This window comes from Lissotriton helveticus, chromosome 5_1 (genome assembly GCF_964261635.1).
Source record: "Lissotriton helveticus chromosome 5_1, aLisHel1.1, whole genome shotgun sequence".
NCBI classification, from domain to species: Eukaryota; Metazoa; Chordata; class Amphibia; order Caudata; family Salamandridae; genus Lissotriton; species Lissotriton helveticus.
In genome coordinates, this window is record NC_136065.1 from 2046879599 (window position 1) to 2047023777 (window position 144179).

The following is a 144179-nucleotide window of genomic DNA, read 5'->3' on the forward strand; positions in this document are numbered from 1 at the left end:
GCACATCGACGAAACAGTAAGGCCAGTTGCACAACACCACAGAAGAGTGCCCATACACCTGCAGCCACAAGTAGAAGAAGAAATTGAAAAGGGATATTCCCAACCGGAAAAAGAGAGTCTGGCAGTGGTGTGGGCCTGCGAACATTACCACATGTTCATATATGGAAATCCCTTTACAATTATAACAGACCACCAAGCACTGATAACAATTTATGGCAACCCGAACGCAAATATACCACCAAGGATAGAAAGGTGGGGAATCAGGCTCATGGACTACAATTTCAAGATGATACACAAGCCAGGGAAAGAGCACAACCCAGCAGACTACGTGTCGCGACATCCTCTGCCACAAAAGTCACAAGCGACAACTATGGCAGAAGAGTATCTCAATTTCACATTGAAGCTCAGCACACCTGCAACAATAACACTAGAAGAACTGGAACATGAGACAAAGAAGTACAATACCATGGACGAGATAATAAAGATCAACAAAGAGCAGAGATGGAGACACGTAAACGGCAACGGCAGCGTGGAACGAGGAGTAGACAAAGAGGAACTTCTGGCGTTCAAAAGAATAAACGAAGAGCTATCAGAGTGTGGGAACGGAATAATAATGAGAGGCACCAGGATAGTAATGCCCCGGACACTTAGACGAAAAACGGTGGAACTGGCACACGAATTACACAGGGGAATGGTGGCCACCAAGAAAATGTTGCGAGAAAAAGTGTGGTTCCCAGGACTAGATAGCATGGTGGAAGAAACAGTGATGAATTGCCATGTCTGTCAAATAACAGGACATTCCTCAAAACCGGAACCACTACAAATGTCCCCACTGCCGAAAACGGTGTGGACGGAGTTGGCAGCAGATTTCTACGGCCCCCTGGAAACAGGAAGTTACCTGTTAGTCATAATAGATGAATACTCAAGATTCCCCATAGTGAGCCCGGTATCATCAACATCAGCAAATGCGACACTGCCAGTGCTAGATGAGATTTTTGCAGCCTGGGGTTCACCACAAACTCTCAAGACAGACAATGGCCCACCATTCTCAGGTGAGGAGTTCAAGAGATTCATGGCCTACCTGGGAATAAACCACAGACGAATAACACCATTGTGGCCACAAGCAAACGGAATGGCCGAGCGGTTCATGGGAACAATCAAGAAGGCGATACAGAGGGCAAAGCTGACACAAATATCAATCGGGCAAGCTCTATGTCAAGTATTACGAGACTATCGAAATACCCCTGACAGCTCCACGGGAAGATGCCCGGCAGAGTTAGTAGTAGGGCGCTTAAGCAGAACAAGACTGCCACAAATAAAAAGAAGTGGAGAAAAAGGAAAATAAGGATGTCGCTGCAAGAGATAAGGAACAGAAGGCGAAGCTGAAGGCTTACGCAGACCAAAGAAAGCATGCAACAATGACCAAAATAAAAGCAGGAGACACAGTGCTTGTAAAACAGCGACAAGCGAGGAAGTCGGACAGCGCTTTCTCAAAAGATCCTTTGAAAGTGACGGGAATAAAGGGGCCAATGGTCACAGCATCAGCCGGCCAGTACAACATCACACGAAACAGCTCCCACTTCAGGGAACTGAAAACCAAAGAAGAAGAAATACCAAAGCAAGAGCTGAAGGAACAAACATCACAAGCGGAGTCACCAACGGACGTCAGAGAACGGCGACCACGGAGAGAATGCAAAAAGACAAAAAGACTGATCGGGGAGATGTGAAGAGACTGAGATGTGAACATCGGCATGTCAAAAGAGTGGAGTTTCTCTCTCTCTCTCTCTCTCTCTCTCTCTCTCTCTCTCTCTCTCTCTCTTTCTTTTCTTTCTTCCTCAATGCAATGGGGACAAATGGCAAGAAATGTTTTGTTCACAACAAGGGGGGAGATGTCGTGCCCCGGCGAGGGCACTAGGACCCTGGGGACACAGGGTGGGGGACAGGGGACACCGGACACCACATCCGGTCAGGGGTGGGGACGAGAGGGCAGACTGGACCTGGACCTTGGGGTGGGAGGTCGCGCAGACATCGCGCTGCGCCCAGCATGTAGCCAACGAATAAAGTTACCTCGAAATAACCAGCATCGTGTCCTGTGTGAGTTCCTGGGCAAGGGGAACACGACAAGGGGCAAGAAGAAGGGGCAGTGAATGAGCAGGGTAGGGAGCAGAGAAGGCAGTGTGTGAACAGAATTGTTAGGGAGCAGAGGGGACAGTGACAGTAGCGGCTGCTACCGGGGAGTAGCGGTTTAGTGTTAAAAAAGAGAAAAGGGGGAAAAAATAAAGATAATCCCACATACCTTTCCAGCGGCTGGCTCTCCTCCGTCCTCTTCTTCCAGGTCCAAAACACACACAGGCAGAGGAAGCACCCAGGCTTCCTCCTGTAAGCCAATCAAAATGCTGCAAAGCAGCGTTGTGATTGGTCTCAGTGCCGTGGTTTGGTGCTCTATCGGGAAAAGGGAGCTTGGGCATATTCCTCACCAGGCTGTGTAATGAAGCCTAGTGGGGAACATGCAGAGTGCACATGGCTGTTTGGCCAACCCAAGACGGCCGGCCAAGCAGTCATGCACACTTTAGAGGGTGCTATCCACTCCTCACTCTGCTCTGCAACTGGCACTGCCCCGCCCGCAACTTTACAGCGCACGACAATAGTAAAAAATAAAGTCATAATAACACTGTTATTATCATTTTATTTTTCTTGTGGGGCGTCGCTCCTCCACCTTAGAGGAGGACCCGCCATGGATAGTTACTGTAAAGAGGGGACAGTGAGCAGAAGGGGAAGGGAACAGTGAGGACAGTAGAGAGGGGCAGTGTGTGACAGAGGTGGAAGGGAGCAGAGAGGGCAGTGACTGTAAAGAGGGGGCAGTAAGGACATGGAAGGGGCAGTAAGGGCAGCAAGTTCGCGCTTTCACTGCACAATTTTTCTCAGAGCACCTTCATCCAATCCAAGATGGCCGCCATGGCTTGTTACGTAGCATTGTGTGCAGCCCCGCCCCTTTGAAGGTGCCACTCTACTATTAAAAATAATGGTGAGAAAGATGATGCTACATTAACAGCCATTTTGCTTTCTCCAGTAGGTCTTCTATCCGTGTGAAATGTTTTCCTGTAAGAAGATCCTGCTTCTCTTCCTCATCTGCTTCGGTCCTGTGTTTTTCTTCATTAGTCACCTGCTTCGCCCAATGTAAGTATTTTATCTCAGAGGTGGATCAACCTGCAGAGCATGTGGGGGATTTGCCTTACAGTACTGTGTCTCTGAAAGGAACAAGGACCAGGACAGAGTGAGTTTCATACCTAGTGCTCCACCCTTTCCAATCCCAACATGCATTTCATGTGCCGTGGCATCGGCCTGTCTTGCAAACATTAGTAATGTGAGAATACATCCCTTCCATTAACATGATATTGAGTGCCATCTGGACACTCCCAGCAGCTTACCAACATCTCAATTCCCTGGATGATCCCATAACCAAAATATATGTGTTAAAGACCAGACCCTCTCCACACATAAGAGAGTGGAAGGGGAGACGTTCCAGCTCCACATGCTGCCCATACTCTTCCTTTCTTAAATCCAGTGTTCCCCTTTACTAGTATTATAACTCTAGCTTGAGTGCAGATATCCTCTCAAGATAGATGTGTGGGTATGTCTGTATACATGCAAATACATATTTTATTTTAGTCATAGCAAAAAAGGAAAGGAATATTGAAAATAATTGAATCTATTTACAACAATAAATGTATGCATGTGGCATCACACACACACACACACACAAAAATATATATATATATATATATATATATATATATATATATATATATATATATATATATATATATATACTACTATTATAAAGAGAGAACACACACCTTTGAGCCAGGTAAACTCGGGAACCACAGCGCCAATCCACACACCTGATACATTGTAGAAATTGTCAGGGTGTGCAGATGAACATAGGCTATAAAAAATAAAAAAAACGTACATTTAAAAATATAACTTTAAAAAAAAAGTAGTGCCCTGAAAGTAGCACCGGCCGCGACGTAGCGCTGGCCGCGACGTAGCGCTGGCCGCGACGTGCGTGATGACGAAGAGGTGGGGCTGGCTGCTAGTATATATATATATATATTCACTGAAAAAACCATAGGTTATAGACCATATATAGTTAGGAATTAGCATTTACAAAACCTTGAAAATTCACTGAAAAAACCATAGGTTATAGACCATATATAGTTAGGAATTAGCATTTAAAAAACCTTATTTTACTCACACAAAACCATTGAAATTCCATATATAGTTAGTTGTACTAACTATATATCGCGCACCCGCAATCCACTGCTGATCATGTCACATATTACATCATTCATGACATGGTCAGTGACATCACTGATGACATCACTGATGACATCTCAAATGACATCACTGATGACATCTCAAATGACATCACTGATGACATCACTGATGACTACATCCAGTGACTGTATAATTCTGTAAAGTTAAAATATGTCTTACATATTGAAGAATGAGTGGATGTATAAGTGTCTTGATGAAGGATTTAGTAGGGGCATGACTGACTGTATGAGTGACTGATTAAATGTGTCTCACTGAGTGCATGGGTTAGTGACTAAACTGTCTTAATTTGTGCATCATTATGTCTGTTGTTCTGTAAACTGCTGCATGTGTTGATCAGTAGCTATATGATTAACTATATGGGTTATTGATTGGTTGCCCAAGCATTTGTATGGGAGACTGAGTGTGTGTGTGGGTGGCTGGGAGGTGTATGACTCTCTGCATAGATGTGTGAGCAGTTGATTGACTAGATGTATGGCTTCACAAGTGCATGTGGAAACCGCTGTATGGGCAGTTGACTGTGTGCATGAGTGTATTGGTGAGTGAATGGATATCTCAGTGCTACATGTCAAAGTAAGTACATATGTAAAATACAGTACATGTGAGAGTTGACATATATAAATAACTGTGCATAAGAGCCAGTGAATGTGTGAGTGGCTGTATGGATCATTGTGAACTTGTATCCAGGATTGTATAAGTGAGTAAATATATTTTAGTATATGTTTGAATAAGTAAGGTGTGTATAACTGTATAGTTGAGGAAATGGAGGTGTGATTGATTCTTTGCATGACTGACTAAGTGTCTGAGTAACTCCATGGATGAGTGACAGTCTATGAGTGTCTGTTTACACTGAGTGTATCTAAGGTTATATTAGAGTCTGAAGAGGTTCATCGTATTATCACATGAATGATGTCATCAGTGATGTGATCAGTAATGTCAAATGAGATGTCATCAGTGATGTCACCAGTGATGTCATCAGTGATGTCATTTGAGATGTCATCAGTGATGTCATCAGTGATGTCATTTGAGATGTCATCAGTGATGTCATCAGTGATGTCATTTGAGATGTCATCAGTGATGTCATCAGTGATATCACTGGCCATGTCATGAATGATGTAATATGTGACATGATCAGCAGTGGATTGCGGGTGCGCGATATATAGTTAGTACAACTAACTATATATGGAATTTCAATGGTTTTGTGTGAGTAAAATAAGGTTTTTTAAATGCTAATTCCTAACTATATATGGTCTATAACCTATGGTTTTTTCAGTGAATTTTCAAGGTTTTGTAAATGCTAATTCCTAACTATATATGGTCTATAACCTATGGTTTTTTCAGTGAATTTCAATGGTTTTTTAATAGCAAATATCATAAGCTGTCGAATGTCAAGTACGTGGTAAGAAAAAACATTTTCGTGTTTATGCACACTGATCTGCTTTGAATGCTGCCCCCCCCTCATTTCTATTAGGAGTACTCTCTCTTTGCAGATAGTGAAGGGTAGTTAACGCAGGCCTTTGCCCCCATTGTAATCCGTCGTGCCTGCTTCTCTCTCCATTTGATTGATTGTTATCCAAGCATTTACTGTTTTTGAATTGGTTCTCTTTGGTGCATTCTCTATTTACAAACAAGCACAGAGTCGCAATACTCTGTTTAGTCTTTGCAGATAGCGAAAAATCGTGTAAAAAAACAAAAGGAATCGAGCAAAATCAGTAGGCCACTAATGGGATCTCTTTTTGACCTCGCTAAAATAGAAACATTAGGAACAACCTGTTGAAAATAGCAATGTGTATGTACATAAGCGGCGTTCATTTGTGTTCACAGTACCCCTTGTTGATTGTTTGAATCGAGCATTGAATTGTTCGAAGTTGGTTCTCTTAAGGATCTTCTCTGCCTGCAAACGGGGAAGAATAGGAATATTCTCTCTCCCTTTGCAGATAGTGAAGGGTAAGTAACGCAAACCTTTAACACGTCGTGCCTATTTCGTTCCTCATTGATTGATTGGTTGCCCGAACATTGACTGTTTGGGAATTGGTTCTTTTTGGAGGTATTCCCTGTTTGCAAATAAACGTAGGAAAATCTTTGCAAGTAGTGAAAGGGTAGGTAATGCGGACCTTTGTCCCCCGTTGTAATCTGTCATGCCTATCTACTCCCCACTGATTGATGCACCTGTTTCACCCGGACCATTTACTAGAGATAGGTCATCTGGCCCGACCAGAGAGCACCCCTAGTGAAAAGGACATATGCAATAATAACGAAGTGATCACTGTATCCTGTTAACAGAAACTTTAGCATGAAACAACCTGGAAAGAAAGGAATAGGAAAACGAAAATCAGTAGGCCACTGATGAACTTTTTATTAAATAACAAACAAAGAAACGATAACAATACGTAATGATAAAACCTATTATTGTCCTAGAAACAAGAAACGTTAGAAGTAAGCCCGTAATAAGAAACCTGAAAACAGTAAGAGAAACCAAGTGTGACATTGCAACGGCCACAAGGCAACGAGGCTTCATCGCCCCTCACTGCCCCAAAATGTGTCTGTCCCACCGCCTGCCACGGCCAAATAACGGCAAACTGGGAAAGATACAAGTCAGCAGACATCCGCCCCATTCTGGAAACTTCCAAAGTGCAACAGGTTTGCGGCTACGCCCAGCCGGAAGCAACACATATAAGGCGGGTCCTGCTGCCAACCGTCGGCAGAAGATCATCACGTAGGGTGTAGCCGGAGGAAAGGCCGAGGCCAATGGGACCCGGCCAGGGGGATTGCTACGACAACCCTGGAGAGTTGCAAGGGGGGGAATGTCTGTGTCCTCGACCCTCCCCTCTCTCTCCCAGTCCGGCCACCATCAACCAGAGGCCGAGGCCGACGGGATCCGGCCGCGGTGGCGGTAACCCTGGAGAATTGCAGGTTCGACCCTCTCTCTCCCAGTCTGGGCCAGCATCCATGGAGGGCCTGGGAGTGGAGAGGCCACTGCACGAAAGGCCCAGGAGAGGCACCACACGCCAAGGCCTGCCCCACCGGATGAGCCAAGGAACCCGTTCATGGGGCCAGAGCAAAGGGTGTCCGGCCGCCATCCACCGGAGGTCCGGCCCAAAGACGGACGGGACATTTCTTCTTTCTTTTATAATGGCTGCGACAACACTGGGGGGGGATGTCTTGCACATGCCTCCGACCCCCCCCCCCTCGTCCTCATCGCCTGGTCCGGCCATAACAAATGTCAAGCGAGATGCCGTGGGGTGCACTGGGAGGGAGAGACGGTGCGAACAGGCCTCTCCCGCCTCCCCAGGTGGAGGCTTCCCAGCTGCACCCTCAGCGCTCCAGGCGCCCGGAAAAGGGTTCTTCCACTGTGGCGATGCTGCAACGTCTCGCCCGGCAGGGTGGAGCCCGTCCGCTCATTTGACCCCGCGATCGCCGGTAGCTACCGAACTCTCAAAATGGCGGTCGACCTGGCAAGAGCGGGCCCAGCATAAAGAAATGGCCCAGTCACTGGTTGACTCCACCACCGTAGTCCTCCACGACCTTGAAGATTCTAGAGGAGCCGCGGGAGTCCCCGACCCCCGCAGACACCCCCGATGGGGAATGACTGCCATGATCGCCCGTGGAGTGACGAAACTGTAGCCGCAGGACGTCGGCGCTCCCATGCTGGCGCTCCCATGCTGGCGCCAGCCTCAGTTTGAATGACTAGAATCCTGCAGACCACAGTTCGGATCAGTTCCGGTGAAAGCACAGTGTGACCCGGTAGGAAAAATTGTTGCACCCCCTCCCCTTTTTGACTGATGGTTCAAACCACCGATCCTTTCCTTTGCCCTTTTAACGGAACTTTGGACTGCCCCCCCCCCCCCCCCCCCCCCGGGCGCCCCACGCCGTTATTCGGAGGGCGGCAACTTACTGGACATCACCTTGGTGCCATCCACATTTCAGCGCGTTCTGCTGCCTTGGAACTATTTGCACAACAGACCGCTACTGATGACCCACCCCCCCCGGGACGCCCCACGCCGGATACCCAAATCAGTGCGGCACCCAGGCAACATCACCTGGGTGCCGTCCAGAAATCTGGACGTTGTGCTGCCTTGGGACTATTCGCACAACCGACCGCTACTGATCATTGTTCCTTCTTTTTCCCTAAAAATGTTTAAATGTTTTTACTGTTTTTGTTTTGTTGTATATATTTATAAGTTATTAAAGTTTTATAATCCTACTACTTTGTTGGAGTGCTATATATTTTTAATGTGACACATAATTGTAAAAACTTTGATGTACAAAGAGTCATCCCTGGAATCTTCCGCTTCAGGCTCGGTCCCCTCCCCAATCACAATACAGGATGGTTTTCAGATAGTAGGAACGCGTGTGGTGTGACGGATCTCATCGGGTGTGGGCCTTGATCTACTATAACTCCTTTGAAGAGGGGTGATTCTTTACAGCTGGGGCCATAAACTACATCTGCAGGGCTAGATGATAGCCTGGGACCGGCCTGGACAATCGGACACAGAGGAAGAGGAGTGTCAGAGGGTGCGGTAGGGAATAGGGCGAAAGGGAGGTGTCGGGCGGGCACAGAGTGTGATTCTCAGGGAAGAGCAGCGCAGATGGGGGGAGGTTTATTGCCCATGCATAAGACAGAGAGCGGGGGTGACCAGTGCCTGGGGGAGATGCTTGCGAGGGTGGGGAGCCATGCTACGGATCGACAGCGTGCAGAGAGTGGGTCTGGTCAAGGCATCTAAAATGGCTGCCGTGCACGACAAAAGTGTGGCATTTGAAAAAAGGCAAGATGGCGCAGACAATGTTTTTCAACACTTGCTGATTTCCTTCTAATCGAACGTTAACAGACGTTGGGGCATATTACCAAAGTTAAGCGATATTTATCGCTAACGATGCTTAGCAACGAATTTTTTACCGCTAAGCATCGTCAGAAATTATCGCAGATAAACCTTGCTATTATCAAGGTTTATCGCAAATGCGATAAAAAACGGCCGCAATGCATGAATATCGCTGAAAAGTCAGCGATATTCATGCATTACCGAGCTAATGCTCTTAGCCATGTTATCCACCTCCCATTGGATAACATGGCTAAGAACTGCTCAGGGCAGGTGTTACTTTTTGGAGATATTCGCGCTTAGCGCGATTATCTCCAAAAGTTGGTAATAGGAGATAGCGATGTTAGCGACTGTTTCCAGTCGCTAACATCTTGGCATGCCCACTTTGCATGTCATTAGTGATAAATATCACTGACATGCAAAGTGGGGCCCAAGATGGTCGCTATCTCCTACTAGCGGTCGCTAACTGGTGTTAGCGACAGCTAGGTAATACGGAGATAATTTTATCTCCGCTTTCTTGGCTTTTAAAGCCAAAAAAGCGGAGATAAACCCCCTTGATAATATGCCCCGTTATCTCTCCCACACTACCGGTCCCCCTGGGCTTAAACGCCGAGATGGTAGGGACTGCATCCCGTGGAGATAGGCTGAGACGTCACTCAGCAGAAAAAAAAGTTTAAAAAAAGTCTATAAACATACAATAAGTTAAAAGTCAATCATTCTTCTTTCCTTGTAGTACGCTCCCCAGTCCGCTTCCCGTTACGCTAACCGGGCGCACCCCACCAAAAAAACGATTTTTTTTTTTTTTTTTTTTTGCCCCGCGGAGCCCTTTTAAAGCCTCCACATCAAACCTATGGGGTCAGGGAGGATCTACTATGCCCCCTTATGGTCATTTGCCCCTTCGCTTTGGCCTCCTCTTGTCTCTCGATCCTACCGAGAGACAAGATGGCGGCCGCTACGGATTGTTTGGAATGTTTACAGACGCCGGAGAACCAATCAGCTTCGCTTCACAAAGCTCCGTAACGCGAAAAGTACGCGAAGTGGAGCGCTGCCCGGTGCGCTGTTACAGATATATATCTTTTTTTGAACGTTAATTTCTCAAAATCCACTGGAGCACATATATTGAGACCTAGCAAAGGCACATCGGGCTACCGGTCCCTACAATTTTGCCAAGTTTCGTGCAAATCCATTCAGCCGTTCGATTATTTATGTATTTATTTTTTTTGCCCCGCGGGGCCCTTTTAAAACCTCCACATCAAACCTAGGGGGTCAGGGAGGATCTACTATGCCCCCTTATGGTCATTTGCCCCTTCGCTTTGCCCTCCTCTTGTCTCTCGATCCTACCGAGAGACAAGATGGCGGCCGCTACGGACTGTTTGGAATGTTTACAGACGCCGGAGAACCAATCAGCTTCGCTTCACAAAGCTCCGTAACGCGAAAAGTACGCGTAGCGGAGCGCTGCCCGGTGCGCTGTTACAGATATATATCTTTTTTTGAACGTTAATTTCTCAAAATCCACTGGAGCACATATATTGAGACCTAGCAAAGGCACATCGGGCTACCAGTCCCTACAATTTTGCCAGGTTTCGTGGAAATCCATTCAGCCGTTCGGGCTAAAAGTGAGGCCAACCGCCCTATGGAAATTAACATTGGAAAAACACGTTTTGGGACCCCCCTTTTTTCTCGGCCCCCCCTTGACGAACCCCCCCCAAATTTTCAGGGGCTGCTCAGAAACAAAATGTGCCATTTTCCTGAAAATTTCTTCAGCCAATTCCGTCCACAAACGCCAAAGTTATTAGACATAGAATTTTCAAAAAACCCATAGAGAAAAAATCCTAACTATATATACCTACTGGCGACCGCCAGTAGGTAATATATATATATATATATATATATATATATATATATATATATATATATATATATATGGATCAACAAAATGCCTTTAGCATATGAAAGGCACACAACAGTCCTCTGCCCTCCGGGATTCCCACCTGCCACGCCTTTCCACTTCACACTGTTTAGAAATGCCCGACGCATTTCAGGGTTAACACACCCCTTCCTCATGGGCTTGCAAACATGACACTCGAGCACAGCATTACTTTCATTTCCGGCTTTTTTATTATTAACAATGTGCTCAGTGCATCTCTCACCATCATGATCTGGGACTTGTAGTCCATAATGCATTGTCATTGTCCTCCTTATAGTAAGGTCGAGTGTTCAGTTTTGATTATGCTCAGTCCTTTAAATACCTTCAGTAGGCTGTGATGTGGTCGGGCGCGCCGTTAATTAACACAAGAGTCCTGTGCTAAAATACTTCCAAATGGTTTGGATGTACAAGCCTCGTTCTGCTGACAGTAATCCATCCTACAGCAGGCGATGGTGCACTTTCCACGGCCAGGCCGCCGTGTAGCAATGTGGATCAACAAAATGCCTTTAGCATATGAAAGGGACACAACAGTCCTCTGCCCTCCGGTCTGATGTTCACAGTCACGCCGTTGCCATTGAGAAAGGGTCAGAGGACTTGAAACGCGTCTGGCAACAATACGGCATTTTATTTTGATGGGATTCTTTTCTGCTGGTGTGCAGCCTTCGTGTAACAAATAAAGGAGAAATCAACCTACCTGAAAGTGGCTCTTCCATGAGGGGTAACTCTGTTTGTTTTGGATTTAGCGGCTGTTCCCGGTCGCGAAAGTAGCCCCGCTGAGAACACAGAGTTCCTGAGATGAGGCCATGATGACGTCATCGCAAAGGGAGGTGGGCTTCATAGCGAAGGAACATTGCTGCAGTCTGATGGTTTTAAGAAATCACATCATCCCACGGAGGTGTTATCAATGTGTAATGTGTGCTACATAAGACCAACTCACTGGAGGACACGCAGTGCAGCAAGTCTGTTTATTGTGACTACGAAGACCATGAGGCTAGAGTAATAGCCACGCCCACTGGGGTGTTGAAATTGAATATAATTAGCTGCACCTTTACTGGTCTGATGTTCACAGGCACGCCGTTGCCATTGAGAAAGGGTCAGAGGACTTGAAACTCGTCTGGCAACAATACGGCATTTTATTTTGATGGGATTCTTTTTTGCTGCTGTGCAGCCTTCGTGTAACAAATAAAGGAGAAATCAACCTACCTGAAAGTGGCTCTTCCATGAGGGGTAACTCTGTTTGGTTTGTATATATATACTAGCAGCCCGTCCCGACCTTGTCCGGGAGCAATCAGGCTTCAGGGCCCCCGCCCGCCCCGTGAGCGCACCCGTGGCTGCTTCACTTACCTCCGCCTGTGCCCACCGCCTGTACTCCGCTGCTCCTCACCGCTCCTCCCCGCCTGTCCGCCGCTCCTCACCGCCTGTCCGCTGCTCCTCACCGCCTGTCCGCTGCTCCTCACCGCCTGTCCTCCGCTGCTCCTCACCCCTCCTGTCCGCCGCTCCTCACCGCCTGTCCGCTGCTCCTCACCACCTGTCCGCCGCTCCTCACCGCCTGTCCACCGCTCCTCACCGCCTGTCCGCTGTTCTTCACCGCCTGTCCGCTGCTCTTCACCGCCTGTCCGCTGCTCCTCACCGCCTATCCTCCGCTGCTCCTCCCCGCCTGTACGCCGCTCCTCCTGTCGCTCCTCCTCCTGGTTGTATGCAGAGTGTACCTCTGGTTGTGTGTGCCTGCCTGGTTCTCTGCAGTGAGTACCTCTGGCTGTGTGTGCCTGCCTGCCTGGTTGTCTGCAGTGTGTACCTCTGGCTGTGTGTGCCTGCCTGCCTGGTTGTCTGCAGTGTGTACCTCTGGCTGTGTGTGCCTGCCTGCCTGGTTGTCTGCAGTGTGTACCTCTGGCTGTGTGTGCCTGCCTGGTTGTCTGCAGTGTGTACCTCTGGCTGTGTGTGCCTGCCTGCCTGGTTGTCTGCAGTGTGTACCTCTGGCTGTGTGTGCCTGCCTGTCTAGTTGTCTGCAGTGTGTACCTCTGGCTGTGTGTGCCTGCCTGGTTGTCTGCAGTGTGTACCTCTGGCTGTGTGTGTCTGCCTGGTTGTCTGCAGTGTGTACCTCTGGTTGTGTGTGCCTGTCTGGTTGTCTGCAGTGTGTACCTCTGGCTGTGTGTGCCTGCCTGCCTGGTTGTCTGCAGTGTGTACCTCTGGCTGTGTGTGTCTGCCTGGTTGTCTGCAGTGTGTACCTCTGGTTGTGTGTGCCTGTCTGGTTGTCTGCAGTGTGTACCTCTGGCTGTGTGTGCCTGCCTGCCTGGTTGTCTGCAGTGTGTACCTCTGGCTGTGTGTGTCTGCCTGGTTGTCTGCAGTGTGTACCTCTGGCTGTGTGTGCCTGCCTGCAGTGTGTACCTCTGGCTGTGTGTGCCTGCCTGCCTGCCTGGTTGTCTGCAGTGTGTACCTCTGGCTGTGTGTGCCTGCCTGTCTAGTTGTCTGCAGTGTGTACCTCTGGCTGTGTGTGCCTGCCTGGTTGTCTGCAGTGTGTACCTCTGGCTGTGTGTGTCTGCCTGGTTGTCTGCAGTGTGTACCTCTGGTTGTGTGTGCCTGTCTGGTTGTCTGCAGTGTGTACCTCTGGCTGTGTGTGCCTGCCTGTCTGGTTGTCTGCAGTGTGTACCTCTGGCTGTGTGTGCCTGTCTGGTTGTCTGCAGTGTGTACCTCTGGCTGTGTGTGCCTGCCTGGTTCTCTGCAGTGAGTACCTCTGGCTGTGTGTGCCTGCCTGTCTGGTTGTCTGCAGTGTGTACCTCTGGCTGTGTGTGCCTGCCTGTCTGGTTGTCTGCAGTGTGTACCTCTGGCTGTGTGTGCCTGCCTGTCTGGTTGTCTGCAGTGTGTACCTCTGGCTGTGTGTGCCTGCCTGTCTGGTTGTCTGCAGTGTGTACCTCTGGCTGTGTGTGCCTGCCTGTCTGGTTGTCTGCAGTGTGTACCTCTGGCTGTGTGTGCCTGTCTGGTTGTCTGCAGTGTGTACCTCTGGTTGTGTGTGCCTGCCTGGTTGTCTGCAATGTGTACCTCTGGCTGTGTGTGCCTGCCTGTCTGGTTGTCTGCAGTGTGCACCTCTGGCTGTGTGTGCCTGCCTGCCTGGTTGTCTGCAGTGTGTACCTCTGGCTGTGTGTGCCTGCCTGCCTGGTTGTCTGCAGTGTGTACCTCTGGCTGTGTGTGCCTGCCTGGTTGTCTGCAGTGTGTACCTCTGGCTGTGTGTGCCTGCCTGCCTGGTTGTCTGCAGTGTGTACCTCTGGCTGTGTGTGCCTGCCTGTCTAGTTGTCTGCAGTGTGTACCTCTGGCTGTGTGTGCCTGCCTGGTTGTCTGCAGTGTGTACCTCTGGCTGTGTGTGTCTGCCTGGTTGTCTGCAGTGTGTACCTCTGGTTGTGTGTGCCTGTCTGGTTGTCTGCAGTGTGTACCTCTGGCTGTGTGTGCCTGCCTGCCTGGTTGTCTGCAGTGTGTACCTCTGGCTGTGTGTGTGTGCCTGGTTGTCTGCAGTGTGTACCTCTGGTTGTGTGTGCCTGTCTGGTTGTCTGCAGTGTGTACCTCTGGCTGTGTGTGCCTGCCTGCCTGGTTGTCTGCAGTGTGTACCTCTGGCTGTGTGTGTCTGCCTGGTTGTCTGCAGTGTGTACCTCTGGCTGTGTGTGCCTGCCTGCAGTGTGTACCTCTGGCTGTGTGTGCCTGCCTGCCTGCCTGGTTGTCTGCAGTGTGTACCTCTGGCTGTGTGTGCCTGCCTGTCTAGTTGTCTGCAGTGTGTACCTCTGGCTGTGTGTGTCTGCCTGGTTGTCTGCAGTGTGTACCTCTGGTTGTGTGTGCCTGTCTGGTTGTCTGCAGTGTGTACCTCTGGCTGTGTGTGCCTGCCTGTCTGGTTGTCTGCAGTGTGTACCTCTGGCTGTGTGTGCCTGTCTGGTTGTCTGCAGTGTGTACCTCTGGCTGTGTGTGCCTGCCTGGTTCTCTGCAGTGAGTACCTCTGGTTGTGTGTGCCTGCCTGTCTGGTTGTCTGCAGTGTGTACCTCTGGCTGTGTGTGCCTGCCTGTCTGGTTGTCTGCAGTGTGTACCTCTGGCTGTGTGTGCCTGCCTGTCTGGTTGTCTGCAGTGTGTACCTCTGGCTGTGTGTGCCTGCCTGTCTGGTTGTCTGCAGTGTGTACCTCTGGCTGTGTGTGCCTGCCTGTCTGGTTGTCTGCAGTGTGTACCTCTGGCTGTGTGTGCCTGTCTGGTTGTCTGCAGTGTGTACCTCTGGTTGTGTGTGCCTGCCTGGTTGTCTGCAGTGTGTACCTCTGGCTGTGTGTGCCTGCCTGTCTGGTTGTCTGCAGTGTGCACCTCTGGCTGTGTGTGCCTGCCTGTCTGGTTGTCTGCAGTGTGTACCTCTGGCTGTGTGTGCCTGCCTGTCTGGTTGTCTGCAGTGTGTACCTCTTCTCTGGCTGTGTGCGTCTGCCTGGCTGGCCTGTAGCATGTACCTCTGGTTGTGTGCACTTTCTTAGGGCCGCCCTGGCACTCGCCCCACGGGGAGCTCTCCGGGTATTGGTCATGAGTTTCCCTCCCTCGGTTGTCACCCGAGCCAGTCTGACTGACTGGGCATTCATCCTGCCAGCAGGCTGTGTATCCGAGCACCGAACCACCGAGCTCCAGCAGGTGCATGAGAGGAGGGGGTGCCGGGCGCGGGGAGGGAAGGGGGGCCACGGGGGGAGCCCCTCGCCTCCATTTATTTATTTACGAGGTGCCCGCCTGATGCCATCCGAGCCACATGCCCCCTGGCCTTGCTACTGGCGAGGGGGGCATGTATCAGGTTTAAATCAGGTACATTATATGTTTGTTACAGCTTTACATAGCGCTAACTCCACCCGAAGGGATTGCAGCGCTTTACGTGAGCACCAGTCACATTACAGAAGGTCACCCCACGTCCTCCACTTCCGTCCTCCTCAGCGAGCTTTCATCCTCAAGGTCATGACCTCGGAGACGGGCCACCCCTCGGCTTCCGGTGGGTGTGCATCTCTTGCACTATGGTTGTGCAATGAAACCCCTTAAGAATGCTGGAACCCCTCGCTAGCGTGGTGCACACACTGGTTCATTTACATGTTCATGTGTGTCCATTAACACATTCATTCACGCAGGCAATTATTTCAATCATTAGCGCACAGATTGATACATGCAGACACTCGCATGTTGCTTCATTCATTCATATGTATTCATTCAGATGTTCATTAAAACATTCCTTCACACACTCGTTGCTCCATCCGTTCACTTCTCCATGTGTTCCTTCATCCACCCACCCTGGGTGTTTCTAGTAATAGTTATGTTCTGAAATAGCGCTACAATTGGTGCCGATAGCTGCACTGACTCGTCATCCACACATCGAGAGAAATGATAAGTGCAGCTATCGCCCGGCCCGTTCCCCGCCTGCCCCGTTCCCCGCCTGCCCCGGCCCCCGCCTGCCCCAACCCCTGCCTGCCCCGACCCCTGCCCCCGCTCCCGCTCCGACCCCTGCCCCCGCTCCTAAGTCCAACGCTCCTAGCCGCTCCTCCCCTGCTCCTGACGTGACCACGCACGTCGTGGTCGGCGCTACTATGGGGGACTACTTTTAAAAAAAATATATCTTTTTAAATAACGTTTATTTTGAAAATGTTTATAGCCTATAACCATCTACACACCCTGACGTTTTCTACGATGTATCGGGTGTGTACATTGGCGCAGTGGTTCCTGAGTTTACCCGCCTCAAAGCCTGAAAGTTTCTCCTTTATAATAGTAGTATATATATATATATATATATATATATATATATATATATATATATATATGTATATATATATATATATATATGTACATTACCTACTGGCGGTCGCCAGTAGGTATATATAGTTAGGATTTTTTCTCTATGGGTTTTTTGAAAATTCTATGTCTAATAACTTTGGCGTTTGTGGACGGAATTGGCTGAAATTTTCAGGAAAATGGCACATTTTGTTTCTGAGCAGCCCTTGAAAATTTGGGGGGGGGTTCGTCCAGTGGGGGCCGAGAAAAAAGGGGGGTCCCAAAACATCCTACAATGCTGAGACTCGGCGTGGGTCGCCCCATTAGCCTGTGAGATGGCGTCAGTAGCGGACCGATGTGCGAATAGGCCGAAGGCAGCACAACGCGCCAAGATCCGGATGTCACCGTGGTGGTTTCATAGTTGAGAGGCACTTCATCTGCAGTGGGGCGCCGAGATCCGGATGGCACCGAGGTGATGTCTAGCAAGTTGCTGTACTTGTGTGGTCATCCTACAATGCTGAAACTCGGCGTGGGTCGCCCCATTAGCCTGTGAGATGGCTGTTCTTTGGATTTGGGCCTGGTCCACCAAAATGGCCCTGGGACACCTTAGAACTCGGACGCTCGATTTTTTTTTCCTTTCCTGTACATGCAAAAAAAGGTAAATGCCCGGTACGTTACACGCTTCATCTGCCACGATGAACTCTCCAGAGGAACCGAAAAAAAATATAGTTGTGGTAACTGTACCATGCATCGTCATATGGAGAGGTGGCACCAATTAATTATAGTGCTGCATAAAAGAGAGATTTGGAGGAGAACCCCTGACCTGCTAGTACATTCATCAAAGAAGTGGCACTGAGAGCTTCAGAGGCAAGGGAAACGGTCCCAAATATTTAGAAGAACTTTGGAAAGATTAAAATGACATGTTTAGATTGTGGCAAATTAATTTCATGTGGACAGATGAGTGTTACTCTAATAAATACAGCATATGAACATCATCATAGTCGATGGTTGGTAGAGACATTTTGACTATATCCTGGACCTGCCCGTCCTCGCCCAAAATGGCGCCGGAATAAATGGGACTCGTAACTCCTTGTTGTGTACTGGTTGCAGAACCTTGAAATCACGAGATACGTATGCAGTTTTGAAGCACATGGCGGGCGGGGACGAGAATTGATTGAATATTTCGACATCCCTATTGATATTAAGTTCTGATGTGTTATTGATTACTGTACTGTTGAAAGTTCGAATTAACGTCACCCATGGTACTTGCCCGCAAATGTATATCTAGATAATTTTATTGTAACTGGCCCTGTCGTATTTTAATTATAAAATGTACGTCCACCGATTCCGTAACTGTTAGACACCTTAGTTCTTGCAACCTAATGGCCCGCCCGTTACGTTCCTCTACAGTGTAAATGTCTATTCATCATATACGATTACAGTTTGCTCTGTGGCAGGCCCACGTGGTTATAGGCTCGTATTTGTATAATGAAATTTTCACAATAAAGGTTTTTAAAAGAAAACATGGTAGTAGTATATACATTGGTAAAGTTTTTAATAATAGTGACTGTTTTAGAATCATTAAAAGGCAAGTGAAATAAAGCAGACCAATTACATGAAGGGTAAAAGGTATAATACGAAGGAACGCAGTAAAGATAAATGGTCAAGGGCTGTTGTGTTTTCTATTCCTGCAACATAAAGTGATCGATAAGAATCTCATATTCAGGCGTATCGGCGACTAAGACAGCAGGTCGACCCTCTTTTGCTCAACGGCTCCGTCATGGGACGAAGAAACGCTCTTTTTCTCGAAAAAAGAATATATTTTACTTGCAGGACAGTTGTAAAATTTCCGGGAAAGTACATTAGCCTGAAACATTATAACATATATTTAAGAAAAAATAATGTTCGGAAGTAATGAAAAGCGTAATTTTTAGGTCATATGACCAAGCCTTTCATCATTACAATAAGAAAAGTAAAATGAACCAATGAAAAGTTTTATTAACAAGTCACATGACTTGTTATGCTTACGTTACGCGCTGCGCGCCCCGGATGACTTCCGGATGCGCTAACGCGGCGCGTCATATGACGCATTACGCGACAACGCAGGTACAGAATATAGTCAAAATGTCTCCACCAACCAGCGGTCGGAACACAACCCCTTTCAGCAGGCTAAATAGTTCTGTTAAATGACAACAGAAGGGACAGGCAACAAGAACCATCAGTCAAAGAGGGGAGAGCTAGTTCTTCTCTACCAGGTTACATTGGGGCGCTACCGGAACTGATCGAATTGGTAGTCTACAGTGTTTCTGGATGTTTCAGACTGAAGCTGGGGTTAGCATGAGAGCAGCACCATTTCGTAGCTCCGTCGTGGTCATTCCGCAACCAATCATGGCAGCCGTTCTTTATCGTTATTTTGGGCGGGGTGGGTGGCGGAGCCGAGCTGTTTTGCAGCCATCATTGTGTGGAGTTCAGTTCATCTCACTAGTTTTGTATTTGTCATGAGGGGTTGTTCCTAATGTTTCTATTTTAGCGAGGTCAAAAAGAGATCCCATTAGTGGCCTACTGATTTTGCTCGATTCCTTTTCTTTTTTTTTTACACGATTTTTCGTTATCTGCAAAGACTAAACAGAGTATTGCGACTCTGTGTTTGTTTGTAAATAGAGAATGAACCAAAGAGAACTAATTCTAAAACAGTAAATACTTGGATAACAATCAATCAAATGGAGAGAGAAGCAGGCACGACGGATTACAATGGGGGCAAAGACCTGCGTTAACTACCTTTCACTATCTGCAAAGAGAGAGTACTCCTAATAGAAATGAGGGGGGGGGGGGGCACCATTCAAAGCAGATCAGTGTGCATAAACACGAAAATGTTTTCACTTACCACGTACTTGACATTCGACAGCTTATGATATTTGCTATTAAAAAACCATTGAAATTCACTGAAAAAACCATAGGTTATAGACCATATATAGTTAGGAATTAGCATTTACAAAACCTTGAAAATTCACTGAAAAAACCATAGGTTATAGACCATATATAGTTAGGAATTAGCATTTAAAAAACCTTATTTTACTCACACAAAACCATTGAAATTCCATATATAGTTAGTTGCACTAACTATATATCGCGCACCTGCAATCCACTGCTGATCATGTCACATATTACATCATTCATGACATGGTCAGTGACATCACTGATGACATCACTGATGACATCTCAAATGACATCACTGATGACATCTCATTTGACATCATTCTTGTGCTAATACGATAAACCTCTTCAGACTCTAATATAACCTTAGATACACTCAGTGTATACAGACACTCACACACTGCCACTCATCCATGGAGTTACTCACACACCCAGTCAGTCATGCAAAGAAACAATCTCATCTCCATTTCTTCAACTATACAGTTAAACACACCTTACTTATTGAAACATATACTAACACATATTTACTCTCTTATACAATCCCTGATACAAGTTCACAATGATCGATACAACCACTCACTCATTCGGTGGCTCTCATGCACAGTTATTTATATATGCCAACTCTCACATGTACTGTGTTTTACATATGTACTTACTATGACATGTAGCATTGAGATATCCATTCACTCATCAATACACTCATGCACACAGTCAACTGCCCATGTAGCTGTTTCCACATGCACTCTTGAACTCATACACCTAGTGAATAAACTGTTCACACATCTATGCATAGAGTCACACACCTTCCAGCCACCCCCACACAAACTCAATCTCCCATAGAAATACTTGGGCAACCAATTAATAACACATATAGCCTCTCGTATAGCTAATGATCAACACATGCAGCAGTTTACAGAACAACAGACATAATGATGCACAAATTAAGACAGTTTAGTCACTAACCCATGCATTCAGTGAGACACATTTAATCACTCACTCATACAGTCAGTCACGCACCTACTAAATCCTTCATCCAGACACTTATACATCCACTCATTCTTCAATATGTAAGACATATTTTAACTTTACAGAAACATACAGTCACTGGATGTTGTCATCAGTGATGTCATCAGTGATGTCATTTGAGATGTCATCAGTGATGTCATCAGTGATGTCACTGACCATGTCATGAATGATGTAATATGTGACATGATCAGCAGTGGATTGCAGGTGCGCGATATATAGTTAGTGCAACTAACTATATATGGAATTTCAATGGTTTTGTGTGAGTAAAATAAGGTTTTTTAAATGCTAATTCCTAACTATATATGGTCTATAACCTATGGTTTTTTCAGTGAATTTTCAAGGTTTTGTAAATGCTAATTCCTAACTATATATGGTCTATAACCTATGGTTTTTTCAGTGAATATATATATATATATATATCCACCGCTTGGCTCCCTTTCTCCTCGTTAGGCGCTCTTTCCCTTGGTCGCGTTACTCCTGCGGTTGAGCCAACCGCTAACAATTCACAACGAGTTTCCCCAGTCACGGAGATGGGTGGAGTCGCAGACAAAAACGGCACTCAGTCGCTTGTTTCAGTAAATCTTCGTGTTTATTTTACAAATCCATTGGGGGGTCAAACAAAACAAAAAACAACAGACGCGTTTCGACAGCGTCCGCTGCCTTGGTCACGGTGACCAAGGCAGCGGACGCTGTCGAAACGCGTCGTTTTTTTTTTTTTTTTGTTTGACCCCCCAATGGATTTGTAAAATAAACACGAAGATTTACTGAAACAAGCGACTGAGTGCCGTTTTTGTCTGCGACTCCACCCATCTCCGTGACTGGGGAAACTCGTTGTGAATATATATATATATATATATATATATATATATATATATATATATATATATACCAAACAGAGTTACCCCTCATGGAAGAGCCACTTTCAGGTAGGTATACGTATATATGTAGGACTACGAAAACCAGCATGCAATTTTGAACATTGAGCAGCCCACTGAGGGCGTGGCATGACAATAATCAATTAAAAGAAACCAGAAAACTGCCTGCACGAGTCTTTTCATTAAGCGACCTCTGATGATTGGCAGCAGCCATGAAACGCGTCAGGTCTAACAAGAAAATCCAAGTAACTTCAGCGCCAGCTTCAGCCTTGATAAAAATTACCGGAAGGTTCAGCTTGCCAAGTGTGCGCTTTCAAAAGCTTTCGGGCACTTTGGATGACAATTACTTACGCGGCAGCCCTGTCGCGGAAAGCAGCACCGTCGACATACCTGAAAGGGGCCGAGTTCGGAACAGGATCCGGACTACACGGTTTGGTGAACTGCGGCGTAAATTGCTCGCTCTGAATTTGGGCCCACTATGGGTGAAGATAATGCTTATAAATCACGACACGAAAGCAGGACCTACTATAGGTGTGACTACGTTTCTGGATAGGACTACGAAAACCAGCATGCAATTTTGAACATTGAGCAGCCCACTGAGGGCGTGGCATGACAATAATCAATTAAAAGAAACCAGAAAACTGCCTGCACGAGTCTTTTCATTAAGCGACCTCTGATGATTGGCAGCAGCCATGAAACGCGTCAGGTCTAACAAGAAAATCCAAGTAACTTCAGCGCCAGCTTCAGCCTTGATAAAAATTACCGGAAGATTCAGCTTGCCAAGTGTGCGCTTTCAAAAGCTTTCGGGCACTTTGGATGACAATTACTTACGCGGCAGCCCTGTCGCGGAAAGCAGCACCGTCGACATACCTGAAAGGGGCCGAGTTCGGAACAGGATCCGGACTACACGGTTTGGTGAACTGCGGCGTAAATTGCTCGCTCTGAATTTGGGCCCACTATGGGTGAAGATAATGCTTATAAATCACGACACGAAAGCAGGACCTACTATAGGTGTGACTACGTTTCTGGACAGGACTACGAAAACCAGCATGCAATTTTGAACATTGAGCAGCCCACTGAGGGCGTGGCATGACAATAATCAATTAAAAGAAACCAGAAAACTGCCTGCACGAGTCTTTTCATTAAGCGACCTCTGATGATTGGCAGCAGCCATGAAACGCGTCAGGTCTAACAAGAAAATCCAAGTAACTTCAGCGCCAGCTTCAGCCTTGATAAAAATTACCGGAAGGTTCAGCTTGCCAAGTGTGCGCTTTCAAAAGCTTTCGGGCACTTTGGATGACAATATATATATATATATATATATGTATCCCAAAGTGCTCTGCAGCAAGGACGCACTCATCAGCAGGTAGGTAAAACCATAATTTTATTTGCATTTTGGAAGCAGCATTTCCCCGTAATTGATTCCTTTCGCCAACGCGTTTCAAAGCAGTAAGCTTTTTCTTCAGGGCGTGAATGCTTCTGCGGAGATACTGTCCCACGTGTGCTCAATTACTTTTATGTGCTTCGTAGCACTCTCTGTGCATCTTGGAACTCGTAGTTTGCTTGGTAGCTTGTTCGGTAATTGAGGGGACAGTTAACATTGTACTTTCCCACAGTGGGTCCCGCAGTTTGTCATTTCTTGTAAAAAGGTCACAGTGATTCTTTCACTAGTTCACTATGAATTTCAAGCCCTCCAGTGGGCCCCGGTATGAAGCACTACTTCCACTCTCAAGCATCCTGCTGTGCCACGGACCCAGACAACTTCTGCTCCGACGGCCCCTTCTCCAACGGCTCCCTCCTCCTTCACCAGGTGGTGCGCCCTCTACGACCGAAGCCGTCGTATTTTTATGTATCCCAAAGTGCTCTGCAGCAAGGACGCACTCATCAGCAGGTAGGTAAAACCATTATTTTATTTGCATTTTGGAAGCAGCATTTCCCCGTAATTGATTCCTTTCGCCAACGCGTTTCAAAGCAGTAAGCTTTTTCTTCAGGGCGTGAATGCTTCTGCGGAGATACTGTCCCACGTGTGCTCAATTACTTTTATGTGCTTCGTAGCACTCTCTGTGCATCTTGGAACTCGTAGTTTGCTTGGTAGCTTGTTCGGTAATTGAGGGGACAGTTAACATTGTACTTTCCCACAGTGGGTCCCGCAGTTTGTCATTTCTTGTAAAAAGGTCACAGTGATTCTTTCACTAGTTCACTATGAATTTCAAGCCCTCCAGTGGGCCCCGGTATGAAGCACTACTTCCACTCTCAAGCATCCTGCTGTGCCACGGACCCAGACAACTTCTGCTCCGACGGCCCTTTCGCCAACGGCTCCCTCCTTCTTCACCAGGTGGTGCGCCCTCTACGACCGAAGCCGTCGTATTTTTATGTATCCCAAAGTGCTCTGCAGCAAGGATGCACTCATCAGCAGGTAGGTAAAACCATTATTTTATTTGCATTTTGGAAGCAGCATTTCCCCGTAATTGATTCCTTTCGCCAACGCGTTTCAAAGCAGTAAGCTTTTTCTTCAGGACTAAAATGCGACGTGCCCAAATCTAAATGGAAATTTGACAGACTGTCACAGGGATATAAAGCGCTCACGACCCGCCTAACAAAGGAGAGAAACATCATTGTCGGAGGAAGCGACAAAGGTAGAAACATAGTGTTAATGACAAAAGCAAACTATGACAGAGAAGCATATTCACAAATAAATAACAGGGAATGCTATGAGCGCATTAAAGTACAAACGGTGGCATCGATTAAAATGGAATATCACCAGAAATTGGCTCGCTGGAAAGCCTCTAAACTAATCAGTGAAGTAAAATACAAATATCTTAAAGTGGACAATCCCATTCTGCCCATCATGTACTTTATCCCCAAGATACACAAAGACCCTCAAAATCCCCCTGGAAGACCGATAATATCGGCCAGAGGGAGTCTACTTGAACGTACCTCGATTTACATTGACTATTTTTTACAGGGCTATGTTCAGAGACTGGACTCTTATATTCGCGATACCAGTGACTTTTTGGTCAAAATAAGGGAGACCGATTGGATACAGGGGGACTGGTTGATAGCGCTGGATGTGACCTCGCTATACACCAGTATAACACATGAGCAGGGTATGACAGCGGTGAAACATTACCTATCCAAACGTGCAAGCACATTCAACACACATAACATTATGCTACTGGACATGTTGGAATTTTGCTTGAGAAGCAATATCTTTATGTATAACAACCAGGTATACCGTCAACTCCAGGGAGTGGCAATGGGGGCCAGCTTCTCCCCAAGTTTCGAATGTTTGCACATGGGGGCTCGGGAGGAGCTGGTTCTCAGAACCTCATACAAACAGGAATTTGAAAATAACATTATTGCCTGGTATCGTTTTATTGTCGATTTATTCGTCATTTGGAGAGGCAGCAGAGAGACGGCACTAACATTCATTGACAACATCAACCACAATGAATTGAACCTCAAATTTACTGCCACACTTAGTCAGGACACAGTAAGTTTCTTGGATACAGAGATCTATATTGAGAATGACCGGTTGGAAACCAGAATTTTCCGCAAAACGACTGCTGGAAACAGCAGTCTTTCGGCTAGTGCACACCCTAAGCACCTCATATCAAGCATCCCCTATGGGGAGATGCTTAGGATGAAACGTGGATGTAGCAATCCTGTTGAGTTGAAAAAGGCCCAACTAGAAAGTAAAAAGCGATTCCTTGAAAGAGGCTACTCAATAGCAACTATTGAGAAGGCCATTACTAAATCTAATGCCATCACCAGGGAGGAACTCTTGGAGGGAATCTACAGAAATACTGGTAGGGGGAATGAGGAGGCTGGGGAAAAAGGCAAATTCAGAATTATCACTGGGTTTAGCAGACAATCTCGTGATATTTATAAGATTGTCAATAAACATTGGCCCTTATTCACTAGTGACCCCAGCATAGGTGAGGGATTACCCAAGAAAGTATCTTTAACATACAGTAGGGCACCCTCCCTAAAAGATCAAATAGTGGACACTAATCCAGAACCAGTTAAGAAAAGTACCTGGTGGCAAACTAACAGGGGTTTCTATAAATACAAGACATATAAAGCTTGTGGCCATGGAGTCAACGTTAAAACTTACAGGGATGGTTTTAGTGAGACAGAACATCAAATCTCGCAGGTATTGACCTGCAAAACTGAATTAGCTATTTACGTGCTACAGTGCCCGTGTTTATTGAAGTATGTTGGAAGCACGAAACTTCCTGTGCACCAACGGATACTTCAACACCTAAGGGCAATCACCAATGGGGATAATACCTACCCTGTTGCGAGGCACTTCCGTGATCACCACCAGAGCAACAATAGTTCACTTAAGTATTTCGTTATAGATACGGTTAATCCAAACAGAGGTGGTGGTGACAGAGAGGCCAAGCTAAGAAAACTTGAAACGAGGTATATCCTGTTACTTAACATGAAGGCACCAGCAGGACTGAACGTCACAGAGGACATGTACACATGCCTACCATGAGTTAATTAGATAACATGCACCAGGTCAACCTCATGTATACCAGACTGTTTTTGATATGATATTAGTCCCGGCGGGGGTATATCAGGTTAATTATTTGAAATGTATGTAATTTATGTACAGCTATTTATATATATAACCATGGTTATTTTTATGTATATAGCCGAGTTATATTTGCAACGATAAAGTTTCTCTGGTTTGAAACAATGAAATGTATGAAAGACAGATTTCAACCTAAAATAACAACGGGTATTCAACCGTGATTCTTTTGATCAGCTACTTTTTAAATACGGTATTAATGATTTATTACACCTTATGGGAACTTCAGTGACAGTATTTTTTCTATGTCCATACATAGCCCTAACATGTGACCGAATTATCATCAGATTCTGACACTTTAAAAGAACCACTCAACAATGAGAACACTGTCATGTGAACAAGGCTCCACGGAGCCGAAACGTCATGCGGCTATCTTGCACTCAATAAAGAATTTGCACCTTAAATTGGTCCGTGTCTGCGTGATCTGTGGTGTGGAGGATTCCTGAGTCGCAGAAAAGAGAACGCTGTTTGTGGGATATATATATATATATTACCTACTGGCGGTCGCCAGTAGGTATATATAGTTAGGATTTTTTCTCTATGGGATTTTTGAAAATTCTATGTCTAATAACTTTGGCGTTTGTGGACGGAATTGGCTGAAATTTTCAGGAAAATGGAACATTTTGTTTCTGAGCAGCCCCTGAAAATTTGGGGGGGGGGGGTTCGTCAAGGGGGGCCGAGAAAAAAGGGGGGTCCCAAAACGTGTTTTTAACATTGAGTTTCCCATAGGGCGGTTGGCCTCACTTTTAGCTCGAACGGCTGAATGGATTTGCACGAAACTTGGCAAAATTGTAGGGACTGGTAGCCCGATGTGCCTTTTGTAGGTCTCAATATATGTGCTTCAGTGGATTTTGAGAAATTAACGTTCAAAAAAAGATATATATCTGTAACAGCGGACCGGGCAGCGCTCCGCTACGCGTACTTTTCGCGCAACGGAGCTTTGTGAAGCGAAGCTGATTGGTTCTCCGGCGTCTGTCAACATTCCAAACAGTCCGTAGCGGCCGCCATCTTGTCTCTCGGTAGGATCGAGAGACAAGAGGAGGCCAAAGCGAAGGGGCAAATTACCATAAGGGGGCATAGTAGATCCTCGCTGACCCTCTAGGTTTGATGTGGAGGTTTTAAAAGGGTCCCGCGGGGCAAAAAAAAATAATAATAATAATAATCGAACGGCTGAATGGATTTGCACGAAACTTGGCAAAATTGTAGGGACTGGTAGCCCGATGTGCCTTTTGTAGGTCTCAATATATGTGCTTCAGTGGATTTTGAGAAATTAACGTTCAAAAAAAGATATATATCTGTAACAGCGGACCGGGCAGCGCTCCGCTACGCGTACTTTTCGCGCAACGGAGCTTTGTGAAGCGAAGCTGATTGGTTCTCCGGCGTCTGTCAACATTCCAAACAGTCCGTAGCGGCCGCCATCTTGTCTCTCGGTAGGATCGAGAGACAAGAGGAGGCCAAAGCGAAGGGGCAAATGACCATAAGGGGGCATAGTAGATCCTCCTTGACCTCTTAGGTTTGATGTGGAGGTTTTAAAAGGGCCCCACGGGGCAAAAAAAAAAATAATAATAATAATCGAACGGCTGAATGGATTTGCACGAAACTTGGCAAAATTGTAGGGACTGGTAGCTCGATGTGCCTTTGCTAGGTCTCAATATATGTGCTTCAGTGGATTTTGAGAAATTAACGTTCAAAAACAAGATATATATCTGTAACAGCGCTCCGCTTCGCGGAGATAAAATTATATCTGTATTACCTAGCTGTTGCTAACACCAGTTAGCGACGGCTAGTAGGAGATAGCGACCATCTTGGGCCCTACTTTGCATGTGAGTGATATTTATCACTAATGACATGCAAAGTGGGCGTGCCAAGATGTTAGCGACTGGAAACAGTCGCTAACATCGCTATCTCCTATTATCAACTTTTGGAAATATTCGAGATAAGCGCGAATATCTCCAAAAAGTAGCACCTGCCCTGAGCAGTTCTTAGCCATGTTATCCAATGGGAGGTGGATAACATGGCTAAGAGCATTAGCTCGGTAATGCATGAATATCGCTGAGTTTTCAGCGATATTAATGCATTGCGGTCGTTTATTATCGTATTTGCGATAAACCTTGATAATAGCAAGGTTTATCTGCGATAATTTCTGACGATGCTTAGCGGTAAAAAAATCGTTGCTAAGCATCGTTAGGGATAAATATCACTTAACTTTGGTAATATGCCCCAACGTCTGTTAACGTTCAATTCGAAGGAAATCAGGAAGTGTTGAAAAACATTGTCTGCGCCATCTTGTCTTTTTTCAAATGCCACACTTTTGTCGTGCACGGCAGCCATTTTAGATGCCTTGACCAGACCCACTCTCTGCACGCTGTCGATCCTTAGCATGGCTCCCCACCCTCGCAAGCATCTCCCCCAGGCAGTGGTCACCCCCGCTTTCTGTCTTATGCATGGGTAATAAACCTCCCCCCATCTGCGCTGCTCTTCCCTGAGAATCACACCCTGTGTCCGCCCGACACCTCCCTTTCGCCCTATTCACTACCGCACCCTCTGACACTCCTCTTCCTCTGTGTCCGATTGTCCAGGCCGGTCCTAGGCTATCAGCTAGCCCTGCAGATGTAGTTTGAGGCCCCAGCTGTAAAGAATCACCCCTCTTCAAAGGAGTTATAGTAGATCAAGGCCCACACTCGATGAGATTCGTCACAGCAGAAGCGTTCCTATTATCTGAAAACCATCCTGTATTGTGATTGGGGAGGGGACCGAGCCTGAAGCGGAAGATTCCAGGGATGACTCTTTGTACATCAAAGTTTTTACAATTATGTGTCACATTAAAAATATATAGCACTCTGACAAAGTAGTAAGATTATAAAACTTTAATAATTTATAAATATATACAAGAAAACAAAAATAGTAATAACATATAAACATTTTTAGGGAAAAACAACGAAGTAGCGGTCGGCTGTGCGAATAGTCCCAACGCAGCACAACGTCCAGATTTCCGGCATGGGGCGTCGCGGGGGGTGGGTCATCAGTAGCAAACTGTTGTGCGAATAGTTCCAAGGCAGCAGAACGCGCTGAAATCTAGATGACACGAAAGTGATGTCTAGTAAGTTGCCACCCAGCAAATAACGGCGTGGGGCGTCGCGGGGGGTGGGTCATCAGTAGCAAACTGTTGTGCGAATAGTTCCAAGGCAGCAGAACGATGGCACCAAGGTGATGTCCAGTAAGTTGCCGCACTGGTTTTGGTATCCTACAATGCTGCTCCGAATAACAGCGTGGGGCGCCCCGGGGGAGGCGGCGTGAACGGGCTTCTCCAGGTGGAGTGTCATCTGTTGTATTGGGGCGCCCCTTTACCGTTTCAGTTGCCATTCCGTCCGTTTTTGGTCCACTGTGTCAAAAGCCGCAATTCAGCTGAGTTGCGCCCACTCTTGCGGTGCAGCGATAGGCGGCTGTCACAGGACTCTCAAAATGGCGGCAGGCTCTTTCCTTTTTGGGCCTGGTCCACTGAAATGGCCCTGGGACACCTTGGAAATCGGACGCTTGTCTGCTAGGTCTTGGACCCCATTCTCGAAAGCGTCCCCTCCGCCTTGAGGATTTATCAAAAGTTTTGGGGGCCCCCGACTCCTGTAGGCTTCTGGTGGGGAGCGGTTGCCATGATTGCTCGCGGAATGACCACGACGGAGCTACGAGATGGTGGTGCTCTCATGCTGACGCCAGCTTCAGTCTGAAACATCCAGAAACAAGGTGGGGCTTTCATCGTTTGGGGAAAAAAAAAAAGTTTTCATCCAATGAAAAGTGTTGTTTTTAGGTCATATGATCAAGCCTTCCATCATTAGGAAACCAAAAGTAAAATGAACCAATGAAAAGTTTTATGAACAAGTCACATGACCTGTTATGCGGCATAGGGTATAAAATGCGGAGAAAATACGTTGGCACGTGAGGCGGCGTCAGTAGCGGACCGATGTGCGAATAGGCCGAAGGCAACACAACGCGCCAAGATCCGGATGGCACCGAGGTGGTGTCCAGCAAGTTGCAGCACTGGTGTGGCCATCCTATAATGCTGAAAGTCGGCGTGGGGCGCCCCGTTGGCCTGTGAGTTTGCGTCAGTAGCGGACCGATGTGCGAATAGGCCGAAGGCAGCACAACGCGCCAAGATCCGGATGGCACCGAGGTGGTGTCTAGTAAGTTGCCGCACTGGTGTGGCCATCCTACAATGTTGAAAGTCGGCGTGGGGCGCCCCGTTGGCCTGTGAGATGGCGGCAGTAGCGGACCGATGTGCGAATGGGGCCAAAGGCAGCGCAACAATATTTTCGGAATAGAAGACACCACAAGGCGCTGAGATGCCAAGATCCGGATGGCACCGAGGTGGTGTCTAGCAAGTTGTGGCACTGGTGTGGCCATCCTACAATGGTAAAAGTCGGCGTGGGGCGCCCTGTTGGCCTGTGAGATGGTGTCAGTAGCGGACTGATGTGCGAATGGGGCCAAAGGCAGCGCAACAATATTTTCTGAAGAGAATACACCACAAGGCGCTGAGATGCCAAGATCCGGATGGCACCGAGGTGATGTCTAAGTTGCGGACCGATGTGCGAATGGGGTCAAAGGCAGCGCAACAATATTTTCTGTATGGAAGATACCACTAGGCGTTGAGATGCCAAGATCCCGATGGTACCGAGGTGATGTCTGTACTGGTGTGGTCATCCTACAATGCTGAAACTCGGCGTGGGGCGCCCTATTAGCCTGTGAGATGGCGTCAGTAGCGGACCGATGTGTGAATGGGGCAAAGGTAGCGCAAGAATATTTTCTGAATAGAAGACACCACAAGGCGCTGAGATGCCAAGATCCGGATGGCACCGAGGTGGTGTCTAGTAAGGTGCACTGGTGTGGTCATCCTACAATGCTGAAACTCGGCGTGGGGCGCCCGATTAGTCTGTGAGATGGCGTCAGTAGCGGACCGATGTGCGAATAGGCCGAAGGCAGCACAACGCGCCAAGATCCGGATGTCACCGTGGTGGTTTCATAGTTGAGGCACTTCATCTGCAGTGGGGCGCCGAGATCCGGATGGCACCGAGGTGATGTCAAGCAAGTTGCTGTACTGGTGTGGCCATCCTACAATGCTGATAGTCGGCGTGGGGCGCCCCGTTGGCCTGTGAGATGGCGTCAGTAGCGGACCGATGTGCGAATGGGGCCAAAGGCAGCGCAACAATATTTTCTGATTTGAAGACACCACAAGGCGCTGAGATGCAAGATCCGGATGGCACCGAGGTGGTGTCTAGCAAGTTGTGGCACTGGTGTGGCCATCCTACAATGGTAAAAGTCGGCGTGGGGCGCCCTGTTGGCCTGTGAGATGGTGTCAGTAGTGGACCGATGTGTGAATGGGGACAAAGGCAGCGCAACAATATTTTCTGACTGACACCACAAGGCGCTGAGATGCCAAGATCCGGATGGCACCGAGGTGATGTCTAGCAAGTTGCTGTACTGGTGTGGCCATCCTACAATGGTAAAAGTCGGCGTGGGGCGCCCTGTTGGCCTGTGAGATGGTGTCAGTTGCAGACCGATGTGCGAATGGGGCCAAAGGCAGCGCAACAATATTTTCTACAATATTTTCGGAGTAGAAGACACCACAAGGCGCTGAGATGCCAAGATCCGGATGGCACCGAGGTGATGTCTAAGTTGCAGACCGATGTGCGAATGGGGCCAAAGGCAGCGCAACAATATTTTCTGTATGGAAGATACCACTAGGCGTTGAGATGCCAAGATCCGGATGGCACCGAGGTGATGTCTAGCAAGTTGCTGTACTGGTGTGGTCATCCTACAATGCTGAAACTCGGCGTGGGGCGCCCCATTAGCCTGTGAGATGGCGTCAGTAGCGGACCGATGTGTGAATGGGGCAAAGGTAGCGCAAGAATATTTTCTGAAGAGGAGACACTACAAGGGGCTGAGATTCGGTTACCACCGAGGTGATGTCTAGCAAGTAGCCGCACTGGTGTGGCCATCCTACAATACTGCTCCGAATAACGGCGTGGGGTGCCCGAAGGGGGGGTGGGGGTGGGAGGCGGCGTGAACGGGCCTTCCCACGTGGAGGCTCGTCTGCTGTAGTGGGGCGCCCCTTTACCGTTTCAGTTGCCATTCAGCTGAGTTTCGGCTGCTCTTGATGCTACAGCGACAGGCGGCTGCAACAGGACTCTCAAAATGGCGGCCTGTTCTTTGGATTTGGGCCTGGTCCACTAAAATGGCCCTGGGACACCTTAGAACTCGGACGCTCGATTTTTTTTTCCTTTCCTGTACATGCAAAAAAAGGTAAATGTCCGGTACGTTACACGCTTCATCTGCCACGATGAACTCTCCAGAGGAACTGAAAAAAAATATAGTTATGGTAACTATACCATGCATCGTCATATGGAGAGGTGGCACCAATTAATTATAGTGCTGCATAAAAGAGAGATTTGGAGGAGAACCCCTGACCTGCTAGTACATTCATCAAAGAAGTGGCACTGACAGCATCAGAGGCAAGGGAAACGGTCCCAAATATTTAGAAGAACTTTGGAAAGATTAAAATGACATGTTTAGATTGTGGCAAATTAATTTCATGTGGACAGATGAGTGTTACTCTAATAAATACAGCATATGAACATCATCATAGTCGAGGGTTGGTAGAGACATTTTGACTATATCCTGGACCTGCCCGTCCTCGCCCAAAATGGCGCCGGAATAAATGGGACTCGTAACTCCTTGTTGTGTACTGGTTGCAGAACCTTGAAATCACGAGATACGTATGCAGTTTTGAAGCACATGGCGGGCGGGGACGAGAATTGATTGAATATTTCGACATCCCTATTGATATTAAGTTCTGATGTGTTATTGATTACTGTACTATTGAAAGTTCGAATTAACGTCACCCATGGTACTTGCCCGCAAATGTATATGTAGATAATTTTATTGTAACTGGCCCTGTCGTATTTTAATTATAAAATGTACGTCCACCGATTCCGTAACTGTTAGACACCTTATTTCTCGCAACCTAATGGCCCGCCCGTTACGTTCCTCTACAGTGTAAATGTCTACTCATCATATACGATTACAGTTTGCTCCGTGGCCGGCCACGTGGTTATAGGCTCGTATTTGTATAATGAAATTTTCACAATAAAGGTTTTTAAAAGAAAACATGGTAGTAGTATATACATTGGTAAAGTTTTTAATAATAGTCACTGTTTTAGAATCATTAAAAGGCAAGTGAAATAAAGCAGACCAATTACATGAAGGGTAAAAGGTATAATACGAAGGAACGCAGTAAAGATAAATGGTCAAGGGCTGTTGTGTTTTCTACTCCTGCAACATAAAGTGATCGATAAGAATCTCATATTCAGGCGTATCGGCGACTAAGACAGCAGGTCGACCCTCTTTTGCTCAACGGCTCCGTCATGGGACGAAGAAACGCTCTTTTTCTCGAAAAAAGAATATATTTTACTTGCAGGACAGTTGTAAATTTTCCGGGAAAGTACATTAGCCTGGAACATTATAACATATATTTAAGAAAAAATAATGTTCGGAAGTAATAAAAAGCGTAATTTTTAGGTCATATGACCAAGCCTTTCATCATTAGAATAAGAAAAGTAAAATGAACCAATGAAAAGTTTTATTAACAAGTCACATGACTTGTTATGCTTACGTTACGCGCTGCGCGCCCCGGATGACTTCCGGATGCGCTAACGCGGCGCGTCATATGACGCATTACGCGACAACGCAGGTCCAGAATATAGTCAAAATGTCTCCACCAACCAGCGGTCGGAACACAACCCCTTTCAGCAGGCTAAATAGTTCTGTTAAATGACAACAGAAGGGACAGGCAACAAGAACCATCAGTCAAAGAGGGGAGGGCTAGTTCTTCTCTACCGGGTTACATTGGGGCGCTACCGGAACTGATCGAATTGGTAGTCTACAGTGTTTCTGGATGTTTCAGACTGAAGCTGGGGTTAGCATGAGAGCAGCACCATTTCGTAGCTCCGTCGTGGCCATTCCGCAACCAATCATGGCAGCCGCTCTTTATCGTTATTTTGGGCGGGGTGGGTGGCGGAGCCGAGCTGTTTTGCAGCCATCATTGTGTGGAGTTCAGTTCATCTCACTAGTTTTGTATTTGTCATGAGGGGTTGTTCCTAATGTTTCTATTTTAGCGAGGTCAAAAAGAGATCCCATTAGTGGCCTACTGATTTTGCTCGATTCCTTTTCTTTTTTTTTTTTACACGATTTTTCGTTATCTGCAAAGACTAAACAGAGTATTGCGACTCTGTGTTTGTTTGTAAATAGAGAATGAACCAAAGAGAACCAATTCTAAAACAGTAAATACTTGGATAACAATCAATCAAATGGAGAGAGAAGCAGGCACGACGTATTACAACGGGGGCAAAGGCCTGCGTTAACTACTCTTCACTATGTGCAAAGAGAGAGTACTCCTAATAGAAATGAGGGGGGGGGGGCACCATTCAAAGCAGATCAGTGTGCATAAACACGAAAATGTTTTCACTTACCACGTACTTGACATTCGACAGCTTATGATATTTGCTATTAAAAAACCATTGAAATTCACTGAAAAAACCATAGGTTATAGACCATATATAGTTAGGAATTAGCATTTACAAAACCTTGAAAATTCACTGAAAAAACCATAGGTTATAGACCATATATAGTTAGGAATTAGCATTTAAAAAACCTTATTTTACTCACACAAAACCATTGAAATTCCATATATAGTTAGTTGCACTAACTATATATCGCGCACCCGCAATCCACTGCTGATCATGTCACATATTACATCATTCATGACATGGTCAGTGACATCACTGATGACATCACTGATGACATCTCAAATGACATCACTGATGACATCACTGATGACATCTCAAATGACATCACTGATGACATCACTGATGACATCTCATTTGACATTACTGATCACATCACTGATGACATCATTCATGTGATAATACGATGAACCTCTTCAGACTCTAATATAACCTTAGATACACTCAGTGTAAACAGACACTCATAGACTGTCACTCATCCATGGAGTTACTCAGACACTTAGTCAGTCATGCAAAGAATCAATCACACCTCCATTTCCTCAACTATACAGTTATACACACCTTACTTATTCAAACATATACTAAAACATATTTACTCACTTATACAATCCTGGATACAAGTTCACAATGATCCATACAGCCACTCACACATTCACTGGCTCTTATGCACAGTTATTTATATATGTCAACTCTCACATGTACTGTGTTTTACATATGTACTTACTTTGACATGTAGCACTGAGATATCCATTCACTCACCAATACACTCATGCACACAGTCAACCGCCCATACAGCTGTTTCCACATGCACTTTTGAACCCATACATCTAGTCAATCAACTGCTCACACATCTATGCAGAGAGTCATACACCTCCCAGCCACCCACACACACACTCAGTCTCCCATACAAATGCTTGGGCAACCAATCAATAACCCATACAGTTAATCATATAGCTAATGATCAACACATGCAGCAGTTTACAGAACAACAGACATAATGATGCACAAATTAAGACAGTTTAGTCACTAACCCATGCACTCAGTGAGACACATTTAATCAGTCACTCATACAGTCAGCCATGCCCCTACTAAATCCTTCATCAAGACACTTATACATCCACTCATTCTTCAATATGTAAGACATATTTTAACTTTACAGAATTATACAGTCACTGGATGTAGTCATCAGTGATGTCATTTGAGATGTCATCAGTGATGTCATCAGTGATGTCATTTGAGATGTCATCAGTGATGTCATCAGTGATGTCACTGACCATGTCATGAATGATGTAATATGTGACATGATCAGCAGTGGATTGCGGGTGCGCGATATATAGTTAGTGCAACTAACTATATATGGAATTTCAATGGTTTTGTGTGAGTAAAATAAGGTTTTTTAAATGCTAATTCCTAACTATATAGGGTCTATAACCTATGGTTTTTTCAGTGAATATATATATATATATATATATATATATATATATATATATATATATATATATATATATATATATATATATATATATATATATATATATATATATATATATATATCAAGTACAACTTGCCCTCTGCATTGGGAAGGCACACTGCAGTGCTCGGCCATCCAGCTATAATGTGCTTCCTGCTTTCTCCTCTCTGGTAGTTTATAAGTTTTGCCGACGCGTTTCTGGGCACCACGCCCCTTCTTCATGGGCTCGGAAAAAAGCACACCTGATTCCTGCATGCGTTAGCTTTATTCAGCAGTATATTTTCCAAAGCATTGTGGGATTTTGAGTTCTGCATTCAGGTTTGTTTCTTTGCAGTCTTCGAGTGTGCCTGTAAATTCCAAATTAAAAGTTCATTATTTACTCTGAGTGAGTTCCAGAGGAATACAGGCAGGAATATATGCATTGATGAGCAGTGCGCTGTATTTCGTTCGGAAAAGTTCTGAACTGACAGCCTCTTACAGCCCGTGGGTGGCGTGTCCTCAGGCTGCAGATGGTGCTCTTCCCCACGGCCGGGCCGCCGCGTAGACATCAAGTACAACTTGCCCTCTGCATTGGGAAGGCACACTGCAGTGCTCGGCCATCCAGCTATAATGTGCTTCCTGCTTTCTCCTCTCTGGTAGTTTATAAGTTTTGCCGACGCGTTTCTGGGCACCACGCCCCTTCTTCATGGGCTCGGAAAAAAGCACACCTGATTCCTGCATGCGTTAGCTTTATTCAGCAGTATATTTTCCAAAGCATTGTGGGATTTTGAGTTCTGCATTCAGGTTTGTTTCTTTGCAGTCTTCGAGTGTGCCTGTAAATTCCAAATTAAAAGTTCATTATTTACTCTGAGTGAGTTCCAGAGGAATACAGGCAGGAATATATGCATTGATGAGCAGTGCGCTGTATTTCGTTCGGAAAAGTTCTGAACTGACAGCCTCTTACAGCCCGTGGGTGGCGTGTCCTCAGGCTGCAGATGGTGCTCTTCCCCACGGCCGGGCCGCCGCGTAGACATCAAGTACAACTTGCCCTCTGCATTGGGAAGGCACACTGCAGTGCTCGGCCATCCAGCTATAATGTGCTTCCTGCTTTCTCCTCTCTGGTAGTTTATAAGTTTTGCCGACGCGTTTCTGGGCACCACGCCCCTTCTTCATGGGCTCGGAAAAAAGCACACCTGATTCCTGCATGCGTTAGCTTTATTCAGCAGTATATTTTCCAAAGCATTGTGGGATTTTGAGTTCTGCATTCAGGTTTGTTTCTTTGCAGTCTTCGAGTGTGCCTGTAAATTCCAAATTAAAAGTTCATTATTTACTCTGAGTGAGTTCCAGAGGAATACAGGCAGGAATATATGCATTGATGAGCAGTGCGCTGTATTTCGTTCGGAAAAGTTCTGAACTGACAGCCTCTTACAGCCCGTGGGTGGCGTGTCCTCAGGCTGCAGATGGTGCTCTTCCCCACGGCCGGGCCGCCGCGTAGACATCAAGTACAACTTGCCCTCTGCATTGGGAAGACACACTGCAGTGCTCGGCCATCCAGCTATAATGTGCTTCCTGCTTTCTCCTCTCTGGTAGTTTATAAGTTTTGCCGACGCGTTTCTGGGCACCACGCCCCTTCTTCATGGGCTCGGAAAAAAGCACACCTGATTCCTGCATGCGTTAGCTTTATTCAGCAGTATATTTTCCAAAGCATTGTGGGATTTTGAGTTCTGCATTCAGGTTTGTTTCTTTGCAGTCTTCGAGTGTGCCTGTAAATTCCAAATTAAAAGTTCATTATTTACTCTGAGTGAGTTCCAGAGGAATACAGGCAGGAATATATGCATTGATGAGCAGTGCGCTGTATTTCGTTCGGAAAAGTTCTGAACTGACAGCCTCTTACAGCCCGTGGGTGGCGTGTCCTCAGGCTGCAGATGGTGCTCTTCCCCACGGCCGGGCCGCCGCGTAGACATCAAGTACAACTTGCCCTCTGCATTGGGAAGGCACACTGCAGTGCTCGGCCATCCAGCTATAATGTGCTTCCTGCTTTCTCCTCTCTGGTAGTTTATAAGTTTTGCCGACGCGTTTCTGGGCACCACGCCCCTTCTTCATGGGCTGTAAGAGGCTGTCAGTTCAGAACTTTTCCGAACGAAATACAGCGCACTGCTCATCAATGCATATATTCCTGCCTGTATTCCTCTGGAACTCACTCAGAGTAAATAATGAACTTTTAATTTGGAATTTACAGGCACACTCGAAGACTGCAAAGAAACAAACCTGAATGCAGAACTCAAAATCCCACAATGCTTTGGAAAATATACTGCTGAATAAAGCTAACGCATGCAGGAATCAGGTGTGCTTTTTTCCGAGCCCATGAAGAAGGGGCGTGGTGCCCAGAAACGCGTCGGCAAAACTTATAAACTACCAGAGAGGAGAAAGCAGGAAGCACATTATAGCTGGATGGCCGAGCACTGCAGTGTGCCTTCCCAATGCAGAGGGCAAGTTGTACTTGATGTCTACGCGGCGGCCCGGCCGTGGGGAAGAGCACCATCTGCAGCCTGAGGACACGCCACCCACGGGCTGTAAGAGGCTGTCAGTTCAGAACTTTTCCGAACGAAATACAGCGCACTGCTCATCAATGCATATATTCCTGCCTGTATTCCTCTGGAACTCACTCAGAGTAAATAATGAACTTTTAATTTGGAATTTACAGGCACACTCGAAGACTGCAAAGAAACAAACCTGAATGCAGAACTCAAAATCCCACAATGCTTTGGAAAATATACTGCTGAATAAAGCTAACGCATGCAGGAATCAGGTGTGCTTTTTTCCGAGCCCATGAAGAAGGGGCGTGGTGCCCAGAAACGCGTCGGCAAAACTTATAAACTACCAGAGAGGAGAAAGCAGGAAGCACATTATAGCTGGATGGCCGAGCACTGCAGTGTGCCTTCCCAATGCAGAGGGCAAGTTGTACTTGATGTCTACGCGGCGGCCCGGCCGTGGGGAAGAGCACCATCTGCAGCCTGAGGACACGCCACCCACGGGCTGTAAGAGGCTGTCAGTTCAGAACTTTTCCGAACGAAATACAGCGCACTGCTCATCAATGCATATATTCCTGCCTGTATTCCTCTGGAACTCACTCAGAGTAAATAATGAACTTTTAATTTGGAATTTACAGGCACACTCGAAGACTGCAAAGAAACAAACCTGAATGCAGAACTCAAAATCCCACAATGCTTTGGAAAATATACTGCTGAATAAAGCTAACGCATGCAGGAATCAGGTGTGCTTTTTTCCGAGCCCATGAAGAAGGGGCGTGGTGCCCAGAAACGCGTCGGCAAAACTTATAAACTACCAGAGAGGAGAAAGCAGGAAGCACATTATAGCTGGATGGCCGAGCACTGCAGTGTGCCTTCCCAATGCAGAGGGCAAGTTGTACTTGATGTCTACGCGGCGGCCCGGCCGTGGGGAAGAGCACCATCTGCAGCCTGAGGACACGCCACCCACGGGCTGTAAGAGGCTGTCAGTTCAGAACTTTTCCGAACGAAATACAGCGCACTGCTCATCAATGCATATATTCCTGCCTGTATTCCTCTGGAACTCACTCAGAGTAAATAATGAACTTTTAATTTGGAATTTACAGGCACACTCGAAGACTGCAAAGAAACAAACCTGAATGCAGAACTCAAAATCCCACAATGCTTTGGAAAATATACTGCTGAATAAAGCTAACGCATGCAGGAATCAGGTGTGCTTTTTTCCGAGCCCATGAAGAAGGGGCGTGGTGCCCAGAAACGCGTCGGCAAAACTTATAAACTACCAGAGAGGAGAAAGCAGGAAGCACATTATAGCTGGATGGCCGAGCACTGCAGTGTGCCTTCCCAATGCAGAGGGCAAGTTGTACTTGATGTCTACGCGGCGGCCCGGCCGTGGGGAAGAGCACCATCTGCAGCCTGAGGACACGCCACCCACGGGCTGTAAGAGGCTGTCAGTTCAGAACTTTTCCGAACGAAATACAGCGCACTGCTCATCAATGCATATATTCCTGCCTGTATTCCTCTGGAACTCACTCAGAGTAAATAATGAACTTTTAATTTGGAATTTACAGGCACACTCGAAGACTGCAAAGAAACAAACCTGAATGCAGAACTCAAAATCCCACAATGCTTTGGAAAATATACTGCTGAATAAAGCTAACGCATGCAGGAATCAGGTGTGCTTTTTTCCGAGCCCATGAAGAAGGGGCGTGGTGCCCAGAAACGCGTCGGCAAAACTTATAAACTACCAGAGAGGAGAAAGCAGGAAGCACATTATAGCTGGATGGCCGAGCACTGCAGTGTGCCTTCCCAATGCAGAGGGCAAGTTGTACTTGATGTCTACGCGGCGGCCCGGCCGTGGGGAAGAGCACCATCTGCAGCCTGAGGACACGCCACCCACGGGCTGTAAGAGGCTGTCAGTTCAGAACTTTTCCGAACGAAATACAGCGCACTGCTCATCAATGCATATATTCCTGCCTGTATTCCTCTGGAACTCACTCAGAGTAAATAATGAACTTTTAATTTGGAATTTACAGGCACACTCGAAGACTGCAAAGAAACAAACCTGAATGCAGAACTCAAAATCCCACAATGCTTTGGAAAATATACTGCTGAATAAAGCTAACGCATGCAGGAATCAGGTGTGCTTTTTTCCGAGCCCATGAAGAAGGGGCGTGGTGCCCAGAAACGCGTCGGCAAAACTTATAAACTACCAGAGAGGAGAAAGCAGGAAGCACATTATAGCTGGATGGCCGAGCACTGCAGTGTGCCTTCCCAATGCAGAGGGCAAGTTGTACTTGATGTCTACGCGGCGGCCCGGCCGTGGGGAAGAGCACCATCTGCAGCCTGAGGACACGCCACCCACGGGCTGTAAGAGGCTGTCAGTTCAGAACTTTTCCGAACGAAATACAGCGCACTGCTCATCAATGCATATATTCCTGCCTGTATTCCTCTGGAACTCACTCAGAGTAAATAATGAACTTTTAATTTGGAATTTACAGGCACACTCGAAGACTGCAAAGAAACAAACCTGAATGCAGAACTCAAAATCCCACAATGCTTTGGAAAATATACTGCTGAATAAAGCTAACGCATGCAGGAATCAGGTGTGCTTTTTTCCGAGCCCATGAAGAAGGGGCGTGGTGCCCAGAAACGCGTCGGCAAAACTTATAAACTACCAGAGAGGAGAAAGCAGGAAGCACATTATAGCTGGATGGCCGAGCACTGCAGTGTGCCTTCCCAATGCAGAGGGCAAGTTGTACTTGATGTCTACGCGGCGGCCCGGCCGTGGGGAAGAGCACCATCTGCAGCCTGAGGACACGCCACCCACGGGCTGTAAGAGGCTGTCAGTTCAGAACTTTTCCGAACGAAATACAGCGCACTGCTCATCAATGCATATATTCCTGCCTGTATTCCTCTGGAACTCACTCAGAGTAAATAATGAACTTTTAATTTGGAATTTACAGGCACACTCGAAGACTGCAAAGAAACAAACCTGAATGCAGAACTCAAAATCCCACAATGCTTTGGAAAATATACTGCTGAATAAAGCTAACGCATGCAGGAATCAGGTGTGCTTTTTTCCGAGCCCATGAAGAAGGGGCGTGGTGCCCAGAAACGCGTCGGCAAAACTTATAAACTACCAGAGAGGAGAAAGCAGGAAGCACATTATAGCTGGATGGCCGAGCACTGCAGTGTGCCTTCCCAATGCAGAGGGCAAGTTGTACTTGATGTCTACGCGGCGGCCCGGCCGTGGGGAAGAGCACCATCTGCAGCCTGAGGACACGCCACCCACGGGCTGTAAGAGGCTGTCAGTTCAGAACTTTTCCGAACGAAATACAGCGCACTGCTCATCAATGCATATATTCCTGCCTGTATTCCTCTGGAACTCACTCAGAGTAAATAATGAACTTTTAATTTGGAATTTACAGGCACACTCGAAGACTGCAAAGAAACAAACCTGAATGCAGAACTCAAAATCCCACAATGCTTTGGAAAATATACTGCTGAATAAAGCTAACGCATGCAGGAATCAGGTGTGCTTTTTTCCGAGCCCATGAAGAAGGGGCGTGGTGCCCAGAAACGCGTCGGCAAAACTTATAAACTACCAGAGAGGAGAAAGCAGGAAGCACATTATAGCTGGATGGCCGAGCACTGCAGTGTGCCTTCCCAATGCAGAGGGCAAGTTGTACTTGATGTCTACGCGGCGGCCCGGCCGTGGGGAAGAGCACCATCTGCAGCCTGAGGACACGCCACCCACGGGCTGTAAGAGGCTGTCAGTTCAGAACTTTTCCGAACGAAATACAGCGCACTGCTCATCAATGCATATATTCCTGCCTGTATTCCTCTGGAACTCACTCAGAGTAAATAATGAACTTTTAATTTGGAATTTACAGGCACACTCGAAGACTGCAAAGAAACAAACCTGAATGCAGAACTCAAAATCCCACAATGCTTTGGAAAATATACTGCTGAATAAAGCTAACGCATGCAGGAATCAGGTGTGCTTTTTTCCGAGCCCATGAAGAAGGGGCGTGGTGCCCAGAAACGCGTCGGCAAAACTTATAAACTACCAGAGAGGAGAAAGCAGGAAGCACATTATAGCTGGATGGCCGAGCACTGCAGTGTGCCTTCCCAATGCAGAGGGCAAGTTGTACTTGATGTCTACGCGGCGGCCCGGCCGTGGGGAAGAGCACCATCTGCAGCCTGAGGACACGCCACCCACGGGCTGTAAGAGGCTGTCAGTTCAGAACTTTTCCGAACGAAATACAGCGCACTGCTCATCAATGCATATATTCCTGCCTGTATTCCTCTGGAACTCACTCAGAGTAAATAATGAACTTTTAATTTGGAATTTACAGGCACACTCGAAGACTGCAAAGAAACAAACCTGAATGCAGAACTCAAAATCCCACAATGCTTTGGAAAATATACTGCTGAATAAAGCTAACGCATGCAGGAATCAGGTGTGCTTTTTTCCGAGCCCATGAAGAAGGGGCGTGGTGCCCAGAAACGCGTCGGCAAAACTTATAAACTACCAGAGAGGAGAAAGCAGGAAGCACATTATAGCTGGATGGCCGAGCACTGCAGTGTGCCTTCCCAATGCAGAGGGCAAGTTGTACTTGATGTCTACGCGGCGGCCCGGCCGTGGGGAAGAGCACCATCTGCAGCCTGAGGACACGCCACCCACGGGCTGTAAGAGGCTGTCAGTTCAGAACTTTTCCGAACGAAATACAGCGCACTGCTCATCAATGCATATATTCCTGCCTGTATTCCTCTGGAACTCACTCAGAGTAAATAATGAACTTTTAATTTGGAATTTACAGGCACACTCGAAGACTGCAAAGAAACAAACCTGAATGCAGAACTCAAAATCCCACAATGCTTTGGAAAATATACTGCTGAATAAAGCTAACGCATGCAGGAATCAGGTGTGCTTTTTTCCGAGCCCATGAAGAAGGGGCGTGGTGCCCAGAAACGCGTCGGCAAAACTTATAAACTACCAGAGAGGAGAAAGCAGGAAGCACATTATAGCTGGATGGCCGAGCACTGCAGTGTGCCTTCCCAATGCAGAGGGCAAGTTGTACTTGATATATATATATATATATATATATATATATATATATATATATATATATATATATATATATATATATATATATATTAGCAGCCCGTCCCGATGTTGTCCGGGTATGAATTGCTGCCGGCCAGTAGTATATTGTTTTGTAGGATTTCGTTTTGATAGCATTTCTTATCTGTGACAGGCCTGTGAAACGCTCCGATTCACCGTGCACTGCTGATGCACTTAAGAGTGCGCGTTCAGTAGTGTGTGAACTTGAATTTCCCTACTTTATTTTTCCTTGCAATATTATATAGCGCGAACTCGACAACATGGCATGAGCACAATTTAAATTACAGAAGAACACATTCATTTGTGGTAGGCACGGGGAGACAAAACGATTTGCCTGGAATCACAGGATGTTGGGCTGATGCCGAGATTCGAACGTAGCTCCCCAGCTCTAAAGTTCGCAATTCTAGAACTTGTGGCGGGAGGTGTGTCTAAAAGTGTATGTCGGTGCTGGTCATCAATGACAGAGACCTGTGCATTTTTCAAATCGGTGGTGAAAAAATGAGTATGTTGCTGGAGATGTGGGCCGCCGTGCCACCAATGTACTTACCGGGGGAGGGTAAACACCCATTATTCCGCAACTTTCTTTCTGCATACCATCACTCCACATGCTTTCATTACGGAAGTACCATGACTCCGCAATGCCATTATAATGCATGGCATTACATTTTATATGCTTTTACCACGCATACATTTACAACGAAATTCGTTGTAAATGCATGAATGGTAAAAGCATGTTTTTTTTAATGTTTGGATAAGGTAAGTATGGGTATGGGGGTATATGTTTTGGGGTACTGAGGTATATGTTTTGGGGTACAGGGGTATTTTAGGGTTCAGGGGTAGGTTTGGGTTTTGGGGTACAGGGTTATTTTTATAGTTCAGGGCTAGGTTTGGGTTTTGGGGTACAGGGGTATTTTTAGGGTTCAGGGGTAGGTTTGGGTTTGGGGTATAGGGGTATTTTGAGGGTTCAGGGCTAGGTTTGGGTTTTGGGGTACAGGGGTATTTTAGGGTTCAGGGGTAGGTTTGGGTTTTGGGGTACAGGGTTATTTTTATAGTTCAGGGCTATGTTTGGGTTTTGGGGTACAGGGGTATTTTTAGGGTTCAGGGGTAGGTTTGGGTTATAGGGGTATTTTGAGGGTTCAGGGCTAGGTTTGGGTTTTGGGGTACAGGGGTATTTTAGGGTTCAGGGGTAGGTTTGGGTTTTGGGGTACAGGGGTATTTTTAGGGTTCAGGGCTAGGTTTGGGTTTTGGAGTACAGGGGTATTTTTAGGGTTCAGGGGGAGGTTTGGGTTTTGAGGTACAGGGGTATTTATGGGATTCAGGGCTAGGTTTGGGTTTTGGGGTACAGGGGTATTTTTCGGGTTTATGGATAGGTTTGGGTTTTGGGGTACATTGGGTATATTTATAGGGTTAAGATGGGTTAGTGTTTAAGGTTGTTGGGGTATTTTAAGGAGTAAGGGTGGATTATGATTATGGGGTGCAGGGGTATTTAAAGGGAGCAGGGTGGACACCCGGAGCTGGAATGTACAGAACCTGGGAAGAAAAAACAATGAAATATTGGGCACAACGCTCGCTTTTTTTGCCGTAATCCCGTGCCCTGCACACGCCCACGCCCCCCTGCACACGCCCACAGTACACGATATGAGACATGGCATGAAGGGCGGAACGTACCACACGCCCCCAGCGTTTGTCACGCCCCCAGCACACGCCCACAGCACAACGCAGACACGCCCACAAGGGACTACTTTGCTGGCACGGTTCTTTTACCTTTTAAATGTATATGGTGGGCGTCTGCATAGCCTATGTCCTTCTGCTGCAACTGCCCTTTCCAACGCTGTATCGGGTGTTGTGATTGGTGCTGTGGTTCCTGAGATTACCCGCCTCAAAGGTTTGGGCTCTCTCTTTGTAGAACCGCTCCAAAGAATGCCACAAACTGCAGCACCCTCGCAGAGAAAAACGGACACAGATTCAGGTAGCAATTGCAGTGTCTTCTTTTTTATTGTTATTTTGTCATGTGCAGCGGAAGTGCCATAGACCGGACGCGTTTCGGCGACCCTGTCGCCTTGTTCACCGGAATAAAAGAGTATTTGCCATTACACACAAAACTTATTTTATTTAAAAAAACGGCAAACCACCAATCACAGCACTTTGCTCTGTACCATTTGGCCACAATGTTTAATTCAATAGAAACAATTGACAGACTATCATACAGCATTGTGATTTAACCTGTGTGGCAAAGTGTTTGTACTTCGTTTTATCTGTTCAAATACAGTTTCGCAAATGCCAACTGATAGTGGTTATCAGAGAACCGCGTGTTTTATGACCATTGTATATGCGAATAATGTTATGCAAACATACATTATGACAGTGCAAATACGTTAATAAATCGCAATGGACACAACGGTAACCAGAAACATGCCTACAATGATTAAAAATGGTCCCTGTCAACTGTAATTTAAAATAAACATCTATGAATGATCACTGGTTAAAATCAGAGAGAAAGTGCTGCAGTGCCTGTAAAGTGCAAAGTGTAAAGTGAATAACTTATATATATATATTACCTACTGGCGGTCGCCAGTAGGTATATATAGTTAGGACCTAGTTACCATAGGACATTTCGAACATTCTATTGGGAATAACTTGGGCGCCGATTGAGGGATCTGCCTGTAATTTTCCTTAAATTTGCCTCGCTGCGCTCCGCTCCTTCCCTGAAAGTTTCGGGGGGATTTGTCAAGCAGGGGCCGAGAAAAAAGGGGGGTCCCAAAACGTGTTTCCCCCATGTTAATTTCCTTAGGGACATTCTGACAAGGCTACAGCCCGAACGGCTGAACGGAATTACACCAAACTTGGCAAAATGGTAGGGACAGGTATGCAGTAGTGCCTTTTCTATATTTGGTGAAAATCCCTGCAGTAGTTGAGAAAATTGAATTTGATCAAATTATATATCTATATGCGCTCACCGTACGCGCACCGTACGCGTACGGTACGCGTACCGTACGCGTGTGTGCGCGTACCCTTACGTGCACGAGCGAGTTTCTGATTGGCTGGCAGTCGACTGTCAACATTCCAAACTGTCCAAACCAGGAAGTGTTGGCCACCATCTTGTTTTTCAGGAGAACTGAGGCACAAGAGAGCCCAAAACAAGAGTGGAAAACACGAAAAGGGGGCAGGGTAGAGACCCCCAACCCTCTACCCCTTCTCAGGGGGTCCCAAGGGGACCCCCAAGGGCAAAAAAACCAAAAACGCGGGGTACGCACACTGTACGCGTACGGTCGCGTACCCCGCGATTAAAATTTTATTTTTTATTTTTTTTGCACTTGGTGGTCCTTCTGGGTACCCCTGAGAAGGGCTAGGGAGTCAAGGGGTCTCAACCCTGCCCCCTTTTCACGTTTTCCACTCTTGTTTTTTTGTGCTCTCTTGTGCCTCACTTCTCCTGAGAAACAAGATGGCTGTTCAGGTGGTCCCAGAAGGATAATAACATATATAAACGTTATCCGCTAATAGAATTAGCATTTAAAAAACCTTTGAAATTGATTGAAAAAAAATATAGGTTTCACGCCTGATATAGTTAGAAATTAGCATTTAAAAAACCTTGCAAATTCACTGAAAAAAACGTAGGTTTCAAGCCATATATAGTTAGGAATTAGCATTTAAAAAACCTTGCAAATTCACTTAAAAAAACCATAGGTTTCAGGACTTATATAGTTAGGAATTAGCATTTAAAAAACCTTGCAAATTCACTTAAAAAACCATAGGTTTTAGGCCTTATATAGTTAGGAATTAGCATTTTAAAAACCTTGCAAATTCACTTACAAAACCATAGGTTTCAGGCCTTATATAGTTAGGAATTAGCATTTAAAAAACCATTGAAATTGCTCCTATATAGTTAGTTGTATTAACTATATTCCGCGCACCCGCAATCCACTGCTGATGATGTCACATATTACATCATTCATGACATGGTCAGTGACATCACTGATGACATAGATATCTTGCGCGCTGTTTTGTGGTCTGTACCTACGTTTGTTGGATCGGTATCCAGAGCCGATCAGTAGGAGTGTGGAACGGATATATATATATATATCTCTCGTGACCAAGAGACGTGGTCTCGTAACGCGTTGAGTGAAATTGCCATCTTTATGCTAAAAATAAAATATTGCTGATATTGCATTTCGAGTTCTTGGAGCTGTGTTTTTCTCGGTTTGAGATTCCCGTCAAGTGCCACAGTATCTCTGGATAATATAAAAATATATATATATATATATATATATATATATATATATTCAAACATCCACTCAGGGTCCTTCTGGACGGCATCTGCCGGCAGGTGCCCCCTACGCCGGTTCGTAATTTTTTTAAGTCACAAAAGGTAATGATACCCACTCAGAAGCCACAGTACCAATCCACCAAGTTTTAATTCAATATACCGTAAAATATGTCACAGTATGCAAATATGATTATAAGGAGGGTACGCGTAAGAGTATTATAATGTATTCAGATATTCAAAAATAATTACTACATATGTCTTTTTCTGTGTGTGTATATATTACGGAAGTGAGAGTATGTAAGGCTTTTAAAGGGACAGTTATCCTGAGCAACATGGCTGATGTCCAGTGTAGCTCCTAGACAGCTAATGAGGCGATTTTCCCTGGTTTCTCCCTTGACCGTCACCTACCCAGGTGGCCATTGGGCACAGTTCCTCCTCGTCTCCCCGCTATGACTCCTTCCTCCCCTCCCTCCTACGAATTCTTGCAACATTGTTTTTGTGTACTGTACCTTACTATGCTCTTGTAACTGATGTAACTTTTAACGCAACAATCCTAAATGTAAAGCGCTCTGATACCCTCTAGGGTCTAGTTGCACTATATACAACTTTATAAATAAAATAAAATAAATAAAAATATCCAATATACATATACACACACACACATATATAAAGGCCATCATAAGAGATTCCAATGTCAGACACAGTAATTTCTTCTCAGTATTTCATCTGCAGTCATGTACCTCGGGATTGGAGCGATGTACAAGTGGGTCCACCACTTGATCGTCTCAATTCAGTTTTCTATAATAGCACAGAATTTTGATAGGATCAAGTGAGGGAAGGAAAGAAAGGGGTCAGCAGGGAGGGAGATCCCGAATCAGAGGAACATGCAATTACTATTTTGAAACTATTCATGAATAGACATCCAATGTTCTCATCCTAAATACTCTATACAAAATAATGTACCTGAAAAAGAAAATAACAGGAACCTCTCTTCGTGAGATACAATAGTCACAGGAAGAAATTTTATGAACATTTTTTGTTCTACTTCCAGAAGAATTGCATGCTATAGTGTATCTATGAAACAAATATAGCATTACTCTCCCATAAATCTCTCATAAGAAACAAACCATCTCAATTGTTTTGATTACAGACCATGTGAATTCCCTTTACATTCATCACAGGGTGTGCACTTCACTCCTACTAGGGTCCCTGTTAATAACTAGGCATGGAACACATAGATAGATATAGTATTCCGGTCAAAGAGTAGTAGTGTTATCACTTACCATTTATTACAATTCCTTTGAAACGTTATTTCAGTTCAGTAGCATTCCAAATCACACATGGACTGAAAATGAACAATTCATGAAAGTTTTTCAGGAAGAAACAACCTGCCTGGTGTAAGAAAATATACCCATGTTTTGCCTCTTCAAAATAGATAGAAACCATACAATGATGCCTGTGGCTTATAGCTTCCTTCCTCCAAATTCCACGACATGCCTAAAACAAAATGAATGTGTCCTTGTGTAATGTAACTAATACTCATGTAAAGCACTCTAATTCCTCCGGGTCAAGTTTGCGCATATAAATCTGCAAAAAAACAACAAAAGTGTTTTGTACACTGCTGTCATTGGGCTATACTTGGGATACACTTGAGTGAGATTTGTGCTACCTTTTGGCTTTTTCCTCTGGTGGGCATCATTGGAGACTTATTTGTTATGAAGCTCCCTAATTTCCTCATTTACTCCAGCATCCTGAGTAGAAAATGCTATTAGTTTTCCACTTCGATTCCATCAAAATGACCTTCAGTTGTGACACACCTTTGGCATAAATTCAGAATATTAGCACTCTAGTTGCTCATTAGAATACTGTAGTAAAGCTGCTGACCACCAGGGAGCTGACTGGCAGTCTGCTGTTGGTTTTGAAAGGGCATGTTTCAGTCTATATTTTAATGAAATAGAAGATATTTGAGAACTCACTTAAAACCTAATTATTCGTTCTACAGCACTAAACATAATTTATATGACAATATCAAACCCCTCATTATGTTCCTTTCTAAATTCAATGTTTTAAGTTTGACCAGTTTGATAAAATCTAGATGGCTTTGTGTGTGCCATACTTTTGTCATAAGTAAGACTTCTAGCACTCTAGTTGTTCTTTAGAGCACTTTGGGAGGCTGTAGTACAACATAAGCGAATCAACTGCTTCCTGTTGGAAATTCATGTTTTACTGAGAATGTCAGACTTCATTCTCACACGGCTGAGAAAGATAGTGTGAATTTACAGAAGATTTGCTCTCATTTGAACTTCCGTAACCTCTACAGGAAAATCATGAAAAAGCAGTTTGCTCTCAAATATGATTCATGAAATCCAGCAGAAAGAGTAAAATCACCTTGGAACACACCACAATTTCTAAAATTAGTATGGTACCATCAACAAATGATTTATTTTGTAACTATTGTAACAATGGGGTGATATAATGTATATTGGTCGCAAGACAGGTGCTAGCACTTCCGTGTTGAAATGCTGACAGCCAATCAGATCTCACCATGAGATCTGTGCTTAGGCTCTGCCCAGATGTACAAATGTCTTTATCCTTTAATAACTGCAATACTACTGAACGTATTTACACCAAATAACAACAGGCATTAGTAATGCTATAGGTCTCGCATATACTAGAGTTAAAGCTATTGGCGTTGTAAATGAAAATGTTTAACGTCTTTTACCTGTGTGTTTTTATCTGGAGTATTATGGATGTACGTGATGTGGAGTGGAGTTATGTGGGTTGGATGTGGAATTGTTAGTTGTGGAATTGTGTGGGTTGGTATTGTTTGGTGTATATGTTTAGTGGTGAAATTAATTTGTGGTATCTAAGTGTCCCCTGTGGGTACACGTTCACATGCCACCACAGTGCCAGAGTTTGTCACAATGCGTGCTACATTTTTAGACTCTGCTGTCCGAGGCCAAGAGCTAAGGAAATGAAGGGCTGCGTCGACCTAAAAATATGATGTCAAAGGTTGAGTGTACTGAGCCCTAATATTTAAAGCAAATTAAGTTTTACTGATTGCAGCATGAGATGATTCATTATCATAATAAAAGAGCTACTTTAAAATGCATTATTTGTCTATGTTGTTTTCATTCTATCATTCGCAATCATGGGTGTAAGTATGGATTTATCTCCAAGTAACAGGGGCACTGACTATTATTTTTGAATGTATGGTTTTTGTATGATGATCGAGGTTGGAGGTGAAGATCGGGGATATAATCTTGGGTCAATTATGGTACTTGACAGGTAATAAAAGCATGCTAATCAGGTTGGATTTAATGTCTCCCATAAACAGCTCGTATAAGCTACCATAACCCAACATGTTATGGAAGATCTTACTATACCCGTCCCACCATATTTTATTCCGTATTTCTCATGTGGCCCTGATTCCACATACTCCACAAACAGAGAGTCACCCAACAGACTTTTGTAAGTTTTTAGGTCATATATTTCTTGAGACTATTCTCGTTCAGTGCACCCTGTTTGATAATAGACTTATGATGAAGCTATTCTTCTCACGTATTTAGTGGCTAAGTACGAAGTTGTAGCTTAATGCTGTAAGCACGGGTGTCGGGTGTACGGAAAGCGTGGCCCACAGCAGTTGGCGAGCTCGTTCCGCAACACAATGAAATGGGTAGGGAGCAGACGACGTTAAACAAAGTAAAACAAGCATTGGCCGCGCGCGAGGTGGGGACGGTAGAAGCGGGAGTTGTGTGCACGCTCGGCCAATGCACACAAAAACAAGCATTGTGCGCAGGCGAGCACGAAGGGGGGGGGGTGCGGCCAAGAGCAGGCAGCGTTTCCCTTGCGGGAGTGACCAAATGGCGCTGCGCACTCCCGCAAGTAAATCGCCAATAACGTGCACGCGCTGCATTGAAAGCAATGCAACACGTGCACGTTTTTGCCTGGAAAGCTGCATCCATCTCAAGAGCTCTCTTTCCTATGCAGCGCATGCGCGATGCGTAGGCGAGACCTAAAAAACTAAAGTAAACGATGGTCATTCCATTTAGCAAGATATTCGGCTTGGAAATGCACCTGTATACATCCAAGCATTTCATGTGTGAACAGGTTTTTTAAGTCCTTTTTTTCCGTTCAGGCATAGCTGAGCAATGTGTGGTAAACAAGAGTGGCGCACAGCACACGCCATGTTTCTGTATTTCCTACAGAAAACTGTTCAGATTCGCTGATAAGAGAGATCACGGTGATGACATGGCCCCAAAATACTTATTGGAGTACATGAAACACTTATGAGGCAGCAGTGTTTGGTGATACGCCAAGTGGTGAAAGGCAAAGACAGACAGATTAACTCCTGCCTTAAATGAGGCTTTAGGAATAACATATTTTCAGTTGAGTAATAAATACAAAGCTGAACTGATAGAACAGCTGGGCTCAAATATGTTTGGTGTTACAGTAATTGGAATCCAAGGTAAACAGCTTACACAATTCGAAAAAAAAAGTTTTATGCGTGTAAAACTATTATTTAAATTCAGGCTAATATAAAGAACGAAGTATCATTAACCCCTTTAGAGCTTGTAAACAAACCTCCCCAGTGCTGCGCTGTCCATTATCCAGTGCTGAACTGGACGTCCAACGGTCGTGCGCAGCACTGGGGAGGTAGTGGCCGTGACGACCGTTGGCCGACGGCAGCAATTAAGGGGTTAATAGACAGTATCCCTGCAGCAAGGTGGTTACACTTCAGTATACCGGTGTGCCAGCACACTCATTTCACCACTGAATTCCATAATAATATTTGATGCCAGATGTGCCCTGCAGGGGCCCTGTTCAGCTTTTTAATTTATGAACTATGTAATATGACCATTGATGAAGGCTAAATTCTCTGAATGCAGAGAAAAGTCCTTCAAAGTGACAGAAAAGTCAAGTAGGAAAGGATCTACCTCAGAGATTGCTGATGCATGTTTTTCCCGAATGATCTTTCTAGTCTCAGTTCATTTGCATGCATGATGTACCCCAAAATACGTGAAAAAAGTTTTTGAAAAAAGGGGTCTAGGGGATAATATTTACCGACCAAAAAATCTCCACACCCCAGATACAATACATATATAACAAACAGGAGATAATTGGTCAATTTCTCAAACCAAAATCGTCTGCTCAGAAGGAAAAATTCATCAGACTCAGATAATTCGATTAGCACCCGACTTGAGAACAGATTCCATCAGCCCACCACTCTGGCGGAGCTTCGTCATCTGGAAAATGCTGGAGTGAAGTCTGTGTAGCCAATGTTGCCCACAGGCTAACTATTCTGGCACTCAACCTCACCCTCTTGATGGACTCAGCCGGAGTGCTCTCAAAATATGTTGGTACTGATGATGTGCAGTGCAATGTGAACGTGAAAGTTAAAAATGACTATGAGGGCGAAAAATATGTTTATTCGGAATCGTCCAAATGTCACATATACGCTCTGCCCTAAATGGAAGGTTCCTAGCCGGTTCTATTTTGCCAGAGTTGCGGTTCCAGCACTACATGAAGATGTGCTGGAGGTGATTGGGGCAGCTTTGCAGAAGAGTGCTGTTCACACTATACATCTGACAACATACATGTGGACCAGTTGCCAAGCCCTTGATTACATGTGCATCACTGCACACTGGTTCTCTTTTTCAGGGGTTAAAGCAAAGCTAAACGCAGGTGTTGACACAGACAAAGTTTATAAAGCTGCTCGGAAACATGCAACAGTAGCCATGTTTGCCATGGAGAAAACTCATACAGCAGAAAACATTTTGCATGAGTTTAACACAAAGGTCTTTCAATGGCTGTCCCCAAGAAAACGCAGGATTGGTTATGTTTCCACGGATAATGGCGCAGATGTAGTTAAGGCCATGGATGAGGGTAACTATTTCAGAGTGCCGTGTTTGGCGCACTGTATAAACCTGGTTGTTAAAAAATTCTTGCGTAAAAGTCCAGTCTATGAGTTACTGACCACCTGCCGAAGAATGTGCACACATTTCAACCATTCTTTTAAGGCCCGTAAGCAGCTGAGATGTCTGCAACATGAACGTAAAGTGCCAGTGAAAGCACTCATCCAGGAGGTGGTAACACATTGGAAATCAACCTTCTACATGCTTGAGCGTCTGTATGAGCAGTATGCGGTAGTCAATCAGTATTTCTTTAAACTGGGTACACCTATGATAGACTTGAGGATACAGGTGGAGCAATGGGAGCTAGTTAAAAGCCTGACAGACATGCTTCGTCCTTTTGAGGTCTTCACGCGTGCAGTCAGCAGGGAGGACTGTAATTTGGGAAAAGCTATCCCATTGTTGCGCATGCTAGAGCACCAACTGAAGGCGGTGTCTTCTACGTTTCAAAAAGATGAAAAGCAACAAGCATTTGAGTTGGCGGAGAAGTTATTACAGCTCCTAGTTCACGAGGAACGTCTTGAAAAGATCCACACAGAACAGCATTACATTTCTTATACTATTCTGGATCCACGGTACAAAAAGGCAGTGGCAGGCAGAGTATTCTTTCCTTTTGATGACGCAGATGTTACAAAGTAAAAACATTGGCTAGCTGTGTCAGCCACTCGGTTTGAAAGAGAACGGCAGGAAATTGAAGGAAAAGGCAGTAAATCAGCATCAGCAGGCCATCCGGAGTCAAAAAAATCCACTTCTGCATCTGTGGCTCTGGCAGAAGTGAGTGATTTTCCCTCTCAGCCGTTAACGACACCAGCAACCATATCATCTGCACCAGACACAACAGTAATATTGTGTGAAGAAGAGGATTGGCTAACTCAGCTTGGGTTTGCTTCTCAAAAGGTCCCAGAAAAAAGTAAGCAAAGTGGAGGAACCCTGAAGAACCTTGAGTCGATGGTGCAGGCCTATCTGAATGACTCAACAGAGGTCTATGTTCATCATGACCCATTGGCGTATTGGCATGGGAAAAGAGATGTGTGGCCAAAGATCACCAACCTGGCTATAAATTACTTGTCTTGCCCACTCGCAAGCGTGTCTTCTGAACGTGTTTTCAGTGCTGCTGGTGGCATTGTAACTTCCAAAAGGACCCGCCTCTCGCCCAAAAATGTGGAGAGGTTAACAATGATCAAGATGAATCAGCACTTCATACCACCAGATTACAAAATACGAGAATGCACGCAGGAAGAAGACGAGGAGGACACCAACTTAGATGAGGGAAGTTCTTCTCTGTTAACTGACCTACTCCCGTCTGAATTCGCAGAGTTTGAGGACAAGCTCTTCTTCCCTGACACCGAGCCCTGAAAATGAGTCAATAAATCACTAACTTTCTTTTTTGTTCTTATTCACTTTTATTCCTGTGTGTCTGTCTTTCTTTGTTATGCAAAATCTATATAAAAAACTTTAATCACCTAATCACAAAAACAAGCCCATCAGCAGAACTGTCTTCACTTATTTGCTTATTGATTTGAAGGTGCCGCAGTCTGCATTCCACAGGTTCACAAGTTCACAAGAACATGCTCCTCTATCCTCCTCCTCCAGACTCCTATTTCCCTCAAAGCAGATGGCTGGATTAAGCCCAATGAAGAAAGACTCTGCACTTGTGGGGGTGTTCTACTTCTTTGCGGGTGAGTTGACGGGTCTGGGGCATTGCTCTGAAGGTCTAATACCGGATAAAAGTGGTTTGGAGAAAATCGGAGGTGAAAAAGTATATTGCATTTTTGCTCACTTGCCTGTCTTTGGGGCGCTGTTAGGGGGGCTTCCAGGTTTTTGGGGGTGGGTTTTGGGGTCTGGGAGCACTGCTGCCATAGTCTAATGTTGATTGCATTTGTTTTTCAGAAAATCTGTTTTGGAAAAGGGGAGTTAGGGCCCAGCTGCAGAGCTCATTTGGACTGCATTCCAGGTAGGCCCAAAGTTTCCAAAGGTTGTTTTTTCCCTGTTTTGCTTTTTGGCTTTTTGGGGGGGTGAAACTTGTTTTTGCCCGGGTTCACGGGTCTGGGGGCCTTGCTTGGAAGGTGTAATACTGGCTAAAAGTGGTTTGGAGAAAATCGGAGCAGAAAAAGTTTTTGCGCTTTTGATCACTTGCCTGTCTTTGGGGTGCTGTTGGGGGTGGTTTTTGGGGTCTGTGAGCACTGCTGGCACATTCTAATGTTGATTGCATTTGTTTTACAGGTAATCCATGGTGGAAAAGGGGAGTTGGGGCCTAGCTGCAGAGCGCATTTGGACTGAATTCCAGGTAGGCCCAAAGTTTTCTAAGTGTGGCTTTTCCCGGGTTTTGCCTTTTGGCTTGTTGGGGGTGTTAAACTTGTTTTCGCCCGGGCTGACAGTTCTGGGGCCATTGCTAGGAAGGTCTAATACCTAAAAGAAAGTGTTTTGGAGACAATCCCTGGGGAAAAGTTTTTGCATTTTCTGAGATTTCGCTCACTCTACCGTTTTCAGGGGGCTGTTTGTGGGGGTTCCTGGTGTTTGTGGGGGGGTTTGCGAGTCTTGGAGCAATGCTGGGTATGGATACTTTTGCTTGCTTGCAAGTGGTTTGAAGACAATCCATGGTGGGTAAGGGGGGATTTGGGCCTACTTTACTTTCAAAGTACGTTTTGTCACCATTTTCTACTAGGCCTCTGACAGGTAGCAGTATCGCACGTTTTTTAAAATCTGATTGGGGGTCTTCTACATTTTTGCGACTGGGTTTAGTAAGGGTCTGGGAGCACTGCTGGGAAGGTCTAATTTTGTTCTATAACACAGTTTACAGTACACCTAGCTTGAGGGGAAAGATCCGCTAAATTAATTCGCCCATACTTATTTATCCTTCAAAAGGAGACTCAGACAGAGTACGCACTTTCAAAAATATTGTACTGTCTATTAGGAAACTCAAAGTGTGACTTTTTGCACTACACAGCGTACATACCTTATATTTATTTGTCAGTAGTGTTCTAATATCTCTTCCTGTTTTTCCATCAATAATTACAGGCCGGGTTTCAGCCTGTGCAATGGGAAAAAAGGATGAAGTCAGGCTTCACATTAGCGAGCCGCAATTCAGCATCCGCCAGGCAGGCAGTCGACAGGGTGTCTTCTGGTCACCAACATTGATGGACGGAGCGTCAGATGGAATGGAGGAGTCCCGCTAATAAGAGGAATGGTTGGATGCATGCAACTTCCCAAATTCAACAGGACAACTACAACAACATACAGATACAGTATCCGTCCTTTTCTAATTATCTTTTAAGTAATGTTATTGCTGTGAACTTCTATGAGTGTGACTCTGCATTTCATTGATCTCTGCTTCTAAATTCATCCCTACAGCCATTGTATAGGTTCTACTTCTGCTATTTTTCAAACCTAATTTAATGTACGAAGTGTTTCTCTGAGTGCCGAGATAGGCAAGTGAAAACGCATAATTACTGCAGCCCTGTACTGTCGCATTCTTTCATTCACGGTTGTCCAAAGTACTACTTACTTTTCAGTAACCATGCATGCAGTAGTGCATGCACTTCCTTTATGTCACTTAAAAGATTTATGGATAGCTTTGTACCCAAAGATTTGTTTATCTTCAATTATTGTTTGTCCATGCTGTGCTTTTTTTTCTTCTCTCAACAAAACTTTCCCAAAAACCCCCATTCCCATCCATTTTCCAAACCCTAACCCTCTTCCCCCGGGCTGTGTGGTTTTGATTGATGTGTGACTAAATGACAGCAATAATTCCACACACTTGCTGGGGAGGATAAGGTCATAGCAACAGGCTGGTGAAGGAATCCGAGGATATATTCTTACTCAGCTTGACACAGACCCATGACTATTGGCAAATGAAATCAGATTTTCATGTGCGCCATCAACTTGATTGATCATCAAGAACATCCTCCTCCTAGACGTGGCAAATGATTATGCTGCTGTGTCCTTCACCTTCAGTACTATTTCTTGTAGTAGTAGCCAATGTCAAAGAAATTAGTACTTATACTTTCAATACTTTACCATTTGTTAGGCTACATTGTGGCACTGTTCTAGTGTACAGTCACCTGCTATATTCTCTATCGTACCGTTCTAATGCTACGGTAAGGACAAACAAGGTTTCATTTTCTTTTTTTTCATATGCTGCAACTGCCACTGTGTAACACCACTAGTACCACCGCAATGATGATATTTTATCCGCCCGGGATTGCCAACCTTAATCGCCATTCCCCGTGCAGCCAGCCCTGTGCCTAGCCCTATTTCCAAACACAAATTACAGTTAAGATAAGCGTTTGGGGGGAGGTAGTATAATGGAGTATTAGGAGAGACTAGAGACTGACGGTAGTACTAGTAAAGTCCTAGGACTATTGAATTCACTTACTCTGTGAGAGGCACTTAGTTTTGAAAACATTTGGGCAATTACTTACACAACTTGAATCAAGATGCCACTTAAGTTTCAGGAAAACAAACTTACTGTTAAACCCCCACCCACCAGCCTCAAAAGCAGTAAAAAACACGTATCCTAAGATAAAGTTTAAAGTATATTTATATCCCTAACATAAATAATCTCCCGCAAGACCCAACCCAACCCCCCTACCTAACCCCAACGAATGTCCGTGAAAAGTCCAAAACACCCAACTCCCAATTCCTACCCCCCAGAAGTCTTTAAAAAAGGGGCAAGGGACAGTCTCCTCCTACTGCTGGCTGCTGTTCACAGCCTTGCGGAGGGTCTCAAGCAGGGTTTTGGTGTTCAACAGCTCCTTCTCGAGGTAGGACACCCTGAGTGAAAGGCGGTGCAACCTTTTTTTGGTACTGCTGTGGGGGGCAGCTGATTTTTTTGCTGCTCGGCGGTGGCGGGTGGCTACGGTACCCCGGCTTCGTACCGCTAGAGACCTGCTGCGCTGACTGGCTGACCCAGGTAGCGCGGAGGAGGATGCAGCTGTCCCGGTCGATGTTGTGGTCGACTGTGTATCCCCCTCCTCCTGGGCCACCAGCCGCCGATATTCGGCGACAGTCGCCTCCAGCCTCCGTTGCCGGGCCCTTTTAGCCAGCTCCTTCCGTGTTGGTTTGGAAGGAGCATCTATATGAAGAAAGAAAGACATAGTCTGTAACCAATGCTCTTTAAGATTAACACAAAATGATTCAGCAGAAAGTTGTGTCACAGTAGACCTAGCAACTTGCAAGCGCAGTACATAACTATTGTGGCCAGTATCTATCTAACCTCCCACTTCTTCATCCTTGCTCTAACATTAGTGGGAGTTTAATGAATCAATTCTACGAGCACTATGTAATCACTCCATTAGAGTCGACTATGACAGTACACCAGTCTTATTCTTCTTCTTCTCTCTTGTTTAGCAAAATTGGTACGTTAACTTCTGCAAGCAGGCATAATGCCAGCGCAGTCAACTTGCACCAGAGTAAAACAGACGCCCGCCATGATGAGTGAAACAGACTTGCGTTACTGTACCGGTCCAGTACATGCAGGTGGTGATGCTCTAACTTTTCTATTACGGGTGGCACTGAGAATACTCTGTTACAAGGGCTACTGCTTAATTAATTTAACTTTCACCCTACAGTGCCAATGAATACTAGAAAAGGAAAATGAAGAAGATAAATAATCTGATTATCTATCACTGCACGTGGTATGTATTTGCTTACGTATGGGATGACTTTAAGTGCTTTGCTTTTTATTGAATGAACAGTGATACAGCCATACATGAATGACCGAGTTCTACTAAACCTATTAACAGAGGTAGTGAGTGGCCATCGTAATAGCCGGATATATCCTGTGCTTGCAATACAAACTACTGCTACTATTCATGGTAGTATTCAGACAAAATTAAAACTTCTTTTCCTTGCCTTTCCTACACTGGAACGGACGTGCGGGTGCGGTGTTACATGCTCTTCAAAGTAACACTTAGTTCATCCAGTGACCGTCTACTCTCTCTAGATACACATATGGTATCTAAGAGTCAGATAGTACCATGATCCAGGCATCCATCCATTCAAACTATATGTCAATCATTCTTCTTCATATCTCTCATCTGGACAAACCTTACGTTTTCTCACGGGAAAACAACCTTTTCATTTTATTTGGGAAACCGCAAGCCATACATCCGTGCTTGACTTGCATTTGAATTTCAACCAAAGGATATATTGCACACACATACAGTTTCTGTTTCACCCACCCAGGCTGTTCTCCTTCCACCCATCCTTGCTTCATCCTTCACCCAGCCATGCATCATATTCCTTCCCAGCCACCTCGGGCAACAATCAAACACGTTTCATTCTTCTTTGTCAGTCATCATTACTTTTAACTTGCTCGTCCTTCCACACTTACTTACACCCTTCTTTTGCTTTTCGTTCATCCCATCCATCAAGTTCATCTCAGATCTGATTTGGATTCTCGAAAAAAAAATCACCGCTGAGTTGAAGTAAATTTAGAGGAGGCTACTACCTGGTTGATAAAAACTTTGTTCTAAATTTGAAAGTCTTCTTAACAGTATAGTAACTTAACTGTACAACATATATACTACACCCGTGCAGAGAGCACACTCTGCAGTCTGCAATCTCAATAAGTAAGGAATATAAGAGCTTACCACTGCCCGCCACTACCGTGGCAACCCTCACAGCAGTTTCCTCCGGCACTTGCACTGCCTCCTCCCCAGAAGTGTCCTCCTCCACCTCCGCGCTGGCCCCGGCACCAGATGTTTCACCTACAAAGTGCATTTAAGAATGTTAGATGTCATAGACATACACCACTCACTAGTATTTTGTCTAGGAATGAAGAAATGTGAATACAGAAACCAATCTAATAATTTGTGACTGTCTACTCCAAAGTAAAAATGTCCCTTTTTCCAGGGAAGGGTGTAGTCTTGCTGCACTTTTTGGCACAACTGATGAATGCTTGCTTTTTGACACGCACCATTTTTCTCATAACAGACAGAAGCTTCACTTCTAAGAACAAGAGCAAGATCAGATCATCATCACTAGGACGGAGTGACCAACGATTCAGCACCAAAAAGAAAAATTTAAGTTCAAACCAGGTGAGGGCTCGGCTCGCCCACAATAAATGTGTGAAATAAATCACTAAGCACTTTTCCATTTTTAATCAACCGTTTATGTTTTATGACAAACTTGAATTTAATAAATGTTTTTACTTTTAATAAAGCTTTAAAACTTAAATAGACTCTGTGGGTTTTGGTCAAGAGTGACTGAGCAAAAGGTTTTGCAATTTGCAAGCATGAGTCCGTGCCTCTGACACTTCTGGACTCTGACTCCGTACTGAAATGAAATGAAATTTAATGAAAAGAAACTTAATTAAGCGCACTGTGGCCAAGCGGCTTCCTGGCGCTGGGGGGGTGGGGGACGGGACGGATTCTGCACTGCAACCAAAGGGACTAACCGGGGAAGGCCTGAAGAAAAAGAAAAGTTTTTAATGCTTTTCGGAAAGCAGGGTAGGTGGGGATCGAACGGATAGATAATGGAAGGCTATTCCAGTACTGGGGGGCCAGAACCGAGAAACGGGTGCCGCCGATACGGGCTTTACGGAAGCGGGGAACTTGAAGGAGAAGTTGAGAAGATGAACGAAGAGTCCGAGAAGGAGTATGGGGAGTGTTCAAAGAAACAATAAAGAGAGGGGCGGAATGAGTGTAGGCTAAAAAGGCTAGACAAGCTAGTTTAAAGGAAGAGCGGAAGCGTACAGGAAGCCAGTGAAGGGACTTAAGAACGGGCGTGATGTGGGAGAATTTGGGGAGGTGAAAAATGAGCCGGGCGGCCTGATTTTGGATGGCCTGAAGCCGGCGCATTTCAAAGGCGGGGATACCAGAATAGAGGGCCTTCCCGTAATCGAGGCGAGAAGTGATGAGGGCTGTAATGATGGATTTGAGGGCATCGGAGGAAAAAAAACGGGAAATTTTGCGGATGAGACGGAGGGATAAAAAACAAGATGAAATTACAGAGCTAACTTGGGAATGCATGGAGAGGTCATTGCTGACCTTGATGCCTAAAGTGCGAACAGAGGGGACTGGAAGAGAAAGAGGCCAGCAAGTTGGGGACCAGGGATTAGAGGGACCACCAGTGAGGACAAGCTCCGTCTTGTCGGGATTTAATTTAAGGTGGTTCGTGATCATCCAGTCCGAAATAAAAACTAAAGTGGAACTAAAAAAGGAAGAGGAGTCAGGAGTAGAGAGATCAAAGATGAGCTGGAGGTCATCGGCGTAGTTGTACACGGAGACCCCCAGCTCACGGAGGGAAAAAATAAGAGGGTAGATATAAAGATTAAAAAGGAGAGGAGAGAGGGAGGAACCTTGGGGGACCCCACACACCAGAGGGCGGGGGGGAGCGGAGAAGCCGGCAAGCTGGACTGCCTGGGACCTATCCTGGAGGAAGGACTTCAGCCAGGAGAGTGCTACCCCCCTGATGCCGGCTGCGCTGACACGGTCGAGAAGAATGGCATGGTCAACCGTGTCAAACGCAGCCGACAAGTCGAGGAGCACCAACGCCTGGGGGAGATTGGAGTCGACCCTTCCCTTGAGCTCGTCCAAGACAGTGGTGACAACAGTCTCGGTAGAATGACCCGGGCGGAAACCCGCCTGGTGGGGAGCCAGGAGGCCATGCTTCTCAATGTGTGAGGACAGGCAGGAGGTGACGTGGCTTTCCACAATCTTCCCCCAGTAGGGAAGGAGGGAGATGGGCCTGAAGTTGGAGGGTGAGGAAGGGTCCAAGACAGGTTTTTTTATTATGGGGAGAACAGTGGCGGTTTTGAAAGAAGAGGGAACAGAACCGAGAGCCAGAGACGAGTTAAGAAGGGTAAGAGGGGGTCCAGAAGAGTGAGAAAAAAGGGATTGAAGGATCCAAGCCGGTGCGCAGTCAGCTGGTGAGCCCGACTTGACCTTAACAAGCAGAGCGGAAAATTGTGCAGCAGAGATGGGGGGGAAGTGATCTAACATAAGAGGCGGGGGGAAGAGGGGGGATGATCGGAATTTGAGAAACTGCGGGAATGTTAGCTTTAATAATGGTGATTTTATCGATAAAGTAATTGTTGAGTGAAAGACAAAACGATAGGGATGGGGTGAAACTAACATTAGTACGATCAGATGTGGCAAGTTGTTTTACCAGTGAAAAGATCTCTTGCCCTGCGTTGGATAATCATCATTGGGGATCAATCATCGATGAATTCTGGAGCTAAATGACTCTGCCACACTATCTAGTTAGTAAGGAGATTGGGGTTTTTCAAAGTCTGTTATCACTGAGGTATGTGGAAAGTCTACCTGTGCCTATTATAATTGATAAACAATGCACTATTTAGTGTCCATAGTTCTGTTTGTGCAGATTTGTCCCTGCAACAGTAGTAGTATGGATTGTCCTCCTATCCAAACCAAAAGTAAAGTAGTATCTTATTCTTTCTTGGTGGTCATTCACATTTTATTGTTGGGAATTATCAAAGCATAAACATTTAGAAGACTTGAAAAGACATTATGGACAATCCCAGAGGACTGCACTCAGTGCATAGAGCTATTGCTGACTAGAATGGGAGTTTCCTTTAACACCTTTTGCCAACTGTGCAATCTTAGTTAGCTACACAGACAGACTAATAAGAATAATCTAGTAATACCACAGGGAGTCATAGTAGAGGCAGGATAAGAATTTAGATACAGTCTACAAGAAGATCAAAGACGATTTAGAAAAAATCGAATGAGGAACGCTAGGAAAAAATAGGTACTCTATATTAAAATGAAAACTTACCGGGGCCAGCAAAGGAGCCCTCACCTGACCGATCCTGGTCTTCTACAGCAGCAGCAGCTGATACCACCCCCTCCTCTGTCCTCTTGCCCCTGGGGGGAGCTGATGTACCTCACTTTACTTGGAGCACAGGGGGAAAAAAGGAAGAGGCTGCCCCCAACTCAAAGCCTATTCATACAAAAAGAGACTCCTCCTATCGGACACATATTTTATTATAAACGTGACTCTATGGGAAAACCAATTTTTCTTATTTCCCTTTTTATAGAAATTTCATTTATTCATATATGTCACTGTGTCCAATTTATAAACAAACCATACATCAGCTACCACCTTCAGACCCCACATTCCATACAGTGAAAAAATGTGAGGAGGGAGAGAGAGCACCTCACGGAAGAACCGCCACAAGTGGTTACTGGCTGATGATTACCAGTTTTACCCACTTATCATCATCGGTAACTCTCTCTCACTCGTGAAAGGAAGAGGAAAGGAAAGAAAAGAATAGTGAAATCAACAGATCATTTAGCTACTCAGTAAACCTAAACAATAACTCCCACTTGTGCACACATCCACACAGACACCCCTTGTGAAAAAACGATCAAAGGTGTAATTCTCACCAATAAAATTGAGAGGCTCGCTGGCCACTTTGACCTTTATTCTGGGCTGCAAGCCTATCAAACTAAAATTGGTTTCTATTATAGCCAACCTATTATTCAATTGCCAACATGTTTCGTTGCTGTATGATTTCGCAACTTCATCAGGGCTTACAGGGGTTCATCCTTTCACTCATTCCTCGGTGTTTCTCAATTCAGCACCTGCAGTGGTAGACAATGATGAGTAGAACACATTTAAAAGACGTTCAGAGATTGCTGTACAGAGCAACAATAGTGGTGATCTATTGCGTGTAGTGACACTTGGATCATTTAAAACACAATTACTTTAAGGTGGCGAAGTAACAACATACCAGCACACCTCTTGTCCGGGTCATCGTGTCAATCGATCACGTTTCCCTCCGAAAACCCACCGTACTGCTAGGGTTCTATTCGGGTAGGCAGAGGAAGAAAGAAAAAAGCGATTGTACATATCAGTGCCTCAGAAGTCCAACTCTTATGTATTCTAACTACATGGGGCGCTCACTCACTAAAAGTAATATATGGTGTATATTCTCCTAAGGGACAAAATGGCCAGGCTCCAAGTCCGTGGGGATTCTTACTTTGTTCATAGTTTAGAGCTATGCACTACGCTCCTTGAGTGAGCATGTGCAAAACAACACGATTATGCTTTCAATCCGTTTTATGGGACTAAATATCAATCAGACGTTTGTTTTTGTGCACACGAAATAGTCACAGCGTAGCTAAGAAAATGCACCCATCTGATCTCAAACCATCGGGTAAGTACCCGAGTTTGCTTCTCAGACCCCAATCACGGCGTGCTACATTCACATCTCAGCCCGCCAGCCATTGTCAGCCCCTCTGGTCTACCTTACCGCTGCCGCGTCCCACCGGTGTTTAAGGAGCACCGACTCCAAGCGCTGCGCTCCATAGTCATTTAACCAGCCTTGCTCGTCACTTCCCCAATCGCGTTCAATGCTGAACAGCTTCAGGGTGAAGGGCGGTATGGTGCGTAATAGTGGCGGCCATCTTGAAGTGTAATGAAACACATCTTAATCTATACATTTTCAATGCCTGTTTCTAAAAGATCTCACATCCGTTAGTATTTAGCAAAGAGATGGATTCGACACAATAAAGAGCTTTTTATCAGAGCTTGACTCACAGTGTGATCTTAGGCACATGACCAGGATGTTACATGTAATCTACCATGTGTGTCTCTGCATGCAGTATGTGTGTCTCTGCTCATACTATTTCACTGTCTCTACTGGCAAAAAACAGCCCACCTATATATAAGCAAGACATAACATTCCTTTTTCATTTCAACGGCACACCCTGGATCTTCATTGCACAGCTTAGAGCCTATTTGTGAACTAAGAGGCCTAACAGACATACTGCCTAAGATTCTCTACTAGTACATATGCTAAAGCCTAACTGACTTTAAGAAAACATGTATTTCCATATTTTTAAACACATCAACTAAGCAAATTATTCACCCAGATCCATTTAAAATCAAGCTTGACTCACAGTGTGATCTTAGGCACATGACCAGGTTGTTACATGTAATCTACCATGTCTGTCTCTACATGCAGTATGTGTGTCTCTGCTCATACTATTTCACTGTCTCTACTGGCAAAAAACAGACCACATATATATAAGCAAGACATAACATTCCTTTTTCATTTCAACGGCACACCCTGGATCTTCATTGCACAGCTTAGAGCCTACTTGTAAAGTAAGAGGCATAACAGACATGCTGCCTAAGATTCCCTACTAGTATATATGCTAAAGCCTAACTGACTTTAAGAAAACATGTATTTCCATATTTTTAAACACATCAACTAAGCAAATTATTCACCCAGATCTATTTAAAATTGAGCTTGACTCACAGTGTGATCTTAGTCACATGACCAGGATGTTACATGTAATCTACCATGTCTGTCTCTGCATGCAGTATGTGTGTCTCTGCTCATACTATTTCACTGTCTATCTGACTTGAAGAAACCATGTATTTCCATATTTTTAAACACATGAACTAAGCAAATTATTCACCCAGATCCATTTAAAATCGAGCATGACTCACAGTGTGATCTTAGGAACATGACCAGGATGTTACATGTAATCTACCATGTCTGTCTCTGCATGCAGTATGTGTGTCTCTGCTCATACTATTTCACTGTCTCTACTGGCAAAAAACAGCCCACCTATATATAACCAAGACATAACATTCCTTTTTCATTTCAACGGCACACCCTGGATCTTCATTGCACAGCTTAGAGCCTATTTGTGAACTAAGAGGCCTAACAGACATACTGCCTAAGATTCTCTACTAGTACATATGCTAAAGCCTAACTGACTTTAAGAAAACATGTATTTCCATATTTTTAAACACATCAACTAAGCAAATTATTCACCCAGATCCATTTAAAATCAAGCTTGACTCACAGTGTGATCTTAGGCACATGACCAGGATGTTACATGTAATCTACCATGTGTGTCTCTGCATGCAGTATGTGTGTCTCTGCTCATACTATTTCACTGTCTCTACTGGCAAAAAACAGCCCACCTATATACAAGCAAGACATAACATTCCTTTTTCATTTCAACGGCACACCCTGGATCTTCATTGCACAGCTTAGAGCCTATTTGTGAACTAAGAGGCCTAACAGACATACTGCCTAAGATTCTCTACTAGTACATATGCTAAAGCCTAACTGACTTTAAGAAAACATGTATTTCCATATTTTTAAACACATCAACTAAGCAAATTATTCACCCAGCTCCATTTAAAATCAAGCTTGACTCACAGTGTGATCTTAGGAACATGACCAGGTTGTTACATGTAATCTACCATGTCTGTCTCTACATGCAGTATGTGTGTCTCTGCTCATACTATTTCACTGTCTCTACTGGCAAAAAACAGACCACATATATATAAGCAAGACATAACATTCCATTTTTAATTTAATGGCACACCCTGTTTCTTCATTGCACAGCTTAGAGCCTACTTGTAAAGTAAGAGGCATAACAGACATGCTGCCTAAGATTCCCTACTAGTACATATGCTAAAGCCTAACTGACTTTAAGAAAACATGTATTTCCATATTTTTAAACACATCAACTAAGCAAATTATTCACCCAGATCTATTTAAAATTGAGCTTGACTCACAGTGTGATCTTAGGCACATGACCAGGATGTTACATGTAATCTACCATGTCTGTCTCTGCATGCAGTATGTGTGTCTCTGCTCATACTATTTCACTGTCTATCTGACTTGAAGAAAACATGTATTTCCATATTTTTAAACACATCAACTAAGCAAATTATTCACCCAGATCCATTTAAAATCGAGCTTGACTCACAGTGTGATCTTAGGAACATGACCAGGATGTTACATGTAATCTACCATGTCTGTCTCTGCATGCAGTATGTGTGTCTCTGCTCATACTATTTCACTGTCTGTACTGGCAAAAAACAGCCCACCTATATATAACCAAGACATAACATTCCTTTTTCATTTCAACGGCACACCCTGGATCTTTATTGCACAGCTTAGAGCCTACTTGTAAAGTAAGAGGCCTAACAGACATACTGCCTAAGATTCTCTACTAGTACATATGCTAAAGCCTAACTGACTTTAAGAAAACATGTATTTCCATATTTTTAAACACATCAACTAAGCAAATTATTCACCCAGATCCATTTAAAATTAAGCTTGACTCACAGTGTGATCTTAGGCACATGACCAGGATGTTACATGTAATCTACCATGTCTGTCTCTACATGCAGTATGTGTGTCTCTGCTCATACTATTTCACTGTCTCTACTGGCAAAAAACAGACCACATATATATAAGCAAGACATAACATTCCTTTTTTATTTCAATGGCACACCCTGTTTCTTCATTGCACAGCTTAGAGCCTACTTGTAAAGTAAGAGGCCTAACAGACATGCTGCCTAAGATTCCCTACTAGTACATATGCTAAAGCCTAACTGACTTTAAGAAAACATGTATTTCCATATTTGTAAACACATCAACTAAGCACATTATACACCCAGATCTATTTAAAATCGAGCTTGACTCACAGTGTGATCTTAGGCACATGACCAGGATGTTACATGTAATCTACCATGTCTGTCTCTGCATGCAGTATGTGCATCTCTGCTCATACTATTTCACTGTCTCTACTGGCAAAAACAGACCACATTTATATAAGCAAGACATAACATTCCTTTTGTATTTCAATGGCACACCCTTTTTCTTCATTGCACAGCTTAGAACCTACTTGTAAAGTGGGAGGCCTAACAGACATGCTGCCTAAGATTCCTTACTAGTACATATGCTAAAGCCTAACTGACTTTAAGAAAACATGTATTTCCATATTTTTAAACACATCAACTAAGCAAATTACTCACCCTGATCCATTTAAAATCAAGCTTGACTCACAGTGTGATCTTAGGCACATGAGACACATGTCATGACACACACACACAAAGAGAGAAATGACGCACAGAAAAAGAGAGATTATGCACGTGCAAAGTGACATGAGACACGGGCACAGAGTACCTTTTAAGCTAAGAGAGGCAAACTGTTAGAAGGCACAGGTGACATTATTGAAAAATGTGAAAATGTAATTCCTTATTTCACACAGACACTCAATGTAATCCTTGACCAAAATTGATCAGAAAACATTTTCCATAGTAAATCGTTTTTGACACAAAGCACAGCCCATTTAAATGACCTCTACAAAACAAAGCAGAACCCTAACCCATTTCCAAAATACATTTCCAATATGTACCATTCAATTTTTAAACAGCATTACAAAAAAACATGACACATAATGCAAGAATAAAGAAGCACAATATGCTTCTTAATCTTCCCCATACTGCATAAAGCAGTGTATCGTCATTAAATGAATCATATATCAGATAACACACAGGCACAGAGTAAGGTGAGACACAAGCACAGAGTACCCTTTAAGCTAAGAGAGGCAAACTGTTAGAAGGCACAGGTGACATTATTGAAAAATGTGAAAATGTAATACCATATTTCAAACAGACACTCAGTGTGATCCTTGACCAAAATTTAAAAGACCGACATTTTACCAGAAAACATTTTCCATAGTAAATCGTTTTTTACACAAAGCACAGCCCATTTAAATGGCCACTACAAAAACAAAGCAGAAACCTAACTCATTTCCAAAATACATTTCCAATATGCACTGTTCAATTTTTAAACAGCATTACAAAAAACATGACACACAATGCAAGAATAAAGAAGCCCAATATGCTTCTTAATCTTCCCCATAGTGCATACAGCAGTCTATCTTTATTAAAAGAATCATTACTCACCTTTAAAAATGCTTTGGAAGATATAGAACAGTGTCAGTCACACACACCAGATTTTCTTAAGCAGAATCTCTGAATAATGCTTCTGTCACTGCAGCCTCAGAATAGTGGCACCGATTCCCTCTCATTTCAGACCCATATTCTTGTACATAACCAATCAAAATTCTTCCCACACAAATTCAAAACCAAACTGCACATTTTAATTGGTTGTACATTTCAACACTTTGAAACCCACATAATATTCACCCATCCCCCCAGTGCTCATTCACCCTGTTACTATGGTAACTCCCACTTAACCCAGCACACAGTTGAAAAGTTCATCATACTATGTTGCAAAAGAATCCAGCAAGGATGTTTGACCTCTCAATGTACTAGCTAATCATTTGCAATGTTTCTTTAAATGACTTTTTCTCAACCATTAAAATGACTTCTTTTTTTTTTTTTTTTGGCATTAGAAATATATTTACAGTTACATTCGGGAATAAGTGAGATGGCCAGATTCAGGCATCATGTTAAGAGATTAGTGCTGTGCATTTTGCATAAATGACTGTGGCCTTGTCCGATAGCTCAGCTTGTAGGGATGCGGGGCACGCAGTAGACCGGTTGTGAAAGAGAAATCAGCACAGCGCTCATTGCCATTAAGAAAGATGTCCAGATTCTGCAGAAGGCTGGTGAAGAACATGAAGAGTTCCATCCGGGCGAGCTGCTCCCCTGGGCACACCCTTTGACCTGCAGAAAAAGGGATCATAGATTCTGGCTTCTCAAATCTTCCTTGCTCGTTTAGGAAGTTCTGGGGGTTGAAGTGATGGGGGTCTTTCCACACCGAGGGGTCAAATAAGAGGGAGGTCAAGTTAGCGATCACTGAGGTGCCTTTGGTCAGGTGGTACCCTCGGAAGGTGAAGTCACCAAGGACACCACCTTAAAATGACTTCTTAAAAAAAAAAGCATGCACCCTAATTTTCAGTGGTGAATTTTAAGAAAGCACCAATCATTTCTTGTTTTTCAAGTGCACTAAATCTCAACCACTTTTTTTCATAACTCCTACTTTCAAACTGCCATTTCATTTCCACAACTCATCTGAATACAAGCACATCTACCTTCAAGATGCCAAAAGTCTGGTTTGTGGGTCATAGCTTTGTCTACTGGAGTGAAAAATGTGCAAGTAACAGGTATTTACAACCTTGATTTACCAAATGTGGACATTGTGTGGATTGGGCAGAGAGGATTAAGAAGTCACCAATTGATACCATTGATAAAATCCTTTATGCATCTACCACACCCTGACCTCATAATTGGCACTGTGGTGGCAATGACCTGGGCAATTTGACTGGGGTAGGTCTGGAAATGCTTTTAAAGGACATCTTTGGGCAATTGATGTCACTTTTTCCCAAAACTGCCATGGTATTTTCTAATATATGCCAAAGGCAAAAATGGAACTGGTCCAACCAATTTTGTCCACAGATTGAGAAAGCAAGGAAACATGTAAATAAATCTGTTTCTGCTTTCCTGAGAGACTATGGTATGGTTCCATTTACCACAACAACTTGCGTTACAACATGCAAGGCATCTATAGGAGAGATGGTGTACATTTTACAGATGAGGGGAATAGAGTCTTCCTCTTGAATTTGAGACTCTGCATTGGTACCTACTTGTAGGTACAAAAAACACCCACATAACACAACAGCTCTTTTCAGAGCTACCCTACCTCTAAGCACTCTAAATTATTTTTTTACTCTAATTTTTTACACTGTTTTTCCCCGTGGTGTGCTCAGGGTGCGCCTATCGGTCAGCGTACATGGGAACGCACCCAGCGCTTACCCCGCGAAAATTAAAAAAAAAAAACTTTTTTTGCCCTTCAGGGTCTTTCTAGGCCCCCCTCAGAAAACCTAGGGGGTCAGGGGGGTGTCTACCCTGCCCCCTTTTAATCATTTTCCCCTTTTTATTTTCACCTCTTGTGTCTCGATTCTACCGAGACACAAGATGGCGGACTCTCCGGACTGTTTAGAATGTTGACAGACATCCGACAGCCAATCAGCTTTCCGCTCGCGCAATCCGGTAGCGCGCTGGGTGCACTCCCCGGTACGCGTAACGGTGAGCACTCGGAACGCGCCTATAGATATATATGTGTTTTTGAAGTACATTTTCGAAAAAACCACTGGAGCAATTTTCACCAAATATAGCAAAGGCACATCTGCGTACCAGTCCCTACAATTTTGCAAAGTTTGATGTAATTCCGTTCAGCGGTTCGGGCTGTAGCCTTGTCAATTCGTCCTATGGAAATTAACATGGGGAAAACACGTTTTGGGACCCCCCTTTTTTCTCAGCCCCCACTTCACGAATCCCCCAGAAACTTTCAGGGAAGGAGCGGAGCGGGGCCAAACTTTTAGAAAATTACACGCAAATTGTTCAACCGGCGCCAAAGTTATTCCCAATAGAATGTTGCAGATTTCCTATGGTAACTAGGTCCTAACTATAACTACCTACTGGCGGCCGCCAGTAGGTAATATATATATATATATTTGGAGTTAAATGCTAGCAATATGTCTTCTCAGCACATTTTAGCATACGAAGAAGCATAATACCTACGTGGTCACCCACACGGCTTGCAGGCAGTAGACAGATCTTAACAGCAATCAGTTTAACCCTCTGATCTATCGTACTGTTTGTTTTCTTGGCACAGTGCACTGCTCTTAACACAAGCCCATCCCGATTCCAAATGTTCTTACTACAACAACAAGCATCCGCCTGTGACACATGCCTGGAAGGCAGACAAGAGTTTACAGACTCCCTCTTGGCAGGGGTCATGTGCCAACTCCCCACTAAAGTACCACAGGGTAACAAATGCCTCCCTGGCTTCCGTATAAAACAGCACTTCAGGTCTTTACAGCGTGCCCCAGCCCCCTCCCTGTGGTGTCATGGGGGCAACCGCCCCCCTCGGCACACATGGAAGGCCATAGTGGCCTACTTCTGAGCGGCAGACCCCCAGGAAGGGCAACAGGAGTAAGTAAGGCCTACACAAAGAGAAGGTGATAAGGACACATCGCAGTATGGAACATTATAGACTTCTGGGAGCTGTCACAGTGAGTCATTTAAAACAGGCTCAGAATTTTAACATTGTAAAAAATATCATTTTCGAGCCAAAGCCCATCCGAGGCAGAAATGCAAAAGGCACAAGTATTTATAAAATGTACACCACAAAACACTGTAACAAGAACCAAAATGAAGAGGCGTGCACTTTGCACAGACTACATATTCTCCTATTGTATCCCTGCCTTCTCTTTATTTCTGATTTGGTTCTGTCCAGTGCCAAAAGAATAAATCATCATCCAGCCATAGGTAAGTGTGCGGAAACTACATTATGAATTAACACAATATTTTAAATTCTAACCGCACAAGTGCGCAACATCACAGTTCTGAAAAAAGTGTTCAGGAAGTCAAACCACAATAAAATAATTGGTCGAATTTTCAGCCGAACAGCTGCTAAAAGCAAGACCTCAGTAATAACTATCCTTTGTCAATTCCACTGAAAATGAGTTTGTGATATTAGCCTGCGGCCACTCCCCTCAGTCTCATATCATGACGTCAGGTTCTAGAGGTACAGTATGCCTCATGCACAGTGCTTTAAATGGACCGGTACTCACCGGTACTCACCGGTACTGAGTACCACCACTTCTCAGTTTTCTCCCCTAGAGTACTGGAACTTCTCCTTGTGTCAAGAGAGTACCGGTACTCCTAGAGGGAAGCTGGGGTGGGGCTCTGGGGTATGGGATTTCATGCAGCACGGTTGCTGCTGGTGTGACAGGAATAAGGAGATGTGGCCTGAGGGACAGAGCCCCCCAAATTGGAACTTTTGCGTTGTCAGTTAGAGTGTAAGACTGCTGCACTGGAATACACTGACAGAGCGCCCAACGCCTTTGGCCAAGTTCAGCTCATGTGTACAGTGCGCAATTAGTACTTTTTTGCAATTATATATAGCGCACACTTGGCAGGAGGGTATTAAAGTGTAAAAGGTGAGGCAGATTTCGATCGATAAATACCCAAGTATTGCCCGGCGTTAATCGCCTCTCATACCACTCGAAATTATCAAACAAAGAGGCAGGCGCTGGAGACTAGAAGGCAGGAAACAGAGGTTTATTCCGACGGAGCAGAACACGTCAAATCAGACAACAGGGTATCTTCTCGAGGTGCTCTAACCGCATCTCTGAGGCCTGGCCTCTTATACACAAGTTTATGACTTTATTGCATGAAACACATTCCTGTAAATGTTTTGAAGTACGGAAGACATCCCTGAAATCCCCGCTTCATGCCCGTTCCCACACACATTGACAGTAGAAATCCCCACCCCGGTCTCAGCAGGTGATGACTGTAGCGCAGCTGGGTATTCCGTCGATTCCCGGAATGTGTGCGGCTGATCGGATCTCATGGGGTGGGGGGGGGTTTCGATTAGTCTTAGATCCTTTGAAGAGGGGCAGCTGCCTACTGTATGGGCAATAAACTGCATCCGCAGGGCTAGGTGACGGCCTGGGATCGGGCCGGACAATCGGGCACAGAGGATGGGGGTCCATCAAAGGATGTGTGCAACAAAGGGACGGAGGGAGATGTTGGCCGGGTACGGGATATGGTTCCGAAGCAGGGTCGCGCTGAAAGAGGTGGTTTATGGCCCGAGCGTGTGAGAGCGGGGGTTGTCAATGCGCGGGGGATGTTTGCGAGGTCGAGAGAGAGAGAGAGAGAGAGAAAGACGCGCTGGCTATCGGTAGTGGCCATGGCATTCAAAATGGCTGCTGCTTTCGCACACATATGAGCCTGAAAGGGACAAGATGGCGCCGATAGTATTTAAGTCGCAATCTAGATTTTAACAGTCCTCCCTTTTCAACATATCTAGCCAGCTTGTCAGTCTATGTCTATCCCCATCATGTTACGGATCTCTACATCATACAGTGCTTTAATGTGTTCAGTTTCAAAGTCCAGAGTCTTAGGGCAGATGCAGTTGGCACAAAGTGAGCACAGAGGTGGCAAGCATTGAATACCCAGGCAGAATCCACATATCACAATAATCGGTATCAAGATGATCATGAACAACCTCCACCCCCAGTCTTTTACAGTATTCCAAAACCAACTCCCAAGTGACCATTCTTCTTGTTCCTGATGAACTTCTGAGGAGAGTCTATGGAGATGTTCAATAGCCTTGTAGACTGAGGGCAAATTGTCTGGTATGAAGGTGCAGCAGCTGGACCCGATGATTTGGCATGCTCCTCCACGATCCGCTAGAACCACATCCAGAACAAGGTGGTTCTGAAGGGCCACCAGGCGGACCGCCTGAAGCTCGGCTGTATTGTTTGTGAGGATGCCAGCTGTGATGTTCATTGTCGTTTCGACTGCCTGGGTCAAATGTCGGAAGGCATGGCTGTTTGCCATCGGACCCCAGAGTGGAACAAGTCCCTTTATTGCATCCAGGAATTGGGCTCCGGTGGAGTCGGCTTGTTCAATGTCTCTCGCTCGCTTTTGTCGGTGATGTTTTGCTGGAGCCACATAGGTGGGAGGAAGGACGAAGGCAATGTAGCAGGTACCTCTCCAACCCTTTGGGAGCCAAGTGTAGGCTTTTGTACCACAGACAAAGTACATGTTCGGAGAGGTGACGAAAGAGGGTGGATCAGTTGAGTCCAAAGTTCTAGTGATGCGGCAAGTGCTGTGGCCCACCAACTGCGTCCCGAGACCTTCGATGCATACAAGGCCCTAGATGTTGACGACAGACAGGGCTACAGTCAGGGTGGCAGCTGCTCGTTTTTGGAGGTAAGAGAAGGTGGGTCTGGCTGGGTTGTTGAACACCTGCATTTCAATTCGTTCTTCGGCCGGAATGTCCATGTGAACTGAGACATTGGTTGTCAGCGGGCAGAAGGGAGCAGCAGTTCTTCCTGTTTTGTTCAGCCAGACTCCATGATAAAAGTTTGACATGGTTTTGCCAGAGGTGGCATTATCCCTGTAACTCTCTTGCAAGAGGATCAGCCAAGCAAGGCAGGAACCATGGACAGAGAAAGCTGAAGGGATGAAGGGGATGGAATGTCCAGTGGCATGTGGCAACAGTCCACAGATCCAGCAATTTGTGGCATTGGCGGCAAGGTTGTGCTGGTGTAGCAACTGCACGAAAGAGTTGTTTCAAAACTCCTTCCGTCTCTCTCGGAGTTGAGGTGAAAGAGAGATCAGATGGTGTTCTTTCATGGTGGTAGGCTGTGCAGTGGTTAGAAATATCTCCCGAGCTGGTGCACTTTCTTCCACGATCCAGAGGGTGGTCACGAGGAGGAGGCAAAAGAGAAGGGTGATAAAGAGGGCAATAGTCTTTGAGCTGTGTAACCTGTCAGTCTTTGGGTTTCTGTGGGTCTTCGGATATCCGGTTGCTTCCATCATCTTCGTGTCGGGCGCTTCCATCATCTTCGTATCGGGCGCTTCCATCATTTTCAAGGGGCTCGATAGCGGGCAGAACCACAAACTTCGTTTGGCTTCTCTCCTGGCAGCCTTAGTAGTGTTAGGCCACCGCTCTGAGAATTGTAACTTAGTCACTGGTCTGCTTAGCCGAAGCTCCCTCCTTTCGTCGCAGGTTATACCCTTCTCTGGATGGCACAGTGGGGTCGGGAAATTCTGCCAGTTCAAGTGTCTCTGTGTCAGGGTAACAGCTCAAGGATGGTCGGTCTTTGTTCAGGAGCTCTTCTTGGGTAGCTATGTCTTCGGTCGTCGTCAGCGTTAAGGAGATTTTCTTGCAGTGGTGTGCGTGCAGCCAGTTCCGCTTCCCTTCCACTCGAAGAGCTGTTCGGGTGGTGATCAAGACTTGCCAGGGGCCTGTCCACCGAGGTTCCCGACTCTTTGCTCGCTGGAAATTCCGGATCAAGACGAAATCACCTGGTTGGATCTCGTGCCCGAGGCCCCTGGAAGTGTCGGAGATGGCCTGCAGCACCTGTTGATGGATAATAGACAGTGTTTTGGTCAGATTGCACAGATAGTCAGACATAAGGACGTCCGGGACGTCATGAAAGGATGTCGGTTTTGGTGCAGACCAGATGCTCATAGGCCTGCCAAAAACGACCTCGTAAGGAGTCAAGTGGTGTTTGGTAGGGGTGGAACGCATTGACAGCAATGCCAAAGGGAGAGCGTCTGGCCATTTCAGTCCTGTGGTGGCCACTATCTTTGCTAGTTTGAGCTTCAGCGTGGCATTATGTCGCTCAACCAGCCCAGCAGATTGGGGGTGGAAGACTGCGTGGAACTTTTGCTTTACACCCAACCCCTTCAGGATGAGCTGGATAACCTCGGCTACGAACTGGGGGCCGTTGTCGCTCCACAAAATTCGACAAAGGCCGTAGCGAGGGAAGAAATCCTTCAGTAAGACCTTCGCAGTAGCAATGGCAGTGTTGTCGCGAGTTGGATAGGCTTCCACCCACTTGCTAAATGCGCACACGACAACAAGCACATACTTTAGGCCTTGGCATCTCTCTAGCTGGATGTAGTCCATCTGCAGGACTTAAAATGGATGGTTGGGGACCCCAAACCCTCCCCGGGGTACGACAGTTCCTTTCCCAGGGTTGTGTTGCAGGCATATCAGACATTGTTGAACTAGGCGTTTGGCTGAGTCTGTAATCCTGTCATTGTGCCAAACTTTGGAGACAAGTTCGGCCATAGGGGCAGATCCTATGTGTGCAGGGGAGTGTGCCATGGTCAGTATGGGGATCAAGTATGAATTGGGTAGCAACCATTTGTTCGTGTCTTTTGTCCGCCAGCAGCCTTCATCGTCTTTTAGTCCCACCCGTGCCCATTCAGTCAGTTCGTGGGATGAGCTCGCCATCTGGATGTCCCTAATAGTTTCCCTAGCGTCCTTCCATTTTTCTGTTTGTGACCTGGTCACAAACATGCGTGTCATTGTCCTATTCTCAGCTGTGGTCCGGGCAGTGATGTCGGCCAGTGCATTCCCCTGCCCAATGATGACCGTAACCTTTTTGTGTGCCTGGCATTTGATTACAGCAAGTTGTTTGGGGAGGAGGACTGCTTCAGTCAGAGCGGATACTAGATCTCCGTGTAGGTTGGCTGTGCCGTGTGAGGTCAGGAATCCCCTCTCCTTCCATAAGAGCCCAAAATGATGAACCACCCCGAAGGCGTACTGGCTGTCTGTGTAAATATTCGCTGTCGTCCCGGCTGTTAGGATACATGCTCGTGTGAGGGCGATCAGTTCCGCTGCCTGTGCAGATCGTTGTGTGATGCGGGCTGTCTCAACTACAGTTCGGGCTGTGGTGATTGCATAAGCGGCTGAGGTAGTGCCATCGGGGAGTTTGATACAAGAGCCATCTACCCATAGCTCTCCGTCAGGATCTGGAAAAGCAGTGTCTCGGAGATCAACTCTGCTCCTGGTCTGTTCGTCCGTGAGGGTCACACAGTCATGTATCGGGGGCACATTGGGGTCGTTCTCAGGTAGGGGCAACAAGGTGGCTGGATTCAGTGTGGTGCATCTTTTCAGAGTGATATGGGGTGCAAGCAGAGTCAGTTCGTACCCAGTCAGTCGTGCACTAGTCAGGTGTTGCGTCTTAGTCTGGTTTAGGAGGGTGTCAACCGCATGGGGCACTAACACCGTAAGGGAATTCGAGAGTACGATCCCCTCACTCTGTCGGATAGAGATAGCAGCGGCAGCTACAGCTCGAAGGCAGGCAGGCAAAGCTCTGGCTACGGGGTCAAGAGTGGCAGAGAAGTAGGCACATGGGCGTTGCTTGGGGCCAATGGACTGAGTCAGGACAGACAAAGCGCACCCCTCCCTTTCGTGAGTGTAGAGGGAGAAGGGCTTTGTGTAATCGGGGGTTCCTAAGACTGGTGCGGAACAAAGGGCGTCTCGTAGTTCTCTGAAGGAGGATTGGCACTCGGGGGTCCAAGGGAGCGGGAAGGGTACATCTTTAGCCAGCAGGGAAAGTAGTGGCTTCACAATGAGGCTGAAATTTGGTAACCACTGTCGACAGAAGGAGGTGAGGCCTACTAGGGAGCGGACTTGTTTCTGTGTCTTAGGGACAGGGGTGTCCAGGATGGTCTGAATTCGGTCGGGCGTAAGCTTCCTCCCGTCTTTGGACAAGAGATGGCCTAGGTAAGTGACCTGGGGTTGGCAAAATTGCAACTTCTTTTTGGAGACCTTGTGGCCATTCTCCGCGAGGAAGTGTAGGAGTTGGATGGTGGCAGTGACTGCAAGTGAAGTGGTGTCGGCCGCCAAAAGGATATCATCGACGTACTGTATCAACACCACTCCGTCCGGTAACTGGACTGCATCAAGTTGTCTCTTGAGGGCCTGGCTGTAGATGCTAGGACTTTCAGTGTAGCCTTGGGGTGCTCTACAAAATCTATATGAGCGGGATTTTAAGGTGAAGCCGAAAAGGTAGCGGCTGTCTGGGTGGATAGGGATGGAGAAGAAGGCGTTTTTGAGGTCGATTACCGTGAAGGTGGTAGCAGTGGAAGGAATCAGAGTCAGGATGGTGGTGATGTCTGAGACTACGGGGTACTGGGGTACAACTACTTTGTTGACCACTCGTAGGTCGATGATGAAGCGGTACGCCTTTTCATCTCCCTCACCCTGCTTCTTTACAATAGGTAGGATAGGGCTGTTGCAAACATTGCTAACTACTTCCTCTACCACTCCTGCATCTATCAGGGACTGGATGATCTCTACCAATGCCTTCTCGCCCTCGGGCGAAATCCGATATTGTGGAAGTTTCGGGAGCACTGCGTCCTGTCGAACAGTTATGTGTACCGGGTCTATCATCATGCGTCCTACGTCCGAGTCAGTCTTTGCCCATAGGTACAGAGGTAGAGTGTCGAGTAGGGACAAATCAGCGTCAGTGATGGAAAACATGCGTGAAGTGGGACAGGATGAGCATAGTCGGGTTGTCGTACAGAATGACTCGAACCCCATCTTGTGAACAACTAATAGTAGCTCGGAAATGCTTCAATAAGTCAAGTCCCATAATAGCATCAAGGGTGTTGGATGAAAGTAAGAACGTGGTGTCAGTGGTGTTATTTTCCAAGTCAAAGGAGATCTTTGCGGACAAGGGGTTAGTGGAGGGCGTTCCATCAAAACCTATCGATGTTACATGTGAGCCAGACAAGGGTGCCCTCGGAATCAGTCGTTTAGATAACGCGCTGCGTGTTGCGCCAGTGTCTACCAAGAATGGAGACTTCGTGCCCAGTACCTTAGCGGTGACATAAGGACCTTGCTGGTCAACATGGAGCTCGACTGGATCCCTCCCTTGCCCTTGGCGGTCCTATGCGAAGTCGCAGGCATTGTCGTAGTCAGACTGTTGGTACTGGTTCTGTCGGGGACGGTCAAACGTATTCGGTCTGCCTGATCTGTTGTTGTTGGTGTCGTTTGTGTTCCCTCGTCCCTGTCCTCTATTTCTTGGCTCGCTTGCTACGTCTCTCGTGTCCCTATTTTTGATTGCTTCTAGCCGAACCGGACACTGGGATTTCCAATGGCCAATTCCTTTGCAAAACGCACACTGGTTCTCGTCGATGTCTGTTCGTGGGGTGTAGGGTGCGGGTGTACGGTCTCTAGGGGGTGGATTTCTAGGAGCATTCGATTGGTAGCTTCCTTTGTACTGTTCTCTTCCACTAGTTACCCCTTGCAACTGAGCAGGCACTAGTGACCTCGCGGTTAGATTATGGCAACATTCTGTTTCTTGGGGCAACCGAGGGCAGCATAGGACGCCTACAAGTTATTCAGAACTCCGCTGCTAGACTGGTGCTAAGAAGACCCAGGAGAGCTAGCTCGAAACAGGCGCTGGATGCGCTTCATTGGCTGCCAGTGAAGAAGCGAGTGCTATTTAAGTGCCTCCTTTTTTGCCACCGTATTGTCTGGGATAAGTCACCGACATATCTGAAGGAGCTAGTCAGCCGTTATGTTCCTACCAGGACCCTCCGTTCAGAGGGTACCGGTCTGCTGACAGTTCCCAGGATCAGGAAGGCGAGAATAGGTGGACGGTCCTTCGCGCTACTGGCAGCTCAAAATTGGAACAAACTACCTCCGGTGTTGAGACTGGAGGGCAATGAACTGCGGTTCAGGGCTCTGCTCAAAACACACCTATATACTGCATAGAGTCTGGGTTTTCTATGTTGGTTTCACTGGTAGCTTAGCGCGGGGACACGCCGCGATGGCGTTACTGAGCGCTCTATAAGCTCTTTATTATTAATCATCACCCTTTCCTTCAAGTCCTTGTTCTTTTTCTCAGTCACCCTATCGTTCTCATTCTTTTGATGCTCATAGTACTGGGCCATCTGAAGGATAGCCGCGGGTTTGGAGGCTGCCCAACTACTCCCGCTAGTCTGTAGTTTCTGTGAGACCTCCTGTGACAGACCTTTGACGTAATTCTGGGCAAACAGATGATGTCCGGTTGCAGTGGTCATGTCTTGGCCGCTGTAATCGGAGAACACCGTTTCAAACCGGGAGAAGTATTCTGATACGTTTTCCTGGGGTTTCTGGCGGCAGGCCGTTACTATCGACCAATCCACTTTCTTTTCTGGGATCAGGGTTTTCAGTTTCTGGACGATCTTGTCTGGGAGGTCTAGAATGGATTTAAAGGTTTCTGCCCAGGCTCTCGTTGCCTATCTATGCCATCGAGTTGCGACCAGGTATGTCCGAACAGCTCAAGGTGGTTGACTTTCCGGATTTGCTTCCTCACATCAGCTGGCAGACATAGCCCGAAAAACAAATCGATGTCCGCTAGGGTCATAATCGTCGAACCCAAGGCTTTGCCTAATTCAGTATAAAAGGCGGTGGGGTTCTTTCGTAAATCAGGCAAGGATTTTCGGAACGTCAAAATGTCTTGCCGATCCCATGGTTGGTAGACCCAGTTGTAAACAACTCTCCCTCTTGCATCTTGGTGGTTAATGTTGTCATGTGTTCCCTGTACTCTTGGGGGAACCCAGTAGGGAGCGGCCTCCTTTATAGGCATCATAGTATTAGCTTTTTCGGTGTGGGGTTCGGCCGTTACAGGAGTCGCAGCGCTAGTTTCTGGTCTCTGTTCAGTGAGGTGGCGGAAGACTTCAAGCGTACGCGTGAAGAGGTTCGTCACATCACACTCGCCTTCATCCCCAATGTCAACTTTCCTATAGAGGGTCGTTAACCTCTCAGGACCTTTATCTTGGTACCGATCCTCATAGGCATTGAGGGTGTGATAACAAAATCGCACAACAAAGTGTCGTCTGTGGCTATTGGCATATGAATTGTACATATCTGTTACGTATTCCTCACTCTCTTTTCGTTCCACCAGTGTCTTCACTATCTTATCGATCCCTACTCGTTCATCTTTGCTCAATCGGTTCATTCTAGTGGAATCTTTCCTTCTAGTTTCAGGGTCATCTAGTGTTACTGCTTGTGCTGTGTTGAGTACAAGGGGTTTGTCCGGTGCGGAGGCCGTGAGGACCGAGGTCTTGGCACTATTCTCACCCGTACTTGGGGGCTGCGGGTGTTGTACTAAGGTCTGGGAAGGGGCGTATGGAGGAGGCATGTAGATGATTGGGGGACCTAGCAATAAATCATCGTTCGTTCGTTGTTTCGAGGGTAACTCAGGGTAGAGCATAGAGGGTGTTCGGACGGGACACTGGCCTGATGTTTCGGACTCTTGTTTCTGTTTGGCTTTCTCCCTTTCCTTTATCTCTTCCTCCAACTTTCTAGCAGCTAGGTGAGCTGCTTTTCGTAGCTCTTTCTCTAATCTGACTTTGTTTCTCTTTTTCCGTTGTTCTGCTTCTTTGCGCCACATGCCGAGGCTGTCGAGCATAGTGGGCGTTGCCTTATTGTTACGAAGGGCTGTTTCCAGTATGTTTATTTTATTATCATCAAAGGATCCTATCAGTGGCCAGTGACTTTCCTGATCCTTCCTCATATATTTATGCCATAGTTTACTATAAGCTATGGCGACTAGTCCGTATTTAGTGAACATGTCCTTATTAGGGGTGCCTTCCAGTGGAGCTGGATGGTTCATCTCTAATAGGCGGTCCGGGTTGAACCAACTACTATTCAGTGGGGAGAAGATAGGCATGACAGATTACAGAGGGGGACAAAGGTCCGCACTACCTATCTTATCACTACTTGCAAAGACTAGACAGAATATTTCTATTCTACGTTATTTGCAAACAGAGAATACCTCAAAAAGAACCAGCTTCGAACAACCAATGTTCAAACAATCAATCAATCAGTGGGGAGAAAAATAGGCACGACAGATTACAGCGGGGGACAAAGGTCCGCGTTACCTACCCTTCACTATCTGCAAAGGAAGAGAGAATATTTCTATTCTTCCCCGTTTGCAGGCAGAGAATGTCTCAAAAACAATTCAGCTTCGAACAACCAATGTTCGAACAATCAATCAGTCAGTGGGGAGAAAAATAGGCACGACAGATTACAGCGGGGGACAAAAGTCCGCGTTACCTATCCTTCACTATCTGCAAAGGAAGAGAGAATATTTCTATTCTTCCCCGTTTGTAGACAGAGAATATCTCAAAAACAATTCAGAGAGCAATACTAGTATTTTCAGACAGTCAGATAATCGTTTCGCAATTTGCCGTGTTTACACGACCTTATCCGGACCGCAAGGACAGTTTCTCGTCTTCCGCTTCCAGCGCCCGATCGTCCTCTATTCTCCGTAATCGCTGCGGCAGTCGTGATGGTTCCCAGTCAGGACCGTAGATCACTCGAGAGAGGTCTGTTCGGAACCGGTGAAGTTCGGATGATCGGCTGCCAGACGAGGGTCTATCAGGCAGGTGCACTTCCCGATCGTTGCAGTCGTTCACTCTGTCGTCAGGACCTCTCCCACTGGATCCACGTGTCGCTGATGGGCCCCACGTTTGGGTCGCCAATTGTAAAAGGTGAGGCAGATTTCGATCGATAAATACCCAAGTATTGCCCGGCGTTAATCGCTTCTCATACCACTCGAAATTATCAAACAAAGAGGCAGGCGCTGGAGACTAGAAGGCAGGAAACAGAGGTTTATTCCGACGGAGCAGAACACGTCAAATCAGACAACAGGGTATCTTCTCGAGGTGCTCTAACCGCATCTCTGAGGCCTGGCCTCTTATACACAAGTTTATGACTTTATTGCATGAAACACATTCCTGTAAATGTTTTGAAGTACGGAAGACATCCCTGAAATCCCCGCTTCATGCCCGTTCCCACACACATTGACAGTAGAAATCCCCACCCCGGTCTCAGCAGGTGATGACTGTAGCGCAGCTGGGTATTCCGTCGATTCCCGGAATGTGTGCGGCTGATCGGATCTCATGGGGTGGGAGGGGGTTTCGATTAGTCTTAGATCCTTTGAAGAGGGGCAGCTGCCTACTGTATGGGCAATAAACTGCATCCGCAGGGCTAGGTGACGGCCTGGGATCGGGCCGGACAATCGGGCACAGAGGATGGGGGTCCATCAAAGGATGTGTGCATCAAAGGGACGGAGGGAGGTGTTGGCCGGGTACGGGATATGGTTCCGAGGCAGGGTCGCGCTGAAAGAGGTGGTTTATGGCCCGAGCGTGTGAGAGCGGGGGTTGTCAATGCGCGGGGGATGTTTGCGAGGTCGAGAGAGAGAGAGACAGAAAGACGCGCTGGCTATCGGTAGTGGGCAGAGAGGCTATGGCATTCAAAATGGCTGCTGCTTACGCGCACATATGAGCCTGAAAGGGACAAGATGGCGCAGATAGTGTTTAAGTCGCAATCTAGATTTTAACAGTAGCACTTTAAATGAGTAGTGCAAGTTCTACACGAAAACATACTTTATTTTGTTTTTATGGCACAGGGACAGTGAGCTGAAATCCCAGCTTCTGCTCAACATCCTGTTATTCTGGGTGATCTCCCCGTACCATAAAAAACAACAAAACAAAGATGTTTTCATGTAAAACTTCTGCTTCTCAAGTAAAAAGCTGTAATGCCCTCTGGCCAAGTTCGCACAATATAAAACTGAAAAAAACACCAATTACAACGTGCACGTAAGAAGAAACGTGGCCGAAGGACACTGGAACGCTTTTGCATTGAATAAGAAAATGCCACCATTGGTAAATACCTGCCTCGAAGCCACGCCCCCAGGCAGTCCCCTACGAGACCCTCAAGACTCATGCCAAGACATTTGGTGAGTATGGAGTACCAGCACTTTCTTTTTGCATTGAAAGCACTGCTCATGCACGCCGTTACTCCTGGAATAATCTGAATGCATCTGGAATTGTAATAAAGCACCAACAGAACACATGTGAAGGGAGCAGCGTCTCCACAGCAGGAATCACAACACAGCATGTCAAAACGGACATCCACAAGCAACAGACATCCACAAGCATCAGCCATCCACAAGCATCAGACATCCACAAGCATCAGACATCCACAAGCATCAGACATCCTCAAACATCAGACATCCACAAGCATCAGGTATCAGACATCCCCAAGCGTCAGGCATCCACAAGCGTCAGCCATTCCCAAGCGTCAGACATCCACAAACATCAGGCATCAGACATCCACAAACGTCAGGCATCCACAAGCATCAGACATCCAAAGGCATCAGGCATCCTCAAGCGGCAGGCATCCACAAGCGTCAGGCATGCACAAGCGTCAAGCATTCACAAACGTCAGACACCCACAAGTGTCAGACATCCACAAGCGTTAGACATCCACAAGTGTCACACATCCACAAGCAACAGACATCCACAAGCATCAGACATCCACAAGCATCAGACATCCACAAGCATCAGACATCCACAAGCATCAGGCAACAGACATCCACAAGCATCAGACATCCACAAACATCCAGAAGCATCAGACGTCCACAAGCATCAGACATACACAAGCATCAGGCATCCACAAGCATCAGACATCAGACAACCAGGAGCATCAGACAACCAGGAGCATCAGACATCCACAAGCATCAGGCGTCCACAAGCATCAGGCGTCCACAAGCATCAGGCATCCACAAGCATCAGACATCCACAAGCATCAGACATCCACAAGCATCATACATCCACAAGCATCAGACATCCACAAGCATCAGGCATCCTCAAGCATCCACAAGCATCAAACATCCACAAGCAACGGACATCCACAAGCATCAGACATCCACAAGCATCAGACATCCACAAACATCAGACATCCACAAGCATCAGGCATCAGACATCCACAAGCGTCAGGCATCCACAAGCGTCAGGCATCCACAAGCGTCAGGCATCCACAAGCGTCAGACATCCACAAACATCAGGCATCAGACATCCACAAACGTCAGGCATCCACAAGCATCAGACATCCGAAGGCATCAGGCATCCTCAAGCGTCAGGCATCCACAAGCGTCAGGCATGCACAAGCGTCAAGCATTCACAAGCGTCAGACATCCACAAGCGTCAGACATCCACAAGTGTCACACATCCACAAGCAACAGACATCCACAAGCAACAGACATCAACAAGCAACAGACATCCACAAGCAACAGACATCCACAAGCATCAGACATCCACAAGCATCAGACATCCACAAGCATCAGACATCCACAAGCATCAGACATCCACAAGCATCAGGCATCAGAAATCCAGAAGCATCAGACATCCAGAAGCATCAGACATCCACAAACATTCAGAAGCATCAGACGTCCACAAGCATCAGACATACACACGCATCAGGCATCCACAAGCATCAGACATTAGACAACCAGGCGCATCAGACAACCAGTAGCATCAGACATCCACAAGCATCAGGCGTCCACAAGCATCAAGCATCCACAAGCATCAGACATCCACAAGCATCAGACATCCACAAGCAACAGACATCCAAAAGCATCAGCCATCCACAAGAGTCAGGCATCCAAAAGCATCAAGCATCCACAAGCATCAAACATCCACAAGCAACAGACCTCCGCAAGCAGCAGACATCCACAAGCAACAGACATCCAAAAGCAACAGACATCCATAAGCATCAGACATCAACAAGCATCAGACATCCACAAGCATCAGACATCCACAAGCATCAGGCATCCACAAGCATCAGGCATCCACAAGCATCACGCATCAGACATCCACAAGCATCAGGCATCGACAAGCATCACCCATCAGACATCCACAAGCGTCAGGCATCCAAAAAGGGTCTGGCATGCACAAGCATCAGGCATTCACAAGCTTCAGGCATCCACAAGCGTCAGTCATCCACAAGCGTCAGGCACAAGCGTCAGCCATCCACAAGCGTCAGGCATCCACAAGCGTCAGGCATCCACAAGCATCAGACATCCACAAACATCAGGCATCAGACATCCACAAGCGTCAGCCATCCACAAGCATCAGACATAACAGCTCTTCTGCTGGGCCTTCCTTCTCTGTCCATTCTCATCTCTGAGCCCACAGCAGAAGGCGTGCGGTGTGTTTTATTTATTTTACTGTCCATTTCAAACTGACTTTGTTGGTCAAAAAAGGATAAACGTCTAACTCGCCCCGACTGGAATCAGACCCCAGATACTTCTTGTTGCACGCAGAAATATGTGGTGTAGTTAACTTGCTGAGGTGCCTTCACTTCATGGCTGGATAGAAAAAAAACTGTAAGGAGGCAGTCAAAACAATGAGCACACTGGTAGTCTGTCTTCTCAGCACTCACTGTGCCCGCCCGCTCAGAAAGCACAAAACTGTCAGATAAGACGCTTTGCCTGTGTGCAGGAACTAAGATCTGAACTCAGGTTCTGTGCCTTTACAGCCCGAGGGCACATGTCCGCCTCCTTTTGTTTGGTTACAGTGATTAACATCTGCAAATTCATTTATATTAGTAGCATAACACAGGTGCTCGAGGGGACGCATTGAAACGGTAAAATTGCACACAGTAAATTCCTCGAATACGGGATGTTTACTTTCGCCCTCTATCTATCTGTCTATCTATCTATCTATCTATCTATCTATCTATCTATCTATCTATCTATCTATCTATCTATCCATCTATCGCCCTCACTCTATCTATCGCTCTCACTCTCTCTATCTATCGCCCTCACTTTCACTATCTATCACCCTCACTCTATCTATCTTTCCCCCTCACTCTATCGCCCTCACTCTATCGCCCTCACTCTATCTATCTATCGCCCTCACTCTATCAACTATCCACCTATCTCCCTCACTCTATCTTTCTATCTATATATCGCCCATACTCAATCTATCTATCGCCCTCTATCTATCGCCCTCACTCTATCTATCTATCGCACTCACTCTATCTATCTGTCTATCTATCAAACCCCCTCACTCTATCTGTCTATCGCCCTCACTCTATCTATCTATCTATCTATCTATCTGTCTATCTATATATCTATCGCCCTCACTCTATCTATCTATCGCCCTCACTCTATCGTCCTCACTCTATCTATCTATCGCACTCATTCTATCTATATATCGCCCTCCTTCCATCTATCTATCGCACTCACTCTGTCAATCTATCGCATCACCACAGCATCACTCAGCCCCACCACAGCATCACCACTCAGGGGCCCCACAACATCATTATGCGCTACCACAGCATCACTGTACGCCACAGCATCACTCGTCGCCACCACAACATCACTCAGCGCCACCACAGCATCAATCTGTGCAACCATTCAACAACAACTGGTTCAAATACGTCCTCTCAATATTTCAAGCTTTATTACAAATGTCAGAAAAAGATGTTAATATTTCACTTCTGTTCTTGGATTTTCGTCACAGTAAAATACACTGAACATAATCTTTACAAAAGTTATTTACAAAAGTTTAAGCTATTGCCATTATAAATTACAATAACTTTTAAGTATTAATTATTTAAAAAAAATTAAAAGCCATTGTTATTTGTAATATCAATACATCTAAGTCACGTAAATACAACACATATTGCATTACAAATGCTACAGGTGTCACATTTGCAAAAGTTAAAACTATTGGCATTGTAAATGACAAAGCTATTAATTTCGCTATTTTCAAAACCAACACATAAATAAACAAGCATTTACAATGCAATGGTCTCGGCAGCATTAAAGGTAGAGCTATTGGCATTGCACATGATTTATTTTTTTAAATCATAATAAATGGCATTTACAATGCCGATAATTATATCTTTCGCAAATGTGAAACCTATAGCATTTGTAATGCAATATGTGTTGTATATACGTGACTTACATATATGGATGTTACAAATAACAATGGCTTTTATTTTTTTTAATAACTAATACTTAAATAAAAGTGTCAGGCTTGTACTTGTCCTTTAGTGACGTAGGATAATCAATCTACCAATGCCCAATGCAATTGCCAATCATCTTACATGTCTTGTTAGTGCACATAAAAATGAAACACCATGCAGCAGCGCCATGCAGGCAGGGGGCGTATGAAGGGCAGCTTTCAAACAGACCCACACCAAAAGCCAGTATTCGTCAAGTTTTGTGCCTTCCCACAGATGTGCACCATATTACTGTTGTGTTCCGCGCCTCTCCAATGCCTGAAATCATGACAAAGTTTAGCCCTGCATAGTTTCTCTGGCGACCAGTGCCAGCGACGGACAGTCTTCAAAAAGCTATATTTTAGCAAGCTTTACTGAACCCTTTGGCGTAATCTGCTAGTCTGGTTTCCCACCCTCCTTCACTCAGTGTTTCCCCTCCATGTGAACGGTGTGTAGGTTGGGCTGGGGAAAACACAGTGATTAATCAGGGTGGCAGATGACCTCCAGTATATGGACACTATCCAGAATATTATGCAAAAAAAAAACACACACAGCATCTGGTCATTTCTGAGCAAGTTTTAGCGCCTGTTTCCTTCACGCCATCCACTGGGGAGTCTGTATTCTCGTTCAGCAGCATTTTCGTGTCTGGAAAACGACAGGCAGAGCAGAGCGCAGGAGACAGAAATCCGAAAAAAAGCCATTTCACTGGGCGCTTCAGATGTACCGAGGACAGACAGAACTTTCGCTTCACTCTGCCTGGTTTTTGTCAGTTTATCTTTCAAAGCATAAGGACACTGCATACTGTTCTTCTAGGCCCTATCATTTTTTTTATATCTAAATTGATAATTAATTTAAGGAGGACAGGTTTGCAGGATGTGGGAGATTGCACCTCTCCACAGAAGTGCAAATAGTTTCCCTGGTGTCAGTTATTGAATTCTTTGGCTTTGTTCTTCGTATAATAAATTCAATAATTCCTGCTACTCGCCGAAAAGTGCTTCAACACCTCGTCAGGAGTTGTAGGCGCTATATAAATACAGTTACAATATTTTTGTGCCTACAAAACCACTCACAAATGACGCTCTGTGCGTTTTGCGACGGCTGCTTTTTATTATGTTTTCTATTTTGTGTCTGTACACTTGGTTGGGCCTAACCCTTCCTTTACCCCATGTCAGATGATGTTTCTACGGAATCTCTCAAGTTCCCCGGTCCCACCCGAATCAAACATTAAGCGGAACCAAAACAACACATTTTTTAAATAGGAAAACACATATAAAGAACGTTTTTTTTTTTTTTTTTGCAAACTACAAAGGCAAGCATTTGGTAACGACATCCCCTGTCCGAGCGGCCTTCTGTCAAATTATCAGAGGTCGATGTGGCTGCAGAAACTAGATTTAACATATTTGTGCTTTAAATTAATTTGTGCTTTAAGTTAAACCCAGGCTGATGCCTGAGAGACAAAATGCGCGTTTTAAAAGCATAATAAAGGCAATTTATATACACTTACCCGGCATCCAGCAGTCAACGGGTGCAAGGAATTCAGAACACATCCCTGGCAGGTCTGTAAGGCGCGCCCCTACAGACACGTCTGAGTCTCTGCCTGCCTGTGCGCACACATGTGTGCCTGCGTCTTGTTAATTTTTGCCACACAGGGCAGCGGAGACGGTGAATGTGCATCTTTTAGGAGTTGAGCAGGTCTGAATATGTGTAGGTATTCGCCGTCCCTACCAGTAAAGGCTGTAAAAATGTGGCGTATAATACGTGCATAAAAAGGATGCCTGCATTTACATGAGGAGACGGGATTGTGTTCTGCAAGCTGCTTGCTCCCTCAGCTCAGGCTGGCAGATACTTTGCAATTCATAGCGCTGGTAATTTGCCGTTAGGGGCAAAACGTGGAGAGAGAAACAATCAGAGAATTGGGGGGAGGGGGGAGAAATTTGGGCAAGCGCTCGGCTAATAGACTCTGAAAGGAGAAATAAAACAAGCCTATCACGGAGAGCCATCCAATGCTGCTCTGCCGAGTGACGCTGCTGACCAGTGTAAACTTCTGTTACTTACAGGGCACACATAGCTGACGGAAAAGTAAGACTCGCTCACCAATCCGCGAAAGTCTCTGAAAGAGCAGGGCAACAGCCAGTCAGGTCAGGTGTCAAGCAGCTAGTCTGGTATTGGCGGATGTGAACTCATCTCGATTTAATTCTCCCCAGACTCGATTCCACTCCCTCAATATAGTGCCGCCTGTGGCGGACCGCCCCCCTCACCCCCCTAGCTACGCCGATATGGTGGTGAGACCGAGAGAAGGAGGAGGAGGTGCAGGGGAGTGGTGTCCTGGAAAAGGACGTCCAAATCAGGGGAGGGGGATGAGTTGTGGAGGAGGGAAGTGCGGGCCGGGAGAAGGAGGAGGAGCGGAGACCTCCGGGGTCTGAGAGAGGGATCGGAGAGTGTGCGAGCCAATGAAGGCCGAGGTCAGGGGCAGAGAGCAAAGGGCTGCAGCCGCAGAGAGGAGCCCGGAGCGCGGCGAGACCTCCGGACCAACAGGGTGTCGGGGCGGCCCCAAGGACTCCCAGATCAAGCAGCAGCGAGGAGTGCGGGGCTGCCCAGCGAAGCCGGAGGTAGCGGCCACGGACACACACTCTCTGCCAGGAGTCGCTCTGGAGAGCTACGGAGGACGGGGACCCGCAGAGGGGAGACCCGGGCGCGCTGCAGCCGGAGACCCGCGGGAAGCAGAGCAAGACCCGGAGGAGGGACGGTGAGAGGGCGCCGGGCGACCGGGCATGGATGGGTGCGAGCCGCGCCTGGATATAGGGTAAACTGCACCGCAAGGGGCATGCGCGTCACACTTCAAAGGCATCACGGTGTGGATGTGTGTACATGTGTCTCTGTATGTGTGCGTGTATGTGTGCTCGTGTGTGTGTCTGTGTGCGACGGCGGGGGGAGGGGGAGTGTCTCTGTCTGCGTGCGTGTATGTGCGCTCGTGTGTGTGTGGCCGCATGCGTGCAGGGGGAGGTGTGCCTGGGTATGTTTGTGCTTCCCAGGAAACAGCCTGGCCGAGCGCGGCGCGTGCCAGTCGGCGCGTGCCACTTTCAAATCGCCTCCAAGGCGATGCGCGCGGCCAGGATTGTCTCCTGGGAAGCACACACGCCGACAAAAGAGCCTCGGCGGAGACGCGCTTCGCGCGTTGAGCCGAGCCCTAAAAATGTGTAATTTACAATACGAGTAGCTCAAACTTTCCTAATACGAGACCTATTGCATTGCAAATGCTTGTTGAAACTCAGGAGCAGCAACATTGTCGTGATGTCACCAGGGCTTTAAGTAGAAGTTTTTTCAATATTATATTCAAGCCATAGTTGCTGCTTATTTATCTTATGCAACTAGCAACCATTGGCAAAGCCAATAGTCCTGACTTGTAGGTATGATGTCACAACACATCATGTCAAAACAACTCAACAATTACATCGCTTTCTCAAGCAAAGTGTCAACACTGTTTATATTCAACTTGTCGCCTTGCCGGGTTTGACAGTTTTTTCTAAAACACTTCTCTCATATACTTACTTCTGTTGCAGGTAATTCGGTTGAAAATGTTGACTTACCAATCAAAAGAGTTCTTAACATTATTTAAGATTGTATCATACAAGTTCCCGACTTCATGTAAGAAAATGATATATTATTTACCTCACAATTTTATAACAGGATGAAGGGGCAGACTTCTACTCATCAGCTGGAGAAGAAACAGGAGCAAATACAAGCTTCGGCCCCATTCACCCACAGAGGGACTGAAAAAATGTACGTAGAAAGTGTGTCTCGTCGTCTGTGTTTTTCACCCCAGAACACTGTACAATAATAAGGTCATGTGTTTTATGGGCCCCTATGTATTTATGTGCTTGATAAAGCATGCGACTCCACGCTCACTTAAGAGTGCTGGGACATCCCCCTAAAGATTTGAGGCAACATTTTACGGGTATATAAAATACTGCGCGCAACCAGGGCTTTCAGTGGGCCGGGTCTCACCGGTGCTGAGCACCGGCGGTTTTTTAAAGGGGGCCTCGAAACGGGTCTCTACCAGGCTCTGTTTTGTGCCCTGGCACAGGCGGTCCTTTTTTTCCCCCAGACTGCAGAGACAGCAGGCACACCGATGTACAAGTGGTGGTGTTTGTAGTGTTGGGCGCTAGGCCCGCATTATGGTGAACAAGGAGACGCAGACACAGGGTACTCAACTGGCCACGAGCACGTGCACCCGGGCCCTTTTATTTGCGGGGTCACGTGACTCTTGACACCCGTGATGGATGGGTGAGGGGTGTGTAGTGTGCCCAGCCCTCGAGGGAGTGGCTGGCAAAACAGGAAGCTGGGAAATGCTAGAACGTGTCATGCAGGACACTACATTCCTCCCCAACTTTATTGAGGAACAAACAAAAATGCTAGTCCAAACCTGTGGGGATAAAAGAAAAGTAAACTAGTTACCACAGGGTCCATCAGTCTCTAGTCAGGTGGCAGGACGACAGCAGACCTGGATTGGTGGCTTGGCTTGCGGAAGAACCTTCTCGGCGGGCACCCGTAGTTTAACCTGAGGGCCTCAGGACACGACTGCTGGCTGGGAGATGTCCTCGGCATGCCGACAGCTCGTTGATGGTGAGGTGTCTTGCTGCTTTGCCTGTTGTCCACTTTCCTGACATCCGTGATGGTCCGTGGTGGATTCGAACAGTTCATGGTGGCGGGCTGCGTCATAAAGCTGGATGGAGTCCTACAGGAGAGTCCACAGAGGTGTGGCTGGGCCGACTATCCTTGTGGGGCGGCTAGGCCGTGACCGGGAACCCGTCGGTGGAGCAGAGTCTCTATTCACTCTCCCACCTGGGGAGGCCCGTTGTCGGGGTTGCTGCGGGACTGTAGGAGGGCTGCGCTGAATGCTACTTGTGTGCCATCTGGTGGCAGCTGCAGGGCCGCTGAGGAGCCGTTACGTGGTCACACGCCCAACTCCCACGGGTGGGTGTTTCAGTTAAGACTTGCCTTCGCTGCCGTGGCTTCGGTGTAGGCTAGGTCCACATGTGGTCTCTGGTTTCTTTTTTGTCTGCCGGTGTGGCAACAATGCCGGACTCCAGTCCGCCAATCTTCTAGGAGTGGTGATGTTTGACGCAGGGGATGATGACTGGCGGTGGCCAGCCATGTGATGACTTGGGACGACCGGTGGTGGTGATTTGCTGGGAGTGTTGGATGTCCAGGTGGACTTGGCAGCCGTGTGCCTCCGCCTTGCTGAGTTGGAGTGTCTGTGGCGGCTTGACACGTAGAGTGAGGGGATCCTCCCTTGCCTGGCTTGGGGCCACTGCCGTCTCCATCTTGAGGCGGTGGGAGGACGGACGCTCTGGGCTGATCTCCACCCTTGATCCCTGAGGACAGGAGCATGGATGCTGGTCGACTCAGACTGCCGACGCTCGGGGACGGACGGTCGCCAGGGAAAACGTTGGGATGAGACGTGGACTGCGCTTGCTGCGGCTTATGTTTGGTCTATCCGTGGCGCTGCATCCAGGGACGTCTGTCCGCCTTGGTGGCTGTCTGGTGTGTTTCTTTGCTGGCTGTGAGTCCTCGGTCTTCTCCCTTTTGTGGCCTTGTTCAGCCCACCTGTGCTGGTCCGGTCTTCGGGGTGACAGAGCTGTCACTCTTCTTCATCTCTTCGAGGGCGTTGCATTTTAGACCTCGAGGCGGTGCTGTTGTGGCACCGGCTTCTGTCTTTGCTCTGGCGTGCTTGTCGGGATTAGTCACTTGGTGACGTGTTTCCTGCTTGCTGGGCGACGTGACGTCCGGTCTTGTGTCGCTGTTTGCTGGAGCACATGGTGCTGTGGTGGCCTGCCACGTGGGGTGTGCGACTCCTTTCTTGCCTGTCGTGGGTCACTGCTGACTCCATCTGGGGGCAGTGGGAGGGAGGACACTGTTGGTGGTCTTCGGCTCGCTGTAGGGTTTCGCTGTGGCTGTGGAGATGTGTGTGCTCTCCAACCTGCGGGCAGCAGTGCTTCTGTGCGGAGAGGTTTCCTGGGTGCTGACTGTGCAGTCAGGTTCACAGGCGCGACCTCCTGCGCGCTTCTGGCTTGGCGTGGCACCGGGGTGCCGGTGGTGTGGTTGGCGGTTTGCCTGTTCACCGGCAGGGGCGAGTGATGTTGACCTGATCACTGGTGGTGGTCTTGGGCGGCCACGTGTGGTGCGCGTTCTGCACTAACCTTTCTTGCCCTCTTCCTGGGGGGGGGGGGGCGCCTCCCTTGGGACATCGCAGTCTGAGCTGGTTGTCCAATCCTGCTAGTGGGGCTGTCTGCGCGCATCTCTGAGTTTTCTGTGGCTCCTTGCGGGGTTTGTCAAACTCTCCCTGGGCCTTGCAGAGGTGGCAGGCGGTGCTTTTGCTAAGTGATGTTGGTGCGATTGGGGCATCTTGGTGCTCTTGGGCGTGGTGGCTGCCAGTAGACTTTGCTGTCTTCGAAGGCGTCCTGGCCGTTCTCACTTGCAGGGCGCAGAGGGCCACTCTGTGAGCGTCTTCTCTGAGGGCACGTTTTGCTGTGCCTGGCGCAAACTGTCTCGGCCGCTGGGCATGGGCCGGTTGGTTGACCAGGTGCGGTGCCTCCGTAGGTGTGGCACCGTCGATGTGGCAAGGTCGATGCCTGGCAGTGTAAGGCTGGCTTGATGCAGTTGCAGGAGGGCTTGATGCACCCCACTGGCATTAGGTGGCAGTGCTGTGATCGCAGGTCCAGGCAGTCTCTTCTTGAGAACTGCAGGCTTTTACTGTCTGAAACTTGATGGTTTCCACCGTCCTGATCTTCTGTGCAGTGTGGAGCAGGTGGACCAGATCGTTTCCTTCACAGTAATGCTGTGCTTTGTCCAAGATGGCCGCCGGGTGGTCAACTTTTCGGGTTCCGGACTGGGGCAGCTTCAGACAGCACTCTTGCTGAGCAGGGATGCTGGTGTTGCAGGTGACCACCAGGTGGCATGGTGCTTTGCCTGTGCTCTGCAGGTAGGCGACTGCTGCGCGGTGCTGTGCCTGAGTCTGCTCTTCGCTCCTGGGCGTGAACATGCGGTCTTCCTGCTGCTCTTGGGCGCCCTTGCCGCGCATACCCTTAAGTGTCCTGTGGGGGGGTTGCTTCACGTTTCTGGCGGGTTCGTGCACTGTCCCTCGTTGTCCCTAAGGGGTGTATGGCGACTTTGGCGCCCTCCGGGCGTGTTTCTTGTGTTCTTGGCGTGGTAGCGTGCACAGGCCGTGCCACTGTGGGCCGTTGGTCACGCTGTTCTGACTGGGCTTGGTTGGGGCTTGCCTGGGTCGCGCTGTCCTGTGTTCTGACGCTTTTGCGGACACCAGGCGAGCAATCAGGTTTCTATTGTAACACTGTCTCTGGGAGGGTGTTCTCTCAGGATTTTCAGTCTTCGGGGCACACAACTTATCTGCGCCGTGGTGGGCTGACAATGCTATGGTGCGCGCTGGCATACATGGCTTGGAGCGCTACACCCTGGACGACAGTTGCGGGAAGGTCTGTTCACACATGTTCATTTTGCGTGTGTTTGCTTTCCTAAGTGCGTTGCCTCTCTTTGGCTGCTAGGTGGCGCTGCCAGACTTCTGTTCACTAGCCCCAGCGGTAGTCTTTCCTGAGACTGCGGGCTGTGAGGGGGGTGGCTGGCTTCACTGCTGCAAATGTCCCAGGGGTCAACTGGTGGCACTTCAGGCTATTTATGATGTACCAGGCTGCCTGTCCATTGGAGAACTTTAGCACGTAGGGGCTGCTTCATATTGGACATTTAAAGAGTGCGGTTCCATGGGCTACTGGTGCTTCTCTGAACCAGACGGGAGCACCATCAGGTGGGACCCCTGGTGCTGGTCACTCTGTCTCGTTTGATGTACGTGCAGTGCTCAGCCGGCAGACGGGCAGCTTGCCTTCAATGCTTGCGCAGTGAGCTCGTGGGTGCGATCTATACTGGGGGCCGCTAGGTGGTGCTAGTGTCCTTGTAGTGGCCGTTCTTGTGGCGATGTCAGCCTCACTGTGTGTTTCAGCTGCCGGTGCCGGGAGGGGGAGCTCAAACAATGTTCGTATACGGCGGGGTTTGGTCCTCGGCAGGAGCTACCTATGCCGGCTACGGTGAGCAAACCTCTTTAGTACGTTTCCTTTGATTTGTACCTTTCAATTTGTACACTCTAAACTGGCTGCTTTCTTTCTGCTGCGGGCCGGCACACGAGGCGCAGGGTGTGCTCCTGGTCACCTCGTTCTGGCGGTGAAGACTCCGGGGCTCTGCACATGCCCTGCGGGCTTTCGGGAGGCGCCTTCCTCGCAGGGGGGGGGATTGCGCTAACGTTTTTGCGGCAGATGTCACCCCTTCCGCTCACCTCCGGCTGGTGCTGCTCTCCCCGGGGCACCTCTACGCAGGAAGCGGCTTACGGCGGGTACATGAGGTGCGGGGTCCCGGTCACCTCCGGTCGCGATGCGGGCTCCGTCTTCCTCCACGTGGTGGGGGTCACTTGCGGTCGATCCGGGTGGGCTCCGGTCGACCAGCGCTGCTATCTGGGGCGCTCTCTCAGCAGGGGGCTCACTGTGGGCACGAGAGGTGCGGGGTAGGCTCTCGGTCACCTCATGTCTCGAAACAGTCCCCGGGCTTGACATATGCCCCATGGACCTCTCGTCGGCAGGCGTCGTTTCCAGGGGGTGTCCGCTAGGCGGGTAGCTCTCTCTCCCTTTTCCTCCACCAATGAGACAGTGGCTGCACACGCGGGACAAGACCCGCCTCGTCGCCAATGTAGTGTTGGGCGCTAGGCCCGCATTATGGTGAACAAGGAGACGCAGACACAGGGTGACAGGGTACTCAACTGGCCACGAGCACGTGCACCCGGGCCCTTTTATTAGCGGGGTCACGTGACTCGTGACACCCGTGATGGATGGGTGAGGGGGGTGTAGTGTGCCCAGCCCTCGAGGGAGTGGCTGGCAAAACAGGAAGCTGAGAAATGCTAGAACGTGTCATGCAGGACACTACAGTGTTGTAGAGGAAGGGATCCTTTAATGAGAGTCGTTTTCTCTCTGGGTTTCCCTTCTCTTTTTAAAACTCAGGAGCTGCAACATTATCGTGATGTCACCAGGGCTTTAAGATGAAGTTTTTTCAATATTATATTCAAGCCATAGTTGCTGCTTATTTATCTAATGCAACTAGCAACCATTGACAAAGCCAATAGTCCTGACTTGTAGGCATGATGTGACTTGTTGTATCATATATCTGGACGCAATGACAGGAACAGCAAAATGCAAGTCGGGCAGCACACTGTGCTAAACACAGATTTTTAGCTTATGTGTTTTTAAGCCACGCTCTTCATTACATTGACCACGCCCCTTTGAGAGACCCCCAGTTTTTTCATCCCACTTAAAGCCCTGCGTGCAACTATTTGAAATGTAACCCCCGTACGCCTCTCTTCCTGCCTTTCAGTCATAGGCTACTGTGACACCAGTTTAAGGGGCCACCTTCACCACAGTGATCAAGCTTTTGCACTCTGGTTCATGGCCTTACTGGTTCTCCAGAGCGAGATGGCCTCTCAAACCTGGTGTCACATCTTGTGTGAAGGGTGAATTTTGCCCAGTACAGTTATTTCAGCTAAACTGATTGAAACTCTTACAATTGGCAGTCCCCAGCTCGGGCTTTTCCTTTGAATGAACCACCTAAAATGTTTCAGATGTGTACTACAACTTGATAGCACATCTGTTTGAAAACAGAAAGGTGAAACATGCACATTCCAAAGCGACCGAAACGCGTGGATAATGTCCTTGAGTGCTGAATTTGGGTGGAGGGGGATGTGGCGCACAACGTGAATCAATTAATGAGGGGTTTGTAAAGCGCGCTACTCACCCATGAGGATCTTAAGGCGCTAGGGGGGAGGGTGGGGGAGGGGAGCGGCTCCGGATCAGTCAAAGAGCCAGGTCTTGAGGTCCTTCCTGAAGGTGTGCAGGGTCGGGGAGCGTCTGATGTTCACAGGGAGCTCGTTCCAAGTCTTGGCTGCGATGTAGGAGAAGGCTCTCCCGCCGGTTTCTGTGGTTGCCGGGGACCTCTGCCAGGGCAAGGTCGGCGGAGCGGAGGTTCCTCTTGGGTATGTGGAAGGATACTCTCTCGTTGAGGTATTTGTGTCTGATGTTGAGGGATTTGTAGGCATGGGTGAGGAGTTTGAAGGTGACCCTCTTCTCGACGTGTATTGCAGTGACAGTGTCACAGTATTCAAATGCGGTCCCTCCCCCACCCGCAAAGTGTGAAAACCAGTAGAGGGGCCTTTAGTGCTCTAGCTTAGAGGAAACTGAGAAGTAAGTAAAAAACACATTCCCGAGACAGCCATATGCATCCTGAAATTGGGGGCGTCGATGTGGTGTGACTGGAACAAGCCCTCTGCCACATGCTGTGACCCTGCTCACGTGCCATGCGAAACGCGTTGCACCCTCCAGCCAGGGTCTCCCCCCTCAGAGGGGGGAGGTTACTGTCAGCATAGGAAACACACATTTCTCCCTTTTACTTGTGAGACCCCTCTGCACCATGACCCAGCACCCTCCCTAAAAGCAAAAGGGCCTTAACCTTTGCACAGTTTTCTACCATTTAAATGTATACATTTCAAAAAGAACATTTTGCACCAGAAACACTGCGCAGCAAGAAGCCGGTGCTTAAGATCACAGGCTGCGTCCTGGGAATGAATGGGACAGCGATGACTGAGTTACATAAACGTACATTATTAACACCATGACGTTGCATTTTATATGGCGCTTGCAACATCACCCTGGCCAATATAATGCAGCACCTCTTAAAAGAAGGCAAAGCTAGCTATAAAACATTAAATATTAATACATCGGCATTTGTTAACTGTATACATTTCTTGAGACCAGCCTTTACCTGAAAAAAGGAGTCTCTTTAACGAACAATACCCCAACAAGACAAGCAGCATATAACTAAAAGGGCCACGCAAGAAGCCGCTGAGCAGTGCAAAGCCACTCTGCACACGGGACCCCACTTTGCACCCAGAGCCTGGCACTCCAGGGAATCCAGTTTCCCAAGTCCCTTGGCGTGGATCGGATAGACAGTAGAAAAATGTCTTTATCTACAAAAATGTAGGAGATTACCTCCGGCAAATGTGCAAAAGGAGCAGCTTGGAGAATGGAGCGATCTAAAGGCACATCTCAAGCAGGAGCACGTCCCCAAACTGGAGGGATGAACCAAGCTGTTAGCAGCGCATTAACCAAGAGCTGCCGCTTCGCCCATTCCACCTCGCAGCAGTAGGAGGAATGCACACAAACAACCATGCCCCTCCCCCCATACAATAGGTTTGTTAATAAAACAAAATCCGATTGCACTAAACACAACGGGCATAAAGTAAAGCGGCTGCAGTTTAAGTCGTGGCGCTCAGAAAACAGGCAAAAGAGTACTCCTGGAAAACAGATTAAGATTTCGAGTGGAAGGTAGCTGTAGTTGGTCTGTGCTGTGCTATGAAAAACGGATGTGAGGTTTCGCTGCTCGAACCAATTAGGAAGCAGCATAGAAGAGGGACAATGCATTTAAGCAATGAAAATTCAGCAGGCGCGACATAAGTCCTTTAGACTACAAGAGGTCTTCAAGACTAGGCTCGACCTAAAAAAAGGCACAGAAAGGCACAGAGGGAAAAAAGGCAACAGGAAAAGGCACAATAACAAGGCACACACAGACAAGAAAAAGCTACAGAAGGCTGGCAGAGCGAACCAGCAGAAGAGAAAGGCTCTCCCACTGGACCACCAGGGATGAGGTGCAGGCAGCAGCCTGCAGGTGGAGGAGGGCCTCGAACACTTTACCTAGAAGGCAGGAGGTGCTGGGGGGAGCGGCGCAATGGTGGAGCTGAGCGAGGGCAGAACAGTTTCCCTGACCAGGAGGTCAGAAGTCTTGCTCACCCTGTCGCGCAGCGGCAGCCATTAAGTAGAGGTCGGGAGCAGGGAGAGCAGGTGGGAGGCGGGAAGACACAGGGGGTGGGGGGTAGGGGCCATGAGGGCAGCAGGGAAGGGAGTAAAGTGGAAAACCGGGCAGTGAAAAAGGAGGCAGAGAAAGGGAAAATAGACACAAGAAATGCACAAGGGAGAAAAAAGAGAAAACAAGGCTCAATAAAGGCACAAAGAGAAAAAAAAAGGTACAGAGGGTAAAGAGGCAACAGAAAAGGCACAAAAACGAGGCACACACAGACAGCAAAGGCTGGAGAAGGCTGGCAGAGTGGACTAGCAGAAGAGCAAGGCTCTGCCACTGGACCACCAGGGATGAGGCGTATTGGAAGTTCTGAGGGGCTTGGGCGAGATATAGAGGGACTGAACTAGTACACTGCAAGCAGAGTCCCTCGTCCCTACACAGTGACATGCAACTGTCTGAGCCTCAGGTGTCTGCAGGAAGGACACGCCTCTGGGAGGGGTTGCAGGATGTGGTGGTTTGATGTGAGATTTGGCATCTGGAAAGGTGGGATATTCATACGTTTTACTGTGACGGTGTTGACCGCAGGTTTAGACTGCACTTTATGAAAGTCAATAAAAAGTGTATTTAAAAAAATCTCTTGAGCAACAAGTTTGTTCTTTTAATCTCCTGACCTGTTTGTAAGATCGTTACAGGTTTGTGATCTCACAATTTAACATCACTACAGACTCCAAGCTTCATACTGTGATATCTCTACAGTCATTTAACATCATTCTGACTCTTGCTTTTCTCATTCTTTCTCACTTGCTTCCTTGGCAGCTGCTTCCCAAATGAGCCTAATGTGTCTTCCTGGGGCGCCCCCATTGTGTGGCATGGGAACTTTAACCAGGCGCAAGAAGATGAGTTCTATCGGGCACGTGGGACAGTCATCGGATTGTCTGTCTTTGCAGTGGGCAAGTAAGTGTTGCTGTACAGCTAGTTTTAAACACCTCTTCAGGTGCACAGGTGAGTGTTTGGGGCCAGGACAGTAAACAGACCCTAAGGGTCAAGTGCAAATGTATGCATTTGGGTCAGTTGCACATGTATTTGGTGAGGACTGGTGAACTGCCGTGCCAGATGCATGGGTAGGTGGTTTGGCCAGAACTGAAGGTAGGTGGGTGGGACAGGCAGGCGGCGGGAATATAAGTGTGCTATATGACCCTCACCAATGAGTTTGTACAGATTCCTTCACAGCTCCCAGATCTAAAATTAGACCAAGGCACTCAGCGACTTATCAAAAAGTGATTCACCACAGTGCTGGAATGCTCCACATTTCTGTACTCTCAAATTATTTCCTCAGCTACCGCTCTCCATTGAAGTTCAGTCATATTTGTCCAAAATGAGGCCTTTCAATATTCATAACTCTTGGATAACTTCCCAGGCGTGTGAAGACCATCCCCAAAATGCAAAGCAGCCTGTTCAGAGGGCATACCCAAGAGAGAGGGAGAGGTCAGGAAACAATCTCCTGTGCCTCAAAATCCCTAGAGTTGCCTCCAAAACCCAGTCCTGCATGATCTCCGGTTCGCTGTTCTTCTAGAATGTGGAGAGACATTGTATTAGATGCAGGAGTGTTGAAAACCGCGGTTCTTCTGGGCTCCAGTAATTAATTCAGGTTTCAGCGCACATACCATCACTGGGTTTCCATCACAACAGATGAAGCATATGATACAGGAAATGTGCATGAAAGATCAAGGAAAAGGAGTGTATTTAAGGTCAAGAAGGGACTCATTTTAGACCTCAGGTTATTAAACCAGTACAGTGTCGAAATAAATAAATAGGGATCTTAGAGTTTATTGACCGCTTTCTCAAACAGAGAGATTTCATGGTCACTTCTGACCTCTGAGACATCTGGCTCCATATCTCAGTGCATCACATTTGCAGATGCTTTCTTTGAACTACCAATGTAAGGTACTGCCCTTCACCTTACAATCTGTGCAGAGAGTGTCCAGCAATTGCCCTGCCATTGTGTGTGCTAGTTTATCTGAGACATGAGATCCTCTGTAGCTATGCACAGTTGCTGAAAATCTCCTCAAGACAGGGATTTCTTTCAAACAGCTAAATAGCTCTTCATTTTCCTGGTATTTTCACTTCATTTCCATACAAATTCTTTTCATTCGGTCTAAGAATGACCTTTACACTCAGGACATTTAAGAGTTCTCGGTATTCCGGGCAGTAAAGGGTAGAAGGGGTCTGCTAATATATGAAAATAAAATGGAGGACAAACTTGTTGAGTTACGTAATTCTCACTGAGGTGGGAGAAATCCTTGACAAATCCTCAATAAATGAAATTTGTGGGAAATTTTTAGGACCTAAACCAATCTATTGCTCTCTACTTATCAGAGGAATTTCAGAGGATGTATGCAAATCTATAGCAAGGGACTACTTCGGGAGTCAATACATCCCACCCAATGCATAGAGAGTTTCTACATCAGGATGAACAGATGACCTCAAAAAGGACATAAGTAATCTCACTAGTGACATAACATATCTTACCAAACCATCATCAATGACGTGCATGTGGATGCTGCATGATCTCTTAGTGTATGAGCTAGTAATTTAAACATGTGGAAAAAAGTCCTCTTAGTTATTGTTAGAAATATTGTGCTGTGGTATGTGAGTTATGGTTAGCATGGAAGGTGTGTGAGTTATGGTTTGCTTAGTTGACCATGAATGGAGAATTTCAGGGTGTTTTTTGGTTTTATTTTGTAAACAAAACTGATCTTTCAATATAGTTTTATTTTTTTTAAAACAGACTTTATTGATAGATTGTACACATTCCGCAGAGCTCTGCACACCAGAGATATCTGCAGGCCAAATATGCGACATCAATTAAAGTACAATCCACTTTTCTTTCGGTTGATAAGCAAACATAAACAAAGCAATACCAGGCGCCTCCCTCCGAACTCCCCCTCCCGGATCCCGCCCACCCCAGTCGCACAATTTCCTTCGCATGTCTCCTATAAAGTATACATTTAACTGACTACATGCATGTACCCTCTACCATGGCTCCTTCATGCCGGAAGGTCTTCCCGTTCCACAGGGGGCTCAAGCCACAGGCCCCTAAAATCAGCCCAGCGTTTCCAGATTTTGTAATGCTTTCGTGGGCATCCTCGGGCAACAAAAATCGGCTGCTCCATTCCCCTACAAAAGTCTAATCCCCTTCCATGCCACAACAGAAGGGGCCCGCGGATCCTTCCATGCTCTGGCCACGTCCCTTTTGGCCAATGTGAGACCCAGCAGCAATAGATGCCTTTTGTAGACATTGCCCCCCACCCCATCCATCACATGTAATAAGCCCAACTGCGGCGGGCGGGGGAGCTCCCACCCCAGGACCTCAGACATACAATCCAGCACCCCCTTCCAGAACCGATCCAGTGAGCCACAGCTCCACACCGTGTGTAGAAATGTTCCCACTTCCTGGCCACATCGGAGACAGTCCAGGGATGCGATCAGTCCCGCCCGCCACAATCTCTCTCTCTACTAAAGTAAACTCTATGTAGGTACTTAAATTGGATCAGCCGTAGGCGCATCGCTATGGCAGCACCCCTAGGGGCTGCCAACGCCTCCCTCCAATCCTCCTCTTCCAGTTCTCCTACGTCCCTTTCCCAAGACTCCCATAGCTTCTGTAGCGAGGGGGAGCCGTGTGTGACTAATGATTGGTAAATGCGTGATACCTTTTTTGTCTCCAGGTCTCCCATAAACACCTTTGCTTCCAGTGGGCTAAACTCAGGGAGGGATTCCAGGCCCTCTAGGCTCTGGGCGAGGGCATGGCGGAGCTGCAGGTATCTAAAAAATTGAGATCGGGGCATACCATATTCCCTACTCAGATCTTGGAAAGACTTAACTGTCACTCCTGACAGCACATCACCTAGTGTCGAAATTCAATGCTGCCCGATCCCCGGAAGCCCTGCAATGTCGCCAGCCCAGGTAGGCGCCCATTGTGCCACAGAGGGGTTTCACCAGTCAAAGTGTTCCACCATCCCATGCAATGCAGAGCCTGTCTACAGATCCGAAACACCACCTGCGTGGCCAGTGGTAGCGTCTTCCGCAACTGTGCCGTATATAGAATAGTGTGTAGCATGTGGGACCCCATAAGACAGCGCTCCAGAGTATATGCCGGGTCCCTCCTATCTCCATATCACCACTCATTCAAAACTAGAAGGTGGTAGGCTTGGTAGTAAGAAAGAATATCGGAGGTCGCCAATCCACCACAATAAGAAGACAAAAAACAGGTGCGCAGCGCCACCCGTACAGTAGCCCCCGCCCAGAGGAACTGCCCCAGTGCGGAGTCTACCTGTCGGAACCAGTGAGGCGGAATGGGATAAGGGTGGTTCTGTAATTGGTATAGCAGCCTGGGGAGGGCCACCATTTTAAAAATGGCTGACCTACCATATATCGTCAGGGGCATTCAGGACCACGTCTTGATATCTGCCCGAACCCGCTCCCAGATCGGCACTAAGTTCCGCTCCCAGGAGACCGTGGAAATCTCACACAAAAACACCCCCAAGTACTTGATACCCCCCAGCGCTACCTGAAGTGTGGACGTCCAGTCCCCCACTCCTGATCTCTCCCCCAGCACCCATAGAGTTGACTTGCGAGGATTCATATAGAGCCCCGAGGCCTCTCTGAAGATTTGCATGATTCGCAGGAGGCGCGGCCCGACCGATTAAGGTCTGTGATGAAAAACAGGACATCATCTGCATAGAGCGCGATCCTATCAGACAGTCCCCATCCCCACCCGAACCCTCGCAGCTGCGCAACAATGCGCACCCACGCGGCCAGCGGCTCCATGGCTAGGGCAAAAAGATACGGCGAAAGGGGGCAGCCCTGACGGGTACCGCGCCCGATGGAAAAACTGGAGGATACGGCCTCCGGAACCCGAACCGAGGCTGTCAAATCCGTATATAAATATCGCAGATATGACAGGAAGCGAGGCCCTAAGTTAAGCCGAGGCAGGAGTGCAAACAGATATACCCAACTTAGCGAGTCGAACGCCCTGTCCATGTCCGCTAAGAGAAGTGCCGCCTGTTCCCCCGTACTCCGAACCGCCGCCACCGCCACATGCGCTCGCAGAATATTGTGTCTAGTCGCCCTCTGGGGCATGAAGCCAGCCTGGTCTGGATGGACAAGCTCTGCGATAGGGGGCAAAAGCCGGTAAGCCAATGCTTTGGCCAAGATCTTAGCCTCCACATTCAGCAGAGAAAGTGGGCGGTATGATGCGTGGTGCTCCGGGGGCCGGCCCGGCTTATGAAATACCACCACTTCGGCATGCCTCCAATCTGGAGGAAGGCTGCCTCGTTCCATGGCCTTTTCCAAGGCCACCCTGTAATGCGCACCCAACTGTAGGTGATATTTCCTATAAAATTCACTAGGGAACCCACTGGGTCGGGGAACCTTCCCTGTGTTAAGTTTGCCCAGGGCCGTGCCTAGCTCCTCCTCTGTCAGCGGGAGTTCAAGGTGCTCTCGCACCTCTTCTGACACCGCACGTGGCGGTAAGTCCGCGATAGACTTGTCCACCACATCCGCAGGAAGGCATTCGTTCGGGCTTACAGGTCTGCATAATATGCAGAAAAGCCCTCCGCTAACTCTTTGGGATCTGTAACCAGAACACCCGCTCCGTCTAGTATCGCTGGCAGGCTCTGCGCCGGGAAGGTGCCCTGGCATAGCCGGTGCAGCATCGTGCCCGATTTATCCCCCACTGGTATACCCTGCTACGCGTCGCAAGCCATATCTGCCGCGCCTCGTCTATCAGCATGGAGGCATAGGATCGCTGCGCCAGGAGTAGTTGCCCTACCACTTGACCCTCACCCTCGGCACTGCCCCGACGCTTCAATGCCTCAATCCCAGCGTAGGCCTGTACCAATTGCGCACTGCGTCTCCTCCGGGCAGCCGCACACCAGGCTATGTCCACTCCCCGTAGTATGGATTTCAGAGCCTCCCACACAGTCCCGGCATCCGCGACGGACACAACATTCTCAACTAAGTAGTGAGCTATGGCCTCGCCCATATGTTTCTGGTAGTCTTCTTGCTGCATGTGCCATACGGAGAGGCGCCATCGAAACGGCTGCCGCCCCCTGTCCAAACAAATGTCAACGTGATGGGGAAAATATCTGAGAGCCCAGGCGGCAATATATCTGCCGAGTCCACCCTACCAACCACTGCTCTGGGAACAAAAATATAATCCAGCCTCGAGAAGGATTTCTGAACAGCTGAAAGAAAGGTGTACTCCCGCTTGTTACTGTGCAGGTGCGGCCATGTATCTTTCGAGTCCAAGCCCCGAGCCATGTCACTCAATTTGGTGGAGGGGCCCACTACCTGACCACCCCCAGGCCTGTACCTATCTCTGAGGTCATCCATGATATCGTTCCAATCCCCTCCTACCACCGCTAATGAGTCAGGAATGTCGGCCCACACCGCAAATAGCTTCTCAACCATCGACCATTGCAGGAGGGGCAGGGCATATATGCTCCCCAACACCAGAGGCTCTTCCCCTACCATACCCTTAACAAAGATGTAGCGACCCTGCGTATCAACCCATTGAGCAGAGTGGACATAAGGGAGTCTGCGATGCACTAAGATGGCCACCCCCCTAAATCCCATAGTAAAACCTGCATGAAAAACCTATTGGTAACCATAGCTCTGCAGGCACAGTATCTTAGTTACTATTAGTTGAGTTTTCTGTAGCATTAACAGAACAGCTCCAGCCCTCTTTGCCTGCCGCAACACTGCCCCCTTCTTGACCTTGTCTAGAACTCCCCTCACATTCCAACTAAGGACACGGAGAGAGCCTCTGGGCCCCGGAGCCCTACCTGCAGGAATCGCCATCAGGGAACGTCCAGAGCAAACGCCCAGATGCTGGTCAATGCAGGTGCACACACAACAATCACTGAGACCCTCACGCGACCGTGTGACTCATACCCGACCAGAACAAAGCCCCCCCAAGAACAAACAACCCCCCTCCCCAACCCTCAATCCCCCACCCCATACCTCAAGAACATTGAAGTACCTGTCGCGGCATAGATGACTCTCGGCCCCCAACGCAGGACCTGAGGCCGTCCACACCAATGGATCCCCATCCAACAACCCACGAACCCTAAACCACCCCCAACAAGCCCTAAGCTAGGGGAGAATAGTCCGCCCATTAAACATCTCCCTCCACCCCGCTGCAGCTCATATTGACTCATACCCGTACACATATCAACACATCAGCTCCCTCTCGCCCGCAGTTCAGCAGTGTCAACAGCACACAATAACACAAAGCTATGCAAAGTTATATGGCAAACCATTTCCCTTCTGCCCGCTAGTTGGATCAGTCAAGGATCTACTGTTCGATGTTCAGGAGCCTCCTTCCCCTTATCCGAGGCACCGCCGGATGCAGAGCGCCGCCTGGACCTGGACCTCCAATTCCCCTTCATCTGTGTCCCCCGAGAGGTCTGCGCACCGCTCAATGATGAATCCGACTCCACACCCGGTGGTGTATGCGCCCTCACCGTCTCATCCGTCTATTTAAACATCTCCTCAGGGGTATCGAAGAAGTGGGTGTGGGACTTAAAAACCACCCGCAGGCGGGCTGGGTAGAGCAAGGCAAAAGGGAGCCGAAGATCTCTAAGGCGAGCCTTAGCCGCCGTGAATGATTGCCATTGCTGTTGCACCAAGCGTGTATAGTCCGGAAAAATCAGGATGCGCTGGTTTTCATAAAGTAGGGGTTCCTTGGCCCTGGCCTGTCGCAAGATAGTGTCGCGGTCGTGATCATTCAGCAATTTGGCTATCACAGGCCGTGGGTGAGCCCCCACCGGCGGCTTTTGCATGAGGGCCCTGTGTGCCGGCTCTATCACAAAGCATCTAGATAGAGAGTCGGGGGGAGCCAACTTTCCAGCCACTGGGCCAAGAAGCCCTCCATATTGCCCTTCTCGCAGCCTTCTGGGAGTCTGACGAAGCGCAGATTGTTCCGCCTGGCCTGCCCTTCCGCATCTTCCGCTCAGAGCGCCAGGCCCTTCTGAATGCTCTCCATACTGGCTACCTTAGACTTCAGGGCCGCGACGTCGTCCTCCACCCCTGAGATCCGGGTTTCTGCCTCTGTGATGCGGGACACGGCGTTTCGCAAGTCCTGGCGCAATAGTGTGACATCCGACCCCACTGTGCCTATCTTCAGTGTCCAACATATCCCGGGACTGCCATCAAAGCCGCGTTGTCTGGTCTGGAGTCTTGTTGACCGCCTGCAGTCCCTGCACTCCCACCAGGTCCCGTGAACTTGTCAATGGGCCCATGTTTCGTGGTCCCTCCACCGCCCTTGTCCCGCGTCATGGGCGCCAGTTGTAGAATTCCACCCAAGGGAGGCCCAGTCGTCACGTCCACAGGCGATGCCACACAAAGACCGTTAGGGCTGCAAATGTAATCCCGGGCCACCCTCAGCCGGACAGCGGGCACCCTCAGGCCAGGGCCAGCCACCCAGTCCTGTGCCCCACGTCCTCTTCACCGGACCCCAGGCTGGAAATAAGTCAGTGTCCACTCTGGGCCACGGAACCCCGGCCCAGACCTCCGCACCACCGTCTCCACCGCTGCGGCCCGTTCCGACCGCCGTAAAATGGAGCACAGGCCACCTTCCACGTCACATACCAGCGATGCCACAGGTATGCGCCCCCTCCGTGAGCGTCCAGCTCCACCCCTCAGCCCCGGGGCGCAATACAGCAAGGAACTCCTGGCTAGTCAGGGCGCAACCCCGGGCCCGCCGTCCACGGCAAAGCCAGGCCCAGCGATGGAGGGCTCTGCTTCGGTCCGGCCTCACCTCCTCCACACACTGGATGTCACCCCCGAGGGCCGAACTTCCCCCCGAACACTCTCCACGGGCACCGCCGCCGGATGCTTACCCTGGTCCGGCGCCAAACTTGAGCCCCCAGCTCCTCCAAACGGCACTAGGCCTCAACGCGCAGGAGCCCCGAGGAAGCAGGATGAAGGAGAGGGGGCCACCTTCCCTTGAAGCCCGCCACCCAGCTGGTTCTCCGGGGGGGGTCAGCCCCCAGAAGCCATCTGCTGGTCCCCCTGATGTAGGGCCCCGCTCCGCCTGCAGCCGGCCGCGGCGCCACCAGTGCTCCGGCCACCTGGATGCTTGAAACTCAAGGTCCTTTTCCCTGCTGCGCTAGGCCGCACACCGCCGAGCTCTCAACTCCGGTCCTCAGGCACCCTGGAGCGCTTAAAATGTTACCGGAGGCTCGCCGCCGGCCACCGGCATCGGATCCACCCCTCCGGGCAGTGGGGTATCAGAGGGGGACAGGATATCTGCAAGGATAATTACTGGGCTGGACGGAGCTCCGCTAAACTGCGTCCGCCATGCCAGCCCGCCTAGCCACGTCCCCTTTCAATGTAGTTTTGAGAGTGGATTTAAGAGGTTTCTCAAGGTGCTTTGACCAACGCTAACCATAATTTCCTAGCAATTGTGGTATGTATATTGAAAGGTAAGAGTGTTTCACTGGTGGTTGTGGGTATTTATGTAGTAGGTGGTGAATGATTATGTCTCCTCATGTTGTAGTCTCCCACCTGTTTTGCATGATCCAGCAAAAGGTGACTGCCTGGGCTGCCTCAGGCCTGGACTGTGTACACCTACCCTGTGACTAACCACTATTGCACATTGACTTTGGAGTTGTGCAACTACAGCTTGTCATAAATAGCAAGCATCCCATGTGATCAACAGCCAGGGGCATGTACAATTTATAAATTTATCACAATTCTGGTATCTCTACTTTTGTCTAAATCTGACAATTAATTCTAAAGTTATTAGCAAAAAAAACGTTTTGACCTCTCTCATGTCAGATCTGCAGGACGCTGAAATCCCTGCACTGCACTCAGCTTGACATACCAGCAGAAAACTAAACATGTAACTGCATGATGAATCATATTGGCATTTGCCATATACAATGCAATCCCTGTTATTTCCTTCGTAGTGTTATGGGTAATCTTCATGTACTCTCATTTGTACGACAAATTAAGACTTCTAGGACAGTTGTAATCCGTCACATCATGGATAAGGCCATTACCATTGAATTTGACGTGTGAGCCAACCAAACTCAACTTGTCAGGGCCGGCAAATCTCCAAGATGCACGGCATTTGGGCTTGCACAGTGAAGGCTGTGCGCCCAACCCCCATTAGCCATGCCCAGATTTTCCTTCTTAATTCCTTGTAGGGTTTCTGGATCGTATTGTATGTGCTGCAGTCTTCATGGCCTTGGACCATTAATCAAAGCAAGATTCACAGGCATGTGTTGAGTCTTTGTGGTCTGTGGTTCTGGGTTTGCAACCCCACAGAAAGGCCTGTGAATCTTGCATTGGTTTGCAGCCCTGGCGATGAAGCTCGCCATGAGTATACGGTTCCTTAACCAGGGTTGACTGTTGTCGAGTGGACCTCGATGTAGTTGCAAGCCTAGTCCAGCAGTCTGAGAACCCAGCAGGAAAATCTGTTTTTTATTTGTCACTCAGGGGGATACCTTTTGAAAGTCCTATCTGAGACAGGAGGTCAGGGAATCGTTTCCATAACCCCTTATGGCGCAGAACATACCTGAGCTGTAAATGTACTGCCAATGTAGAGACTGCTGATGTTTTCACTCCAGAGTAGTCGCTTGCAATGTAGTTACATATATATATATTGCATATATGTTACTGATCTAAAGAAATTGGTCAAAAATATCTTGGGGCTGACCTCTCCAAACCAAAGTACAACCATGTCACATTAGAGGGAAAATGAAAGAATCAGTGTTACATTTTTTCCTGAGAGCTCTTGGTGCAAGCTTGCTTTGTCTTGTTTGAAGCCACTCTTTAAAAAAAAACGCTCTACAAACTTGAAAGATAAATCATTTTAATGTATTGGAAATGTTCACAAAAATGTGTGTGTTTTCCAAGGACTGGCATTGCACCCAGGAATTATTCTACATTATCCAAACCTTTTTTTTAAAACGACAGTCAAAAGAAAGTAACTTTTCCTTTTGCATTCTGTTAGTTCTCTCATTCAAACTATTAACCCTTGCATTGTACACAGATATGAACTAAGAATTAGAACTCTTGCCTCAAAAAAACCCATCCCTCATCTCACAGTAGAAGTCTGCTACTCCTTTCTAATGTGGATGAGTTATTGTCATGTGTAAACACCTGAGCCACCAGTCCAAGACCTCCCATTCTCTTACATTCCTCATGGTCACCTTACCCACAATCTCACGCAAGACATGGGCATCCTTCTAACAAGGGGATCTTCCACCACTTGATATTCCATATGGAAGGCGTAGAGAACCTCCCGCAACCTGACAAAAACAATATGATTTTCAGTGTTTAGCAATAATTAATCTGGCATCCAGAATGGAAAGAAGGCAGCAGTGCATCGTTCCAATTATTATTTTGCCTAGAGAAATACACATGGATGAAAGGAATATTATATACTTGGCTGCCCTACTGGTGCCAATCAGATCTAGTGGATCCAATGTCTTTTAGCAATTTTTTAAGGAGTAAATTAAAAATCAAATATAGATTTATAATATTGTGCCTTCTTGCTAGTAGCTATGGCAATCCTATATTACTGTATCGCGGAATTGACGACAAAGCTTTAAGCTATGAATTGGAACTCTTGCCTCAAAAAAACCCATCCCTCATCTCACAGTAGAAGTCTGCTACTCCTTTCTAATGTGGATGAGTTATTGTCATGTGTAAACACCTGAGCCACCAGTCCAAGACCTACCATTCTCTTACATTCCTCATGGTCACCTTACCCACAATCTCACGCAAGACATGGGCATCCTTCTAACAAGGGGATCTTCCACCACTTGATATTCCATATGGAAGGCGGATTACTTTATATGAAGCTTAACACTCTGATATATGGCTAATTGGTACCAAACAAGGAAATCAAGGGACAGATTTTGCTGCTGAGATTGTGCTTTGGTTTTACTGAAACAAAATACCTCAGTTCAAGATACTTAAAGAACTGTGAAGGAAGTAACTGACATTGGGTAGAGATGTGATCAAAAGTCGTAAACACGAGTGCAGAAGAACGGCAAAGGACACTGTACGACAAACGTAAATCAAACTTTGACTACTACATGATTGAAGATCTTTAGAAATGGTCCTATGAATAGGGATGGTGCACCTTTTCTGAGGTGGCGTTTACTCAGACTCGGATCTGGCAGAAATAGAAATAAACCTTTTCAGAAGGGGAGAACATTACTTTTTTGGTGGTTTAGGGTTATACATGCCCTATCACACATCCACTTTACTCAAATTCAGTTCTTACCCCCAGTCTCTGTCAACTGCGCTTCGGGCACTTTGGGCCGTAGCTCTTGCTGAGAGGTGGTTACCTCTTTCTGAATAGTTGTACGACCCCAATACAGTCTATTGACTGACATATCCACGACTTTGATCCATTTCCGTATTTACATTGATCTACAACCACTGTGTGGCTCTTTTCTGCCTGGACTGCGAAGACTTCTGCCTGTTGACGCCATTTGGCTTTCGAAATTCCATTTATTACGTTTCATCTACCTATTACAAGAAGTTAACCTACCCACAACGTGGAGGCTTTGATTCAGATTTTTTGGCTGCCTTATGGGACTCCCAGAAAGTATCTAGCCCTGACGAAGTTCCGAATGGAACGAAACGCGTTGGCTGAGGCCTTTTAAAGATTGAACTAATAAAGGACTTTTTTTCAAAATACTACAACCTTTCTGGACTTCTAATTTTGGTGCACCATCTCTATTCATAGGATCTGGTATCTGCCTCGACAGTGGAGCGTCTATGTGGTTAGCTCCGGATGTTCATGTGCATAGCCGTTTTCTGATTATCCGATACTGAAATTTAAGTGCGAAACCTTGGTCAGCCACATTCTTGTTGTTTATATCTTTAGAAATAGTGGTGAGTCACAACATTTAAGACCACTCTAGTAGAGGTGAATAGAAAACAAATCTCAAAATGTATCTGCAGATAAAGATAAAATTGCCTTGACATAAACTAACGTTGAAAGCAAATGAAAGACATTTTAGAACTGAGGCACATTTAATGTAAATATCAAACATGAAAAAATCTCAGTGAAAGTCTGAAAAAGTAGGATTACTCAACTGCCCATTGCTGCCCAATACCACATATCCTATTCAGGAATGGCAGTTGATTCTTCCCGCTCTCTCTCCCGTTCCCATCCAGAGCCGTGCCCTCAAGTTCCAACCTGCAGGGAGGGCCCCTCATCACCTCTCTAGGGTCCATCCTCCTCGATCCAAGCAAAACATATAGTTTGCGTGGGGTTTTTATGCTCCTCACCCCAAGATTAAATTAAAACAAGATATTAAAAAAATAACTCAAGACCTGAAATAATAAAGCATTTTTGGAAGGGTCATTACTGACCAGACCAATAAAGATGTACAAAAGGTGGTGGTGATGGACGTGAGTGTTTGATTGGTTCAGATGCTCCATCCATCACCACCCCCTTTTGTACCGCTTTGGCCGCCATAAGTGTGGCAGGGTATGCTCAGACTTGAGTCCCTTGCTCACTTTGCCACTGGATTCAAGCAAGCCGGGCTGAAGACGGCTGTAATGCCAGAAACCGGTCCTCGGAAGCTTGTTTCCGGTCCAGGGAAGGCATGGCTTGGCAGTTCGGGCTGGACTGTTCCCATGAGGCACAGGGTCAGACTGATTTGCATATAGCCATGTCTGAACTGGGGTGGCAGAGTGGGCTAAAGAACGGTGATGGATCAAACACAGATCTTTTGACTGGGTGTGAGTGTTTGATTGGTTCAGATGCTCCGTCCATCACCACCCCCTTTTGTACCGCTCAGACCAATCAAGATAGCAGCAGATTTTCCTTTTTTCTGAGGGTCTCCGTCCACTTAGCACTGCATTCTCGTATGCCGTCAAGAAGGTCGTGAAAATGGTTAAGAGATTAACCCTAAGATATCCTGCATGGTCAACACATATGGAATCATCTACGGTAAGATCCTTACTACAGCACTACATGGGCTTTTCCTGCTTTTGTTCAACTTGCTACCTGCTTATACCCAAAAATCTAAAACAAGTGTTTTGTTTGCTGGAAAGGCAAGGACTGACGATGCAGCATAAAGGGCTAAATCATTAGCAAAAACTGAGTCTAATAGTAGCTTGTCTGTATATGGACATTATTAGGAACGCCATGAAACATGGATATAATAAGGTAGGGAGCGGGAATTCCTGGAATGATCCTCTTCATATGGAAAAGGAGGAAGAAGTGAGATTATTACAGCACATGCCACACAAGGTTGTTTGAGTTCATAGTCTAAGCATCCTTCCAACACCTGAGAGATCAGTTGTAACAAGGAACTGAACAGTGTGGATTGGCAGAATCCAATGGGTACTCATACTGGCAACACTTGAGTGAAACTCTCTGGTGGATTACAGGGCTACCTTCGCTGGTTAGGTTGTTTTGAGGGAAGTTCATTAACTAAGATATGTTGTGAAAAGGGCAGATTAAAGCCACAGTCCATGTCATTAGTAAACTCTGGACCCCATAAGCTTACCACTATAGTGAATGCTGTTCTTGGTGTATCTGGATAAGGAGTCTCTAAGTTTTTCTCAAATATGAGTTTCTTATTTTCAATAAAAATACTTTCAAGCTACTAATATTATTTGAGATGTATTAGTAACCACATGAGACAATATTACACTGTGGAAACCGTATTCAATATTACCAGCAGAGATCACCTCAGTGCATCAGGCACAGTTATTAGAAATGATGTAAAAAAAAGCTTTGTCAATGTAGAGTGACTCTCCATGTGAAACACATAACAGCCATAGCTGCAATGCTGATAGCACCTACTTAATAATATTGAAATAAGTCTCCGACAGAGTTTGATTTCTATCACTCAAATATAAGTTGCAAATATATTTTGGAAAGTCAACCATTTTTTCCCAAACATCAACTTATGAGTTCAGAAAATACACACATTTTCATCTCGAATTACCTGCTTTTCAATTTTGGCATACATATATTAATTCAACCGGGCAATTGGAGAGCCTACAGGGGTAGAGCTTATTGGACATACAAATGGTTATTCCTATGGTAAAAGAAAACTAGGTGTACTTTGCAAATTTAATCGAATGGCCATAGAAGCGCCTAACCTATAAGTCTGGACTATGTGACAAATGGGGTTGGGTGGCACCAAGGCGAATAAACGTGTTATAATCTCATTATACCACTGCAGAATGATTTGTGACGCCTACTGTTTTGTTTATCAATAAAAAGATTGTTTTATAACATATTAATTCATCCAAGCAAAAGCTTCTAATTTAGCTCACTAAGCTGCCCCAGGAAAGCTACTCACAGGCAGCAGGAGAGCTACCAGTAGCTCACGAGCTACTATTTGGCGAACCTTGGTCTGGATACTACAAGGACGTCACACAGCACTTTAGTTCTTTAGCAGCACCTCCCTTCTGGACTGCTAAAAAATGTCAAACCCATGATGATGACCTGTACTTGATACTATGAATCTTCTTGAAGGACATGCTAAAGGGATCAGAATTCTGAGCTGTGATAATTATCATACCGCCACTATTTTCACGTGAAAGATTTTTCCAATAAATAAACTGTTGAAATTTACAAGGGAAAGTCCTGGGAAAAGGAAGGACCTGTGGCAATCAATGTTGTAAAAATGTTTCTGCAAGTTATGCCTCCTTTTTCCCTCCAAAATGAGGACTAGGAGAATTTTATCACACCCACAGTGACAGTATTTACCAGATGTGGTAAATAACACACCCATTCCTAGCCAACGCAATGGTGAATCTTCTTGAACTCTAAGTGTGAGATAGTATTCCCATTTCAGGATTGGTGTGAGGAACAGCCACGGGAATGCAGGGCCAGTATGCATCTTCCACCTGCATTCTTGGCTTTGACTGTACATGAATTGTGTTTGTTCGTTGGATCATGGTTGGAAGCCTCCTTAAAGAAAGTGATCTTACCTAGTACCCAGGTACTGGTAAACTTGACTGTTTCTTCAGGTGAGCTCTGTGGATGGTAGTCTCCCACAGTGCATTTCACATTAACCTTGAACATCTATAGGCATTGTCATGGGTTACAACACAGATGGTCTGGTCAAACATGTAGCTGATGGCTCGTGATGTACTGGCAGTGCTGTGACCACACTTCATGCAAACTTAGTGGAACCTTGTGCTTTGGGAGTGAAAGGCCAAGAGGTTTAGATTAGTACTGAAGATAGGTGCATGGGTGGGCAAGTATGTGATCGGAAAAGATCTTTTAATGGTCTGTCTCCTGTCTCCTGTCTTGCCACATTTTTCTCTCTCTGTCACCTTTTCTGGTTAGCCCTCAATTAATTATCATCCTTATCTCTCCTATCCAGGTACATCCAAAGATATCTTGGGCACTTTCTGGAAACTGCAGAGCTTTACTTCATGCCAGGATATCCTGTCGTCTACTATGTGATGGTAGACGACCCCTCCCTGGTTCCCAAAATCTACTTGCTGCCCAACAGGTCTATGGAGGTGATTAAAGTCAAGAAACATGCCCGCTGGCAAGACATTAGCATGATGCGCATGAGAGATATTGCTGAGTTGGTGGTCCCACGTGCTAAGCGTGAGGTTAACTTTCTCTTCTGCATGGACGTGGACCAAGAGTTCACATCTCTCTACGGGGTTGAAACTTTGAGTGACTTGGTGGCCCAGAGCCACTCCTACCACTATCTCCGGCCCAAGTTCATACAGTCATTTGAAACCAATCCTGCATCTGCTGCCTTTGTTGACCCCTGCAAGAGTGACTACTACTACCACGCAGCCGCCTTTGCTGGAACAGTCTCTGAGATCTTAAAGCTTGCAAGGGCCTGCCAGGAGGGCCTCCGGAGGGACAAAGACAAAGGGATTGAGGCAGTCTGGCAGGAGGAGAGTCATCTCAATCATTACCTGCTGCACACAAAGCCCACCAAGCTCCTGTCACCTGAGTACAACTGGGATGGAAGGCTGAATGTCAAGTACCACACATTGCGCTGGATGCCCAAAGACTACGCAAATCTGCGCAAAAATACAGAATGACCCGCACAATATAATATTCATGATTTACGTGAAGCCACCACAGTCTCATAATTTCTATTGTTTTCCTGGCACTATCCTTGGAATAGGACATTAAGCAGAAGGCGCAGCCGTGTTTGGGGATGACGATCAAGACAGTCCATTGGATATACTTTAATTCGTTGATCCATGACCTCTCCAAAGGTCCCACACTAGGCCAACCATGAAGTTTATGTCCATATTTAGCAAAGGAATCTTAACTATATTCCTGTATGTTCTGGTATTTTGTTTCCCGAGGTGTTTGGGGGTTGGAGGAAGAGGATGGGAAATGAGGCACACAAAAGACTCCCACCTGAACAACCCAAAACAATAAAACAATTCTTGGCCAGAGAAGTCGGATGAATGGTATGAACCCACTTGGCTTTCCCCTCCGTCTCAGTTTTCTCAAATTGTTATACAAAAATACTACTCTACTCTGCACATTTTCTGCATAGATGAAAGAAATGATGCTTCTATGAATCAGAGTTGCCCCCTTATATGCTCCACCCTTCTTTGCCTCACTCTCACTGTGCCTGACAAACAGATCTTTATCTCACCCATAGGCAGCTGAAGATACAGCTGATGGTTGTAAGTTTAACAAATAACATAAAATGTACCTATTGTGATCAGTGTATCTAGTGAGCATCGCTTCTTTTATTAAGGTACTGGTTTGATTTGAACTTCACACAGATTAATAATTTGGGCTTGCAAGACAATTTATTTTGAAAGAAGCATTACCAAAGTGCCTAGAGCTGTTTTTTTTTGTTTACAATCAAAAGCTTTGATCGGATGAGAACAAAGATATGTTTAGAGTTTTTCTAAGGTTGCATAACTGATAAGGGTATGTTACTTTGTTGGTTGCCTCAACAATGAGGTTAGGAAATAGGGATAAAAACAAGCATTTGCTATGCAATCGGTCTTGCCTATGAGACGTTTTATGTATTTAGCTATGCAGCACATTAGCCTGAGTGCTAAATCATCTATTGTTCTTTAACATTTAGGGAAAGATAGCACCAAACTGCGTGGCACGCTTGGTATGGGAAAACATAGAGAGAAATATTGCCTTTCAGAAGGAAATGGTATAGTTCAAAGCTCTGTTTCTCATGTAAAATCAGGGCCTTCGGTGGTCATATCACTGAAAATACAAGATTTGAAAAGATTATTGTCTACGGGTGCTCGTGGGACAATTTCTATGGACTGGAATCTAGAAAATGCTAAAGTGATTCTGGTATTTTACTGACCTCTGCTGGTCATTTTCTATCAAAAAAGTTAAATAGAGGCAGTTGCCAGAAGAATAAAAAAAAGAAAGTCCATCAGCAGAAAGCAATTCTGGTATTTTACTGACCTCTACTGGTCGTTTTCTATCAAGACAGTTAAACAGAGGCAGTTGAACAGAAAAAGAGTCCCTAGGCGGAAGCAAACAAGTCCTAGGGCTGATCTCCAGAGCCCATAAAGTACATACACATATATTAAAGAATATCCAAGAGGTCTAGAATGCTCGGCCTAATGAATGGGGTCTGAAATTCATGTTACGATTAGGGGTGGGCAGAAAACTCTGCTCTGACAGCTTGGTGGATGAAGCCAGCCACACCTGCTCCCTGGGCCCGGTCCCACCTTCCGAACCCTAGCCAGGCTGGGGAGAGCCTCCCCGGGCCCCAGTGGGGACCCGTCCCCAGTGCCCGAACCCTCTGGTAGCTTGCGGGACGGGGGGCTCACGCACCCCGGGGCTGGCCGGACGGAGCTCAATCCCCGGGCCCGGTCCCACCTTCCGAACCCTAGCCAGGCCAGGGAGAGCCTCCCCGGGCCCCGGTGGAGCGCCGTCCCCAGCGCCCGGACCCTCTGGTGGCTTGCAGGACGGGGGCTCACGCACCCCGGGGCCGGCCGGACGGAGCTCAAGCCCCAGGCCCGGTCCCACCTTCTGAACCCTAGCCAGGCCAGGGAGAGCCTCCCCGGGCCCCGGTGGAGCCCGGACCCTCTGGTGGCTTGCAGGACGGGGGGCTCACGCACCCCAGTGCCGGCCGGAAGGAGCTCAGGCCCTGGGCCCGGTCCCACCTTCTGAACCCTAGCCAGGCCGGGGAGAGCCTCCCTGGGAGCCCCGTCCCCAGCGCACAGACCCTTGGCCGGACCCAAGGAGGGTTAAGCCCAGGCCACGTAACACGGGTCCGTGGGAGGCTGCCTCCACCACGTGCCCTTCGGCACGGGGGCCTCCCCCTCCTGTCCCTGCCCCACCAGGGTGCGGGGACGGGGGCCACCATCCCTTGCAGGTCAGCAGGGTGACCAGATGGCCCGCTGCTCCCAAGCAGGGAGGTGAGCAGCAGCCACCCGGGGGAAGGAAGCTCCAGAGCGGCTGGGTACGACAGCCTCCCAGGCCATCTGGGCGCTGGGTCGTCCCGGGCCATCTGGTCACCTGGCTGCGCGACCAGATGGCCCTGCGGGCTGGGTGACCAGATGGCCCTGCGGGCTGGGTGACCAGATGGCCCTGCGGGCTGGGTGACCAGATGGCCCTGCGGGCTGGGTGACCAGATGGCCCTGTGGGCTGGGCGACCAGATGGCCCTGTGGGCTGGGCGACCAGATGGCCCTGTGGGCTGCGCGACCAGATGGCCCTGCGGGCTGCGCGACCAGATGGCCCTGCGGGCTGCGCGACCAGATGGCTGCGCGACCAGATGGCTGCGTGACCAGATGGCCCTGCAGGCTGCGCGACCAGATGGCCCTGCGGGCTGGCGGCCGGGCTAACTTCAACTTTTGTCCTTCCCCAGAGTTCTGTAAACCCCCACTACGTGGGGGCTTAATAGTCAAGAAAAATGGGCTCTCCGGGCAGGCCGTCGGGGAGTGGACGTGGCCTGGGCTTAACCATCCTTGGGTCCAGCCAAGGGTCCATGTGCTGGGGACGGTGCTTCCAAGGTAGGCTCTCCCTGGCCTGGGTAGGGTTCGGAAGGTGGGACCGGGCCCAGGGCTTGAGCTCCGTCCGGCCGGCCGGCCCCGGGGTGTGTGAGCCCCCCGTCCTGCAAGCCACCAGAGGGTCCGGGCGCTGGGAACGGGGCTCCACTGGGGCCCGGGGAGGCTCTCCCCGGCCTCGCTAGGGTTCGGAAGGTGGGACCGGGCCCGGGGCTTGAGCTCCGTCCGGCCGGCCCCGGGGTGCATGAGCCCCCCGTCCCGCAAGCCACCAGACGGTCCGGGTGCTGGGGACGGGGCTCCACTGGGGCCTGGGGAGGCTCTCCCTGGCCTGGCTAGGGTTCGGAAGGTGGGACCGGTCCCGGGGCTTGAGCTCCATCCGGCTGGCCCCAGGGGTGCGTGAGCCCCCGTCCTGCAAGCTACCAGAGGGGCCGGGCGCTGGGGACGGGGCTCCACCGGGGCCCAGGGAGGCTCTCCCCGGCCTGGCTAGGGTTCGGATGGTGGGACCGGGCCCGGGGAGCAGGTGTGGCTGGCTTCATCCACCACGCTGTCAGAGCGGAGTTTCCTGCCCACCCCTTAAGGACCCTGTGGTGCGGGAGCCCCCATCCTGCAGCCTAGCGAGTGTCTGGGTGCCTGTGATGGGGTCCATCGGGCCAAGGGAGGCTCCCCCAACCTGGCTGGGATCAGAAGCAGGGACCGGGCCAGGTGGGGGGGTGGCTGGCTAAGTCCTTTCCACTCCGTAGTAAGAGTTTGGGTAGGGCTGGGCGTAATTTGCATAGTTCCACTACGCACACTACGCAGAATTTTGGAAAAAAAATCGTGGAAGATGGGGCGCGTCCTGAGGGTCCGTGTGCCCGGGAAAGGGGTCCCTCATACCTGGGCAGACTCCCTGATCTCCCCGGCCTGGTTGGAGCCCGGGAGCCCTGCAGCCCGGGAGCCCCGGAGCCCCGGAGCCCTGGAGCCCCGGAGCCCTGGAGCCCTGCAAGGGCAGGCTGGAGCCCTCCCGTGGAGGCTCGAGGCAGGCAGATTGGTGTGATTTCGGTCCCGGCCATCTGGTCGCCCCTCTCGCCTCGGCCATCTGGTCGCGCCCAATGCTTTCCTATGGGGCGACCAGATGGCCGGGCTTCCATGGAAGTCCCGATGAGGTGCCATTCGCCTCCCGGATCCCAGGCAGGGCTCCAGGAGGTCGGGCATGTTTGCGCCCTGGGCCCCTCTGTCACCTTGAGTGCACGGATTACATGAAAGGGGGTAATTTTCCTCCGGATTACTAGGGGCAAGGGTATGCCCAGACACCCTCCCATGCGGGCGGTTCCCTTCCAGGGACCAGATGGGCTGTGTTCCTGGGCAACACCTCCCAGGCGTCCGGGGCTCTCTCCTCCAGCCTGCGGAGTGGCAAAGTATCCGGGACGGGCTCCATGGGTCCCCGGCCCTGCAGCCCGGCAGCCCTGCAGCCCGGGAGCCCCGGAGCCCGGGAGCCCCGGAGCCCCGGAGCCCCGGAGCCCTGGAGCCTCGGAGACCTGGAGCCCTGGAGCCCCGGAGCCCTGGAGCCCCGGAGCCCTGCAGCCCCGGAGCCCTGCAGCCCCGGAGCCCTGCAGCCCCGGAGCCCTGGAGCCTCGGAGCCCTGGAGCCTTGGAGCCCTGCGGCCCCGGAGCCCTGGAAGGGCAGGTGGGTGCCCTCCCGCGGAGGCTCGGGGCTGGCAGATTGGCGTCATTTCAGTCCCGGCCATCTGGTCGCCCCTCTCGCCTCGGCCATCTGGTCGCGCCCAATGCTTTCCTATGGGGTGACCAGATGGCCGAGCTTCCCTGGAAGTCCCGATAAGGTGCCATTCGCCTCCCGGATCCCAGCCAGGGCTCCAGGAGGTCGGGCACGTTTGTGCCTAGGGTCCCCTGAGCCGTGCGGTGCGTACTTGTTCCCAGAAAGAGGGGTAGCCTTCCTCCGGATTACTAGGGACAAGGTACTCTGGGACCCCTCCCGGGCCGGCGGTTCCCTGCCGGGGATCAGATGGGCTTTGTTGCCGGGCAACACCTCCCAGGCGTCCGGGGCTCCCTCCTCCGGCCTGCGGAGTGGCAAAGTACCCAGGACGGGCTCCATGGGTCCCGGGCCCTGCAGCCCCAGAGCCCTGCAGCCCCTGGAGCCCCAGAGCCCTGCAGCCCGGGAGCCCTGGAGCCCTGCAGCCCTGCAGCCCCGGAGCCCTGCAACCCCGGAGCCCTGGAGCCCTGCGGCCCCGGAGCCCTGGAAGGGCAGGCGGGTGCCCTCCCGCGGAGGCTCGGGGCAGGCAGATTGGCGTCAATTCGGTCCCGGCGATCTGGTCGCCCCTCTCGCTTCGGCCATCTGGTCGCACCCAATGCTTCCCAATGGGGCGACCAGATGGCCGGGTTTCCCTGGAAGTCCCGATGAGGTGCCATTCGCCTCCCAGATCCCAGCCAGGGCTCCAGGAGGTCGGGCACGTTCGCGCCTAGGGTCCCCTGAGCCGTGCGGTGAGCACTTGTTCCCAGAAAGAGGGGTAGCCTTCCTCCGGATTACTAGGGACAAGGTACTCTGAGACCCCTCCCGGGCCGGCGGTTCCCTGCCGGGGATCAGATGGGCTTTGTTGCCGGGCAACACCTCCCAGGCGTCCGGGGCTCCCTCCTCCGGCCTGCGGAGTGGTAAAGTACCCGGGACGGGCTCCATGGGTCCCGGGCCCTGCAGCCCGGGAGCCCCGGAGCCCTGCAGCCCCGGAGCCCTGCAGCCCCGGAGCCCTGGAGCCCTGCAGCCCCGGAGCCCTGCAGCCCCGGAGCCCTGGAAGGGCAGGCGGATGCCCTCCCTCCGAGGCTCGGGGCAGGCAGATTGACGTCAATTTGGTCCCGGCGATCTGGTCGCCCCTCTCGCTTCGGCCATCTGGTCGCACCCAATGCTTCCCAATGGGGCGACCAGATGGCCGGGTTTCCCTGGAAGTCCCGATGAGGTGCCATTCGCCTCCGGGATCCCAGCCAGGGCTCCAGGAGGTCGGGCACGTTCACACCTAGGGTCCCCTGAGCCTCGTGGTGTGCACTTGTTCCCAGAAAGAGGGATAGCCTTCCTCCGGATTACTAGGGACAAGGTACTCTGGGACCCCTCTCGGCCTAGCGGTCATCAGCCGGCAGCTGGGCGGGCCAGGATGCCGCCCCAGCCCCGGGTCCGACCCTGGGCCTGCCGCGTGGCAGGGTGCCTGGGACGGGGTCCAGAGGGCCCGGGGAAGGCTTCCCCTGCGCCTCCAGGCCTGGGAGCCCCGGCTGGGTCCAGTGGTCCCACCAGGGCCCCGATTCGGGTGCCAGGGCCCTGGGCCCTGTCCCCCGGCCTGCCGCACTGCCAAAGGCCTGGGACGGGGTTCCGTGGTTCCCGGGAAGCCTCCCCATGTTTGACTGGCTTCAGGAGCTCCGTCCGGGGCCCCTGAGGACCCCGGTGATGGTGGCCTCCCCACCCGGGGATCCGTCCTGGGTCCTGCCGTGTGGTAGGGTGCCCAGGGCGGTGTCAGGCAGGCCCGGGGAAGGCTTCCCCTGCGCCTCGGGCCTGGGAGCTCCGGCTGGGTCCAGGGGGCCTGCCGGGCCCTGGGTTGGGTGCTCGGGCCCTGGGCCCTGTCCCCTGGCCTGCTGCACTGCCAAGGGCCCTGGTTGGGGTTCCGTTGTGCCCGGGCAGGCCTCCCCTGCTTGTCAAGGTACCCGGGGGGCCCGGGTCGGAGGGCCTGTCGGGGCCCCCTGGGAGCCTCCATGACTGGGGCCCAGCTGGGGCTCTGGGCCTCCGGTCCGTGGTGCCCCGGAGCCCGCTCACTCCTTCGTTGGGGCACAGGGTGTCCAGGCGGCTCCCCTTTCATGCCCGGCCATCTGGTCGCCCAGATCCCCTCGGCCATCTGGTCACCCGCAATGCTTTCCTATGGGGCGACCAGATGGCCGAACTTCCCTGGAAGTCCCGATGAGGTGCCATTCGCCTCCCGGATCCCAGCCAGGGCTCCAGGAGGTCGGGCACGTTCGTGCCTTGGATCCCCTCTGTCACCTCGAGTGCATGGATTACAAGAAAGGGGGGTAATTTTCCTCCGGATTACTAGGGAGAGGGTCAGTCAGACCTCCGTGAGGTCCGGAGATTCAGAATCAGGGGAAGGCAGTCCTGGGGCCCGCCCGCCGGGGGCCCCAGGGCCCGGGGTCACTCCTGCCTCTCAGTCCCTTGCCGATGGTCCTTTTTCTCCGAGTTTACTCAGGCAGACCTCCGTGCTGAGAGAGGGAAGGCAGTCCCGAGGCCCGCCCGGCAGGGCCCCCAGGGGTCCGGGGACGCTCCTGCCTCTCAGCCCCTTGCCGATGGTCCTTTTTTTCCGAGTTTTCTCAGGCAGTCCTCCGTGAGGACCGGCCATGCTGAGAGGGGGTAGGCAGTCCCGGGGCCCACCCGCCGGGGTCCCCAGGGGCCCGGGGACGCTCCTGCCTCTCAGCCCCTTGCCGATGGTCCTTTTTCTCTGAGTTTGCTCATGCAGACCTCCGTGAGGTCTGGCCATGCTGAGAGGGGGAAGGCAGTCCTGGGGCCCGCCCACCGGGGCCCGGGGAAGCTCCTGCCTCTCAGCCGCTTGCCAATGATCCTTTTTCTCCGAGTTTGCTCAGGCAGACCTCAGGGAGGTCTGGCCATGCTGAGAGGGGGAAGGCAGTCCTCGAGCCCGCCCGCCGGGGGCCCCCAGGGGCCCAGGGACGCTCCTGCCTCTCAGCCTCTTGCTGATGGTACTTTTTCTCCGAGTTTTCTCAGGCAGTCCTCCGTGAGGTCCGGTCATGCTGAGAAGGGGAAGGCAGTCCCGGGGCCCGCCTGCCGGGGCCCCCAGGTGCCCCGGGGACGCTCCTGTCTCTCGGCCCCTTGCCGATGGTCGTTTTTCTCCGAGTTTGCTCAGGCAAACCTCGGTGAGGTCCGGCCATGCTGAGAGGGGGAAGGCAGCCCCGGGGCCTGCCTGCCGGGGCCCCCAGGGGCCCGGGATGCTCCTGCCTCTCAGCCCTTTGCCGATGGTCCTTTTTCTCCGAGTTTGCTCAGGCAGACCTCCGTGAGGTCTGGCCATGCTGAGAGGGGGAAGGCAGTCCCGGGGCCCACCTGCCAGGGCCCCCAGGGGCCCGGGGACGCTCCTGCCTCAACAGCCCCTGGGAGCCTCCATGGCTGTGGCCCAGCTGGGGCTCTGGGCCTCCAGTCCGCCGTGCCCCGGAGCCCGCTCACTCCTTCGTTGGGGCACAGGGTGTCCAAGCGGCTACCCTTTCGTGCCCGCCAATCTGGTCGCCCAGATCCCCTCGGCCATCTGGTCGCCCGGATCCCCTCAGCCATCTGGTCGCCCGGATACCCTCGGCCATCTGGTCGCCCGCAATGCTTTCCTATGGGGTGACCAGATGGGCGAACTTCCCTGGAAGTCCTGATGAGGTGCCATTCGCCTCCCGGATCCCAGCCAGGGCTCCAGGAGGTCGGGCACGTTCGTGCCTTGGAACCCCTCTGTCACCTCGAGTGCACGGATTACAAGAAAGGGGGGTAATTTTCCTCTGGAATACTAGGGAGAGGGTCAGTCAGATCTCCGTGAGGTCCGGAGATTCAGAGTCAGGGGAAGGCAGTCCTGGGGTCCGCCCGCCGGGGTCTCCAGGGGCCTGGGGACACTCCTGCCTCTTAGCCCCTTGCCGATGGTCCTTTTTCTCCGAGTTTGCTCAGGCAGACCTCTGTGCTGAGAGGGGGAAGGCAGTCCCGGGGCCCGCCCGGCAGGGCCCCCAGGGGCCGGGGACGCTCCTGCCTCTCAGCCCCTTGCCGATGGTCCTTTTCCTCCGAGTTTTCTCAGGCAGTCCTCCGTGAGGTCCGGCCATGCTGAGAGGGGGAAGGCAGTCCCAGGGCCCGCCCGCCGGGGTCCCCAGGGGCCCAGGGACGCTCCTGCCTCTCAGCCCCTTGCCGATGGTCATTTTTCTCCAAGTCTGCGTGCCCTGGCAGCAGGCATGCAGGGGATGCTAAGCCAGCGTACCCCCCCTGTGCAGGGTGGCCTGCCAGGGGATGCCCCGGCTGTACTCTGATCGATTGGGCACTCTCGGTCCATTTAGGGATGGACTGCTTGGCCAGCCTCAGCTGTTGTTTCAAGCAAAGAGCTTCCACCCTGCATGGACTGTCCGACTCGAGGGAGGGCCTGCCGCATGGTGGTTAGGTCGTTCACCCTAACCAGCAGAGCGAAGGCTGAGCGGCCCTGCAGCTCGTGGCCCCCAGTGGTCTGACTCGAGCGGAAGGGGCCAGGTGGTGCCAGGCCAGGCCCTCGGATGCTGCCTGGCCGGCAGGTCTGTGGGCCCTGTGTGCCATGCCGTTGCCCCTCTCTGCCCAGCACGTTTCCACAGCAGCTCTGAACGACCGTTCCGAGGGGTGCCGCCGCCGCCAGGCTCCGGCACCCCTGCGTCTCGCTCAGGCTGTGCCTTGGCCCGCCTCTCCCTCCCGGGGAAGACGGCTGGGCCTGCCGGTGCCCATGTGACCGGTGCACCTCTCTACACCCCTCCAGTGAGCCCTCCTGCCCAGGTGGATGGGCTCCTTCCCCTGACAGGCTTCCGAGAGATGGAGGGTTGTGTGAAGGTTGCCGGTCGGGGAGATGGGCACGTGGCTCCCACCCTGTCGTCTGATGCGGCTACCTGATTGATCCTGCCAGTGGCATATGCTTGTCTCAAAGACGAACGGATCCATCGACCCCTCGCAGTCCGGCTTCCGAGCCAACCACAGCACCGAGACCGCCCTCATCGCAGCCACAGACGACATCAGATCCCTGCTCAACAACGGGCAAACTGCGGCCCTCATCCTCCTGGACCTCTCCGCAGCATTCGACACTGTCTGCCACCGGACCGTAGTAAAGTGCCTTAGGAACATCGGAATCCAAGAGAAGGCACTGGAATGGATCATCTCGTACCTCTCGGGAAGAACACAGAGAGTCCGCCTCCCTCAGTTCAGTTCCAAGGCCTCCGAAGTCATCTGCGGCGTACCCCAAGGATCATCACTCAGCCCCACCCTCTTCAATGTCTACATGAGCCCCCTCGCAGCCATCGCACGCCAACACAACTTCAACATCATCTCCTACGCCACCCAGCTGATCCCCTCCCTCACAAACGACCCCGCCACAGCCAGCCTACGCGAAGGGATAAAAGACGTCGCCGAGTGGATGAAGAGCAGCCGCCTGAAACTGAACTCAGACAAGATGGCAGTCCTCATCCTAGGATCATCGCCCTCTGCCTGGGACGACTCCTGGTGGCCCCCTGCCCTGGGCACCGCTCCCAAGCCAACGGACCACGCACGCAACCTGGGCTTCATACTGGACTCCTCCCTCTCGATGACCAGACAAGTCAACGCCGTCTCGTCATCGTGCTTCAACACCCTGCGTATGCTCCGAAAGATCTTCCGGTGGACCCCCACCGAAACCAGGAAGACGGTCACCCAGGCACTCATCACCAGCCTACTGGACTACGGAAACACCTCGGAACCACAGCCAAACTTCAGAAAAGACTCCAACGCATCCAGAACGCCTCCGCACGGCTCATCCTGAACATCCCCCGACACAGCCACATCTCCGGACACCTGAGAGACCTGCACTGTCTCCCCGTCAGCAAGAGGATCACGTTTAGACTCCTCACCCACGCACACAAGGCCCTCCACGACCTGGGGGAGGGTAAACACCCATTATTCTGCAACTTTCTTCTGCATACCATCACTCCGCAAGCTTTCATTACGAAAGTACCATGACCCCGCAATGCCATTATAACGCATGGCATTACATTTTATATGCTTTTACCACGCATATATTTACAACGAAATTCGTTGTAAATGCATGAATGGTAAAAGCATGTTTTTTTTAATGTTTGGATAAGGTAAGTATTGGTATAGGGGTATATGTTTTGGGGTGTTTGGGTATTTTAAGGGTTCAGATATTGTTTTGGGTTATGGGGTACAGAGGTAGTTTTAGGGTTTAGGGATAGGTATGGGTTTTGGGGTACAGGGGTATTCTAAGGGTTTAGGGCTAGGTTTGGGTTTTGGGGTACAGGGGTATTTTTAGGGTTCAGGGCTAGGTTTGGGTTTTGGGGTACAGGGGTATTTTAGGGTTCAGGGGTAGGTTTGGGTTTTGGGGTACAGGGTTATTTTTAGAGTTCAGGGCTAGGTTTGGGTTTTGGGGTACAGGGTTATTTTTAGGGTCAGGGGTAGGTTTGGGTTTTGGGGTACAGGGGTATTTTAAGGGTTCAGGGCTAGGTTTGGGTTTTGGGGTACAGGGGTATATTAGGGTTCAGGGGTAGGTTTGGGTTTTGGTGTACAGTGGTATTTTTAGGGTTCAGGGCTAGGTTTGGGTTTTGGGGTACATGGGTATTTTTAGGGTTTAGGGGTAGGTTTGGGTTTTGAGGTACAGGGGTATTTATAGGGTGCAGGGCTAGGTTTGGGTTTTGGGGTACAGGGGTATTTTTAGGGTTTAGGGATAGGTTTGGGTTTAGGGGTACAGGGTATATTTATAGGGTTAAGATGGGTTTAAGGGTGTTGGGGTATATTAAGGAGTAAGGGTGGGTTATGATTATGGGGTGCAGGGGTATTTAAAGGGAGCAGGGTGGGATTAGCATACAATATGAGACATGGCATGAAGGGCGGAACATACTACTTTGCAGGCACGGTTGTTTTACCTTTTAAATGTATATGGTGGGTGGCTGCATAGCCTATGTCCTTCTGCTGCAACTGCCCTTTCCAATGCTGTATTGGGTGTTGTGATTGGTGCTGTGGTTCCTGAGATTACCCGCCTCAGAGGTTTGGGCTCTCTCTTTATTATATTAATATGGATATGCATTGCAGTGTGATGTTTGCGATATTTACTTAACTTTGGGGCTTTTTGGTGATCTGCGCGCTCTGCTCAGACGCGCTGTCTCCTTATCTTCCCCCATTCAGAGCGCGGCTCCCCTGTCCGTTCCGCTCCTTAATTATCCCCCTTTCTTCAGCCCTGCTTCCCTTAGCTAAGAAGTTAGAGTTGTTGGTCCCTGCTAAGCCCATACCTCGCTCCTCCACTAATCCCGACCCGGCCCTTCCCCCCCGCCAGTGCTCCTGCCGGTTCAACTTGGCCCCATGTACATTCTTATGCCAAATTGTACAAATCTAAAGAAGATTCCAAGGGTGAAGCTCCCAACCCCATCCTTCCTCAGTCATCTCCCATTCCAGTACATGATACCACTACTGACACGGATAGCGACACTGATTCTTCTCACGGTTCCAAGCCTCGTAAGTGCGTCAAAAAGCGTAAACACGCTTCCTCCCCAGTTACTCCTTCTCCCTTCCTATTTGACCCCTCGGACATTGTTCACCCGAGATCCTCTGATTGGGTTCCCTCACCCGCGGTGGCCGAATACCTTGAGGTCCACCTGTGCAAAGGTTTTGACAAAGAGGTTATGGCCCATTTGAAGTCAGAATGTCCACGTCCGGACCTAGCCCACAAGGAAGCCCTTCCCCCCCGACATAGATACCTCCATGACTACCTTTCTAAAAAAATATAAAAAAAAGATCCCAAGAAGGGAATTGACCGCGCCCTCCGGGCGTGCCAGGATAAGGTCCTCGACTTTGCTGGCCCGTTGGCTAAGATTTTGGAGTTGGCCCTGCAGGCTCAGGAGACGGGTGCGGCAATCCACCCTGAAGTCCTGGCGGGTTGGGCTCAAAGAGCGATCTGTATGCTTGGAAATGCTAACTGCGCAGTGGCCTCGGAGAGACGTAAATCCGTCTTGCTCAGGATCGATCCACAATTGGTGAAATTGGCTTCATCGGAACCAGGCCCTTTGGCGGAGGGCTAGCTCTTTGGTGACAAATTCGTGAAAGATGTCACCAAGTTCGTTAGCACTTTTGCTTCCCTAGACAAATCCCAAGCTTCATTGAAAAGAGTGCTACACCAGGTCTCTGGTAGGGCCGGACGTGGAAGAGGACACTCGACCTGCCGCTACTCGAATACAAGTCCTCAACGAGGATATGCCCCTAGACGTGGCAGAGGTTACACCCAGGAACCTGAGCCAGCTGGTTTCTACCCTTCCAGATCACGCGGCTACAGAGGCCGTTTCAACCGGGGTGTTAACCGAGGGTACAAGAATTTCTACACCCAAGTCCTGTGTTTCCGTTGATCCCCCCTAGGGGGCAGATTGCTACATTTTGTGGTCAGTTGAATGAGTCTCACCTCAGATGTGTGGGTTCTTCAAACAGTTCAGTGTTACAAGATAGAACTGTTAGATTGTCCCCGTCAAGCTTTCCAGCCCCACCCTCTCCTTTTTTCCCTTCAAGATCAGAGTTTTATAGGCTCAGAACTAGAAGAGCTTTTGGCCAAACAGGCCATTGCCGTAGGACCCTTCATTCCCGAAGGATTTTGCAGCAACGTCTTTTTGGTTCAAAAGAAGGGCGGAGGCCAGCGCCTGGTGTTGAATTTGAGAGATTTCAATCCGTATGTCATTTATCGGCACTGCAAGATGGAAGGCATCCATCTTTTGAGGGATCTCCTGCTGGAAGGAGACTGGATGGTCCGGCTGGACTTGAAGGATGCAGTTTGCCCCTCTCTTCAAAAATTCTTGCAGTTTCAATGGAAAGGGCAGTGGTACTGATATCAAACTCTCCCCTTTTGCCTGTCGTCAGCCCCGTGGGTCTTCACCAAACTCTTGAAACCTGTGGTCTCCCGCCTTCGAGAAATGGGGGTGCGTCTAATTGTGTATTTAGACGACATGTTGATTCTGGCATAGGATCGGACTCTCCTTCTCACTCACTTAGGGTGGACGACATTCCTGCTACAGAACCTGGGTTTTGTTCTCAACTCCAAAAAATCAGTGCTGATTCCGAGTCAACAGATGGAGTTCTTGGGTTTTCTGATAGATTCAATTTCAGCCCAACTCCTGTTTCCGATAACCAAAATCAGATCCATAAAGAGAAAGATCAGATCCACCCTGTCCTAACAGTTAATTTCTCAGAGAGTTCTAGCAAGAATAGTAGGGTTTCTTGCATCATCCATTCAAGCCATTTTTCCGGGTCCCTTACATTACAGGGCCCTTCAGAGATTAAAGATTTACTATTTTCAAAAGATGTTTCAGGCTTCACCCCTCGCTGTTTGCTCAGATCATGGATATGCGAGGTCCTTGCCAGACAGATCTGTTTGCCTCTCGCCTCAATGCCCAACTTCCCCTGTTCTTCAGTTGGAGACCGGATCCGATGGCGATGGGAACGGACGCGTTCATTCACCATTGGGGGCATCAGAGGAATTATGCTTTTCCTCCGATTGTCCTGATCCCGAGAGTGGCGGCCTTTGTCCGCCGACAAAGAGCTTCATTAGTGTTGGTGACACCTTTGTGGAAGACTCAGTTGTCGTTTCCCACACTATTGGAGTTATCTGCGGCTCTTCCGTTCCGTCTTCCGGTGTTCCCGACTCTCCTCCAGGACCCAGTGGGGTCAGCCCATCCATTGGTCCTCCAGAATCAATTAATACGGATGGTATGGACGCTCTCAGGAGACATGAGAGCATTGCAGGACTTTCATAGGCTGCTGCCAGCTTTATGCGACAAGCGACTTTAAAAGTCAGCATTTCGGACGGGATGGAGCAGCAACCCCGGCCTTGCCCCTCACCCCGCCTCTCCTCTGAACGTGCGGGATGTGGCTAACGAGGCGCTCATTGCCTCAGACCCGGCTGAGATTGCAGCTGCACCTGGGCCAAGGCTGAGCCAAAAACATGCTCCAGCCATCCAGTAACATGACTGCAGCCAGCCAGAGACTCCAAAGACACACACAGCAGAGAAGCCAGCCATAGCCTTCCGGGGAAGATGCCTGCAGACTGTGCATATCACATCCTGCCTGTTCGCGTTACCGGGAGCTTTTTTTGTAAGATGAGAGGGGCTGGGTGGAGCAGCCAGCACAGACAGATTTTTGTTTCCCTATTTTGTCCTGGCAGTCCGTTTACCTGTTAAAAGAGCAGCTTCTGTGAAAGCCGCTGACCCCAAAACATGCTGGAAATTATATCTGTGAAAAGACTTCCATGCGCCAGCTAGACAATCACATGGCTGGAGCAACAATAACAAACAAGACTTCAACAAGCCCAGTCCCCTTAAAAGCAAGGCCAAAACCAAATGTTAATCCGACCAAAAGAAGCCTAAGTGACGATGGACGTATAAAAGTCCAAAGAAATGACTGAAAAATAGAAGCACTCAGCCGGAGCTCCGGCGCGAAAGGCAACACAGCTGTGGCATTAAGAGGAGGTGGGAGGGAGGAATGCAATATTAACATGTAAGTAGCTATGGCATTGAAGCTGAAAACATTCACAGAGCAGGAATTCAAGAAAAAATAGTACCCTCAAGAACACATAAAGAGCCATAGCGGAATGAGACAGTACTTAGTCCCTGCTGCATGGGAGGAACAGAAGGGAGAAAGGATGAACAAAGAGGCAGGGCTGACCACTAGCAAGCAAGGATTTCTAAAGGACACTGCAATAAGCAAATCAAAAGCAGGGGGATGGCTTTAAACCTGCATGAGAAATTACAACAGGTCTCGAATGCTCGACCTAAAAAGTGCAATGTGCAATACAGAAGCCCAATGAAAATCACACGCTTAGGCACCTCAATATCTCTCGTTGTTGCATACAATTTGGAGATTGTTGCTAGTTCCATGGGGGCCAAAAACATGTAGTTATTGTAGACGGCTTACTTGCAGTTTCATAGGCTATGTTGCTGAAATATTGGCCTTAAAAAGAAACGCCTATGGGGCAATAATACTGACCAGCAGCATTGTAAATGTATCACTGTTTCCAGGGCTTGAGCACACAGTCTGCAATGCTGCAATGTGGGCAAGTGTGTTTTCCAATGCGCTCTAAATTCGTAAATGGGCAGTGTCAGTTGCCTAGTGTGTAAGATATTCTAAAAGCCCGCTTCCCTAGGGCAGCTTCCAAGTGTGGCTGACAAGCCACATCTAAATGTGAATTATGGAGTCCCAGGGCATCCAGCATCTGCCTGATTATGGACAAATCTTGTTCTTTTGAAAGATACTTGCCTGGCTTCTTTAGAATGATCTTTATATGTGGAAGAGTCCTGGCTTGAGGTTTCAGATTTTCTGTGGTGAGGTTTAGCGCTGTGGAGGCACTGTGAAAGTACTTGCCCAAGGGCCTCACGCATTATTAAAAATTATCTGCAGAGTGCCTTTCATCGACCCAGCTTAAGCCCAAATACTAGATGGTAATACTTCACCATGTTCTTTTTACATTCCACATCCATGTTCACAGCCCAAACTTCAACCTTATTGAGGTGCGCCTTGTTGTTTTGGGAAACTCAAAGATCTTTCTACAGGCCGCAGTGTAAAACTCTCTTGAGAGAAGTTTGCGTGGGGTCCTACAACAAGCATTTCCCGGATCAAGCCATAGTTCCGGCCTTCCTAGAGTCTCACATGTTTGTTTAACGTATCTCAGCCAAGGTATTAGAGTAGCATTTGGTAAGCGTAGGATCTCCTCGAGCTCAGCCCTATAGTTCGATAATTCAGGGGTGCTCCAGATTCTACGCCAAAAGGTTATAGGTTTTAGTCCAAGTTCTTCAGTGATGGGTCTAAGACCCAGATCTAATCTAAGCGGGAGGAGGAGGGTGCCAGGTGATAGAGCTGCCAGCTGCCTTATAAAGTTGTTCTCACTAATCTGCAGTTTCTGGGCGATTGTATGACCCGACAGTTCTCCGCCGTAGGTGACGGCCCCTCTTGCCTGCATTTTGTAGATATGAAGAAGGGGTCCAAAAGGCTTGTAGGTCGACCTACTTGCCATCCCACAGATGCCACCTGTTAGCTGGACCAGTTTCATATTGGCCTTGGTGCAATGTGAGTCCCATGTCATGTTCTGGTTGATGGTTAGCCCCAGGTATTCGAAGGTGTAGACCCTCTCTAGTCTCATCGGCCCTATGGTAGGATTTGGGCGAGTTGAGGAGGGAGGGTTAAAGATCATAAATTTTGTTTTCAGGGCATTAATCTCCAGCCCTCGCTCCACGCAAAAAGTCAAAAACCCGTACAAGACCCGCTGTATACCCCTGGGGGACTTAGATAGCAGCAGGGTATCGTCCGCAAACATAATAGCGGGCACCCTGCTGCCATTAAGCTTAGGAGCGTCGATATCAACCAACCTATTCAAGTGGTCGATCACCCCGTTGACAAAGAGGCAAAACAGGGTCGGTGCTAGCACACAGCCCTGTCTTACCCCCATGTCAACGGGGAAACTACCCGAGAGTGCACCACTTCTGCCACACCTAACCCGGGCGAAATTCCCCTGGTGTAATCTTATCAAGATTGACAAAATGTCCGCCGGTATCCCCAACTCCGCCAAGACGATCCACAGTCTATATCTCGGCACTAAGTCGAAGGCTGCTCGCAAGTCCACGAATACCGTGTACAAGCTGCCGCCCTCGATTGCCACAGTCTTCCAAAACAAAAGATTCAAACGGAAGATCTGGTCCGTCGTTGAAACCCCCCTTCTGAACCCAGCCTGGTAGGGACTCAGATTAGCAAGTTCCTCAATCCAATGTTGGAGGCGATCAAGTATCAGCCTACCAAAGATTTTCTGAGTTACATCAATAAGGCTGATAGGCCTGTAGTTGGCTGGGAGCAGAGGTGACCCCTTCTTATATATAGGGACAATCTCTGCGTCCAGCCAAGTACCCGGTACCTCCATACCCCTCAAAACAGCGTTGAATAACGTCATCAGATAAGGTGCCCAAACATCGGGCTCCTGTTTGAATAGGTCTCCCAGTAGACTGTCCAAACCAGGCGCCTTACCTGGTATCAACCCTGCGATGGCTACTTGCACCTCCTTTTCAGTAAAGGGATCCCCCTCTTGTACAATGCTGATGGGCGATAAAGGATTGTTAAGGGCGCCATCGTCAACCCCATAGAGGGACTGAAAGTGATCTTGCCAGGCTTTGGCTGAGATGTTAGGTTCAATTGCCGAGGCTAACTCCTCAGGCCCCGTATTAACAATGCGCCAGAATTTGCGTGAATCCCTACAAGATAATGAAATGGTGAGATTTTCCCATTTCTCCTGTTTCCATTCGCTTTTAGCATGGGAAATCAGGGACTTGTAGAACCTTCTCCTGGCCCTAATCACAGATCTGTCTCTGCCTTCCTTGATCGAAGTCAGCAGGTCAGATTTAGCCTTACGGCATGCAACATTATACCAGGTGTGTCGGGTGTGACGACCGCCACCACTCTTTCCTGTCGACAAGAAAACTTCAGCCACAGACTTAATCAAGTCCTTGTGCAACGACCACAGTTGCTCGTTAGTACCCAGCATGCTTGGTTGCTCCGTTAGTGTACAAACCTTTTCAAGTGTGGGAATGACCCGGGCATAAAGCCCTGAGACCTTCTCTGGATTAGAGGCAAGCTTCTCCCACCTAACTCTCCGTCTGTTATTCGTCAGTACTAGCCCATTTCCAGGGGGGTCCGCCACCTGCCCTCTGTCGTCTAGGCCAGGGAGGGCATATTCCAATTCCAATGCATTGTGGTCGCTGTCCTTCCTAGGTATCACCCGGAAGTCATTAATGTAGGACCACAAGGAAAGTGGGACTAGGATGTAGTCTAGTCTCGACTCCCTACCTATTCTATTGTAAGTACATTTAGGAGGAATATCAGAATTTGTGCGTCCATTGCAGGCCTGCACACCATGTTTCAAGGTCATAGCAGTAATTTGAACGGCCAGCGGATTCCATGCTCTGGGTGCAGTCGCTGCCGTTGGGGGTACGGACCATAGTGCATCCTCCTCCTGGGAAAGTCCATCCACTAAGCCTAAGAGGGGTTCAAAGTGGCAGTTTAGATCCCCTCCAATCAGGAGGGGAGTGCCCTGAGAAATGTCGCTAAGGGCGAACGAGAGTTCGTCGATGGTGCGTGACTCTTGTGTAATACCAACCGGCCTACAGTAGACATTTATCACCACAAGTCTACTCGAGTTCGGCCACTCCAACAAAAGACCAAGAATGTCCTCTGTGGCTAGGGGAAGTACGGTGACCGTGCATCCCAAGTCAACCGCCACCCAGGTCGCGAGACCGCCTGAGGGGCGCCCCCTACCCCCCCACTTTGCGGGGGCGGAATATGCTGTAAAACCTGTGCGAGAGACTTCCTCTCTCGCCCAGGATTCTTGGAACAAGCATATATCCCTACCCTCAATGAATGAGCTCCAATCCGGGGAATTTAATTTGTTTCCCAGGCCAGCCACATTCCAAGATAGTATGTTTAGGAGGGGCGGTCTGGGGTTCAGGGTCAAAAGGGGAGGGGTGCCCATGTCAGGGGGAGTTATTAGTAGCGTGTTACTATGGGGTCTTTCCCCTTGTTCGATTATGGTTTCACTCAGGCTGGGCGGAATCCCGGCTATGTTTGTGTGAGCCTCTCTGTTGGAATATTGCTCCTCGCAACGAACTGACCCGCTAGAGTTGTCAGAACAAGGTGTAGAGGGAGTGACTTTCCTTTCCTTAAAGCCCCTAGGTCGCTCGACAGCCTCCCTCCTCGTGGACCCACTCTGTCAGTCGACTATATCCAAAGTACTGTACCTATTAAAGGTTGGGATATAAACCGGATGGTTGGGGTCCGGGACGAAGTGTGGCTCCTCTCTCTCTGTCGCCCCAGCTTCCTTCCCTCCTATGGATAGTCTCCCATCCCTCCTCATCTCGCACATGGGTCACTGGTGGGTAAAAAAATGATAAAGGTAGGGGCTGGATAGATGTCCCAAAGTCAGGATAAGATCATCTGCAAATATGTGCGACGGTCGAGGGGTCCCTGAAATTAATTAGGACACAATCCCCATTAATCGATTTTCGTGTGTTGCCTAACCATGGGACCCTCCTCACCATGAGGACATCACTCAAAATTCCTTGAGGGAGGGGCCTGTTGATGGAAAGCCAATTGACCACCTTGTTTTTGAGAGCAACAGCGGGTTCTTTGGAGGAGGATTTTAACTCTGGACCCCCCGCTAAGATAACTATATATGGGCTCGCCTCCGGCGGTAAATTTACTACCCTATGTTTTTTGTTAGTGCCCTGGAATCCTTGCGTAGCTGCCGCTGTCCTTTCTGGGGGATGAGAAGTTATGGCACCCTCAGTCAACTGAGGGGGCTCAGTGTGAGGTGCGGGCGGTTAGGATTGTGATGGCTTGGAGGCCGGGGCCACCTCCTTCGCTAGTGGCGTGGGTGTAGGCTTTTTGTTCCTAAGCCCCCCCCACCTCTGGCAATATTGCTATCTTTTTTAGAGGTGTCTGCTAATTGGACCGTAGCTTTTTCGATGGTCGCTAGTCTGGCTTCCATCTTAGTTAAGCGAGCTTCTAAGGGGCTTAGTAGTGACTTCGGAAGAGCGCCGATATCAGAGAGGGTGATATCTTCGTCACCTGGAGTTACACTGTGGCGAAGTGGTGTCTGGGCTGGTATTTGTGGAAGGGGATTCGGCGGGGGTAATGGCATATTTTTCCTCAGGGGTGTATGTCCCTTACCACTTGATCTCAGATTGGTTCCCTCTGCTACGGGGTTATGTTTTGCTGCCTTAACCTTGCGTCCCCCAGGGTTTTGTGCCCCTCTTTTCCTTTTTGGAACGGCTCCTTCCCTTTCCCCCTGCGTAGGACAGCTAACTATATCAGTGGTGTCATCCGTGTTAGCCAGGTTGACGATGACAGTAAATGGGGGAGGAGGGGGCTGAGGTAGGGGTAGTAAGCTTAACTCTACAGGGGCGCTAGTATCGATATCGTTGTTTAAAAAGGTAGAATTGGTTAGGTCAGGTATATCTGGCGTGCCACTGACCCCATTCTCCCCATTGTCAGACACTATACGCTCCAGTCTCTTTTCCGGGGTCCTAGCCTGCGCTATTGTGGAGTGGTGTGGCTCACTGGTTAGAGGCGGCAGACCCGGAAGCAGAGGATGGCCCGGGACCAGGGTTCAATTCCCGACGCGGCAACTTTAGACCCATTTCCAGACTCCCCTTCCTGGCTATAGTTCTTGAACAACACATACTCTGAGTCCACTCGTCTTTCGTTGAACAACATCAGCTGTTACAGACACGGCAATCCGGTTTCAGGGCGCACAACAGCACTGAGTTGGTGATGCTCTCAGTGATGGATGACCTGCGGCTTGCAGCTGACAAGAAGACCCCCTCAGCTCTAATCCTATTGGACCTCTCAGCCGCATTCGACACGGTGAACCACATGCAGCTGTTAGCTCGTGTCCAGCGGCTGGAAGTCACTGGGATGGTCCACTAATAGATTAACTCTTTCCTGGAGGATCGGTCCCAAAGAGTCCAATTAGGAGACTGTACATCTAGGCAGGGTACCCTACAATGGGGGGTCGTACAGGGCTCCACGCTGTCCACTCTACTTTTTAACATTTACCTCCAGCCTTTGATAGATGCACTAGCCAAAACAGATTGTCAGGTGTTTAACTATGCTGACGATACCCAGTTAATTGTGCAAATTGACAACTCTCCCGCCTCAGTGTAACGTCCAGAATATCCCCCGGTTCACTATGAACTGGATGACCTCTAACTCACTGAAGGTAAATACAGATATAACAGAAGTACTTGCTCTTACTTCAGGGGTCTCACCCTGGTCCACTCTTTTTTGCCTCAAGAGCTGGGCACCACCCCTACTCCGGTGCCAGCAGTGAAGAGCATAGGTATAAAGTTGGACACTGAACTAACCCTAAATAGCCAGGTATCTGCTGTTGTGGCAACTTCAGAAACTGGTGGCCTTGCTGTCTTTCTCCACCGTGCAGACGGTTGTGACGGCACTAATCTTGTCACGCTTAGATTATGGCAACGCAGTCTACACTGGGCTTCCTGAAAAACTTCTGGGGAACCTCCAAGTGATGATGAATGATGCGGCAAGGTTGATTTATGATTTGCCAAGAAGAGCCCACACCACTCCTCTGTTGCAGCAGTTACACTGGCTTCCCATCAAGCAAAGGGGTAAATTCAAGGGGCTGTGCATTGCACATAAGTCTCAGTTTGGAGAGGCACCCAAATACTTCAAATATTGCCTGAGGCCTTATGTGCCAGGATGCTTTCTTCGGTCATCAGAGTCTTTGTTCTTGGGGGCCGAGCATTTTCAGTCACCATCCCCCAGATCTGGACTAAACTACCAGACGATATGCGTAAGGAAGCCAGGCTATTATCATTCCGGAGACTTAGAACCCTTCCGTTTATGCATTTGGATAAGCTCACTCCGCTGTGTGTTGTGTATAGTTGCGTGAAAGGATTCTAGACATCTGATTTATGTTATAGCGCTTAGAGACCTTCCGATGATTGGCGCTCTATAAATACAATTTAACATAGCATAACATCTAGGTTGGAGCACTATTTTAGATTACTTTCCTTTGCCTCTAGTGGCGAGGGTACAGAAAGAGGATTTTCTAGATCAAATGGAGGTAGCAGAGGTAGCCAAAACACTCAAAAATATGGCGTACCCAAAAACCTGTAGTAATAACGGCATTCCCACTAAGGTATGCAAGAATTTTGCAAAGGAGTGCTCTCTTTTCTAACTGATTTATTCAATCAAATCAGTGAGGAAATGGATATTCTCAAATCCTTTAAATAATCGACTATAGTTCGCTTTCTTAAAAAGGTAAATCACCTATAAATATTAATTCTTACAGACCAATCAGTCCTCTGAACTCCAATTATAAACTATTCACTAACATTTGGGCAATACAAATCATTCCCATAGCTCACTCTATGAGACATAAGGATCAGATGTGCTTTGTGCCCAATAGATAAATCACTGCAAATACAAATTTTTTGGTACAAGACTATTCAGAAAAAGAACCTATCCTGATGATGGACGCCAATTAGGCTTCTGACCTGGTGAACTGGGAGACCTTATTTTTTATTTTAACCAAATTCAGATTCCCTCAGCAATTCCTCAAGAAGCTTAAGAATCTTTATCAAAATGCTGAAGCTAAAATCATATATTTTTATTAATTCTTTTTTAGTTTATTAAATACATTGATGCATAACACAATAGTACAAACACAGTTCAATTTGTTCATCCATTTAGTCCATACCTGGGACACGGTTACTGCTACTCCCTGAGGTTTGTATAGTTCTCTTCTAGATCTGTTGATAGTCCACTAAAATCATATTTAATTCAAACGATACAGGCTTGATGAGAATTAATAGAGGCACTTGAAAAGAGTGCCCAATGCCCCCAATTTTCTTTATGTTTTTTAACACAACCCTTGGCAATGAGAATATGTAATAGAAACTCAATAGTTCCATCGATCTAATGGATGGCAAAAATTAATCTCTTCGCCGATTACATTATATTCTACCTAAAGGCTGATACAACTAATATTCAAGAGCTGCTGAATGAAATTTTAGACTACAGAACAATAGGAGACTACAAAGTGTACCAAGCAAAAACAGACCTTTTATGTTAAATGCCACATTAACTGATCTCCCCCAAGGTCTACAGCACTAGTTGGCACCCCAGCGTCCTATCAATTATTTAGGAGTATATGGTACAAAAAATTACTTGCAACTATTTCAAAAAAATAATTAATTCATGTTTATCAAAGTTGAAAGCTTATTAGATACATGGAGTGTGCTTCCTTTATCGTTGATTGAAAGTCACTTTAATAAAAATTACTATTTTACTTTCATTTTTCCAACCTCCTGATACGAATTAATATTGCATATTTTAGAGAATTAGATCAGCTCAAAAAAAAATTTATATGGAATATTACACATCCAAGTGTAAAGTTTTCTATTCTACAACTGTATAAATTACAAGGATGTCTTGTGTTACTTCATTTTCAGACCTATTATTGGGCGGTTCTTCTGGATTAAGTAGTCCAATTTTCCTTAGCGACAGAAGAGTTACATCATTTTTTATTAACCTGTATGGCCAAAGAGTCTGTAATTGAGTTACTAGCTTTTTTAAAGACAGCAAAACTTCCCAATATGACCACATATATGGTGTTTCAGTCATTTAAAGTTGCATTATAGACATCTACAATGCCTGGCAGGTCCCTGTTTATCATGCGTTCACTTTAATGCAGGAAGGCAAATTTCAAGGACTCACTTTGCCCAAATCAATTATGGAACTTTGGAAGGCAAAGGGGTTTACTAGAGAGGGAGACTTTTTTATTAGTCAAAAGCTTACAGCATAGGATGAAATTATTGCACACCATGGGATACGGAGCAGCCCCTTATGTTTAGTTTCAGACAGATAGCAGGCTTATTAACTGCAAATTATCATGTACTGAGTGAAGAGACACATACCGTAACCCATCTTTTACCAAAGAATAAACTGACCGGCGTTGGTAATTGGTTTTGAGTGTTGTGTAAATATTCTAAATTGACTGTGATTCCTGAATTCTTAGATAAAATGTATAGAACGACCCAGTGTAGGAAAACAACAGCACAATGGCAATGCATGTCAGAGTTATGTTACAAATCCTTGAGGGCTGCGAATTTTGAAAGGATGTCCTTTCTGTCTAGATGGATGGCATAATATACTCCTCATTTGTTGCACAATGTGTTTAAATATATTCCTGATTAATGCTTTCGCTGTTGATCTAATGATTCAGGGGACTGGTTATATATTTTCTTTACAAATTTTGGAACAAGTTCCTCCAAGAATTGAGCATTTGCAAGCAATTTGTGATTGTGCTCAAACCCACTTTAGTTTTATTTGGCTCAGCATAGGCCATTGGAAGGGTCAATAAAAGTGTGCAATATTTTACTTCTATTGCTATAGCGGTGGCTCGTAGCCTGCTATTGCAGAATTGGAGACAGCAAATGATCAAACTTTTGAACAGTGGTATGTGCAAATGGTGAGGACTAGAGCATTTGAGGAGGCATATGTCTGACATGCAGGAAGTTTGCCAAGAGATTTAGCTTCTTGGTCTTTGCTTGAACTTTGTGACCACAATCCATAGCTATGACACATTTCTGATCTCCTACATTTTGTAGTTTTCTGGTTTTTTTTTTAATTGCACATTCATGTCTGGGCTAGTTTATCCACAACACCAGAGACCAGGAATCTGGGTTTTGACCTATATAGATGTAGAATCAGCAGATGAAGGATGTTTTTCACCAATCAGTTAAATAGTTTGCACTATGCACTTATGTACTTTTCTTATTAACCATGATTTCAAGAATCTATGTGTATTTGTTCTAATGTTATTGCATTATAGTACTGAGTTTGTTCATTGACTGGGGCCAGCTAAGTGCAGATTGAATCATATTTTAGATCTTATGCTTGTTTATGATGTAGCACTTTAGCAACGCAGCACTTTAATGTCTTAAAGTTTTGTGTCTGTTTTATTTACTGATAATATTAATAATGGCATGTGTTAACATTTGGATGAGTATTATCGGGTGATGTATTTGTATTCACTGGTATTTTTCATGCTAGTTTGTCTTGATATTCTGCTCAATAAAAAAAGTAAATAAAAGCATTTTAATTTAGGTGGGACTTTCAAAATGAATTTTTATTTATTGTATTTAAACTAATTAAACATTTAGTCCAAAATTAAGATGCGAGTGTTTTAGTATTTTATTATGTTCTACATTTTTAAATAAATTAATTAATTTACATTAATATGTTTTTATTTTGCCTTTATTGATTTTACGGGGAAAAATTCAGGTCACTGACATAGGTCACCCAAGGTAACCTTATGTCCATTGTTTCTGCCATGTGTGGAAATGTTGTTTGAAGTTACATTAATATTTGACAGAAAAATATTTGTACTATTTTTTTTTCAAGTTTAATAAACGTTTTACATGTTCCCTATATTTTTCTTTAGGAAGAGCAAGGGGCAATGGGGCCAGAACCTCAACTGGAGATCCCGTCCAGCATTGCTTACGGATTATGTAACTGAAAGTGTGATTAAACTTCTGTATATTTTTATAAATATATATTTGCTACCTAAGGGGTTGTTATGATTTACATTTCCGGTGGGTATATTTTTTATGGCACAGAATAGGTGTATGACATAATATCAATAATAAAAAAGTTTGACATACGTATTGTGCCCTAAATATTGTTCACAAAGATAATGCTCCATCAGTGTAGATTCTTTATTACTAACTGCAGGGGGCAGCTATTTTTGTAAATGATATTTATACCATGATATTTTGTCATGTGGTATTGAGAACACAATATTCTGGTACCATCCCAGTAAAGGTTATGGGCTTATGTTCGAAAACCTCTATTGGGTGTCAAAGGCAGTCTCAAGTATAGTTCTAGGCATATTGAATACATCTATCTACTTTCTCTCTAGTTCTATAGTTTCGTCTCCATGCAAGAAATGTTTATTTTCAACTTAATGCCATAAAACATGCACATATCATTTGCATAACACATTTT

At 47.8% G+C, this 144179-nt stretch overlaps 1 protein-coding gene across 2 annotated transcripts; it reads left to right on the forward strand.

Moving 5' to 3' along the window:
* The first annotated feature begins 3075 nt into the window (after nt 1-3075).
* On the forward strand, nt 3076-118601 carry LOC144753967 (N-acetyllactosaminide alpha-1,3-galactosyltransferase-like). 2 transcript variants are annotated; one of them, XM_078641489.1, is made up of 4 exons: nt 3076-3177; nt 92675-92767; nt 101702-101839; nt 117271-118601. In XM_078641489.1, exons 1-4 carry the CDS (start codon nt 3092-3094, stop codon nt 117953-117955), a joined length of 1002 nt encoding a protein of 333 aa, XP_078497615.1. In that variant the 5' UTR covers nt 3076-3091; the 3' UTR covers nt 117956-118601. The 2 variants fall into 2 exon arrangements, with proteins under 2 accessions (XP_078497615.1, XP_078497616.1); XM_078641490.1 differs by lacking the exon at nt 92675-92767.
* The last annotated feature ends 25578 nt before the right edge of the window (nt 118602-144179 follow it).

Coding starts and splice junctions, on each gene's coding strand:
- LOC144753967 (XM_078641489.1), top strand. CDS start 3,092: ATGTTTTCCTGTAAGAAGATCCTGCTTCTCTTCCTCATCTGCTTCGGT. Junction 3,178..92,674: donor AGTCACCTGCTTCGCCCAAT/GTAAGTATTTTA, acceptor ATTTTATAACAG/GATGAAGGGGCAGACTTCTA. Junction 101,840..117,270: donor TCTGTCTTTGCAGTGGGCAA/GTAAGTGTTGCT, acceptor TCTCCTATCCAG/GTACATCCAAAGATATCTTG.